Source organism: Akebia trifoliata, chromosome 15 (assembly GCF_017979445.1).
Source record: "Akebia trifoliata isolate Shusen 1 chromosome 15, ASM1797944v1, whole genome shotgun sequence".
NCBI lineage: Eukaryota > Viridiplantae > Streptophyta > Magnoliopsida > Ranunculales > Lardizabalaceae > Akebia > Akebia trifoliata.
In genome coordinates, this window is record NC_141389.1 from 26,315,132 (window position 1) to 26,437,127 (window position 121,996).

The window sequence follows — 121,996 nt, forward strand, 5'->3', positions numbered from 1 at the left end:
TGAGAAACCATCTCATATGAAATGACAGGAAACGAACACAAATATTTTGTGAACTTTGAACACTTTCAACAACTACTCTCTTTTATTCGATTTTGAAATGGCTTGTTAAGTAACCCTTACCACTTCTATTGTGGTTAGACTGTAACATTTGAAGTAACTTGCTTTTAATTGAAGTCTTAGTGTAGGATGAAAATTTAACCAAAGTAACCCTGAAATGTTATTTTGTATTTTGTAGTTCATCTTGTTAAAAGATCATGACCTTAGTAACTAAAGCACCCAACTTGTTCTTTTTATCTTTCTTTATAAAAAATTCTCAATATGAGACTGAGTTCCTGTCCCCCAACCCAAGCCCCAACCCTTCATTTATCAGAATGTTTGCACGAACATAAACCAAATCATAGCATAGTTGTACATTAGAAAATTTAAATGTGCCCTTTACTATGAAATTTTGTTGGATGGTTTTCTAATACTAAGGCTTCTTGACATATATATTGGAGAAGAAAAGAACGGTAGGAGTGGAGACCCACCGGTTGAATGTATGTGGGTTTCATACTTGAATGAAAATGTTAGGAATTCAAGTTCCTTGCCAAAAATTGCTGATAATCGTGAATGTCCCATGCAATCCCAAATCGTTGATGATAGAGATGAATCAGATATTGTAGAGGCTGATATAAAAGATTGTGTTATATGTGGGAATGCTGGTCCTCGTCGATAGTATTTGCTAGCTATTTGAAGTAGATGCAGCACTTATGGGGCAGAATACACTTACTGCATTCAACAAAATAATAATATTAGATTTGATATCATCCCTAAGAGACTATTCCATTGTATTTGTATGAAAGAGGATTTTTCCTAAGAGTGAAATATAAAAAACATATACTATGTTAACATGTACCAATGCTCATGTTTTTGGTCATCATTTCTCAGCTGTAATATCCTAATGGATCTTTTGATGACGCACTCCCTAACGATTCTTCTGCGGTTCTCCAAATCTCATAGCAACACTTCACAATCCTCTATGGTCACCATATATTAACAACTCCAGCACTTACGACGTCAAGTATGGGATTCCCCAAATGTATCTCTCTCTTTACAGTAATACAAATTTGTTCACATAAAAGAAAAAACTCTTAGGCTAATTAGTCTCACCCCTCACTCTGATCAACCAGGCATTTTATCATCTACTTGACCACCCATTGATTCCCCTATACTAGTTCAATGACACTGATGGGGAAATTATACGTGATCCTACCAACTATTGGCGAGTAATCATTGGTTGACTTATCTACTTCACAATAACTTGACATCATTCATTTAGTGCATATATTTGGCCAATTCATGAGTCACCCATGCAAACCTGAAGCCCCATATGGTTGCTGCAGTGCATGTTCTTACAATCTTTTTTTTGTGTGCATGGTATGTTGTTTTTATCTCAAGATTTCTCCTTATATAAATGTATTTTTATGTCTTCGGTACGTCTTTTAATTAGCCCATTTACTCTGTATAGCTCTTGTTTTACAGTCCATGGAACATCACTTTTTAACAAAAACAACAGTGTAATCATCTCCAAGGCATTGAAAATGGACGGTCAGTTAACTGCCAAATTTAGAATTAAAACCTAACGGTGCAAAAAAATATTTTTTTAAGTAGTTAAAAATTTGTGATCTACAACCCTGTGGCATCGTATCATTTTTTTTGGATACCACATGGATGGCAGTCAGGAAAATTTCCTTACTAACTTAGTAAGAAAGCGCATTTCTTAAATTATTTTTGATCTAAAGGATATCTTATGTGGACTAGGGCTGCAACTTAGGTGGGCAAAACCTGAATCCTATGGGTTGAACCCGACCTTGGGTCAAGTCTAGGCATAGTTAGCTTGGGTTCAGGATAGCAAAAAAATTGCCCGACTCAAATTAAGTTGGGTTCGGGCATTGGCACACTTTTCGATTTTGTATTCTTCATTTACTTTTTCATTCCATTTGAGTAAAAATTAACATCTTGTTTGTTATCAAATACAGAATATAAAATTGGTACTCGAAAAATTTGCTAGCAGTATCATATTCTCCAATGGACTCAGAGACCCTTATAGCGCGGGAGGGTAATGAATCAAAACTTCAAAAAAACATAAAAATTGGGGTCATTTAGATATATCTATCCAAGTTTTGGTAAATATTTGAGATACCCTTCCATTTTCAAAATGATGAAATGCCTCCTTACTCGATATTCTCTGATATACTATAGAAAATTGATCTAAAATGCTAAGCCCTTGATTTTTTCGGTTACTCTTCAAACTTAAGAATCTACTGATTTCAACATCCAAACCTCAAGAATAAGATAGGTTTTTTGAACAAGAATATGATGAAAATTTGGGTAGAAAAATCAAGGATTTTCTATAGATTGAAAATAATGTACTGTAGGCTATGAAGACAAGGTTTTCGAAGAAAAATCAAGGGTTTATTGTTGTAGTATGAAGGCGGTGGCATTTAAGTCATTTTCTTAATTTATAATAGAAGACCAAAGTCAAGAGGGGCATGCCACCGGTGTGGAAACACAAAAGGATATATCCAATATTCACCAAAATGTGGAGTGGGTTAGTCTACTCAATTAATTTCATTAAATTTGTTTGATTATTTTTATGTGACTGCAGAATACTACATAACATATCTGATAGTGTTGTGGCTATTTATACAAAGCAAAGTATGTCTTATATCTTTTGGGACTGAATAGTTGCACACCACTAGTAGTTGATTGCACACCAACTTTGGAAAAATAACCTTATTTTTTATTACCTCTATTTTAACCTATTAACTGAACTTCATTATTGGTATTGTGACTTCCTCTTCTATGCTTGTGTAAGATGTTTGTTATATAATCAAGTATTTCTTACAAAAATTATTGAACCAACAATAATTTATATGAGCATGGTTGAAGAAGAAGATGAAGAATGAAAAATAGAAACCAACATCGTTCAATATTTCTATTTTTATTTTGGATTCAATCATCTAAATGAAGTGCAATGGAAAATATTGACGTGATGGAATGCAATTAGTAGTGGATGGTGTACAACTGATGGAATGCAATTAGTAGTGGATGGTGTACAACTAATCCATCCCTATATGTTTATCTCATGATTTATACTTACTAATAAATAACATGTTTTGATTGAGAAAACTTGTGTACAGGTTCACATTGCTTAGATTTATATCCCTCAAAACCAAGTGACCCAGAATGGTTGGTCTCGCAGCGAAATACAGAGATCAAAATCATCGATGGATGGATTGCAGATTACAACGCCTCCCTCATTAATAAGAGGATTTGATTGTACTACATTCATCCGTAATGGGATTAGAAGATTATGGCTGATTAAAGCTAATATGTTGTTTTTAATAGAATTAATGTTGCTTAACATATTCCAATATTGCAACTTCGAGGCCATGGGTTCAATCAATCCGTCGTGTGATTTTGAACCACTATGTGTTTGGAAATGGGTATGAATGTGTCAAATTTGCATCTTTACGGATCATTATGATGGCTATTTAGAATCAAACCAAAAAATGACTGGGTCCATGATGGTGAGACCTAAAATCAATTAAGGATGTGTGTTTGATTACTTATGGAAAATGGGTGAGAATTTTATTTTTCATGAAAAATCGTTTTTTTTTTTTTTTTTCTAATTAAGTTTTTCCATTAAAAATGGATTTTCACATTTATCTAAAAATCTATATAAGGTCGAATTTTATTTCCCATTAAACCAATTCCTACATTATAATAACCGATATAACATATTCTTAATTTCCAATGTGGGACTAATCGAAGAGACAAAAGTATGAAAAATTTATAGTATTAGTTGTCTCCGCTCGGCTCGACTCAATGGCGGAGACTATTTCTGCTGTGGCTCACAATCATCAAATTCACACAATACAGAACATTTAGACTGTCCTTTATTTGGATTGATTTACTAAGCAACAATGATTCTCTTGATTAGAAGGTTGAGATTGTTCCGATGTTTTTATCTTTATAGCATAATATGATCGGTTCAAGAGTTCACCAACTGCTTAAGCAACCTAAATTACTGACTTGAACGACAAAGTATTTTAATTAGTAGATCAATTTATTAGCATATTAAATAAATTTTTATATTTATTATTTAATTATTATAAAATAATAAAGTCACCAAAAATCAACTATCATATTAGTGAGAGAACATTTTAATACAATTTGACTACTAATAATAGAAAATGCCATTGATGATATCCATTGACCGTCGAAAACAAGGTTTGGGTAATTACTTAGACCCATTTAGTTACGGGGTCGGGTCAGCTTAAGCAAAAGATTGGGAGAGACTAATCTTACAGTTACATGCATCTCCCTCTCAAGAAGTCCTACTGCAACTGGTTGAGTCAAGGGTTAACCTAACCCTGGAGGGTGGCCCCAAGATATTCATTGCTCCATGGGGTTTTGAACTCTTAACCTACTTTTCTTATAAGGAGATTATCAAGCCTCAGCTTGCCACTAGGCCAATCCCTTGGAGTTATATTATAATAATATTATTTATAAAAAAAATTAGGTTTGAAATTGATTTTAGAATACATTGTCAAAATTTATAAGGTCAATAGATCAAGCTGGAGACGAATTTACCTTTAAAATTATTTATGATAAAAAAGATGTCTCAGTGGGACCTATCTAATAGAATAGTGAGTCCATGATGAGCTACAAGGGAGAGTTTTGCATTACTTCTGTGATGGGCCCATCCTAGCCATTCAGGCTTTAGAAAATTCATTCTCTCTAGAAACACATTTACACAAGAAACTTCCTTCCAGCACTTGTTTGTATTACAACTTAGTAAGTCACGTTGCCGCCCAAACAAGGACATTTACATAAATAAAACCTATGTTTTCAAACCTGAAAACTACCTTTAAACACAATTACACACACTAAAAGTTAAAAATAGAAGACAAACAAAAAATACAAACAAACAAACAGAACCTTTAAGAGTTAAGACTCGACTCAACTCAACATCACTGTCCATCTGCTTGAGTCACCTCAACAACTCACCAGTTGATTAGGTAATAATGGGTTGAATTCCAGTGACTCAAGAAAAAGGACTCAGAAAAGGAAAAGTATGGAATCGTGTAAGCAACTATCGAGATCATGTGTGTTTTCTACGAGTCAGCAAAACCAAAGGCTATATAATATTAGAGTGATTCATGGAAAAAAAGAAAAACATGATCCCTACCATGTAAACACAATAGTAGGGATTTATTCTTGGATTTGTATTATCGCGGCATGTATAAGTTTACATGATCGTGATTATTTGTTTTTTTGTGAATCACCCGAAATTCGAAATAAAATTTTCTTTCAAATTATATTGTGAAACTCATTAAGTTGACTCAAAATTCAGTTTAGTCTCTAAAACTGACTGAGTTAGCTTAAAACTAAATATAATTATATAGTTTTTTAGTTCAAATAGTAGAGATAATTATAACGCCAGTCAAGTTTTTAATGCAATTATGCAAATATTTGAGTTGACTCGGAAGACTATTTTATGCAACTAGTCGAGTTAGTTAAAACAAATTCGAGTCAACTCAAGGACTTGTCTGCATAAATAGGGTAATATTAGTGATATTCTACGTAAAAAAAAACTAGGGAGTTGTAGTGAGATGGGTGGAAGAAGATTAACAATAATCAAACTGCTTCCATGGCTCATTCTACTCTTTGTGAGATGTGTGTTGTCATCATCGTATCTTCGGATCCCGAGGCTCGGTGTGTTCATGAGAACCACCACCAATGAGGATGAGAGAAGGTTTGAAGCGAACGTGTCATCATCGGACTTTAACACGTATTTTTACACGCAAACACTCGACCATTTCAATTATGGACCAGAGGGTTACACAACCTTTCAACAAAGGTACATAGTGAACTATAGATATTGGGGTGGACCAAATACTAGCTCTCCTATCTTAGTTTTCATGGGTGATGAGGCGAGTTTTTCAGCAGAGCTTGCACCTTATATTGGATTCATGATTGATAATGCTCCTCATTTCAAATCTCTTCTTGTGTACATAGAGGTATATAAATCTACACATACATGTTGTTTTCTTGTGTTTAGCGGTTGAGATGAGAAGGTTTTTTATTTTTATTTTTATAGTGTAAATTACACTTTGACGCTTTGTAGCTTGGCATAATTGTATGTTGACCCCCTAACATTTTGACAATTGCACTTACCTCCCCTTCTATAGACAATGGTAAAGTAGGGCTGGCAATGATCCGAAATATACCCAATGTCTGAACCCTCATAACCGATCTGATCCAAAAAAAAATGAAAAATCGGATCAAAATTTTATTTCTGAAACAATTTTAGATCGGATTTGGACCTACCCCAATCCACTCCGAATATATTTTAATAATTTTTGTATTATTCTTAATTTCATATAAATACATATAGATAAAATGTTTGTCTTTTTGGTTTCCTTCTATATTTGTAGTTGGAAATTAGATTTTAGATTTTATATATTTTTTTTAACATTGATCATTTGAAAATAAGGCATGTGTTCAAATCGATTTTGGATTAAGGATGAAATGAAACAGATTGGATTCGATTCACATATTCATTGATTAGATCAGATCGGGTACATATTTAAAAAAAAATTGGATTGGTATTAGAGTGGTACTGATCCGATACCAAACCGATCCATTGCCAGCCGGATGTTAAAGTTCAGATGTTATTTTACTATTATACCTCTTAACTTATTTTGTTTTATAAAAATATAAATAAATTTTAAAACTATAAAAGTATCCTTGTCTAAACATTCACAAGTAAACTCATTTTTTCAAATGAAAATTAAAAAATAAATAACATTTAAAAAAAAGGTTAAATGCTCTTTATAAAACGTTAAAATCATTTTTTAACTGTTTGGTTGACGACAAGTAGACTGAAGGAGGTTAATTGAACTCATTCAATAATTATTCGGGAGGTAAGTGAAATTGTCGAAACGTTAGGGAGTCGACATAGACCAAATCATAGGGGGTGAAAGTGTAATTTACTCTTTTTCAAATCTTGAGGCACGATGTCAAACATATACAAGAGATTCTATTGACACACCAACTTTTATAAGTAAAACTTGGTGTGTTAATAGAAGCTCTCTTAGTAAATTCACATATGATTGTCTTAAAGGGAAGATTTTGAAGGATTACAATTAGACCAATCATGCTTTGTGTAGTTGATTGAAGATTTAGATATTATTATGGATGATAAGATTAGAAAAAAATTGAGTAAATTCAAAAGATCCCTTAGGATATTTGAGTTGTATGATTTGGACCCATCACATCGACTATATGATTCGTTAGAACCATTATAGTGAAAATTTGAAAGGAGATTTGTCGAAAAAATAAATGATTATTAGATCAGGAAAAGTCCATGATTTTTTTTTTTAAATTTTTTTTTGTTTTTTGTTTAAACATTCAACAATTTATCCCTAAATTCACTTGAATTACTTTCTAATTTTTTCTTAATTTATACAAATTAATTGAACTGATATCCTTGGTTGAGTAATCCCAAATTCGAACTTGATTACTATGTGAGTGTGTGTGTGTGTGTGTGCTTGTGTGTCCTTGTGCGTGCTTGTGTGCCAATCTGATTCACATCAAAACTATATGGATTTGTTTCAGCACCGCTATTATGGAGCTTCAATTCCATTTGGATCAGAGAAAGCAGCATACCAAAATGCTAGTACCCTCGGGTACTTCAGTTCAACACAAGCATTGGCAGATTATGCGGAGTTAATAATTGATCTAAAGAGGAACTTATCGGCCGAGCATTGTCCAGTGATCGTTATTGGAGGATCTTATGGTGGAAGTAAGTGATTGCAAACCTCTATAATCAATCTTTAATTAAAGTGGTTCTCACCATGGTAACCTTCTCTCCTCTCTTTTTATTTAGTGCTTGCATCGTGGTTTCGTTTGAAATATCCACATATTGCCATGGGTGCACTGGCGTCATCAGCTCCAATTCTTTACTTTGATGACATTACACCGCAAAACGGATATCACACTATCGTCACTAAAGATTATAAAGTAAGCATTGCAATTTGCAGTTCAATTCATTTAGGGAATTTTGAGAATCCCATCCAGGTTTTGGTGCCCCTTACTTGCTCACTAGACTCCATTATGTGAAAATTGGAAAATTTGACGGGTCAAGGCCCATGAATTTTAGAAACTAAATTTTGACGGTTTAGAGTTGTCGAATTTTTCTCATCCTTCATTAATTTGATAGTTTCGACCCTTCGAAAAAAAATAAATTTGACAATGAAAAATTCGACACCAATTTGACCTCTTGGTCCGTCAAATTTGGGCTTTTTTCACATTGTGTTCATTGTCTTTATATATATATATAATGGGATGTGTTCAGGGGACATTTAAAACTGACAACTATTTTGACACAACCACCTGGATGCTATCCATTTTTTAAATGATTTCTACAACACTATCAGATGTCGTTGGATATTATATAATAGATGTCATCCGAGAGATGTAAAAATAGTTGTCACTAGTAGATGTCCCCTAGGAAGATGCCCTTGTCTTCAATGTTTTGATATTTCCTTGAAAACTAATCATCTTTTAACTTTTTTCAATCTTTCGTATGATTTTTTATTCTCGTTATCAACCTTAAGATTTTATCTCCTTCACCTTTCAAACCTCATTCACAAAGATATAAATTTTGGAGACAAAAATAAAGTATTTTTTTGATAAGAGGTTGGAAATGTTGAATGGATTACAACAATTAACCCTAGAGAAGGGTTTTTGGCAAGAGGTGGATAAGGGTACTTTGGTCATTTGCTAATAATATTACATAGAAGACTATAGGTTTTCCATGGGCTGGGCCCCAAACAGCCCGACCCTAATCATGCCTGAAAATCCTAATCCAAACTCGGTCATCTATTTATTGTATCAGATCAATTAAAACCTATATCCCATCCCAGCTCGACCGACCTATCAATATTTTATATATTTAAATGAGTCGTGATCCTGAACGGTGTTCCATTCATATAACAAAATATGGTGTCTACGTGGCACGTGTTTATTGGATAATAAACACATTGGGCTGTGTGTCATATATAGAAATGGCTTGATTAGGCGCCCAATGCGTCTTAAACTCCTACCAAAACATGCCACTTAGACACAATTTCTACGCCATAGGAACCAGACACTGTTCTGGATCTTGATTCTATTTACATTGATAATATATATATATATATATATAGGGAGGCGTTCGGATGCATGTGTTTTATCAGTCGTTTTAACAAAAGAAACCCGACCGTTGGATATTGTTGAATCGGACAGTCGAGATTGTTTATTTCGTTTAAGTTATATATTATTGTTTTTTATAGCGCCATCCCTCATGTTTGGCGTTATTAGTGCCACATCCCTGAGTGAAAAACAGCAGAGAGAACTCTTCTGTTCTCTCCAAACCCTCAAACACAGAATTCGTCTGTTCGATCTAAACCCTCGAACCTCATCTGTTCTCTCTAAACCCTCAAAACCCAAAAACACCAGGACAATGCAGCCTCAAGAGGCGCTTCTGCTGGTCCTTGAAAATAACCATTACCAAATGGGTTCGTAGCGGTTCCAGCCAAAAGGCTAGCCAAGTTAATAACCATGCCATCCAAACCCACATCGTTGTTGGGTGCAACCAATGGTGGACTTTGTGGTCCATAAATCGATTGATGAAACGGCCAAGCGCATTGACCTATGAGTCTCTGAGTTACCAACCCAGATGTAAGCAAACTTGTAATTCTTGTTCTTAACCTGGGAACTCGAAGAAGACGACCCATAGGTTCCACACCTATTCGAGCAAAACCCTTCAACGATTACATCAGAAGAAGTTAAAACCACATTAATGGCATTCTTTTCCTCGCCTTTTGCTGCCAATCTCACGATTTGTTTACTTGTTAGAGATTTACCCATTGAGTAGTTCTCATCGAGGATTTGTTTCCCCATTATTGAGAGAAGAAGAGAATTTGATTTTTTGGAAGAGAGATGGTAGTATTTTTGGGTGGTTTCCCACCAAGTGGAGACAGATGAGTTGTTTTGGTTTTGGGGTTTGGAAGGGTAAAGAGAATTGAGGAAATCAGAGACGATAGCGCATTGAGAGGGCTTGAATTTACCATACCAGATGAGATTGATAGAGATTTTGCCAGAAAGAAGAGGACCGTTGTGGTATTCTAGGAGAAGAGGTTGTTCTGTTACCAACTCGGTGAGTCTCCTTACTGCAAAGGAGAAATGAAAGAAAGAGACCACTAAAAGGAGTTGTAGAAGCAGAGTTGAAACAGAGGAAGCCATGTTGAACAAGATCGAGAGCCTGAAAGAGAGAGAGAGAGAGAGAGAGAGAGAGAGAGATCGAGTGTTTCAGAGAGAAAAAGAGAGAGGAGACGAGAACTCTCTCTGCTGTTGTAATTGTGCCAGGGAGGTGGCACTAATAATCACAAAAATGAGGGATGGCACTGTAAAAAATAATAATATATAACTTAAACGAAATCAGCAATCTTGACCGTCCGATTCAACAATATCCAACGGTCGGGTTTCTTTTGTTAAAACGACTGTTAAAATAGAGGCATCCGAACGCCTCCCATATATATATATATTCTAAGCAAACTTATAATACATGTTGTCAAGACAGATTGGGCAGGCCTATATGGACTGGTGTCCCAAGTTTGTGTGGCCTTACTCATTAGTCCGGCCTATGTCAGTCCGATACGTAATAAGCCAGTAATACTAACCAAACCTAGTTCATGATGGGCTAAAACTTGGACCATCTAAAGCCCTTGTGGAAGACCTCAACCAAGGGGTGTACCATCAGTTTATAAACAAGGGCGCTATATGTTTTAACTAAATTGCATCAAAATTTAACCATTGAAGCTTCAAAAGATCTCAAAAGTGTCATATTTGTTTCTTGGATGGTGCAGGAAGCAAGTGAGAGTTGCTACACTACCATAAGAGACTCATGGTTCGAAATCGATAAAATTGCTGCTGGACCCGATGGGCTTACAATCCTAAGCCAAAAGTTCAAGACTTGCGAGTAATTAAACCATACCTTCTTCCCTTCTAATTCAAATTACTAACCTTAAATTTATCTTTTAAAACTCATGAATTTGAAATTTGGCAAAATTGACTTGGTTTAATTGATATCAAGATGGTTACTAACTTTCATTTGTTTGGTTTGTTTTCTTGTTAAGGCCATTAAACTCGTCTCAAGAGCTCAAGAATAACATAGAATATTGGTACCTCGCCTCAGCCCAATACGATCAACCTCCCAAATATCCAGTTAATAGGATTTGCGATGCAATTGATGGACTGCCTGAAGGATCCGATATTCTTAGTAGGATATATGCAGGTCTCAATGTTAGCATAGGAAAATCGTCGTGCACTCCCATATTTCACTTTGGTCTAAATAAGTTGTTTGGGTGGGATTGGCAGGTATTTTGATTTATTTATATATTTCGTACTCATTTTGTGATCTTAACTGATGCAATTCTAACCTAAGACCACATTACACCCTTATTTGGACATTAAAGATCTTATATTAAACGACAGACGTGATATAAATAAGTGACCACACATATGATAATAAGATTTAGATCAATAATGCCTACTATAAATGAGATGAGAGTGGTTCATATTGAGAAATAAACTATAACCCAAGATTTCTTCTTGTACTTTGCTAGACCTCAACAAACCATGAATAACTCTACTATATATGTGTTTATGTTTATAAGGGATATATTGATGTCCAAGACTCATGTTTGCAATTTCCCTAGAAATGTAATCTCATTCTATCCTTTAATGCAAGAATTTTTTTTTTTTTTTTCTGTCACTGTGAAATGATATTTTTTATACATAATTTTTTGTGCCTTTATGATATTTACAAAATTAATTGTTAGTATATAATGATAACATAACCTTGTTTTATTGCATTAAAAGATAAAATACAAAAATATTCTCTAAGAAATATTTATGTAAAATACATGGTTATGAAAGTTGCTAACGTCCCATTGAAATCTTGAAATTTGGATATAAATGCACAATACATTTTTGATGATCAATCACCAAATAGCTTCAAGAAATCTATCACAACAAATTTTGTACATGCTTCTAATAACACTTTTACTGGTTAATGTCTTTGCCTTTGTTTATAAGACATGTACTGAGATGGTAATGCCCATTGGCCATGGCGAGAATGATACGATGTTCCAAGCCGAACCTTTTGATTTAAAGAACTTTACCAAAGAATGCCAAGATGTGTTTGGTGTCACTCCAAGACCTCATTGGGCTACAACCGAATTCGGTGGTCATGTAAGCTTCTTACAATTTTGGATTTTGTATTCTTCATTCATTTTTTCATTCCATTTGAGTAAAAATTAACGTCTTGTTGGTTATCAAATACAGAATATAGCATCGGTATTAAAAAAATTTGCTAGCAATATCATATTCTCCAATGGACTCAGAGACCCTTATAGTGCTGCAGGGTAATGGAACAAAACTTCAATTTATTTATTTATTTGGGGGGGTGGGGGGGCATGATTTCGATATACCTATCCCCTTTTTGGTGAATATTTGAGATACCACTCTTTTTTCAAACAGATGAAATGCCTCCTTGAACACGATCCTTTCTAATATACTAGTGAAAAATAATCTAAATGCTCTTATCTTCAACATGCAACAACAACCTAAAAAACAAAAAAAAACCCTAGATTTTTTATGCTACCGTACATCCTAAAAATTTATTTACTTCAACCTCCAAACCTTAAGAATAAGATAGGATTTCTGAAGTAAAAGATGATGGAATTTTGGGTACACAATCAAGGATTTTCTATAGATTGAAAATAATTTATGGTAGGTGCTTGATATCTGGTTTTTGAAGAAAAATCAAGGTTTTTTTTTTTTTTATAAGTTGAAGGCAATGGCATTTAAGTAATTTTATTAGTTTATATAATAGACGATCAAAGTCAAGAGGGCATATCACCAATTTGAAAAATGTCAAATATTCATCAAAATGTGGAGGGGCATATCTATTGAATTAACTTCATTTAATTTGTTTGATTATTTTTTATATGACTGCAGAGTACTAGAGAACATATCTGATAGTGTTGTAGCTATTTATACAAATCAAGGTATGTCTTATATCTTTTTAGTTGATGATTTATACTAATTAATAACATGTTTTTTTATTTAAAAAAAACTTGTGTACAGGTTCCCATTGTTTGGATATAATTCCCTCGGCACCAAGTGATCCAGAGTGGTTGGTCTCGCAGCGAAATATAGAGATCAAAATCATTGATGGATGGATCGCAGAATACAATGCCATGCTCACTAATAAGGGGATTTGATGGAACCATGTTCATCAATGGCTGGAGGAGAAAAAAAGGCTGATTAAAGCTGGGATAATGGGAATAATAAAAATATGTTGCTTAAGTGTTTTGCTAGACCCATAACTTATTTGGTTAACATAACGCAATGCAACTTTTTGAGATCATGGGTCCCATCCCTCTTGTGATTTTGAACAACAATCCTCGATATTTTTTTTTTTTAAGACTCTTGGGAACATGAATAGATGGGATGTGAAGTATTTAAAATAAAAGCAAATAATAATAATAATAATAATAATAATAAAGGATGTGTTAGGAAAATGGTTTTGAAATTTTTATAAATTATAGAAATAAGTAATTTTTTTTTATAACAAAAAGGTGTTATACAAATGTTTGCGAAAATAACTTATTTTATGAAGATGAGTAGAGGACAAATTTTTACATTTTTACGAGTTCTTTAGATGGCTATCTAGAAGTGAACAGAAAAATGAAAATCGACCAAGTGTATGTTTGTTGTGAATGAAAAATGGATGGAAATTCTATTTTATATAGAAAATCCTTAAAAAGAGGAAATATTGTAAAGTTAAAGGAGTAGAAGAGTAAAGAAATTAAAGTGAATTCTACAAAATTGTAGTTTGGTAAGATATTTGTTCCACACAAAACTATAGTGGATGAGACTTTTATTTCTCACACAACTGTAACAAAGTGGGCCCTATTGTTGTGTTTTATTATATAAATTTAGAGTCGGACGGGGTGATCTCAAGATTGTACCTCATATCTCGTTTTCCTGACATGGAAGTGTCTAGGGACCATATATGCTTTTTTACTCATATCCCGATGGAAAACATCTACAGTTCCTACACAATTCCATGCCAGGACAACGAGATATGAAGTCACTTCAACATTATTTATAGATTTATAAAGGATATATCGATGTCCAAGACCTCAATTGGATGTTTGCAATTTCCCTAGAAATATAATCTCATTTTATCCTTTAATGCAAAAAATTAAGAATTTTTTTTTTCACTATGCAATGCTATTTTTGTACATAATTTTTTTTGAGGCTTTATGATATTTACAAAATTGTTAGTTTATGACGATAACAAAACCCTATTTATGGTATTAAAAGATAAAATAGAATTATTTTTTAGAAAATAATTATAAAAAAAAAAATACATAGTTATGAAAGTTGCTAACGAACCTTAAGAGGGTGGCTCAATGGCAATTTTGGATCCAATAAATAGTAATGGTCTGTAGGTTGTGTGTTTGATATCTAGTATGAGCTATATTTCCTCGGGGCCACCTATGAGGGCTCTCCCTCTTGATCACTTACCTGGCGCATGTGATGTGTGGGTGTTGCATGTGCCTGAGGGAGGGACCCATATGCCTTGGCTCTGGCCTAGCTCATTTAGCTCCCTTGTCGGATGCAAATCCGGACACCCCATTTTCAAAAAAAAAAAATAAATAAATAAAAATAAAAAAAATAAAATAATAAAATAATAAAAATAAAAAAAAAAGAGAACAAAAAAAATTGCTATCATCCCATTGAAATATTGAAATTTGTATATAAGTGCACACTACATTTCTGGTGATCAATGACGAAATAGATTCAAGAAATCCATCACCCAAATTTTTGTACATGCTTCTAATTACACTTTTATTGGTTTATCAGACATGTAGTGAGACAATAATGCCCATAGGTCGTGGCGAGAATGATACAATGTTCCAAGCCGAACCTTTCGATTTGAACAAATACACCAAACAGTGCCAAGAATTGTTCGGGATCACCCCAAGACGTCATTGGATTACTACTGAATTCGGTGGTCATGTAAGCTTCTTACACTTTTCGATTTTGTATTCTTCATTTACTTTTTCATTCCATTTGAGTAAAAATTAACATCTTGTTTGTTATCAAATACAGAATATAAAATTGGTACTTGAAAAATTTGTTAGCAATATCATATTCTCCAATGGACTCAGAGACCCTTATAGCGTGGGAGGGTAATGAATCAAAACTTCAAAAAAACATAAAAATTGGGGGTCATTTAGATATATCTATCCAAGTTTTGGTAAATATTTGAGATACCCTTCCATTTTCAAATTGATGAAATGCCTCCTTACTCGATATTCTCTGATATACTATAGAAAATTGATCTAAAATGCTCGGCCCTTGATTTTTTCGGTTACTCTTCAAACTTAAGAATCTACTGATTTCAACATCCAAACCTCAAGAATAAGATAGGTTTTTTGAACAAGAATATGATGAAAATTTGGGTAGAAAAATCAAGGATTTTCTATAGATTGAAAATAATTTACCATAGGTTATGAAGACAAGGTTTTCGTAGAAAAATCAAGGGTTTATTGTTGTAGTATGAAGGCGGTGGCATTTAAGTCATTTTCTTAATTTATAATAGAAGACCAAAGTCAAGAGGGGCATGTCACCGGTTTGGAAACACAAAAGGATATCTCCAATATTCACCAAAATGTGGAGTGGGTTAGTCTACTCAATTAATTTCATTAAATTTGTTTGATTATTTTTATGTGACTGCAGAATACTACATAACATATCTGATAGTGTTGTGACTATTTATACAAAGCAAGGTATGTCTTATATCTTTTGGGACTGAATAGTTGCACACCACTAGTAGTTGATTGCACACCAACTTTGAAAAATAACCTTATTTTTTATTACCTCTATTTTAACCTATTAACTGAACTTCATTATTGGTATTGTGACTTCCTCCTCTATGCTCCTGTAAGATGTTTGTTATATAATCAAGTATTTCTTACAAAAATTATTAAACCAACAATAATTTATGTGAGCATGGTTGAAGAAGAAGATGAAGAATGAAAAATAGAAACATCGTTCAATATTTCTATTTTTATTTTGAATTCAATCATCTAAATGAAGTGCAAAGGAAAATATTTACGTGATGGAATGCAATTAGTAGTGGATGGTGTACAACTAATCCATCCCTATATGTTTATCTCATGATTTATACTTACTAATAAATAACATGTGTTTTGATTGAGAAAACTTGTGTACAGGTTCACATTGCTTAGATTTATATCCCTCAAAACCAAGTGACCCAGAATGGTTGGTCTTGCAGCGAAATACAGAGATCAAAATCATCGATGATGGATTGCTGATTACAACGCCTCCCTCATTAATAAGAAGATTTGATTGTACTACATTCATCCGTAATGGGATGAGAAGAATATGGCTGATTAAAGCTAATATGTTGTTTTTAATAGAATTAATGTTGCTTAACATATTCTAATATTGCAACTTCGAGGCCATGGGTTCAATCAATCCGTCGTGTGATTTTGAACCACTATGTGTTTGGAAATGGGTATGAATGTGTCAAATTTGCATCTTTACGGATCATTATGATGGCTATTTAGAATCAAACCAAAAAATGACTGGGTCCATGATGGTGAGACCTAAAATCAATTAAGGATGTTGATTACTTATGGAAAATGGGTGAGAATTTTATTTTTCATGAAAAATCTTTTTTTTATTTTTTTTTCTAATTAAGTTTTTCCATTAAAAATGGATTTTCACATTTATCTAAAAAGCTATAGAGGTTGAATTTTATTTCCCATTAGACCAATTCCTACATTATAATAACCGATATTACATATTCTTAATTTCCAATGTGGAACTAATCGATCGAAGAGCCAAAAGTATGAAAAATTTATAGTATTAGTTGTCTCCGCTCGGCTCGACTCAATGGTGGAGACTATTTCTGCTGTGGCTCACAATCATCAAATTCACACAATACAGAACATTTAGCTGCCCTTTATTTGGATTGATTTACTAAGCAACAATGATTCACTTGATTAGAAGGTTGAGATTGTTCTGATGTTTTTATCCTTACAACATAATATGATCGGTTCAAGAGTTCACCAACTGCTTAAGCAACCTAAATTACTGACTTGAACGACAGAGTGTTTTAATTAGTAGATCAATTTATTAGCATATTAAATAAATTTTTATATTTATTATTTAATTATTATAAAATAATAAAGTCACCAAAAATCAACTATCATATTAGTGAGAGAACATTTTAATACAATTTGAAGACTAATAATAGAAAATGCCATTGATGATACCCATTGACCGTCGAAAACAAGATTTGGGTAATTAGTTAGACCCATTTAGTTACGGGGTCGGGTCAGCTTAAGCTCAAGATTGGGAGAGACTAATCCTACGGTTACATGCACCTCCCTCTCATGAAGTCCTACGTGTAACTAGTTGAGTCAAGTGTCAATCTAACCCTAGAGGGTGGCCCCAAGATATTCATTACTTTGTGGGGTTTTGAACTCTTAACCTACTTTTCTTATAAGAAGATTATCAAGCCTCAGCTTGCCACTAGGCCAATCCCTTGGAGTTATATTATAATAATGATATTTATAAAAATAAAAATTAGGTCTGAAATTGATTTTAGAATACATTGTCAAAATTTATAAGGTCAATAGATCAAGCTGGAGACGAATTTACCTTTAAAATTATTTATGATAAAAAAGATGTCTCAGTGGGACCTATCTAATAGAATAGTGGGTCCATGATGAGCTACAAGGGAGAGTTTTGCATTACTTCTGTGATGGGCCCATCCTAGCCATTCAGGCTTTAGAAAATTCATTCTCTCTAGAAACACATTTACACAAGAAACTTCCTTCCAGCACTTGTTTGTATTACAACTTAGTAAGTCACGTTGCCGCCCAAAGAAGGACATTTACATAAATAAAACCTATGTTTTCAAACCAGAAAACTACCTTTAAACACAATTACACACACTAAAAGTTAAAAATAGAAGACAAACAAAAAAACAAACAAACAGAACCTTTAAGAGTTAAGACTCGACTCAACTCAACTTCATTGTCCGTCTGCTTGAATCAACTCAACAACTCACCACTTGATTAGGTGATAATGGGTTGAATTTGATCCATTGACTCAAGAAAAAGGACTTCGAAAAGGAAAAGTATCGAATCGTGTAAGCAACTATCGAGATCGTGTGTATTTTCTACAAGTCAACAAAACCAAATGCTATATAATATTAGAGTGATTCATGGAAAAAAAAAACACATGATCCCTACCATGTAAACACAAATTAATGTCAATAGTAGGGATTTATTCTCGGATTTGTATTATCGCGACATGTATATGTTTACACAATCGTGATTTTTATTCCGTGAATCACCCGAAATTCGAAATAAAATTTTATTTCAAATTATATTGTGAAACTCATTAAGTTGATTCAAAATTCAGTTTAGTCTCTAAAAATGACCGAGTTAGATTAAAACTAAATCTAATTATATAGTTTTTAGTTCAAATAGTAGAGGTAATTATAACGCCAGTCAAGTTTTTAATACAATTATGCAAATATTTGTGTTGACTCGGAAGAGTATTTTATGTCAACAAGTCGAGTTAGTTAAAACAAATTCGAGTCAACCCAAGGACTTGTCTGCATAAATAGGGTAATATTAGTGATATTTTACGTAAAAAAAACTAGGGAGTTGTAGTGCGATGGGTGGAAGAAGATTAACAATAATCAAACTGCTTCCATGGCTCATTCTACTCTTTGTGAGATGTGTGTTGTCATCATCGTATCTTCGGATCCCAAGGCTCGGTGTGTTCATGAGAACCACCACCAATGAGGATGAGAGAAGGTTTGAAGCGAACGTGTCATCATCGGACTTTAACACGTATTTTTACACGCAAACACTCGACCATTTCAATTATAGACCAGAGAGTTACACAACCTTTCAACAAAGGTACATAGTGAACTACAGATATTGGGGTGGACCAAATACTAGCTCTCCTATCTTAGTTTACATGGGTGATGAGGCGAGTTTTTCAGCAGAGCTTGCACCTTATATTGGATTCATGATTGATAACGCTCCTCATTTCAAATCTCTTCTTGTGTACATAGAGGTATATAAATCTACACATGCATGTGTGTTTTCTTGTGTCTAGTGGTTCAGATGAGAAGGTTTTTTTTTCTAGGGTAAATTACACTTTGATGCTTTGTAGTTTGGCATAATTGTATGTTGGCCCCTTAACATTTTGACAATTGCACTTACCTCCCCTTTCATGCACGGTGTTAAAGTAGGGCTGGCAATGATGCGAAATACACCCAATGTCTGAGCCCTCGTAACTGATCTGATAAAATTAAAAAAAAAAAAAACATGAAAAATCGGATCAGAATTTTAGTTTTGAAACAATTTCAGATCGGATTTGGATCTACCCCAATCCACTCGGAATAAATTTTAATATTTTTTGTATTATTCTTAATTTCATATAAATCCATATAGATAAAACATTTGTCTTTTTGGTTTCCCTCTATATTTGTAGTTGGAAAGAAGATTTTATATTTTTATATTTTTTGAAAATTGATCATTTGAAAATAAGGCATATGTTCAAATTGATTTTGGATTAAGAATGAAATGAAACGAATTGGATTCGGTTCACATATTCATTGATTGGATTGGATCGAGTACATATTTAAAAAAATTTGGATTGGTATTAGAATGGTACTGATCCGATCCATTGCCATGCCGATATTAAAGTTCAAATGTTATTTTACTATTATACCCTCTTAACTTATTTTGTTTTATAAAAATATAAATAAGTTTTAAAACTATAAAAATATCATTGTCTAAACATTCACAAGTAAACTCATTTTTTCAAATGAAAATTAAAAAATGAAGAACATTTAAAAAAAAAAGGTAAAATGCTCCTTATAAAAAGTTAAAATCATTTTTTAACTGTTTGGTTGACGGCAAGTAGATTGAAGGAGGTTAATTGAACTCATTAGATAATTATTGGGGAGGTAAGTGAAATTGTCGAAACGTTAGGGAGCCGACATAGACCAAATCATAGGGGTTGAAAGTGTAATTTACCCTTTTTTCAAATCTTGAGGCACGATATCTAACATATACAAGAGATTCTATTGACACACCAACTTTTATAAGTAAAACTTGGTGTGTTAATAGAAGCTCTCTTAGTAAATTCACATATGATTGTCTTAAAGGGAAGATTTTGAAGGATTACAATTAGACCAATCATGCTTTATGTAGTTGATTGAGGATTTAGATGTTATTATGGATGATAAGATTAGAAAAAAAATGAGTAAATTCAAAAGATCCCTTAGGATATTAGGATATTTGAGTTGTATGATTTGGACCCATCACATCGACTATATGATTCGTTAGAACCATTATAGTGAAAATTCGAAAGGAGATTTGTCGAAAAAATAAATGATTATTAGATCAGGAAAAGTCCATGATTTTTTTTATTTTATTTTTTATTTTTTGTTTAAACATTCAACAATTTATCCCTAAATTCACTTGAATTACTTTCTAAATTTTTTCTTAATTTATACAAATTAATTGAACTGATATCCTTGGTTGAGTAATCCCAAATTCAAACTTGATTACTGTGTGTGTGTGTGTGTGTGTGTGTGTGTGTGTGCTTGTGTGTCCTTGCGCGTGCTTGTGTGCCAATCTGATTCACATCAAAGCTATATCGATTTGTTTCAGCACCGCTATTATGGAGCTTCAATTCCATTTGGATCAGAGAAAGCAGCATACCAAAATGCTAGTACCCTCGGGTACTTCAGTTCAACACAAGCATTGGCAGATTATGCGGAGTTAATAATTGATCTAAAGAGGAACTTATCGGCTGAGCATTGTCCAGTGATCGTTATTGGAGGATCTTATGGTGGAAGTAAGTGATTGCAAACCTCTATCATCAATCTTTAATTAAAGTGGTTCTCACCATGGTAACCTTCTCTCCTCTCTTTTTATTTAGTGCTTGCATCGTGGTTTCGTTTGAAATATCCACATATTGCCATGGGTGCACTGGCGTCATCGGCTCCAATTCTTTACTTTGATGACATTACACCGCAAAACGGATATCACACTATCGTCACTAAAGATTATAAAGTAAGCATTGTAATTTGCAGTTCAATTCATTTAGGGTAATTTTGAGTATCCCATCCAGGTTTTGGTGCCACTTACTTGCTCACCAGATATATATATATATATATATATATGGATATCGTTCAGCGCCATTCCATAAATCAGTCGTTTTAACAAACGTTTGCAAGCCGTTAGATAAGATGCGTTCGGACGGCACAGATTGAATAGGGAGTCGTTTTGCGTTTAACTTAAAAATGTATCATTATTTATACCGCCGTCCTTAAACTTAGGGATATTTAGTGTTACCTCCCTAAATACTTAAAACCGAAAAAGAAAACGAACAAGAGTTCTCTCTTCTCCTTCATCTTCACCTTCTCCTTGCTTGAACGTGCGACCCTCTCTCTCTCTCTCTCTCTCTCTCTCTCTCTCTCTCTCACGTCTCCTTCTCCAATTTGAGAAATATAATTGGAGCACAAACAATTGATCTTGAGACGAGAAATTGGAGTCGGTTGAACAATGTCGTTATGATCTTCGTCAAGAATCATTCTTTCATTTTCAAATTTACAGAGGATTTTGCACTGACCTTCAATGGAAATAAATGGGGTCACAATGGGCCTTATTTGGTTTCAAGAGTTGTTTCGAGGGTGAAGGGAAGACTTGGATTTAATTTCACGGTGTTGCTGTCATCAGCATTTTATCCGATCGATTGGAGTAGGATTTAGAGCCTCTTTCATGGACCAAGGGATAAGGTTCATTCGAAATGGATGACAGGGAAGCTTGGGCAAATTCGTAGGGAAAATTTTGTTGTTCATCTGTGGAACCAACAAAGTAGAACGCTGAAGATCGAAAAGGGGAGCATTATTAGTCGTATAATGTTGGATTCTTGTATTTTCTGCAATTCCTTGGTTTCGACTTTGTAAAGAATCGTGTTCGTTGCTCTCGGGTATTAATCTTGAAGAGAGATCGGGGAGAAGGAGATGAGAGAGAGAGAGAGAGAGAGAGAGAGAGAGAGAGAGGGTCACATGTTCAAGCAGGGAGAAGGTGAAGGAGAAGAGATAACTCTCTGTCTCTGTTCGTTTTCTTTTGGGTTTTAAGTATTTAGGGAGGTAGAAGTAAATGCCCCTAAGTTTAAGGACGGCGGTGTAAATAACATATATGTTTTTAAGTTAAACGCAAAACGGCTCCCTACTCAATTTGTGTTGTCCGAACACATCTTATCTAACGGCTTGCAAATGTTTGTTAAAATGACTGATTTATGGACTGGCGCCGAACGCCTCCATATATATATATATATATATATATATATATATATATATATATATATGGGAAATGTTCAGCACCAAACATTTTGGCAAAGCATCTTTCAAAACATGGGTTAGAAGTTTTGGAATAGGCTGATTTTTGGTGAGGATGATCTCTTCGGTGAGGAGATCATCATCACCAAAAATCAGACCATTCCAAAACTTCTAACCGCATTAAAAATGATTTACAAAAAATGGACGGTCCACGATTTTTCAACTTGTAAACATGGGGTTAGAAGTTTTGGAATGGGTTGATTTTTTGTGAGGATGATCTCCTCACCGTAGAGATCATCCTCACCAAAAATTAGCCCATTCCAAAACTTCTAACCCGTGTAGGACAAAAATGGTTGGCTAAAATGTTGACTAAAATGTTTGGTGCTGAACGGGACCCTATATGGGCTGATTTTTGGTAAGGAGGAGATCATCCTCACCAAAAATCAGCCCATTCCAAAACTTGTAGCCTCATGTTTACAAGTTGAAAAATCGTGGACCGTCCATTTTTTGTATACCATTTTTGACGGGGTTAGAAGTTTTAGAATGGTCTGATTTTTGGTGATGATGATCTCCTCACCGTAGAGATCATCCTCACCAAAAATCAGTTCATTCCAAAACTTCTAGCCCCATATTTACAAGTCGAAAAATCGTGGACCGTCCATTTTTTGTAAATCATTTTTGATGGGGTTAGAAGTTTTGGAATGGATTGTTTTTTTATGATGATGATCTTCTCACCATAGAGATCATCCTCACAAAAAAAAATCAGCTAATTCCAAAATTTCTAACCCATGTAGGACAAAAATGGTTGGGCAAAATGTTTGGTGCTGAACATTTCTCTATATATATGTATGGAAAATGTTCAACACCCTACACTTTACCCTACGCTTTACCAAACGTATTTTGTCCTACATGGGTTAGAAGTTTTGAAATGGGCTGATTTTTGGTGAGAATGATCTCTACAATTAGAAGATCCTCCTCACTAAAAATCAGCCCATTCCGAAATTTCTAGCCCCATGTTTACAAGTTGAAAAATCATGGACCGTCCATTTTTTGTAAACCATTTTTTATGGGGTTAGAAGTTTTGGAATGGGCTGATTTTTGGTGAGGATGATCTCCTCACCATAGAGATCATCATAATCAAAAATCAACTTATTCCAAAACTTTTAACCCATGTAGGACAAAACACGTTTGGTAAAGTGTAGGGTGGTGAACGGGACCATATATATATATATAGGATGTGCTCAAGGGACATTTAAAACTGACAACTATTTTTACACAACCACTTGGATACCATCCATTTTTTAATTGCTTTCTATAAAACAACCAGATGTCGTTGGATATTATATAATAGATGGCATCCGAGAGATGTAAAAATAGTTGTCACTAGTAGATGTCCCCCGGGAAGATGCCCTTGTCTTCAATATTTTGACATTTCGTTGAAAACTAATCATCTTTTAACTTTTTTCAATCTTTCGGAGGATTTTTTACCCTTATTATCAACCTTAAGATTCTATCTCCGTCACCTTTCAAACCTCATTCACAAAGATATAAATTTTGGAGAAGAAAAATAAAGTATTTTTTGGTAAGAGGTTGGAAATGTTGAATGGATTACAATAATTAACCCTAGAGAAGGGTTTTTGGCAAGAGGTGGATAAGGGTACTTTGGTCATTTGCTAATAATATTACATAGAAGACTATAGGCTTTCCATGGGCTGGGCCACAAACAGCCCGATCGACCCTAATCATGCCTGAAAATCCTAATCCAAACTTGGCCGTCTATTTATTGTATAAGATCAATTAAAACCTATATCCCAGCTCGGCCGACCTATCAATATTTTATATATTTAAATGAGTCGTGATCCTGAACGGTGTTACATTCATATAACAAAATAGGGTGTCTACGTGACACGTGTTTATTGGATAATAAACACATTGGGCTGTGTGTCATATAAAAATGGCTCGGTTAGGCGTCCAATGTGTCTTAAACTCCTACCAAAACATGCCACCTCGGCACAATTCCTACGCCATAGGAACCAGACACCATTCTGGATCCTGATTCTATTTACATTGATTATTAATGTATATAGAATATATTATAAGCAAACTTATAAATACATGTTATCAAGACAGATTGGGCAGGCCTATGGACTAGTGTCCCAAGCTTGTGTGGCCTTACACATTAGTCGGGCCTTCACCAGTCCGATACGTAATAAACCAGTAATACTAACCAAACCCAGTCCATGATGGGCTAAAACTTGGTCCATCTAAAGCCCTTGTGGAAGACCTAAACCAATGTGTACCATCAGTTTATAAACATGGGCGCCATATATTTTAACTAAAGTGCATCAAAATTTAACCATTAAAGCTTCAAACGATCTCAAAAGTGTTATATTTGTTTCTTGGATGGTGCAGGAAGCAAGTGAGAGTTGCTACACTACCATAAGAGACTCATGGTTCGAAATCGATAAAATTGCTGCTGGACCTGATGGTCTTACAATCCTAAGCCAAAAGTTCAAGACTTGCGAGTAATTAAACCATACCTTCTTCCCTTGTAATTCAAATTACTAACCTCAAATTTATCTTTTAAAACTCATGGATTTGAAATTTGGCGAAATTGACTTAGTTTACCTGATATCAAGATGGTTACTAACTTTCATTTATTTGGTTTGTTTTCTTGTTAAGGCCATTAAACTCGTCTCAAGAGCTCAAGAATAACATAGAATTTTGGTACCTCGTCTCAGCCCAATACGATCAACCTCCCAAATATCCAGTTAATATGATTTGCGATGCGATTGATGGACTGCCCGAAGGATCCGATATTCTTAGTAGGATATATGCAGGTCTCATTGTTAGCATAGGAAAATCGTCGTGCACTCCCATAATTCACTTTCGTCTAAATAAGTTGTTTGGGTGGGATTGGCAGGTATTTTGATTGATTTATATATTTCGTACTCGTTTTGTGATCTTAACTGATACAATTCTAACCTAAGACCGCATTACACCCTTATTTGGACATTAAAGATCTTATATTAAACGACAGACGTGATATAAATAAGTGACCACACATATGATAATAAGATTTAGGTCAATAATGCCTACTATAAATGAGATGAGAGTGATTCATATTGAGAAATAAACTATAACCCAAGATTTCTTCTTGTACTTTGCTAGACCTCAACAAACCATGAATAACTCTACTATATATGTGTTTATGTTTGTAAGGGATTGTATCGATGTCCAAGACCTCTTTGCAATTTCCCTAGAAATGTAATCTCATTCTATCCTTTAATGCAAGAATTTTTTTTTTTTTTTTCTGTCACTGTGAAATGATATTTTTTATACATAATTTTTTGTCCCTTTATGATATTTACAAAATTAATTGTTAGTATATGATGATAACATAACCATGTTTTATCGCATTAAAAGATAAAATAGAAATATTCTCTAAGAAATGTTTATGTAAAATACATGGTTATGAAGGTTGTTAACGTCCTATTGAAATCTTGAAATTTGTGTATAAATGCACAATACATTTTTGATGATCAATCACCAAATAGCTTCAAGAAATCTATCACAACAAATTTTGTACACGCTTCTAATAACACTTTTACTGGTTTATGTCTTTGCCGTTGTTTATAAGACGTGTACTGAGATGGTAATGCCCATTGGCCATGGCGAGAATGATACGATGTTCCAAGCTGAACCTTACGATTTGAAAAGGTTCACCAAAGACTGCCAAGATGTGTTTGGTGTCACTCCAAGACCTCATTGGGCTACAACCGAATTCGGTGGTCATGTAAGCCTCTTACAATTTTGGATTTTGTACTCTTCATTTATTTTTTCATTCCATTTGAGTAAAAATTAACTTCTTGTTGGTTATCAAATACAGAATATAGCATCAGTACTCAAAAAATTTGCTAGCAATATCATATTCTCCAATGGACTCAGAGACCCTTATAGTGCCGGAGGGTAATGGAACAAAACTTCAATTTTTCATTTTTAGTGGGGGGGGGGGGGGGGGGGGGGGGTATCCACGTTTTGATGAATATTTGAGAGACCACTCTTTTTTCAAACAGATGAAATGCCTCCTTGAACATGATCCTCTCTACTATACTTGTGAAAAATAAACTAAATGCTCTTATATTCAACATGCAACAACAACCCAAAAAAAAAAAACCCTAGATTTTTTTATGCTACCGTTCATCCTAAAAATTTATTTACTTCAACCTCCAAAGCTCAAGAACAAGATAGGATTTTTGGAGTAAAATATGATGGAATTTTGGGTACACAATCAAGGATTTTCTATAGATTGAAAATAATTTATGGTAAGTGTTTGATATCTGGTTTTTGAAGAAAAATCAAGGGTTTTTTATTTATTTATTATTTATTTATTTTATATATATAGGTCGAAGGCAGTGGCATTTAGGTAATTTTATTAGTTTATATAATAGACGACCAAAGCCAAGAGGGCATGTCCCTATTTGAAAAATGTCAAATATTCATCAAAATGTGGAGGGCATATATATTGAATTAACTTTCATTAAATTTGTTTGATTATTTTTTATATGACTGCAGAGTACTAGAGAACATATCTGATAGTGTTGTAGCTATTTATACAAATCAAGGTATGTCTTATATCTTTTTAGTTGATGATTTATACTAATTAATAACATGTTTTTTTATTAAAAAAACTTGTGTTCAGGTTCCCATTGTTTGGATATAATTCCCTCGGCACCAAGTGATCCAGAGTGGTTGGTGTCGCAGCGAAATATAGAAGTCAAAATCATCGATGGATGGATCGCAGAATACAATGCCATGCTCACTAATAAAGGGATTTGATGGAACAATGTTCATCAATGGCTGGAGGAGAAAAAAAAGGCTGATTAAAGCTGGGACAATGGGAATAATAAAAATATGTTGCTTAAGTGTTTTGCTAGACCCATAACTTATTTGGTTAACATAACGCAATGCAACTTTTTGAGATCATGGGTCCCATCCCTCTTGTGATTTTGAACAACAATCCTCAACATATTCTTTTTTAAGACTATTGGGAACATGAATAGATGGGATGTGAAGTATTTAAAATAAAAACAAATAATAATAACAAAGGATGTGTTAGGAAAATGGTTTTGAAATTTTTATAAATTATAGAAATTAGTAATTTTTGTTTTTTTTGTTTTTTTGTTTTTACAAAAAGGTGTTATGCAAATGTTTTCGAAAATAACTTATTTTATGAAGATGAGTAGAGGACAAATTTTTACATCTTTACGGGTTCTTCAGATGGCTATCAAGAAGTGAACAGAAAAATGAAAATTGACCAAGTGTATGTTTGTTGTGAATGAAAAATGGATGGAAATTATATTTTATATAGAAAATCAGAATTTCTTATGTTTGATTGAATTTTTTTCATAGAAAATATATTTTCACCTTCATCTACCCAAGGTTGGATTTCGTTTTTCCACCAAGTCCCACAAGAAAATGATATTCACTTCTGAAAATCAAGCTTACTCTCTTTATTAGAGAACTGTATGCAACTTTATTGTGATGAGAGACATTTAGTAGAGATGGAAAATAATACATGTAACAATATCAATTAGGGTATTTTACATTAGATAGTTTGAATAAATTATAATATTTATGTTAGGCTTGTTTCCTTATCTTCGTTGATGTAATCCTTATAAATATCTTATAAGGATTCATATAATTGTTGGAAAAATCTGCATTTTTTTCCAGATTTTTGTGATCAAGTAGGGATATTCGAGCTACGATACAAGTGGGTCCCATTAATTTTTTGAGGATGGACTACTTGGAAACTTATTCATCTCATTGAAGAGAATAGTTTCATGTTTTAAGTTGTCAAAAATCCATTATGGGTGAATGACAAATCAGCTCCAAAGAACCCCTATTAGCCATGGTTTGTTGTATGTGGTTTATAAGATTATTGAGTTTATAAGAGAAACTCTTTAGTCCCACATCGGATAGGAATAAGAAAATTGTCTAGTTCTTATATAGAACTTCTTATATCACTTAAGTGTATATGAGAAAGAGACTTGGATAAGCCCACGCACGCGCACAAGGGGCCCATGGGCTCAAGAAGGATTTGATCCATTGGTCCAAAATATCCTTAATGCGTATGCGGGCACACACACCCCTCACCGTCCATTTAATTTTAAGGGTTTAAGGGGCACACCCCTCACCGTCCATTAGAACACCATGGGTGCCTGTTCGGCCAGTAAGGACACCTCCCTTGATTTCTTTGGGTGTCTCTTAAGAGAAACACATGCACCTGTCCTTTTCTAAGAGACACTTGCACATTTCTTTTCCTAAGAGACACCTTGTCTCTTAAATTTCTATAAATAGGTCATCTCGACCTCAGTTTTATTCATTCAAAAAAATTTTCTCTTCTTCTTCTTTGCTGTTTAAACGTGCAAGCATTCTGTTTTCCTTTTGCATTCTTTGAGAGTATAAACAGTAGCGTTCGGTTCGCTAGACGTGTAGATTGTAGTGCTGCTTCTACATGTGTGATCGTTGTATCCTGGGAGACAATTGTTCATTGATCCGTGTGCACCAAGTTGCGAGAACAAAATTGTCTTAAGGATATTGTGTTCAACACAAGCCTCGGTCAAACTTCTAATTGTTCATTCTCGGGTATCTACCGCAAGAATCTTTCAACAATAATATTAATCAAAGATTTTCTCAATAAATTTAGTTTCTACATGGTATTAAAGCTCAAGCTCTACTGAGCACATTGATGTCGATACATCATTCTTCCTCTATGACGGTGGCATGCCGGATCTAATTCTTTTTTTTTCCTTCTTCTTTACTAGTTTTTGTTTTTTGTCAATAAAAATCATACCTTCCTCTATAGTTCTACAAATCTTTAGAAATTAAATTTATTGAGAAATTTTTAGATTAATATTGTACTTTTTTTTAATAAGATAAAAAATTTATTTATTAATTAAAAAAAATTAGAGATCCAACCCAAATTAACTAATTCGAATAAATCAGAGTTCAACCCAATTTTAGAAGATCAAGCTTGATTTGTCTTCAGGTTAGTGTGCTGAAGCATGATAATTAGATTAAGTTAAACTTGAGTTGAGAGTTCTATCTCTTGGATTGAGCCTCAGTTCACCATCCAACCCGCTATGTGGGGCTTGGTAAACCCAATATCAGCAATTTAACATTTTTAATTATATATTTTTACATGTGTAAGCCCGCCTAGTGTGGATCAAACACTATTGCAACTATGTGGAGTTTGGGTAGGAGAGCAACTTAGCAACGTTTTTTTCAAGTGTTTTTTGACCCATCTACAAGTCTCTATGACACGAAAGTGGTCCCATGGCTTTAACTTATTATCTTGACTTGACTCGAAAGCAAAAGCGTGCATGTTACGCACCCAACTTAATTAGGAAGAAGGAAATTTAAGAGCCATGCCGTAAGAGTGGGGATCGGATGGTTTTAAGTGGTCTTGTGTTGACTAAAGGATATTTGGTCCACTTAGGGTCGACCCCCCCACATTCAAAATATGAGTAGTGTGGGAGTGACCTCAAGATTGAACTTCATATTGCACATCTTGATGTGAAAGTGGATAGGAATTATAGATTCTTTTTCACATGTATCTCGAGAAAAAGCATATATGATTTTCATACATGTTCATGTCAGGGTGTGCGATGTGAGGTTCAATCTTGAGGTCATTTCATCATTATTCTATAAAAAAAAAAGGGTTGATTTCTTAAAAAATATCTTTTATTCCAATACCAACTTTTTTTTTTTTATTTTATACTTTTAACATAAACATCATTTTATAGAATTTCTTTAAAAGAGTTCTTTACTAAAATTTGAAAGAAGAAACCCTACAAAAAAGGTGGGAGAACAAATGAGGGAATTTGATTTCAAAATCCATTTAAAAATTCTAGATTTCAAGATCCTTGCATGAATAAAACTACCCAATAAAATCATTTACCTATCTTTGAAGAGAACATAAGAAAAAAGAGTTGTGTTGGAGTGATCTCAAGATTATACCTCACATCGCACTTCCTGACGTGGAAGCGTGTAGGAATCAGATATGTTTTTCCACTCATATCTTGATGAAAAACATGAATGCTTCCTACACATTTACACATCAAGAAATTATGATGAGATGTACAATCTTGAGGTCACTTCAACATTATTTAAGAAAAAAAGATTTGACTTATTATTTTTAAGAGACTATTTAAAGGAAAAGAAATTAGTTTGATCACTCCTCCAAGTAAAATAAAGTACTAATTTAGAGAAGAATAAGAAGTATTGGGAGAAGAAATGAATTATCTTTCATCATTTCGAAGAAAAGAAAAGAGTTTCATAAAATTGTATGAAAAAGCAAAATTTTATTGAGTTGTCACACAAATATTTTTCGCATAGACTTTTCCGCCCAACCCTCAAAAGGTTTGCATTGTATGACACGTGCAACCTAATGAGGGTAATTTTATACATGTGGGAATCCCCTCAATACACATGGGTTAATGTGATTAGTCGGTCCTAAATCTTACGAGCATTATGATGAAAAAAGCAATTTTTTTTTTCTTCTAGGATATCATAGGAAAAAAAGAAAGAGAAAAAGGATGGACATCAATGTAAATTGTCTAGTTTGAAAGTAAAAGTTGGTGTGGCTATAAAAATTCTCTTTCTCATGCATCTTTTGATATCTGATTGAATCCAACGGTTAAAAATTGCTAATTTTGATGTGGGACCCACCAGAAGGTAATCCAAACAATCATACCGTAAGTATGGGATCAAAAAATTTCTTCGTTCAGTGTACACACGCATACAACGTAATTTTGAAACTTTTACTCTTTAATAGCTCAAAATTGCTCTCCTCTCAGAGAACCAACATCGATTTTCGCCTCTAAATTTTTTGTAAATTTATTTTTTCTATTTTGGAGAAATGCGGACGACATTTCTTAATGTCTGGTTTCTGATCTTGGTTTTGATCGCCGAGTTCTTGCCGCCTCCGGTGGTGTACTGTGGTTTTCCGGCGAGTATGACACTTGAGAGAACTTTTCCGGCGGACCTTAGAGTTGAATTGAGTGAACTCAGAGCTCGGGACAGGTCAAGACACGGCCGAATTTTGCAGAGCTTCGGTGGTGTCGTCAATTTCCCTGTCCTTGGTTCTTCCAATCCCAGCACACTCGGGTAATTTTGATTTTCTTTTTCAGTTTATTTCGTTATTTTATTTTATTTTTTCCTCTGGGTTTTTCCAATGTGGGTATTTGGGATTAATGGGTTTTTGGTGGTTCTTTGCTTGGTTTGTTTTTTGTTTGAATTTTTTATTGGGTTTGGAATTGATTTGGTTTTGATGTTGCTTTTTGGGTCTTCAGTTAATTTCATTCATTGTTTCTCAATTTATAATTTTTTTTTTTTTAAACATTGATTGGGTATTTAAGATTCTGTGTTTGTTTTCGTTTTTTCAGTTTATTTCGTTATTTATTTTTCAATTCATAATTTTTTTTTTCGTCTGGGTTTTTCCAATGTGGGTTTTGGGATTAATGGGTTTTTGGTTGTCCTTTGCTTGGTCTGTTTGCTTTTTTTGTTTACTTTGAATTGTTTATTGGGTTTGGAATTGATTTGGTTTTGATGTTGATTTTTTTGGGTCTTCAGTTAATTTCATTCGGTTTTTTTTTTTTTCAATCTATAATTCTTTTTCCCATTGTGGGTATTTAGAATTATGGGTTTTGGATGTTCTATGTTCTGTTTTTTTCCTTGAATTGTTTATTGGGTTTGGGATTGATTTGGTTTTGATGTTGGTTTTTGGGTCTTCAGTTAATTTCATTATTACTTTTTAAAAATTTATAACTTATTTTTTTCCCATTGTAGGTATTTAGGATTATGGGTTTTGGATGTTCTTTGTTTGTTTTTTTTTCCTTGAATTGCTTATTGGGTTTGGAATTTGATTTGGTTTTGATGTTATTTAGTTCAATCTACATTCACGTTCTTTCTCTTTTCAATGTAATTTTCATTTGAGGTGCATCAAGTTGATATTTTTAATGAATCTTTGATGTTATTGTATTGTTTTTTTTTTCTTTTTCAATTCTTGGTTTCTTTGTAGACTTTACTATACAAGAGTGAAGTTGGGTTCTCCTCCAAGAGAATTCAACGTGCAGATTGACACTGGAAGTGATGTATTATGGGTCGCTTGCAATCCCTGTGATAATTGCCCCGAATTGAGTGGCATAGGAGTAAATATTCTTTCTTTCCCCATTAAAATTTATACCAAAGAGAATTGATTTACAACTGAAATTCTTACTAAAAAAACGTGTGTTTGTCTATCTATTCAGATACAGCTTGGGTTCTTTGACCCGAGTAGCTCCACGTCAGCTTCTCTTGTTTCTTGTTCAGACCAAGCATGTTCTATAGCAGTTGAAACTGCTGAAATTGGTTGCTCATCTCAGAATTCACAATGCGCATATTTGTTAAAGTATGGGGATGGAAGTGGAACATCTGGGTATTTTGTATCGGACATGTTGTATTTCGATACAGTTGTTGGGGAGTCTTTGACAGGAAACTCTTCGGCTTCCATCATTTTTGGGTGGATATTTGTGACTTTTTCAAGATGGGGTTTTGTTCATTTTGGTGTTGTTGATTGGAACTTTTACGAGTGGGTTTGATGTTAAAAACAGGTGTAGCAACCATCAATCCGGGGACTTGACCAAGCCGAATAAAGCGGTTGATGGGATTTTTGGGTTTGGACAACAAGGTTTGTCTGTCATCTCCCAACTTTCTTCGCAAGGATTGGTTCCGAAAGTGTTCTCTCATTGCTTGGAAGGAAAGGACAATGGTGGGGGTAAATTGGTTCTTGGTGAGATTATGGAACCGGGTATCATTTATAGTCCTCTCGTTCCATCACAGTAAGACTCTTCTCCCCTACCATGTTTCTTTATTATTTATCTTCTCATCTACTTTAGTTTTTGTTTTGTTTTTTTATTTTTTATGAATGAAATAATTAATAATTTTATTAACAAAAGAATGGTCGAGATGACCATTCCAAAGGACAGCTACAATAGGACAAGAGACCACTTAAGAGTTTCCCAATCTTTTACAAACCCAATCCCATCTACCCACAAAGTCCTCAAAGTACACTCCCTTAGCTTCAACAAACACTAAACTCCAATGAAATTAAAATCCCAACACGTCAATGATGATCTCATGGTTGCTCCTCTCTTTTGCATCAAACACCCTTGCATTCCTTTCCTTCCATAGCCCCCAACAAACTACAAAAGGTACGAGACTCCACAACTTCCGCTTGAACACTAGGAATCCCACTCCCAAATGAGACCAACTATCAACAATAGCCCACACATTCCTCGGAAGGCAACCCAACACTCCAAACAAGCCGAGAAAGTAAGACCAAACCTTCGAAGCCACCTCACAGTGAAGGAGGACATGGTTCATCGACTCCCTGTCCTTTAGTTGTTTTGCCGTTAAGATCATGGTTAGATATGCAAGTATAGTGTTTTCTTCATATGTATTAAAAGAATGGATTCTTTAACCCATTCAATTTATATCTGGTAATTTTAGCAAAGCCATGCTCTTGTTGATTTATTAAAAAAATTTCTGGTTCATTTGAAGTCTAAAAAAATGCTAATTTGTGGGAAAATGTGCTTCCTTTCTGTCTCCTAAATTTCAGGCCTCATTATAGTTTGAATCTGCAGAGGATTGCTATTAATGAGCAAGATGTACCCATTGATCCGGCAGTGTTTGCAACATCAAGCAACCGAGGAACCATAGTTGATTCCGGAACAACTTTGGCATACCTTGCAGAAGAAGCTTATGATCCTTTCGTCAGTTCTGTAAGTTTTAGTAGTAAAATTTCATAATGTTATATAAACTTTAATCGTTTTAATTAGGTCTTGTTAGCATTGTGAGCTCCACCTCTTCTATTAATATGATTGTTCAACACTCGATTTAGTGTGCATCATAGAGAAGTTTTGTTAATTAGTAATATTAGATAACCACTCTGTATGTGATAACTTTATTGATGTATTCTTAAGTTGATTTCATCATGAATTCTTCTTATTTTTGTAGTTAACTCTCGCAGTTTCACAATTTGCAAGTTCTGTGCTTTCAGAAGGAAACCAATGTTTTGTGTTCTCCGGCAGGTCTTATTTCTAAATCTATGACTTGATTTGTCATCTTTGATCAGGGGCGGATAAGGCTCAATTTTTAAATAATTAAAACTATTTTTATGAAATAAGGAAGATTAGAAGATATTTAGTCATAAATTCATATTCTATTTAGATAATATATATTCAAATTCTTAAAAAATTAATTAGTTTAATTAAAATACTCAAATTCCTGAAACTATCCTCCAAGTAATATTGTTTATCTCGTGAGATATGTTAATCATGAGGTGCCGTGTAAATCCAATTCGTTGGTGAATGATACCTAGATGACTCGGGCGAGTCATCTCGGTATCAGACAAGATTTAAAACCATGTTTGGGATTGGATCATTTGGTGTCTATCCTAAGTCAACTTAACCAGTCTATATGATCTTGACCTGATTTGATGTTGACACCAGAGGGCCAAATCAAATCTAAGTGTCAAGATAAGTACAAGTCCATCCATTTGACGGATTTTTAAATCTGAGTTGGACCCATGTCAAAGGCTGAGTTAGGCCCAGTCCGATTCACGTAGGTGTTTTAACTCACCTTATGCCAATCAAGTCCAAGTCACCAATGTGTGTGATATCACTATCTACAACCTTTAAGAGAAGGATTGCCAATGATTAGTTGTTTATCTTAACCTTTGAAATGCATGTGTTGTACTCAGTGTCGATGATATATTTCCTCATGTTACTTTATACTTCGAGGGTGGTGCTTCTATGGTTTTGAAACCAAAGGACTATCTTATACAACAACCTTATGTCGTAAGTAGTTCAACTTGTTTCCTTAATTTTAGTTTTCCCATACTTCTAAGTATAGATTGAGTTTTTATATTGTCTGATCTTGCCAATGGAGTATTATAATTATTCTTCCACAAGTATTAATTGAAAATTGGTATTTTGTTGTTACAAGAATGACGCTACGATATGGTGCATTGGCTTTCTAAAAGCTCGGGATCAAGCAATAACAATTTTAGGAGGTTTGAGCATTGGACCGAAGGCTTATTTCATTGAATAATTTATATAAACTCTACTTGGAATAATTTTTTCCTCCTAGTGCCTCTTGACATAAATTTGAAATATTATGGTGTTCATTCAAGTTCAAGATCTTCATAATGGGAGACATACAGAAGTCTCCAAGAAGTGACACCATATCATCTGATTGTTTTGGTCATTTTACACTTGAGGTACTATTGGCACCCCCACTTTTACTCATTACACCCCCAATTAAAAATAAAGAAAATGAGTGAATGGTTGAGAATAAGTAAAAGTTTGGTAGCCAATAGAAGTTGTCTCATTTTTAGCTAGATTTCTGTGTTTTTTTTTTTTTGGGGGGGGGGGGGGGGGGTTTAAATTTATATAAGCCTAATCATAATCGTAAACAACTACTGAAATTGTTTGGACGAGTATTTTGTAATGTTGAGATTATAATGTAAGCCAAACCTTTGTAATGTTTGAAGAATGTGTTTTAATCTTTAATTGGGGTGATAAATAATTTGAGAAATTGGGGTGTAATAAATAAAAGTTGGGGTGCCAATAGAAATTCGAAGCTTTGACTTAAGGGTAGCCACAATCAGTTCCGTTATTGCATGAATTATTATCAAATTTAAGGTGCATCTTCCATTTCTTTTCTTCTGTTAAACTTCAACTAAAGTGAACGATAATTCTCTCTTTATTTCCAGAACTTGTTCTAAAAGATAAGATCATTGTGTATGATCTAGCTCGTCAACGCCTCGGATGGGCTGACTATGACTGTAAGTTCTGCATCACCTAATGTCTTTGATCTTTCTCCCACAAAGAATTCTCCTTATGTACATCTGTCCTTTTGTTATAACGTCTATTATTCAGGTTCATCATCTGTACACGTCTCCTTGACTTCGGGTAGGGATGCATTTGTCGACACGGGAGAGCTAAGTGTGAGCAGTTTATCACGGGATATGTTTGACAAACTGATGCCAACCTGCATTGTGTCTATCCTTACCTATGTCTTTGTGTTCACTGGGTTCGTATTTTTGTAACTTTTTTCAATTTCTTGGTGCACATCGTCTTTGCTCGATTTATTTATAAGAATAGATTTTAGTTTTGACAACGAAGTTTTAACTGTTATATTAATTAGTTTCAAGCCCATGATGAAAGTGCATTTAATGTTTAGAATAATGCTCAAATCATTGTGCGATTTTAACGAAAGAACTCTCGTTGGTTGGAGAGATTTTTTATATTAAAAAAAAAATGAGATTGTAAGAGATGAATGTATAGACGTGAGAGATTTGTAGGGATAAAGCGTAATATATGGTTTGATTGAAGAAATCTATAATAATAATAATAATAATAAAGTGAAAAAAAAAAAATGGATTTAGATTCAGTGATGGTGGTGATGCCATCGTCGAAGAATTACGCACCAAGATCAATGTGCTCAGTGGAGCTTGAGCTCTGATACCATGAAGAAATATGATTTATTGATAATTCTTGAATGAATATTACATGAATCCTGATAGGATATTTATCGGAATTACACATCAACCTAGATAAGGAAACTAACTTATATAAATTTTCTAATTTATTAGTACTTCCTAATGTAGAATATTCTAATTGATATTACTACATATATTATTCTCTAACCCTATCTTCCTTTTTAGATGAGATACATTAATGATACAATGTGTCTCATGTATCATAATAACTTACTTCCGGTTCTTTAACATAACAAAATCCAGTCAAATTTTCAGGACCATGAATCCTCAAATTGAATGGCCAGAAATCCCCAATCAATCTGATCAAACGAAATATTTAAGGACTAGTGGACCCACTAAGTTGTGGATATGGGTTTGTTGGGTAGATTATTAAATGTAGAATGGAAAGGAAGGAAGAGGAAATCCTATCATGACTCTTGAATTTTAATTTTCCAAGACTTTCTTACCTACTTGTGAAATTACAAATACTACCCATGAGTTTTGGTGTGTAGAATCTAGAATCTAATACTTAGTATTTAAACACCATCTAAAGTTACCCATGGATTAACATTTCTTGTGTCCCTTACAGCCATTAGTATCTCAATCAACATCTAATACTTACTAAAAATTTAAAGTCAGCCGAATGAATCTTTTTCCTTTGTTCAGAACCACATTTTCTATTATTGAAAGTTTGTTACTATCCACCTCATTCCCCAAACCCATGAAGATAGTTAAAAAAAAAAAAAAAAAAGAGTCGACATTTGATGAACTCGAACTCCAAAAATTATATTTTCCGATAGTAATTCTATGGACCATTGTATGTAACGTAGGTTCGGAGATTTGTTAACCGACAATTGGTGAACCAGCGGATTTATTTGCAGCTCTTTAGGAAATATTTTCTGAATGATACTTATAAAAATAAAATAAAATTGATAATAATCTCTGAACAATACTTTTTTCTGGTATTTCAAATACTCCATAGAGTACCCCAATATTCATATATTTTGATTAAAAGATAACATTAAAAAAAATCGATGATACTTCACTCATAGAACCAATTTCATTGCAAAACCCTCTTGGGACAACTAATTCTTTCCCCAATCAGATCATGACATGGGTGATCCAGAACCGAACTGAAAGTTTATCAAGTTGGATCCCTATTTGATCAGGTTCTTATTGAAACCCAAATCCTTGATCCAGATCCAAAGTTATTGGATCGAATTTTGCGTCTGGTCCGACCCATTTGGTAGGTCTACCTAACGGTGGGTCAAGTATTTAAGGGTCTGTTGGTCCAAAAGTTGTGCCATGTGGATTTCTTAGATAGAGTGGTAGACGCCCAGTATAAATTTTTTTTTTCTATTAATGGAAACAAATCCTGGATAGATTTTGTTTCCATAGATATTCTCACCTACTCCCATAAGTCAAAATCTATCCATGAGTTTGGTGCGTAGAATCTAGAATCTAAGGTTTCTATATAAACACCATCTAAATTCTCCAATAAACTCAAACACTTAAACTTGTGCCCCACCTTACATCCAATAGACCAAAAGCCATGAAGGTAGTACAAGAGACTTCAAAGCTCCTAAAGCCAATTTACCAAGGTGCACCACCATCCACCACGCTAACCTTCCATCTTAGTGTATTTGATAAGGCCGCATATGATGCACACATGCCCTTAATCTATGGCTATAGGGCCCCCACCCCTCCAAATTCATTACTCGAACTCGGGCTCCAAAAGCTTTTATCGGAGTATAGGGTGATGGCTGGAAGACTTGGCATGGACGAGGATGGTCAACGTATAATTCTACTAAATGATGAAGGTATGAGGTTCATTGAGGCATCGGTTGATTGCACCCTTGATGAGGTCATGCCCTTTGATCCATCACTAACGGTAAGCTTTTACTCTAGTGTGGATGGAATGGAAGAACTTGGTCAAGTTCAACTCACACGGTTCACTTGTGGGTCATTAGTTATAGGGTTTTCGACGAGCCACATGGTGACCGACGCTCATTCTGCGAGCCAATTTTTGGTTTCTTGGGGTCAAATTTGTCGGTGTCTTGAGATCGACCCACGACCCATTTATGACCGATCCATATTTCAGCCTCGAGACCCACCAATGTTTGAATTTGAGCATAGAGGTGTTGAGTTTCGAAAAAAGAAACTTGGTATGGATCATGTGGGTGGCAGTAGCATCATCTCTAAGCCATCACTAGGGGATGGCGTAGTGGTGCACAAAGTCCATTTCACATTGGACTTCATAACCCAACTCAAGGCAAAGGTTTCTTCGAATTGTGAAGCTAAGAAGCCTTATAGTACATTTCAAACTTTGGTGGCTCATTTGTGGAGAGCCATAACAAGAGCTCGGGAGTTAAATGAGTCGGATATGACCCATGTTAAGATCTCGGTGGATGGGCGTGCAAGGTTAAACCCGCCCATTCCCACCGAGTACTTTGGTAATGTGGTGCTTTGGGCTTACCCTAGATCTCAAGTGAAGGAGCTCTTGGAGCAGCCTTTGAGCCATGCGGTGAAGCTCGTAAATGAAGAAGTAGCGAAAGTGAACAATGACTACTTCAAATCGTTTATTGATTTTGCGAGTAATAAAGTTGATGAGGAGGATCTGGTGCCCACGACCGATATGAGTGATTCAATCACTTGCCCATATATTGAGGCTGATAGTTGGCTAAGGTTTCCCTTCAATGAACTTGATTTTGGTTGGGGGAAGCCATGTATTTTCATGCCTTCTTATATACCTTTGGTGGGCCAGCTTTATTTTGTTCCTCCCCTCACTGAAGAAGGTGGCATTGATGCTTATGTAACTTTGTTCCAACAACATTTGGCCTCCTTTCAAGAGATTTGCTTCTCCCTTAAAGATTGATCATGGTTTATAGGAGATTCATTGTAATAAGCTGTACATTAATACATCAAATCGTATATATTTGATCAAGTACTCAATAAGTTAGTTTGTCCTTTTGAGTGTATTTAAACTCATTGTAATACAAAATTATAAGGGTCATGGTTTTACATCTTGGTTTCATGTCTCGTATCGTTCGTGAATGTTCGGGAATGATCTTAGTGTAGAGAAATCGATCCAAGAACAACGAAGAAAGAAAAAATAATCAAAGATGAAATCATACACAAAATACATAGATTTTTACGTGGTTTCCTCAAGATTGAGATATGTCTGCGGATCACACTGATTCCTCTATGAAGAAAAAAAAATCATAATTACAGATTACCCCTTTCACTGAAAATAGATATATATACCCCCCAAGGAAAATCAAACTAGAATTTATATAATAACAGTGAAATTATAAAAATACTCTAGGGAAATTTCTTTGCTCCACTATGTTAAATGATGAACAGTACTCCTTCCTGACTAGTACCATCAAATTCCACAAACGATAACACTTAAGCATCTCGGATGGGAAACTGTTTTTTTTCCCTAGATTTGTGAACCAGAAAAAAGGAGAAGAAGAAAAAGGCTCATCTCGATTCTGAGTCTCATCTTGTTCATGAATGATACAGAGATGATTCGGGCATATGATCTTCATCCTGGACAATTTAAAAAAATTAATGTTGGAGTGATCTCAGTAGGGGACATCTTGACGTGCGCATGCCGTAGATGTGTTTTCTCCGAGATACGAGTAAAATGCATCTATAGACATGCACGTGCTACCACGTCAAGGCGTCCCCGTGAGGTCACTCCACCACGACTATTTTTAAAACCATGGTTAGAGTTGAAAATGGGTTGGGCCTGACTTAGAATATATTGAACCCAAGACTGAATCTAATTCAATTGTAGTTCAGCCCGAAACCTTTCATGGGACACTTTCAGGTCCACTGATTCTATAAATGTTTTTGGCACACCCCTTGGTGGGCCCACAGACTACAAACTAACCTAATACATGTGTGATCTTTTGTGAACATGAAAACTCTTGATTAAATCATGAAAGTAATAAAAGATAGAAGAAAAGAGCACATAACATAGCTTGATTTATATGATTTTGCTGTACATACACATCCAGGGATGAGATGATGAGAGTGATTCACTATGTCTTATAGAGCAATTACAGTCAAATTTTTTTCTAATACCTCTCTTAAAATCCTAGTTTTCTCTTCTTTTTTTTTTTCTTTCTAACCCCATTATATATATAGAGGAAAAGGTTATATGGACCAAAGGACCATACAAAAGCCTAGACCGAGGTCCTCACGTCACGTGGACTTTGGATCGTGAGTTACAAGCACTAGGTAATGCTTTCTCTTCATCAAAGTTGACAACTTTGAGTTATCTTGTAAAGGTCAGGTTTATTTGGTGGGATGGATCTACCCAGATCCGACCTGAACCTGATCCATTAACATCAAAGATATAGACAAAGGCCAAGTAAATTTGGGGAAAAAATAAACAAAAAAGATGTGAGACATTTTCAAAGAATAAATCCAATTGCAAGGGTTAGAAGGATTTCATATTTAATTCCTAGCTCTATCATTTAATCAAATAAACAACACATTTTTCCTCTTATTTCTATACAAAAGAAATGAAGATTTGTTAAGGTTAGGTTGGTTTCCGTTGACCACATTCTTTGACCATCAACGTTGACTTGTGTTGTCTAGATGCCACCTTCACCATATCCAATAGGGGCTAAGTGCTAGTATCGATCGATAATCAGGATTATCTCCAACATAGATCAAAATTTAGGGAATATCGATCAAAATTTAGGGGTGTATATCTAATATTTTTCAAAACTGAGAGGGGGCTAAATCACATATTACTTTTCAGTGCTTATGGGGCTTTGTTGCCAGTTTGAAAAACAAAAGAGCTATCTTCAATATTAATCAAAATAGAGGGGTTCTTAAAAAAAAACAAAAATCAGAGAGGGCTATGGCCTCCACTCGTCCCTATGTAGTTCCACCCTTGGTTATAAGTGATAACGAGTCTGCATGGGGTGCAAAGATTCATTAATACTTTAAAAAAAAATGATTTTAATTATGATGCATGATGTCAAAGGAAAATGATACTGTTATCATGATAAACATCAATATTAGACTTTTAAGGCTTTGTTTGGATTGAGAGAAGTGGAGAGAAGAGAAACTCGTTAAGAGAAGAGAAGAGAAGAGAAGAGAAGGAAAGGGAAGAAAAGAGAGACTTAATTTTTCTAAACCATTTTTGGATTGACAAGAGAGAACATAGGACAACTTTGAAATTTTAAAATATCTTAAAAGAGATCTAGGGGCAGAGTTGGTATTATAAAATATTTTAAAAGGCTTTCTCTCCAGTTCTCTCTTCTTTTTTCCACTTTTGGAGAGAAAGAACATTTTTTTCTCTCCTCTTCTCTCCGATTCATTCCTCTTATCTCCCCACTTAACAATCAAAACAGGAGAAATGGAGTGAAACTCATATATTTTCTCTTCTCTTCTCAATCCAAACACAACCTAAGATTTGATCTAGAATTTGATATGGGTGCTATGAGATACCCTACGCCTACCAATCAAAACCAGTTAGTTATTTTATAACATACCTTCTACAACACATCTTTATGCTTTGACTAAAATTCGATATACATAAGGTCTTAGATGCAATAGTACGAATAGAGAGTCAGTATAAGTCAATATTATATAATGACTAGAAGGTGGCATGTGCAAACGCACATGTATCAAAAGGGTTCATTTGTAATTTAAAACATTGATTGAAGGGTCTGGGAAAGTTACACATTAAAACAAAGGATAACTTTCTAATAATGAAAACTATTATAATATTGTACGGGCGTAGGTTTTTTTTTTTTTGTGTGACCAAAATAACCTTTTTATTTTTATTGTTCTCTTGTGGATATCCTCACTCTTCAGGTGAGCACAGTCACACGCACCACCCCCTTGGAAAGTCCTACGTGCAACTGGTTGAGTTGAGGATCAATCAAACCCTAGAGGGTGGGCCCAAGGAATTCATTGTTTTGTGAGGTTTTGAACTCTTGGTATATCCTTCCTAAGGAGCTTATCAAGGCTTAGCTAGCCACTAGACCAAACCATTGGGATTGACCAAAATGACCTTAATTATATTAAGTTTAAATGTAAAAGCGGGGAGCACTTGTGTCTTGTGAGATCCAAAATTTGGTGTCTAACCACTTCTACTCCACCTTTCTCTCATTATAATAGTAAAGATAAGCTCTTCTTTCTTTAGATTTATTATGATTATTTTAATCCCACTTAGTTTTGTGTATATCCATCTAATCTCAAGTTAGTAGATGACCAATCTTAGTTTGCATTTGTTAATTTAGGACTAAAACAATAACCTACTGGTGAGTTAATACTCACCATTATCATTTAACAACATAAATTGATAAAAAAAATTAAAAATTAAAAAATAAAATTAAGTTGATTTTGTTCACATGAGATCACTTATCAACCACTCTTGATTCTTATCAGCTTGAATTAGTAATTAATGATCTAGCATTGTCATAGCTTGGTTTTAATATTTTGCTTATATATATAAAGCTGGACCTACTTTTCTGGTCAAATATCATTTAAAACAGATTTTTTTTTTCCTATTAAAAAAGAAAAATTAATTACTGCAACATAATAATAAGATGGTCATTTTTTGAAAATGTTTTATTAAAATGGAGTTTGTAAATACACGAAACCTGCATTATGAAAAATCCTAATATATTGTTTATAATAAAGATCAACATTAAGAAACCATGAGCTTAGGATAAGATTCAAAATGAAAAATACTTTTTCAATGGTAGTTTTGGAGAAAATTAGAGATATCCGGGCGTTTTCAAATTGACGACATAACTTTCTGACTTTGGTCCTTAATGAAATTAAGATTAATGTAAAATGCCAAAATAACTCCATCTTTTCTAGGGCATAAAATGGGTTGGTTTTGTTTGACATCCGAGTGATCTGAAATCTAAATTTCACGGGTTTGGGTCCTTGGAGTAGATCTGAATAAAAAAATGGGTCGAATATGGTTTGATGCCCCAATATATCAGTCAGATACGAATTCATCCATATATCTACCCAGATCTGAATTATATATTACTTTGAAAATTATATTTTTAGATTTTTCAAAATATCCTTTTCAATATAACATAAATTCTTATAAAATAAAATGACTATACTAGTAAAATAAATTAGTATAGCAATTAACAACCAAGTACAAAGAAAAAATGTTGAACTATCCGGAATTACCTAACCCAAATCAAGCAATTTGGCTGGGTTAGATCCGGAATATGTGAAATTAAAATCAGTTGGATATGGTTTATTTAGTAGGATCCACGTAGGGTTCAGATACGTATTCGGATCTAAATATGGATATGAATCCAAGCCATTTTAAGCCTTAATCTTTTTCATCGTTAACCTCAAGATTTTATCTCTTTCAACTATCAAACCTCAAGAAAATGATTTTTTGGGGAGATTGAAGATAAGGACATTTTAGTCATTTTTGTTAGTGGCTGCCGTCTAAGGGTTATGTCATTAGTCATTTTTACGTACCCTTTTTCAAAAGGTTCAAACTCTTTATTTTTCAAGACAAATGTGTGTTAGGAAGACCATAGTTGGGCTGATGTCCATGCTCTTAGTATTTAAACAACACAATATCCGTAATGAGCTCAAACAAATCCTCCTTGTGCCCTTCATATCCAAGGCCAAAACCATGAAAGTGAGAAAGGAGAGCTCTAAGATTGTAAAGCCAATTTACAACGACGATCCTCCATTAACGAGTAATTACATTCCTCTAAGTGTGTTTGATAACGTTACATACGACACCCACATAGCTATAATCTATGCCTATAAACCACCAACCCCACAAAATTTAACAATAGAGCGAGGTCTTCAAAAGGCGTTATCGGAGTATAGAGAATGGGCAGGCAGGTTGGGTAGAAATTACAAAGGTGATGCTGTAATTCTACTCAACGACGAAGGCGTAAGGTTTGTCGAGGCTTCGGCAGATTGCACACTTGATCAAGCTATGCCCTTTAAGCCATCACAAGCATTATTAAGCCTTCACCCTAGTCTTAAGGGAGTAAAGGAATTGAAGCAAGTTCAGCTCACAAGGTTCACTTGTGGTTCATTAGTAGTAGGGATCACATCACACCACAAAGTGGCTGATGGGCAATCCACTAGCAGTTTCTTGGTTGCATGGGGCCAAGCATGTCGAGGCATCGAGATGAAGTCACGACCCTTTCATGATCGAACCATCTTTACCCCTCGAGATCCACTAAGGTTCCAATTCGAGCATAGAGGGGTGGAATTTACATACCCAATCGTAAAACCATTAGTCAATAATGTAACTGAATGTTTCTCCGATGATGTTCTTGTGCACAAGGTACATTTCACTTTAGAATTTCTTGCCAAAGTAAAGGCTAAGGCCTCTTCAGCTTGCGGTGGTAATAGGCCATATAGCACATTTGAGAGCTTGGTTGCTCATCTATGGCGGACCATAACGAAGGCTCGTGGGCTTAATGGGTTCGAGACAACACATGTTAGGATCTCGGTGAATGGACGTACAAGGTTGAACCCTCGCGTGCCCAATGAGTACTTTGGTAATTTGGTGCTTTGGGCATTCCCCATTGCTAAGGTTAAAGATCTTTTATGCAAACCATTATCCTTTGCGGCCAAGCTCATACACGATGCTGTTGCAAAGGTGAACGATAATTATTTCAAATCGTTCATTGATTTTGCAAACTACAAGGTAAGAGAAGAGGAAGATTTGGTGCCCACGGCCAACATGAATAAGTCGGTTTTGTGCCCAAACTTGGAAGTCGATTGTTGGCTACGAATTCCATTTTTGGACCTTGATTTCGGTGGGGGGAGCCCATATATTTTCATGCCATCTTATTTCCCAACAGAGGGCATGATGTTTTTGGTTCCTTCCTTCATAGGGGATGGAAGCATTGATGCTTTCATACCTTTGTTCAAGAAAAACTTGACTTCCTTCAAACAGATTTGTTACTTTCTAGACTGATTAAACTATGTTCTTGTTATAGGTTTAATGGTTTTTAATGGATTTGTAATCAGTTTCCCCTTCGCATATATGCATGTGTTGTGTTCTAGTTTAATATTTGTTGGAGGAAATTATTAAAACAACCATGCATTTTATGAAAATTACTGAATCAACCATTTTTCTTAATATATTAAACGTAAAGACTTTATGACTGAGCATCTATCAATCTGGCATATAACAGTACAATAATATTTATTCAAGTGTATTTAAATTGGTTTTGAACAATTTGATTTGTCCAAGATGAGATGACTCTTGACTCAAGTTCAAGATGGGCCCACTAATTTGAATGACTCTATGTGCAGTACTCAAGCCCGGTCCATGGATAATCATGAGGATGAAGACTTTAAGAAATTTTCAAAAGGGAGTATTGAAAGCTGAGGCCAATCATATTAGGCCGAGTTTTTTTTTTTGCTCATAGAAGAGTCAATTAGGATTTCACATAATTTGATCAACCAATCGCACAAACCCACTTATATTGAAGGCATTCTTAATTTACAAAATTACTCACATTAGGCTTCATGCGATTAATAAATTAAGATTCTGTGAAACCCCAGATTAATTTTTCTATTAAGCCTTTATTTCTTTCACAATTAGTGCAGATCCCCACCATTGCATGTCATTAGGGCCTTACCTTTGAATGATGAAGCTGGGTCACTAGTCTTCAAGTCTAGTCAAACTCGTCTCTTTCTCTTTTATGTATTGATGTGATACTTGTCAAACATTATTCAATGCTTAAGTTAGATTCACAGTTCTATCTATATGAATCAATCAAAATCTTATACTCACATCTCCTTTATATTTATTCCCCTTAAGAGCCATGCATGCATAGCACCTGAAGCAACACATGAATCCCATGTCGTACAATTGGGAGCAAAACGGGGAAATGGCCATACCTTGACATATGTACGTTACATATATTTACCCGTATAATAAGAATATATCTAATCTTTTATTTATTTATTTATTTTTAGTTTGCCATTCAGTTTTGATATTAGAATAAGGGAACTAAAACCATTGAAATGTCTTGGATCATGAAATTTCTAAATGGCAGATTCCAAAATTATCTTCCAAGCAATGAAAGGTATCTTTAGTCCCTAGGGTCATTGTTCTTTCTTGCCAATAAATCTTCTTCCATCCCAAGATCCTCTGCTTTGCCTTCTCTACAATACAAATTAAGCAAAACCATTAATAAATTTTAGAACCACCATCTTTGAAAATGAAAAAATTTCGTCCAAAAACATGTCAAATTCATATAAAACTCAAAGATTCCTATGTTTTACTGGTTTTTATTTATTTATTTATAGAATTTGTGGAAGGCCAAAATATGTAATGTGCCTCGAGATTCTCCGTGATCTGAGTTCTTTGAGCATCAGAGGTGCACTTAAGAAAACACTCTGATGCCCTATCTTTCTGACCCATTTCCCCATTATTATAAGTTTTAAAGCAATTAGCCCACTACTTCTCATAATAACTGTCCCATGATTTTAGCCCCCCTATCATGCCAATAATTTTACACAATTCTATAACTACCACACGATTGGTGGTATTATTTTATAATCATCTAGAGTAGCTTGTGGTTCGACTCTAGGGAGAGTTGTAATTCAATGCCGACTCGTGACTCTAATTTTTATAGCACGTATCTCAAGGTGACATGTGTAATTATGTTAAAGATATTGATTTATTAAACAATCCCCCAAAAGAAAAAAGAAGAAAAAAAAAAAAAAAAGAGCATCCCCTGTATTTTATTTTCTTTGCTAAAGACAATGCAATAATTACAAATGAGTTCAATCTTAATTAAGCTCAAACGTGACTGAAGTTCGAGTTCGGTAAGATATTAAAGGGTGAATTAGAAAACCCTCTAGTGCTGTCCTTTGGGTGAAAATCCAAACCCTTTTTCGCTTTTCAAGAAGAGTGCAAAATATTTTTGGGTTCGCCATTAACAAAGAATAGAGTGCTACCTTTCCATTTCAGATCATTGTATTCTGGGAGGCGTCACCTACGAACCGTTGGCACCAGAGTAGGGGCAAAATCTATATTAAGGAGATCACGTTCAACATGTAACCTTGATCTCAATTTATTTCTATAAATCGATAAGTTCTTTTTAATTTTCTCTATTTCTTAATTCTTTCTTTCCTAATATTTAATTTGGATTTGACTTACCTTCTCATTCAATTCTGTATTTGATTTATTTTCTAATAAAACTGTGCTCCACCCAACAACAAGTTACCTATAACTCAACCCATCTATCTTACCCCTTCAAATAAATAAGAAACTTCAGCTAAAGCTGATGGTCTATAATTTGTTCAAACTAGAAAAAACTAAAAGAAAGTTCGAAGGTAGCAAACTTTACAATATTTTGGTTGAACTCATGCTTATGTTCTACTCGAGTCTCTCATAGAATCCATTTTGTTCTTATTTACTACACTAAAAAGACCAATTGTACATTAATTACAAATGGGATTCAGTCCTAATTCAGTTTGAATGCAACTAATGTAATTCGAGTTCGATCACAACTAAACCCAACTCTCTGACCCTTTAAAAAAAAAAAAACAAGAAACTTCAGCTAAAGCTAATGGTCTATATAATTTATTCAAAGTAGAGAAACTGAAAGGAAGTTCAAAGGTTGGAAAATTTTTACAGGCTTATGCACTAAACAAGAGTTACTTGGTAGTGAGATATTCTTCGACTACATCATCTGAAACAGATCGCCTACTGACACAATTATGTTGATGATTCTCCTTTTCTTTCACCCATTTTCTCAGCTTTTGAAGTAATTTTGGTTTTTTATGGCTAATAGTCCTTATGGCCATACAAGAGTCACCATGATCGGTAACAGTTGACGAACTATCTGAATCATATTCTATGTTGTGATCTCTCTTTTCATCTTTTACTTCATATTCTAGTTCTACTTGATCTCCCTTTTGTACCTCTTCATCATGTTTTTGTTGCTCTTTGTACTTCAATACCTCATGCCTTAAGCACGCGTTGATCCATCGTAAATAAACCAATTCCTTGACCTCGGCAGCCCTATCCTCCATTGTAGTCTCTTCGACTTCAATCTGCAAAATTAAAATCTCAAATCAGCATTGGATTTCAATTATGGTCTACCTAAGAGGACCCTTAGATTTTTTTAAAATAAAGATTTAAACCTTTGATGTCAATGAAGCAGAGGTTTCTCCCAACTCTAGTTTCTCAACTAATTCTCTCTTCTCTTCCTCCAGTTGATTTACAACACCTTTAAGTTCCACAATTTCCTTCTCTAATTCCTTCATCATTTGTTCCCTCCTTTCCTTCTCTTCGTTAATTCTTGAAATCTCAGCTTCTCTAGCTCGCAACATCAATGTTTGTCGACAAAGAACACGAGAACGCTCTTTGTTTTTTCTCAAAAGCTTATTTACCTTCTCTTGGAGAACCCCATTCTCAAATATCTCAACCTCAAGTTTCTCTACAACTCTTAAGTATTCAACTACCATTGTTTCCATGGACTCAACAGTCAAACCCAAGAATTCGACATGCGCTATTTCAAATTCTAACATGTTTTGAAGCTCACCAAGAGCCAATTCCCGCTCTTTCAAGACACAACAACGAAGAACCCGTGCCCGTTCCTTGTCTTGAAAAGCACTTACCTTGCTCTTTAGGCCTAATATCTCTTCTTCTAAATTGGATCTCTCTTGAATTCTCAAACTTACTAACGAATCTGTGATTTGGGTACGTCCTTCTTCCTCTTCGTCTTCTTTACAAGGTAGAGATGTCGAATTGAGATCATGAGAGCTCTCTTGATCATCAAACTCTTCTTGAGAATCAGTGTCTTCTTTACAAGGTAGAGATGTTGAATTGAGATCATGAGAGCTCTCTTGATCATCAAACTCTTCTTGAGAACCAGTTTCGATGAGACAGACTTGATCTTCTGGTGGTGTACTTTTATTATGTGACTTTCTTCTAGTTGTGATCATGGAATAAATGAAACCAGTTAAAGAAAGAGCTAAAGGAATACCAGCTTTGAGAAGGATGGGCTTCATCAGCTCTGCTTTCCTTCCATTGTTCTCCATATGGAGGATTTGTTTTTTTGCAGTTTGGGTTGTTTTGATGAACAACAATTCACTAATAAAAAGTTGAGATTATTAAATTAATTCAATAATATAAAGCCAAGGTGAATTGAAATCTTTGTGTTATCTTTATCTTTGGCTTTCCTTTGTTTAGAGAAAAGTGCTCACGTTGCTTTTTGCCTACTCTATAGCCCCTATGCTTTTTATTCTTTCCCACTCTCTATGGTGGTGGGAATTTGATTCTTTTTTTTTTCTTCCCTTTAAACCATGGTGTCAAAAACAGGATTTTGGGATTGACTCTGCAGCTGCCCAGTCCCTTTAACCAGCCAAGTCAATCGTAAACTGATTACATTGATCGAACAAAAATCGATTAAGTGTTCTAAATCTTGGAAGTAATCTAATTTTTCCAATTAACGAAGTCTTTTTTTATTATTTATGGTATCAACACTCAGATTTTACCAAGTTAGTCAGCATCGTTGTAAAATTCTTTCCCACTCGGTAAGTAAAAATAACGTTAGTGAAATCAGTAAGTTGAGTGAAGCCATGCCTGATTAATGTTTAGGGTTGGATTTAGGCATGGGTGATACCGAGGAGCTTACTCCCTCTAAGAAATCAGAAAATCCTGAAACTTCTAACCCTACCGAAAGTGATTTATAGAAATTTCTCGGGAAAAATCAGGCTTCAACTCATGTCCAAGTGGATCCGACAAACCCATGTAAAAAAAAAAAAGTGAAGTCAAATATCCTTCACCAAACATCAAAATCTTAACAAATAGAATTACAAAAAATAAATAAGTAAAAGGAAAGAAAACATATCTTACTTCTCTACATTTAATTATTTGCCATTTACACAGTTTCTTGGTGACGCGCGACGTGAACATTGCATGGACAAAGCCAAATGAAAATGCAAGGAAACCAATCAAAAGATGATGCTGCTAGCATGACAATAAAATGGCCAGTTGGCCACACAAACACAAGGGAGATGAGGAGATGACAGTAGCGCTTACAAATTATTTGGTATCACAAGTATTTGATCAGAGACCAAGCAACAAGAGCGAGAATCACAATTCCAATGACTGCTAGCATCATACACATGCAGGAGCAACCACCCTTGGTGCGCTTGTTCAGAATCGCCAATCTCTTGTGCACCCGCTGCATCCACACCATAACAACAAAAATATTTTAATATAATATAACTCGTAAAATCGTACGTTATAAGATTGTATCAAACTACAATTTTGATTTCTTTCAATTAATTAAGGGATCATAAATGTGTCATTAAAAAAAATAGTATGAGTAACCTGTAATCGGGAGTCTGTTGAGTCCACATGTTGGTCCAAGGAATCCTGCATGGTGAGGGTAGCAACGTAAAATTCAGGAGTGCAGTATAGATTTCCGAAACAAGGAAATAAAGAAGAAGAACCACAAGACAAGCCAATGGAAGTCATACAATGAGTCTAGTATGCAGATTGAGTTCCTCATTGACAGCCAATGCAATATGTTTTGTACTTAATACCGTCTCCTCCAATTTCTCAAGGTCCTCATCTTGTTCTGTTTATTATATAGACACACACATCAGGAAAGCCTAAACAAGTAGGAAAATAAAAAGAAGGCAATTTTCTTTAAAATCACAATAAAGCACATGCCTTTCATAACTTGTCGTTGAAAACCAACAAGACCAGAGTTGTCCAACCCGGTGGTTCTACTCATGACATCAGCCGGCTTAATATCTTGTCCAAGCAAGCTGTTTCTATTGCCAAAGTTGGACATGTTCAGAGTGGAGGCCATTTGGTTGGCTTTCGATCTCAAATTTGCAATCATGTCCTGTCGTCGATGCTTCTCCTTCTCTGTTCTGCATATTACAATGAAAAACGGCATATCTAAACATCTGGAAAGGATCATATAGGTCCTACAAGTAACTTTCCATAGTAAACATGGGTGTACAGGTACAAAGTTTAGATTAAGAGACTATTAACAAAACAAACCAAGTAGGACGTTTATAGCCCTCTCAAGAAATGTTGGGTCATATCTTCAGTCAGAGAATATATCTTTCTATCTTTTCTTACTATGTTGTTTTCGGCCTCCCTCTGCCCTATTAAATCCATGGCTCGACTTGCAAATAAGGCAGTCCTTACTGCTGGTATTATTGGTATCGCGAATTTTCTTCGTTTTAGTTCCTATTGGAGCCACCCATCCATCTCAACAGTCTCATTTCTGTTAGTCTCATTCCATGGATGTGTTTCTTGACTGCCAAACATAAAGCATGGCCGGTCTAATTGTTGTCTTGTTAACTTTTCCTTTTGGTTTAATTGGTTGGTACATATCAACTACATAAAACAACAAAAGCACTCCCCCACTTTATCTATCACGCACTAATTATAGGGGTCACAAACTCATTAATCTCTCCATCATTGTGGATAATTGAACAGAAATAATGGAAGTAGTCTCTTTGGCTTATGACCAGCTTATCAACCTCAATTATCCCTAAGATTTTCCTTACTAAAGAGTTACATTGCATATATTCTATTTCAGTCCTACTTATCTTAAAAACCTTAACTAGTTACACTTAAATTTTAGTTTAGTATTCAGCTCCTCTCTAGTTTCATCAATCAACACTACATCTTGTAATATACAACACGGGACCTCTCCTTGAATTTAAGAAGTTAAATTCAAGACTGATCCGTGGTGCAAACCAATTATAATTTGAATCCATGGTGCAAACCAATAATAATTTGAATCACCATTGTCCGGCTCATAGCAAGCAAAATTCCTGGTGTGCACATCTGGAGCCCTCATCAATAGGCTTGGGAGGTGGGACCCATATGCATTGAAAAAGGGAATATATAGGAAAAGGCCTAGCTTTTTGAGCTGGCAATTTTTGTTCCAGAAAAACTTCTGCTAAGTACGTCAACACTTGAAGTTCACCAAACATCTTAAGAGAAAACAGGAATGCCATAGAATAGAACTGTTTATATCATCACCTCACCTTTCCATACAGCAACAAAACAGAAGATAATACCCAATATAGTTAGAAAAACATTACCAACACAATTAGAATCCAATGAGAATCTACAAGGAACTAACCATAGATAAAATAGCTGATATTGATGTACATACCATGACTTGAACTTCAAATCTTTTAGTTGAAGTGATGAAGTTGCTTCCAGTAAAGCAACCCAGTGATTGTATCATAGATAAAATTGGAATATTATTAAATTATGCAATCTTAAATGAACTAATAAAACTCAAGTTTACGCTCTTACAGTGGCTGCTTACTAGGAAGCTTTGACAAAAGAGACTGCAAGCTATCAAGTCTGGTCCCTAATATGGTAATCTTCCTTCGAATTGCAGATAAATGACGTTGAGTATCTGGTCCAGACGAAGGCAAGGAACCCCTTTCAGAAATCATGGCACTGATATCATCAGCAAGCTTGTTAGCTTCATTGAATTCCGTCATCCATGAGTCGGAAGAACGCGCCATGGCAGCTGCAAATTAACCAAATATAATAATATAATTAGAAAGTTTTGGCATACATTAATTATAAATGATCAGCTTGGATGCATTTGAACATTAACCATAATATCATGAAAGAAATATAAAAGAAAAATAATATAAAAAAGAACAATTCACATGTGATAAAAAGATCGCCGATAGATATGGAACTGAGGAAAAAACATGGCTCACAAGATGTATAATTTCAAGTAGGAATAGACAGTATTCATGCACATACAGAAATGACATTTTTATTGAGTGACACCTATAGGATATCTTTCACATCAATCTGCTGCTCTGTATGGTTCTCAGACCCTAAAAATTTCTTAAAATAGTTGCAAGGTTAAATATCCTTTCAATTGTCCTGTAAACCTTAATTGTGAAACAGTTTTACTCAAGGTCCCCACCCCAACAAAGCCCCAAAATCTCTATCCTACCCCAAATATCCCCTTCGCTCTATCACCAGCTATTGCCACTATCCTACCAGCATAGACACAGAACTTGTGAATTAAATCAACTTTATATTATCACATGTTTAACCATATGTTTATACTAATAGGATCTCTAAATAAAGAAAATTAATTTTCTTATTCATATCTAAGCATACAAAGCAATTACTTCCCGTATTATTGTATTTGGATAATTTCTAGATACCCCCTTGTTCCACATTTTAAAGAAGATGGTCCAAGGAACCAAGAATACTCCATATTGAAGTCATACATGGATAAAAATCTAAGATGAATCTTCCATTTATTAGATGGTAAATGACAAAAAAATTATTTGTAAAAACTTCAAGGCTAGAGGAAAAGCACAACGGCCAGAACCTGAGAACAAATGGGATAACATATAATTAGCACAACAGTTCTCATAATATAATATGTTACTGTGTCATAATATAACATATCTAAACTAACATCATTAATGCCGTTCCTCGTGCAATTGAGGTACTATCTAGAGCCATATGTATTTGGACATTTTCATATTACCTCAAATCTGCAATCCATGTTCTTCTAAGCCTTCCCCGATGTTCCTTCCTAGACCTTTCAACATGTAAATATCTCATTTTCAAAGATTTCATAGTATATCTTTGTTGTTGTAAATAAGCAAACTATCCCAATTAATTCTATAACATTTTATCACCTAGTGGGCCCATTCATAATTCCCTCGGATGCATTCAAACTCAGTGTTATCTTTCCTAGTATTTCCACTAATCCATCTCAACATCCTCATCTCACTTTCGCAAAGTCGAACATAATGTTTCTTGATTGCTCAACATTCTTCTTCAAAAGCATCGGTGTTCTTTTCATACAATAATATTTATTTCTTTTTTGATCGATAATCGTACAATAATATTTGCCCGGAGCATAAACAATGGGTGTTAGTCAAGCATTTAGAAAGCACATCTCCAATTGAGCCACTTAGTTCTAATTGTATGGGCAACCTTCCTCAACCGTTCCCTCATTATGGAAATCTAAACAAGATAGCCGAAATAATCACTCTAAGGTATCTTCTCGCCATCAATCTTAACCACGGCCTTATCTCTACACGTGCACTTGTCAAGTCTCTATAAAACTTATCAAATACTCTTTAATTTTAAGCCTTTTAAGTCCAAAACCCTAGTAAAAATAGCATTGAAAAAGCTTTTTTGGCAATTTTCGACTGACATTATTTTTTCATGATTGAATTCCGAAATAGCGAAACTCCGATTCCAACAAAAAAATTCTGCAAATTACATACAAAATGTATAATAATCACAATCAGCTCTCAACCAGGAAACAACAGAAAACAATTTAAAGACTTTAGGCTACACTAAATTCCAAATAATTCTCTGCCAATGTAACAAAAAATTTCTCCAATTACTTAGATAACAAGTAATTGTAACTTAGAACCACATTTTTGGTAATTGAAGCAAAGAATTGTAACAATTCACAAAGAATAACATCTAATGAATCCAATCAGAAAATACCCTAAATTAAAAACCCTAAAAATGAAACAAGAATCTCAATTAACCAACCCAATCCACCAAAACAAAATAGAGAAAAAACCCAAAATCAATCTTGTACCAATCCACCAAAACAGAAAAAAGAAAAAACCCAAAATCAATCTTGTAATGTAGTAATCAAAGATCGCAATTCTTCATCAGATCAAATTGATATTAAATTCAATAATAAAAGATAATCTGATAATTTTACCTCCTTATGGAATCAAGATTGAGGGATAAAAGGGGATCAATCAAGTCGATAAGGTAATCGTTTCGCCCTCTTTAATAAAAGAGAGAGAGAGAGTAGGCGACACGCGGTGGCGACAAATGAGATCGGCAGAGTTTGTCCACCCCTCCTCGTCCAGCTGAGAAAATTATTAAAGTACATAAAGTTCTCTATCCAAACACGGCGTGTTTTGTTCCAGAAAATACACCAAAGCGTGTGTTAACAATACCGCCGTACACGGTAGGTTACATGAGGCGGGAAATGTACGCGCGATACTCGTGTTACCTAACGGCATTATTACCAATATGCATGGTTTTTAAACTCGGTATAACGTCTCGTCTCATCTCATGAAGCTCTGATACCGAGTTGACTCGGACGACACGTCTCAGCTCGTTCGACATTGAGACAATGGTTTTTAACCATTTAAAAAATCTGAAAATTTTTGAAAAAATTCAGAAATAATTCCTATAAAAAAAATGAATCCAAAAAAATATAGAATTAAAAAAAAATCGATTTGATAGTAAAAAAAATTGAGGGTTGAGGTTTTAACTCGTTTGTATCGATTAACTTGGACGAGATTTTCAAAATCTCGTTCGATATGTCTCGTTTAACTCTCGAGTTAAATCATTACTGCATTATCTCATTTGTATCACCCGAGATACTCAAAAATATCGTTCGAGACGACTCACTTATCTCACAATACGATGTCGTCTCATAACACTTTGTGAGTTGGTCTCATTGGACTCTAATACCGAGTTAACTCGGGCAATACATATCGGTCTTGGATGAGTTTAAAAACCATGGCCATGTGTGAGAGTGAAATTACTGACCCAGACATAATAATGGAAAAAAATAAAAAGCCTTCCTAAGTCTCATCCATAGTCAAGAAGATTTCGAGATTCGTAAATCAAGTTCTTGATATTCTTAACAAATCTCAAGTTCTTGTTTTACGCATCTCAAGGCCTTTTAGTAAGTTATTTATTTTATAGCCATTTTTGTATTTACTAAATTTTACATAATGGATATTTTATGTACGAGTTATACTTTGAAAAGAATAATGCTGAAGTGACCTCGATCTCGAATCTCATATCGCACTTCTTGACGTGAAAGTGTATGAGAATCATAGATACTTTTCATCGAAATACGAGTGAAAAAGCATCTATGATTCCTATCCACTTTCACGTTAAGAAGTGTAATATGAGGTTCCAGCTTGAGATCATTCCAAGACAACTCTTTTGAAAATAAGGGTATAAAGGTAAATTTAATTAAATAACTATGTTCTTGTTATAGGTTTAATGGTTTTTAATGGATTTGTAATCAGTTTCCCCTTCGCATATATGCATGTGTTGTGTTCTAGTTTAATATTTGTTGGAGGAAATTATTTAAACAACCATGCATTTTATGAAAATTACTGAATCAACCATTTTTCTTAATATATTAAACGTGAAGACTTTATGACTGAGCATCTATCAATCTGGCATATAACAGTACAATAATATTTATTCAAGTGTATTTAAATTGGTTTTGAACAATTTGATTTGTCCAAGATGAGATGACTCTTGACTCAAGTTCAAGATGGCCCACTAATTGAATGACTCTAAGGTGATATTTGTTTGCGCTATTTTTCAGTGCTTATTGCTGAAAAAAATTAAATTCAGCACTTTTGTCAAAATAGCGCGTTTGTTTACGTGTATTTATTGCTGAAAATAAGTGAAAAAAATTCAGCACTATTTTGATGTTGAAAAAAAGTGCTAAAGCGGTAAGCACTTCGCTTTTTTCAACACGGACAAGTATGCCCTTATTCTTAAAAGGATATTACATCTTATATCCCATGGATAAGTATTTAAACACCCCACAAATTAATAAATCCACACCATAGCTAAATTATTTTATCTTATATAGGTTAAAAGTTTTGGAATGAGTTGATTTTTGGTGAGGATGATCTCTACAATGAGGAGATCATCGTCACAAAAAATTAGCATGTCTTGAAACTTCTAACCCTATCAAAACAAGTTCAAGAACCGTAAATTGTCCATTTTTTTTTTTTTTTTTGAAAACTATTTTTAATGAGTTAGAAGTTTCAAAATAGACTGATTTTTGGTGAGGATGATCTCTAGACCATATAGATTATCCTCACTAAAAATTTTCCCATTCCAGAAACTTTAACCCATATAAAACAAAACAAAAAATGGCTATAGTGTGGATTGCCCTTATTAATTCATAGGGTGCTTTTATAATTACATATCCTTCATTTCCATCGAAAATTATTCATCCAAAATTAAGTTCTTTTAAAGTTGATTTCAAATTTTGGTGACTTGTATGACATTATTATTTTTAATTTGAAATTTGTGGATTTTTATAAATAGAAATTATTATTTATAAATTAAAGATTTGAGTATTATTTATTATTTATAAATAAATTGTATTTTAATTTTATAAGAAATAATATATTTTATTGTGTTTGATAATAAATAAGCATTTGAAACATGTAAACAATGTATAATATGATTGTAAGGGTAAAAAAGACAATTTATCAATTTCAGCAATGTGTAACAAACATGATTCAGCATCTAAACAAACAACTTTTTCAATACTTAAATTCAGCGCTTAATGCTATTCAGCACTTATTTTTTTCAGTTTAACAAACAACACCTAAGTGTAGTACTCAAGCCCGGTCCATGGATAATCATGAGGATGAAGACTTTAAGAAATTTTCAAAAGGGAGTATTGAAAGCTGAGGCCAATCATATTAGGCCGAGTTTTTTTTTGCTTATAGAAGAGTCAATTAGGTTTTCACATAACTCCGGATCAACCAATCGCATGAACCCACTTATATTGAAGGCATTCCTAATTTACAAAACTACCCACATTAGGCTTCATGTGATTAATAAATCAAGATTCTATGAATCACTAGACTTTTCTATTAAGCCTTTATTTCTTTCACAACTAGTGTAGATCCCCACCATTGCATGCCATTAGGGCCTTACCTTTGAATGATGAAGCTGGGTCACTAGTACTTCAAGTCTAGTCAAACTAGTCTTCTTCTCTTTTATGCATTGATGTGATATTTGTCAAACATTATTCAATGCTTAAGTCAGATTCACAGTTCTATATATATGAATCAATCAAAATCTTATACTCACATCTCCTTTATATTTATTCCCCTTAAGAGCCATGCATGCGTAACACCCGAAGCAACACATGGATCCCATGTCGTACAATTGGGAACAGAATGGGAAAATGGCCGTACCCTGACATATGTATGTTACATATATTTACCTGTATAATAAGGATATATCTAATCCTTTATTTATTTATTTATTTTTAGTTTGCCATTCAGTTTTGAGATTAGAATAATGGGACTAAACCATTGAAATGTCTTGGATCATGAAATTTCTAAATGGCAGATTCCAAAATTTTCTTCCAAGCAATGAAAGGTATCTTTAGTACCTAGGGTCATTGTTCTTTCTTGCCAATAAATCTTCTTCCATCCCAAGATCCTCTGCTTTGCCTCCTCTATAATACAAATTAAGCAGAACCATTAATAAATTTTAGAACCATCATCATCTTTGTAAATGAAAAAATTTCGTCCAAAAACATGTCAAATTCATATAAAACTCAAAGATTCCTATGTTTTACTGGTTTTTATTTATTTATTTATAGAATTTGTGGAAGGCCAAAATATGTAATATGCCTCGAGATTCACCGTGATCTGAGTTCTTTGAGCATCAGAGGTGCACTTAAGAAAACACTCTGATGCCCTATCTTTCTGACCCATTTCCCCATTATTATAAGTTTTAAAGCAATTAGCCCATTACTTCTCATAGTCACTGTCCCATGATTTTAGCCCCCTACCATGCCAATAATTTTACACAATTCTATAACTACCACAGGATTGGTGGTATTATTTTACAATCATCTAGAGTGGCTTGTGGTTCGACTCTAGAGAGAGTTGTAACTCAATGCCGACTCCTGACTCTAACTTTTATAGCATGTATCTCAAGGTGACATGTGTAATTATGTTAAAGATATTGATTTATTAAACAATCCCCCAAAAGAAAAAAGAAAAAAAAAAAAAAAAGCATCCCCTGTATTTTTATTTTACTTTTTGCTAAAAAGACAATGCAATAATTACAAATGAGTTCAATCTTAATTAAGCTCAAACGTGACTGAAGTTCGAGTTCGTTAAGATATTAAAGGGTGAATTAGAAAACCCTCTAGTGCTGTCCTTTGGGTGAAAATTCAAACCCTTTTTTGCTTTTTAAGAAGAGTACAAAATATTTTTGGATTCGCCATTAACAAAGAATAGAGTGCTACCTTTCCATTTCAGATCATTGTATTCTGGGAGGCGTCGCCTATGAACCATTGGCACTAGAGAAGAAGGGGCAAAATCTATCTTAAGGAGATCACGTTCAACATGTAACCTTGATCTCAATTTATTTCTATAAATCGATAAGTTCTTTTTAATTTTCTCTATTTCTTAATTCTTTTTTTCCTAATATTTAATTTGGATTTGACTTACCTTCTCATTCAATTCTGTATTTGATTTATTTTCTAATAAAACTGTGCTCCACCCAACAATAAGTTACCTATAACTCAACCCATCTATCTTACCCCTTCAAATAAATAAGAAACTTCAGCTAAAGCTGATGGTCTATAATTTGTTCAAACTAGAAAAAACTAAAAGAAAGTTCGAAGGTAGCAAACTTTACAATATTTTGGTTGAACTCATGCTTATGTTCTACTCGAGTCTCTCATAGAATCCATTTTGTTCTTATTTACTACGCTAAAAAGAACAATTGTACATTAATTACAAATGGGATTCAGTCCTAATTCAGTTCCAATGCAACTAATGTAATTCGAGTTCGATCACAACTAAACCCAACTCTCTGACCCTTTAAAAAAAAAAAAAAACTTCAGCTAAAGCTAATGGTCTGTATAATTTGTTCAAAGTAGAGAAACTGAAAGGAAGTTCAAAGGTTGAAAATTTTTACAAGCTTATGCACTAAACAAGAGTTACTTGGTAGTGAGATATTCTTCGACTACATCATCTGAAACAGATCGCCTACTGACACAATTATGTTGATGATTCTCCTTTTCTTTCACCCATTTTCTCAGCTTTTGAAGTAATTTTGGTTTTTTATGGCTAATAGTCCTTATGGCCATACAAGAGTCACCATGATCGGTAACAGTTGACGAACTATCTGAATCGTATTCTACGTTGTGATCTCTCTTTTCATCTTTCACTTCATATTCTAGTTCTACTTGATCTCCCTTTTGTACCTCTTCATCATGTCTTTCTTGTTCTTTGTACTTCAATACCTCATGTCTTAAGCACGCGTTGATCCATCGTAAATAAACCAATTCCTTGACCTCGGCAGCCCTATCCTCCATTGTCGTCTCTTCAACTTCAATCTGCAAAATTAAAATCTCAAATCAGCATTGGATGTCAATTATGGTCTACTTAAGAGGACCCTTAGATTTTTTTTTTTAATAAAGATTTAAACCTTTGATGTCATTGAAGCAGAGGTTTCTCCCAACTCTAGTTTCTCAACTAATTCTCTCTTCTCTTCCTCCAATTGATTTACAACACCTTTAAGTTCCACAATTTCTTTCTCTAATTCCTTCATCATTTGTTCCCTCCTTTCCTTCTCTTCGTTAATTCTTGAAATCTCAGCTTCTATAGCTCGCAACATCAATGTTTGGCGACAAAGAACACGAGAACGCTCTTTGTTTTTTTTCAAAAGCTTATTTACCTTCTCTTGGAGAACCCCATTCTCAAATATCTCAACCTCAAGTTTCTCTACAACTCTTAAGTATTCAACTACCATAGTTTCCATGGACTCAACAGTCAAACCCAAGAATTCGACATGCGCTATTTCAAATTCTAACATGTTTTGAAGCTCACTAAGAGCCAATTCCCGCTCTTTCAAGACACAACAACGAAGAACCCGTGCCTCAAGCTCCCGTTCCTTGTCTTGAAAAGCACTTACCTTGCTCTTTAGGCCTAATATCTCTTCTTCTAAATTGGGTCTCTCTTGAATTCTCAAACTTACTAATGAATCTGTGATTTGGGTACGTCCTTCTTCCTCTTCGTCTTCTTTACAAGGTAGAGATGTCGAATTGAGATCATGAGAGCTCTCTTGATCATCAAACTCTTCTTGAGAATCAGTGTCTTCTTTACAAGGTAGAGATATCGAATTGAGATCATGAGAGCTCTCTAGATCATCAAACTCTTCTTGAGAACCAGTTTCGATGAGACAGACTTGATCTTCTGGTGGTGTACTTTTATTATGTGACTTTCTTCTAGTTGTGATCATAGAATAAATGAAACCAGTTAAAGAAAGAGCTAAAGGAATACCAGCTTTGAGAAGGATGGGCTTCATCAGCTCTGCTTTCCTTCCATTGTTCTCCATATGGAGGATTTGTTTTTTTGCAGTTTGGGTTGTTTGGATGAACAACAATTCACTAATAAAAAGTTGAGATTATTAAATTAATTCAATAATATAAAGCCAAGGAGAATTGAAATCTTTGTGTTATCTTTATCTTCGGCTTTCCTTTGTTAGAGAAAAGTGCTCACGTTGCTTTTTGCCTACTCCATGGCCCCTACGCTTTTTATTCTTTCCCACTCTCTATGGTGGTGGGAATTTGATTCTTTTTTTTTTCTTCCCTTTAAACCATGGTGTCAAAAACAGGATTTTGGGATTCACTCTGCAGCTGCCCAGTCCCTTTAACCGGCCGAGTCAATCGTAAACTGATTACATTGATCGAACAAAAATCGATTTAGTGTTTTAAATCTTGGAAGTAATCTAATTTTTCCAATTAACGAAGTCTTTTTTTATATTATTTTTGTTCCCGTGAGGGTGGATTTTGAACCCAGGTTTATGGTATCAACACTCAGATTTTACCAAGTTAGTCAGCAACTTTGTAAAATTCTTTCCCACTCGGTAAGTAAAAATAACTTTAGTGAAATCAGTAAGTTGAATGAAGCCATGCCTGATTAATGTTTAGGGTTGGATTTAGGCTTGGGCGATACCGAGGAGCTTACTCCCTCTAAGAAATCAGAAAATCCTGAAACTTCTAACCCTACCGAAAGTGATTTATAGAAATTTCTTGGGAAAAATCAGGCTTCAACTCATGTCCAAGTGGATCCGACAAACCCATGTAAAAAAAAAAGTGAAGTCAAATATCCTTCACCAAACATCAAAATCTTAACAAATAGAATTACAAAAAATAAATAAGTAAAAGGAAAGAAAACATATCTTACTTCTCTACATTTATTATTTGCCATTTACACAGTTTCTTGGTGACGCGTGACGTGAACATTGCATGGACAAAGCCAAATGAAAATGCAAGGAAACCAATCAAAAGATGATGCTGCTAGCATGACAATAAAATGGCCAGTTGGCCACACAAACACAAGGGAGATGAGGAGATGACAGTAGCACTTACAAATTATTTGGTATCACAAGTATTTGATCAGAGACCAAGCAACAAGAGCGAGAATCACATGCAGGAGCAACCACCCTTGGTGCGCTTGTTCAGAATCACCAATCTCTTGTGAACCCTCTGCATCCACATCATAACAACAAAAATATTTTAATATAATATAACTCGTAAAATCGTACGTTGTAAGATTGTATCAAACTACAATTTTAATTTCTTTCAATTAATTAAGGGATCATAGATGTGTCCTTAAAAAAAATAGTATGAGTAACCTGTAATCGGGAGTCTGTTGAGTCCAGATGTTGGTCCAAGGAATCCTGCATGGTGAGGGTAGCAACGTAAAATTCAGGAGTGCAGTATAGATTTCCGAAACAAGGAAATAAAGAAGAAGAACCACAAGACAAGCCAATGGAAGTCATACAATGAGTCTAGCATGCAGATTGAGTTCCGCATTGACAGCCAATGCAATATGTTTTGTACTTAATACCGTCTCCTCCAATTTCTCAAGGTCCTCATCTTGTTCTGTTTCTTATATAGACACACACATCAGGAAAGCCTAAACAAGTAGGAAAATAAAAAGAAGGCAATTTTCTTTAAAATCACGATAAAGCACATGCCTTTCATAACTTGTCGTTGAAAAGCAACAAGACCAGAGTTGTCCAATCCGGTTGTTCTACTCATGACATCAGCCGGCTTAATATCTTGTCCAAGCAAGCTGTTTCTATTGCCAAAGTTGGACATGTTCAGAGTGGAGGCCATTTGGTTGGCTTTCGATCTCAAATTTGCAATCATGTCCTGTCGTCGATGCTTCTCCTTCTCTGTTCTGCATATTACAATGAAAAACGGCATATCTAAACTTCTGGAAAGGATCATAAAGGTCCTACGAGTAACTTTCCATAGTAAACATGGGTGTACAGGTACAAAGTTTAGACTAAGAGACTATTAACAAAACAAACCAAGTAGGACGTTTATAGCCCTCTCAAGAAATGTTGGGCCATATCTTCAGTCAGAGAATATATCTTTCTATCTTTTCTTACTATGTTGTTTTCGGCCTCCCTCTGCCCTTTTAAATCCATGGCTCGACTTGCAAATAAGGCAGTCCTTACTGCTGGTATTATTGGTCATCACGAATTTTCTTCGTTTTAGTTCTTATTGGAGCCACCCATCCATCTCAACAGTCTCATTTCTGTTACTCTCATTCCATGGATGTGTTTCTTGACTGCCAAACATAAAGCATGGCCGGTCTAATTGTTGTCTTGTTAACTTTTCCTTTTGGTTTAATTGGTTGGTACATATCAACATCATAAAACAACAAAAGCACTCCCCCACTTTATCTATCACGCACTAATTATAGGGGTCACAAACTCATTAATCTCTCCATCATTGTGGATAATTGAACAGAAATAATGGAAGTACTCTCTTTGGCTTATGACCAGCCTATCAACCTCAATTATCCCTAAGATTTCCCTTACTAAAGAGTTACATTGCATATATTCTATTTCAGTCCTACTTATCTTAAAAACCTTAACTAGTTACGCCTAAATTTTAGTTTAGTATTCAGCTCCTCTCTAGTTTCATCAATCAACACTACATCTTGTAATATACAACACGGGACCTCTCCTTGAATTTAAGAATTTAAATTCAAGACTGATCCGTGGTGCAAACCAATTATAATTTGAATCACCATTGTCCGGCTCATAGCAAGCAAAATTCCTGGTGTGCACATCTGGAGCCCTCATCAATAGGCTTGGGAGGTGGGACCCATATGCATTGAAAAAGGGAATATATAGGAAAAGGCCTAGCTTTTTGAGCTGGCAATTTTTGTTCCAGAAAAACTTCTGCTAAGTACGTCAACACTTGAAGTTCACCAAACATCTTAAGAGAAAACAGGAATGCCATAGAATAGAACTGTTTATATCATCACCTCACCTTTCCATACAGCAACAAAACAGAAGATAATACCCAATATAGTTAGAAAAACATTACCAACACAATTAGAATCCAATGAGAATCTACAAGGAACTAACCATAGATAAAATAGCTGATATTGATGTGCATACCATGACTTGAACTTCAAATGTTTTAGTTGAAGTTGCTTCCAGTAAAGTAACCCAGTGATTGTATCATAGATAAAATTGGAATATTATTAAATTATGAAATCTTAAATGAACTAATAAAACTCAAGTTTACGCTCTTACAGTGGCTGCTTACTAGGAAGCTTTGACAAAAGAGACTGCAAGCTATCAAGTCTGGTCCCTAATATGGTAATCTTCCTTCGAATTGCAGATAAATGACGTTGAGTATCTGGTCCAGACGAAGGCAAGGAACCCCTTTCAGAAATCATGGCACTGATATCATCAGCAAGCTTGTTAGCTTCATTGAATTCCGTCATCCATGAGTCGGAAGAACGAGCCATGGCAGCTGCAAATTAACCAAATATAATAATATAATTAGAAAGTTTTGGCATACATTAATTATAAATGATCAGCTTGGATGCATTTGAACATTAACCATAATATCATGAAAGAAATATAAAAGAAAAATAATATAAAAAAGAACAATTCACATGTGATAAAAAGATCGCCGATAGATATGGAACTGAGGAAAAAACATGGCTCACAAGATGTATAATTTCAAGTAGGAATAGACAGTATTCATGCACATGCAGAAATGACATTTTTATTAAGTGACACCTATAGGATGTCTTTCACATCAATCTGCTGCTCTGTATGGTTCTCAGACCCTAAAAATTTCTTAAAATAGTTGCAAGGTTAAATATCCTTTCAATTGTCCTGTAAAAACCTTAATTGTGAAACAGTTTTACTCAAGGTCCCCACCCCAACAAAGCCCCAACATCTCTATCCTACCCCAAATATCCCCTTCGCTCTATCCCCAGCTATTGCCACTATCCTACCAGCATAGACACAGAACTTGTGAATTAAATCAACTTTATATTATCACATGTTTAACCATATGTTTATACTAATAGGATCTCTAAATAAAGAAAATTAATTTTCTTATTCATATCTAAGCATACAAAGCAATTACTTCCCGTATAATTGTATTTGGATAATTTCTAGATACCCCCTTGTTCCACATTTTAAAGAAGATGGTCAAAGGAACCAAGAATACTCCATATTGAAGTCATACATGGATAAAAATCTAAGATGAATCTTCCATTTATCAGATGGTAAATGAAAAAAAAATTATTTGTAAAAACTTCAAGGCTAGAGGAAAAGCACAACAGCCAGAACCTGAGAACAAATGGGATAACATATAATTAGCACAACAGTTCTCATAATATAATATGTTACTGTGTCATAATATAACATATCTAAACTAACATCATTAATGCCGTTCCTCGTGCAATTGAGGTACTATCTAGAGCCATATGTATTTGGACATTTTCATATTACCTCAAATCTGGAATCCATGTTCTTCTAAGCCTTCCCCCATGTCCCTTCCTAGACCTTTCAACATGTAAATATCTCATTTTCAAAGATTTCATAGTCTATCTTTGTTGTTGTAAATAAGCAAACTATCCCAATTAATTCTATAACATTTTATCACCTAGTGGGCCTATTCATAATTCCCTCGGATGCATTCAAACCCAATGTTATCTTTCCTAGTATTTCCACTAATCCATCTCAACATCCTCATCTCACTTACGCAAAGTCGAACATAATGTTTCTTGATTGCTCAACATTCTTCTTCAATAGCATCGGTGTTCTTGTCATACAATAATATTTATTTCTTTTTTGATCGATAATCGTACAATGATATTTGCCAAGAGCATAAACAATGGGTGTTAGTCAAGCATTAAGAAAGCACATCTCCAATTTAGCCACTTAGTTCTAATTGTATGGGCAACCTTCCTCAACCGTTCCCTCATTATGGAAATCTAAACAAGATAGCCAAAATAATCACTCTAAGTTATCTTCTCGCCATCAATCTTAACCACGGTCTTATCTCTACACGTGCACTTGTCAAGTCTCTATAAAACTTAATCAAATACTCTTTAATTTTAGCCTTTAAGTCCCAAACCCTAGTAAAAATAGCATTGAAAAAGCTTTTGTGGCCATTTTCGACTGACATTAATTTTTCATGATTGAATTCTGAAATAGAGAAACTCTGATTCCAACAAAAAAATCACACAAATTACATACAAAATGTATAATAATCACAATCAGCTCTCAACCAGGAGACAACAGAAAAAAAATTTAAAAACTTTAGGCTACACTAAATTCCAAATAATTCTCTGCCAATGTAACAAAAAATTTCTCCAATTACTTACATAACAAGTAATTGTAACTTAGAACCACATTTTTGGTAATTGAAGCAAAGAATTGTAACAATTCACAAAGAATAACATCTAATGAATCCAATCAGAAAATACCCTAAATTAAAAACCCTAAAAATGAAACAAGAATCTCAATTAACCAACCCAATCCACCAAAACAAAAAAGAGAAAAAACCCTAAATCAATCTTGTAATGTAGTAATCAAAGATCGCAATTCTTCATCAGATCAAATTGATATTAAATTCAATAATAAAAGATAATCTGATAATTTTACCTCCTTATGGAATCAAGATTGAGGGATAAAAGGGGATCAATCAAGTCGATAAGGTAATCGTTTCGCCCTCTTTAATAAGAGAGAGAGAGAGTAGGCGACACGCGGTGGCGACAAATGAGATCGGCAGAGTTTGTTCGCCCCTCCTCGTCCATCTGAGAAAATTATTAAAGTATATACAGTTCTCTATCCAAACACGGCGTGTTTTGTTCCAGAAAATACACCTAAGCGTGTGTTAACATTACCGCCGTACACGGTAGGTTACATGAGGCGGGAAATGCACGCGCGATACTCGTGTTACTTAACGGCACTATTACCTATCTAGGAAAATACCAAAACAGCCATGTGCATGGTTTTTAAACTTGGTATTACGTCTCGTCTCGTTCAGCTTGGATATCGAGTTGACTCAGATGCTACGTCTCATCTCATTCAACATTGAGATAATGGTTTTTAACCATTTAAAAAATCTGAAAAGTTTTGAAAAAATTCAAAAATAATTCCTAGAAAAAAATGAATCTAAAAAAATATAAAATTAAAAAAAGTCGATTTGGGAGTGAAAGAATTGAGGGTTAAGATTTTAACTCGTTTATATCGATTAACTCGGACAAGATTTTGAAAATCTCGTCCGATACATCTCATTTAACTCGCGAGTTAAATCATTACTGCATTGTCTCGTTTGTATCACCCGAGATAATCGAAAATATTGTTCGAGACAATTCACTTATCTCACGATACGCTGTTGTCTCATAACACTTTGTGAGTTGGTCTCATTGGACTCCAATACCGAGTTAACTCGGGCAATACATCTCGGTCTTGGATGACTTTAAAAACCATGGCCATGTGTGAGAGTGAAATTACTGACCCAGACATAATAATGGGAAAAAATAAAAAGCCTTCCTAAGTCTTATCCATAGTCAAGAAGATTTCGAGATTCGTAAATCAAGTTCTTGATATTCTTAACAAATCTCAAGTTCTTGTTTTACGCATCTCAAGGCCTTTAGTAAGCTATTTATTTTATAGCCATTTTTGTATTTACTAAATTTTACATAATGGATATTTTATGTACGAGTTATACTTTGAAAAGAATAATGCTGAAGTGACCTCGGTCTCGAATCTCATATCGCACTTCTTGACGTGAATGTGTATGAGAATCATAGATACTTTTCATCGAAATACGAGTGAAAAAGCATCTATGACTCCTATCCACTTTCATGTTAAGAAGTGTGATATGAGGTTCCAGCTTGAGATCATTCCAAGACAACTCTTTTGAAAATAAGGGTATAAAGGTAAATTTAATTAAATAACTATTTTCTTTGAAAAATCAGAGTATTTGAAAGAATTTGGAAGAAAAAAAAGGAATATTGTATGTGGAGTTTGAAAAAATAAATAAATAAAATAAGAAAATGGGTTTTTGACAGTTTTGATAATTAGTTCCAAAAGCATGGTTCCACCAATAATTTCAACAAAAAAATGGGTCTTTTTGATAAAAGACTCTTGAGAGATTGTCCATTTGTCAATAATAATAATGTTGTTCTATGCTATGCAAAAGTGAATCATATTCATATATTGTCGTTAAATATTAATTCATTCTATTATTAATAATTATTATGTAATATTATTTATCCCTTGAACATCAACATTGCATTTTCTTGATGATTTAATGATGAAGTTTTGATTTTTTTTTCAAAATACTTTTTAAATATTTAAATTATATTATTAAATCAGAATTTCAAAGTTAAACCATCAAGAAAAATGCAAAGATATTTAATTTTTACCCTTTTTATGATCTCAATATCAAGAACACAAAAGCCCACAAACTAATAATTCTCTGCACAGACATACAAAAAGAGAAAGAGAGAGAGAGAGAGAGATATAGAGATGAGTTTGATTTTGAGGGCGACTAAACATGAGAATAGAAATAAAATCATTTTTTTTTCTGTTAAAAAAGAAGTTTGTTGAATGTGAGAAAAAGGAATCTTGGTATTTTGGTGGGAAACTTCTTTCCCAGGTTTTCAGTTTCACTAATCCTCCTATGGATTAGGCAAAACAAGTTTTTTGTTTCTATATTTGTGAAATAAACAAGATTTACATGGATAGGATATCTTTTGGTGTATCTTGGATATGCTTTCTTGATGATCACGACCTTTAAATATTTTCAAATCCATCCTTATCCTAATTAAGTAGGATTACTTAATTAGATATTCATTTTTTTAAATAATCATTTTCAATTAGTTTTTTCGTGTTATTTTAGGATTCTTTTTTGAGTCATGCTGGAGTAACCTCAGCAGGGGGACACCTTAACGTGGTGGCGGGCATGTCCATAGATGCATTTTACTTGTATTCGGAGAAAACGCATCTAAGGGCATGCGCGTGCCACCATGTCAAGATGTTCGTCCCCCCGTGTGTCCCCCACTAAGGACACTCCAACATTAATATTCTTTTTAATAAATCAATCCTTATCTTAATTAAGTAAGATTACTTAATATTATATATTCTTTTTTTTTCATAATCATTTTCAATTAGGTTTTATCCTCTCTTTTTTTCGTGTTGGAATGACCTCAATGGGAGATGCATGGGGGACACCTTGACTTGGTGGCGTGCATGTTCGTAGATGCGTTTTATTCTTATCTTGGAGAAAACACATCTACGGGCATGTGCACTACCACGTCAAAGTGTCCCTCGTTCGTCCCCCACTAAGGTCACTCCAGCATTACACCTTGTGACTCTATCCACCGTTCGACCAAGCTCTAAGCCAACTCCCCATACCTATGAACTCGGTACTACCGCAATCCAGAAGTTTCTTATGCATCCCCCATAGTGACACATGTCACCATGTCAAGGCTTGTAGATTTTAGTCCTCCACAATAACTATATTACTTTTTTATAAAATATTGTTGATAAAAAGTTGAGTTAATCAAAGAATGATAGAAATTTTTATGTTAACACAAATGATAATTTTATAGGGAAAAGGTTGGGTGGTCTGAAGGGCAATGTAGAGCTTGGACTAAGGGTCACATTTGGACCACATGGACAATTGCTAAATATCCAAATTTAAGATTAAAATCCAATGGTGAAAACAAGTCTTTTTGTTTTCAAAGCTCTTAGAATTGTATACTCTATAATCATGTGGTATCCAATTGTGTTTATGGGTACCACATGGAGATGTGGTCCATATAGATAAGTGGTCATTGGCTCATATATATAACCCCATCTCAACTTAATATGGGTGCAATTATAAAAACCTCAATGAGTATTTTCTACTGGTACTATTCACAAACTGTTAGAAAGAACCCTATGATCCGAAGTATAAATCAACAATAATACAAGAATCTCACAAGACACAAGACATACGTGATTCAGTCAAAGCATTGACTTACGCCCACGGGCGAAAATGACGATTTCACTATGATAGCCAAAGAAGAATTAGGTTATAATTTCTCTTTGCTTCTCGTATATCTCTCTCACCCTATTAGGATTTCATCTCTTACCCTTTATATTAGGGGTGCACATTGGATTGGGTAAATCCGATAACCGAACCAATTCGAAGCCTTTTGGATTGGATTGATTCAGATTGAGCATGGTTTTGTTCAGGTGCAGATTGTATATAAAAAAATCTGATTGATTTGATTTGGTTATGGATTAGGGGTATAATAGAACCGAATCAATCCGAAAGCCGAACTAATCCGAAGTATATATATATATATATATATATATATATATATATATATATATATATTATTAAAAATAAAACCCTTTCTTAGTTTCTTTCTTCTATTATCTATTTCTTTCTTTTTCAACTTCATCTCCTCTATTTTTTTTCTAACAAAAACTCAAAAAAAAATGTATACAAATTTGTTTCATAACTCTCAAATGGATCAACTCATTTATAGAAAAACTTTTTCAAAAAGTTGGATCCCTTATTTTTTTTCGAGAACCTTTATGCCGTATTTGTTAGATGAAATATACTAGACGAACTTAAACTTGGATTCGTTAATTTACCATTTATGGATTAGTTTCCTCATTAATCCATCCAAAATACCAATTTTAAAATTGTAATTTTTTTTTTTAGTCTCATTGAGCTTTCTCTAATTTTCAATTTATACAGATTTCAATCAAAATTTAATCATAAAATCATTTTCATTTTAAAAATAGGCATCACTTATGATCTAATCCAAAGGGTTCCTCTTTGGAAAGAAAAAATACTAGTTTTTCTATTTTGAAAGTATGAGAACCGAGAACCGATCCAAACCAATCCGAGCCAAGGTTGGTTTGGATTGGTTCGGTTTCAAATTTATAGAACCGATCATGTTTGGTTCGGTTCCAATTTTGCCAAATCCGAATCAATCCGAACCAAGTGCACTCCTACTTTATATACTTAGGGTTACAAAGAGGTTAAACAAGTTGGATTCAAGTCAAAACCAAATGGGGCCCAATATTTTGTCTGAGGACACAATGTGAAAACAGCCCAAATTTGATGGACCAAGAAATCAAATTGGTGTCGAATTTTTCATTGTCAAATTTTTTTTTTCGACAGGCCGAAACTGTGAAATTAATGAAGGATGGGGGAGACATTCGATAGCTTTAAGCCGTCAAATCAGGGAACATCAAGAATTTTGACGATCCTAGACCGTAAAAATTCAGTTTCTAAAATTCGTGGGCCTTAGCAAGTCAATTTTTTCTGTCGAATTTTCAGTTTTCACGTAGTGGGACTTCGCCCTCGGACCACCAGTCATGGTGGGGAAGCCCCACACATTACCAATTAAACGTGTCATACAGGGCGTTAATGGATCATCAAAAGATTCAGGTTGAATGCACGACAACTCTCCATATACAAGAATAGAAGACATAACCCAAAACAAACCAATTCAAATCGGAAGGTATGCAATTTTGGAAAATGTTATCAAAGGTATTACAACTTCTTCTTTTTTGCCAAACACTTTAAGAAAAATGTATATAAAAGTATTTAAGTTTGAGGGTATAAAAGAACGGGATGCAGACCCAAAAGATTGTGAATATAACAAGTGAAAGCAAATGTGGATACTTTTTTTTTCAAACTTTAAGAATGTGATGAATATTTGAGATGTGAATAAAGGGGGGTTTTGATGGAATTTGGAGGAGAGAGTGAATAGATGATTACTAAATTTTGAGGGCGAGTCACCTCGAAAACCAATGGAGTAAAATCTAATTGAAGTGAGTCATTCCCACCGAGTTTTGAGTCAACTTGAGGAATTATAACATTGGACTTTTCTAGTCCCAGCCCACAATTGAAGATTTTCATCAAACAAACAATTGAGATGCTAGGGATTCTCAAGAAACGTGTCAATAAAAAATCGATTATAATCCTGAAAAGCCTAGTATTGATTGATAGTAAATCAGTGTTTATTCCTCTTACCACAAGTTGAAAAACAAGAAAATAGGTCCATGCAAAATGGTCTGCATGTTCGGGGAGAATGCGTATGAAGTTGAACTTCCTAGTAATCTTGACATATCCCTCATATTTAATGTAGCTGGTCTCTAAGGGGAGCTGTAAGATCCATATTTTTAAGGGGTCTACATTTCCAGATATTGACCAAGGCTCGGTGATTAGATGGCCTCATGTGATGACTGTTATATGAACTATTATTTGAACTTTTAAGTACTTCGTTGTTATTGATATGCACTTTTGATTTAGATGGATACTTTTAAGTATTTCGTTTTAATTGAATATATGCTATTTTAATGTATGGTTGGATGAATTGAATTTGTATGGTTTGAGTTGGATGTATGGTTAGATGTAATTGTTTGGTGAATGGTTGGAGATGGCGTTCCCTTCTCTATTGAAGCCATTACTTACTGTTATGAAAGCTTCTTGATGAAATCAGGGGCAAGTTGGCAAGTAGCGACTTGCCAAAAAATAGGAGGGCCAAGAAGAGGAACATGTAGCTCGTGAAGAAGAGATTGAATCCATGTCACTTCAATTGTGGCATGAGCAATTCCACTATATTTTGATTATGTACTAGAGTGAGTAACCATAGCTTGTTTACGTGAGGTCCAAGAAATAAGATTTAGGCCAAGATAGATGCAATAGCCGCATTGTAATCGACGGTCATCATGGCAGCTTGCCCAGTCTACTGAAAAAAAGTGCTGAGAGAATATGTTTGAAATGTTTTAAGGGTAATTCTGAAATCAACAATGTGCTTTAAGTATCGCAAAATTCACTTCACAACAGTCTAATAATCATTAGTTGGATTTTGCATGAACTGACGAACTTTGTTGACAAAGAAAGAAATGTCGGGTTGTGTGAAGGTAAGAAATTCTAGAGCACCAACTGTACTGCGATAAGTAGTAGCGTCGGGTACAAGATCACCAACAAATTACGTGAACTACTAGCCATGGGAGTGGAGTATGGTTTGGCACCATCCATTTTTGTTTTATAAAGTAAATCCAATATATACTTTCATTGGGAGAGAGACAACCCTTGTGGTCCTCGATTGGCTACAATTCCAAAAACGTAATGTAAAACCCCAAGTCTTTAATGGAGAAAGTCTGTTGAAGCTGATCAATGAGTTGTTGAATGAGCACAGAATAAGAACCAGTAATTATAATATCAACACAGATCAATATGTATAGAATGTCGTGTGCTATATTTAATGAAGAGAGATGTATCGACCTTAGATACAACAAACCCAGTAGTAAGCAAAAAAGAGCCTAGTCGATGGTAGCATGTCCAAGAGCTTGTTTGAGACCGTAAAGAGACTTATGCAAACGACATACATAATTTAGAGCTTGAGGATCAATGAAGTCAGGTGGTTGTTTCATATAGACTTCTTCGAAGATGTCATGTAAAAAAGCATTTTGGACATCTAATTGATGGAGATTCCAACGTTTAGAAAGTAATTATTGATAGAACTATCCTTATTATGCATGGCTTGACTACATGACTACAAGTTTCACCAAAATCTATCTCCTCTTGTTGATGAAAGCCTTTGGTGACTAATTGGACTTTGCAGAGATTAATAGACCCATCAACTTTTTGTTTGAGTTGAAACACGTATTTGCACCCCACTATATTCATATTAGGATGTGGTTGAACTAGAGACAAAGTCCCATTCTTTAGCAAGGCGTTTATCTCCTCAATCATGGCATGACGCCAATTGGGATTTTTATTGGCCATAGTAAAGCAATTTGGTTCAATAGGTGCAATATTATGTAGACATCCTATTTTTGAATCTGCCTAATTTGACAATTTGTCATCCGATTGTCGTGAATTCCTAATGATGAGCGCAAAGAACTTGAAGACTTGTGAGTATTGTCCCCAATATTTTCACTACTCATTACGACTCAACATAGAAATTTACACACGTTTAGGATCGCTACACCTTACACCCGATTTATCAAGCACATACGATTAAATTCACTATACAGTTCAATAACTTAGAGACTCCGCTATGCTAGGAAAATGTGACCTTGAAACTCATAAATAATCATGTTGGGACTGAAAGAAACCTCACACTAAAATTTATAAAAATCACCAAAATGACAAAAATACCACTCATAAATTTCGGATCTCCAAAAAATCTCAAAAGTACTGCCATTGCACTCAAAATATAATTTTGAGTCTAACGGGACTTAGATCGACGAAAACTAAGAAATTTAGAAAAAATCACAAAAATAACTGAAATGCCCCTCAATGTTCGACTTTGACTTAAAGACTTTGATTCTTAGGAAAACATAATAAAAATTAAACAAAATAAAATCAAATTAAACTAAAATTAAAATTTGCCCGACTAATTAAAATTTAAAATCGACTTAAGTTTCAAATTAAAATCAAAATTAAATTCAAATTCAAATTCAAATTCAATTAACCAAACCAAATTAAAATTAAATTTTAATCGAACAATCGAAATTCGAAATTCAAAATCAAATTAAAACTCAAATTAAAAAATTAATCAAAATCAACCAATAGGATGAAATGATTTTAACAAGGGACCACCACCAATGAGGAGAATAACGTGGGATTATCCTCATTCTTTTAATAAGAAACATGAAAAGCAAAAGGAACAAAAAGTGTAAAGGAATGAAAAAAAAAAGGAAAAAAGGACTTAAAAAAACGTTAAAACAAAGAAAAAAAAAAAACCAAATCTTTAAAATCTCTTCTCTCCATGTTCTCACTCAATCCCATGTCTCTCTCTCTCTCTCTCTCTCTCTCTCTCTCTCTCTCATTCTCCCTCTATATGAGTTTCCAAAAATTAAACAAAAATAAAATAAAAAACGTTAGAAGAAAGCAAAAAAAAAAATTATTAGAAACAAATTTTCTTTTTAAAGCTCTCTCCTCATACTTAAGATCTCTCTCTATCTATCTCAAACACAGACTCGACCTTTCTCTCACATTCTTCTCTCTTTATCTTAAACCAACAATCTCTCTATGCCACCACTCTCATATTCTACTCATAACATTTTTTTTTCTCTCCATGAACAGCCACACAACACAGCCCCAGTCCTCTTTTCTTCCCTTTTAGAAATGCCCCAAACAGCATAGCTTACTCGCTTTTTTCCTTTATTTTTTATATCAGCCCATCTTGTTTTCTTTGTTTTATTTTCTTTGATCGACCCACAATGCAGCAGCCTTTCTCATCTCTTTTCTAAGCCCAACACTCCATCACAGGTTTTTTATCTCAAATTTCTTTCGGCCTCGTGTTAATTCAAGTCTAGTCTCATGCACGATCTCAAACTCTGAAGGAAACCCGACAATTATTATCACCTAAAGGTGAGATGCTATTTATTTATTTAATGAAGCTGATTATTTTGTCATCATAATAGGTTATATGAAGGTAAGTGGATCGACCCACTAATTGTCATGCATGTGAAGAGGTCCGAGATAATTTTTCTAAAAGGGTGCGTATGGGTCAATTGTTTGGTTTTACAAGAAGAATTGAGAATTGATTTCTTATGGGTTCATTAATTCCATGACCTATGGAGATGAAAATCATATTATTTTTATGACATTTATCGACAAAATTACTCATTCTTGTGGATTAATTCAATAATTTTTATGCACGTGGCACTAAAAGTGATCTTTGATTTTTCAAAATATTAGTGGATCGACTCACTGATTTTTGATGTTGATAGATTGATCAAATTAATTTCTATATACAAGGTTAGTGAGTCAACTCACTAATTTTTGGTATTAGTGGATTGATTGAATTATTTTTTAAATCAACTCATTGATTTTGGTGGCATGCTCATTACTCAAACCGAATCAATTTTGTAAAGGAAGACAAAAAGAATCAACTCACTGATTTTGATGCAAATGAGGACTTAAAATTGATTTTTTTTTTACTCAAAACGTGTGGGTTAACTCACTGATTTTAGTACATGTTGAAGTCTCGAAGTGCAAATTTCTCTTTATAAATCTACTTGGGTTGACTCGACGATTTAGATGCACATGGCACACAAAATATTATTTCGATGTCATAAAATGGCTAATGGATTGATTTATTGATTTTTTTCATGGACTCGAATTAATTTGCAAATCGATTTATGGGTGCATGCCCCGAAGACTTAATTGGAAATATGAAAATTGCAAATGTTTTGGAATTTTCTATTTCAGAAAATTATTTTTTTAATTTTCTAATTTGGAAATTCATCATATTTATAAATTTTTAATTTAGAAAGTTTCCAATTTCTAATTAAGAAACTTTACAAATTCCCATTTTAGGAATTTCTCATTCCTAATTTGAAAATTTTCACAAATTTCCATTATTGTTGATTTGGAAAATATTTGCACATGTGGATTGCTAATTGATTTTAAAAATAATGGGACATGATTAAGATTTTTTTCACAAAATTTTCTTTTTTGTGCGAAATTCGAAAAAACATGTAATAATTGGATAATCTTAGCCATAAGGTTCGTTTAGCAAATCCGATATAGATTGATGATGATTAGACCCTAGTTTGACCTTTAGTCTTTGTGTGTTGACCATAGGATAATTTTGGATCATAGTAGAGATCGATCATCTTGATCGGACGGGTTCGGGGTCAAATACCTTCTGAAACCCGTAATCTGACCCCTTACCCATTTCTGTTATCCATGGACCGAAACAAATCTATTTTGAGTTATTTTTTATTCCTAAACTTAAATTAGGTGACGACTTCCAATTCTCAAAAAATCCCCAACTTTTCAATCGGATCCCCTTTCAGTATTTAGTAAAAAAGGGTCGATGCAATTTCACATTAATGGCATGTTTAATAACTGTAAAAGCTTTTGGTTTGAAAATACCAATTTTGAACCTAAAAACTATTGGTTGAGAAAGGGCATTGGGACTTTTTGGGAGTGTTGTAGGAGAGGAAATGTCCCTCATAGGGGTGATGGAAGTCAACTCAGGTGAATGGGCAACAGATAATGGATTATTATTTGGATATGACTGATTTGTAGTAGTATTTTCAGGAGCTCCAGTTTGTGAGGGAGGCACATGTGAAGATAAGGTATTGGTGGTGGGTTGATGGGTGATGGACAAAATGGATGGGGGGCCAATTTGATGGCCAAAGATATTTGAAAGATTAGGGGTGTGCTCACAATGTTGAGCGAATGGGAACCTTGCTTCATTGAAGAAGACATGTCGGGAAATGAACATCCAGCCCGAAGAGATATGGAGATAATGATACCTTTTGTGTAAATTATTATAACCATGAAGACACATGAAAGAGAACAATAGATTAATTTGTGTGCATTGTAGGGCATTAGATAAGGAAAACATTCACAGCCAAACACTTTTAAAAGGGTGTAACTAGGTTCAGAATGAAAAAGGCATTCATGGGGAGATTTATTATTAAGAACTGGGTTTGGTAAGTGATTAAGAAGATAGACAGTACTGCTAAAGGCATCATACCAATAGATGGTAGGGATAGATGCCGAAGCCATTAAAGTCAAACCGGTTTCGACTATATGGTGATGGCGACATTCAACAAGTCCATTTTGTTCTTGCGTAAGTGGGCAAGAAAATGATTGAACTTTCTAAACTCACTACCACCATCACTTTGAAATCGTTTGATCTTACAACCCAAAAGATTTTCAATTTTTGCTTTAAAATGCCTAAACACAGATAACGCATAAGAGTATTGGACTAGGGGAAAGATCCAAATGTGACGACTATAGGCATTTAGAAAATGAATACAATAATGAAAGTTATTATTTGATTTCACTGGCGTAGGGCCCCACAAGTCTGACACAATCAACTCCAATGGAGAATTATAGACAATAGTACTTGTAGGAAAAGAAAACTTATGACTCTTTCCAAGAAGACAAGTAGAACAAAATGTAATTGATTTATTAGAAATAGGGAGATTATTCCTTGAGACAATATGATGACTATGTGTAGCATTGAGTGACAAAGACATTGATGCCACACATTCATGGACGTTCACACACCATAAAAGTAGGTAGTAGAGGAAGGTGAATGTTGCAAGCAATGGACACCTTCTTTATTCAGGCTGTGAAGTAGTTCTTTCCCCGATTGTTGATACTTCACAACAACAAAAAGATTGGAGAAATTCAATAAAGACATTGTTATCTTTTATAAATTGAGAGACTGATAAAAAATTTTGAGTAATGGTTGGAACATGTAGAATATTATTTAGGGAATTTTTTTTCAAAGGTGTATAGAAGGTAGATGAACCAATATGGAGAATTTTCAAACTTGTGTTGTTACCTATTTTGAACGAATCTGATCCTTGATAATCAGATTGAAGATGCAAATTGTTGAGATCAACCGTTAGATGGTTGGTCACACCCGAGTCTAGATACCAATCATGATCAAATGTTGGATTAATGGTGGCAGTCATAGTAGAAGGAGAATATGATTTCTCATTGTTGAAGGTAAGATCATATCTATACCAACATCTTATAGTCGGAGGATTAGCACGACCACTTATTTGACATGAGCCATTAGAGGTTGTTGAAGAGGGGGGCATTGGTGGGAGTTGAACGACCATGGACTCAACCTCTTCCACGTCCACACTAATGTGTGTGAGAGTCTTGAGAATATCCATGATTCATTGATCGATTTTCCATGTTTGCCTGGGGCATAGAGGACTCTGGCACCGAGTTTTGTTGATCAAGGCGAAGTTCTTAACTGAGTAGCATTGCATGGAGATCTTCAATAGAGACATCACCAGCTCTTGTAATAATGGATGTTACGAATGAGTCGTAATTGGAACCCAATCCATGAAGAATATAAAGGACAATGTCAGGTTTAGGTATCGGCTATGCGTCTGCGGTCACTATCAGCCAAAGTTTTTACCATTTGAAGGTAGTCCATGATGAAGAGAACTCCTTTCTTGATTGTTTGCAATTCAAGCTTGAGTTGCATGTTTCGTGTGTGAGACCAAGAAGCAAACATCTAGTTAGTGTTTGCCAAACCATAAAGGATGTGGGCAGACTAACAATGTGAGCAAGTATTGGTTCTGTTAATGAAGATAACAACCATCCAAGTAGGATGTTGTCTTATTTGTGCGAGACAAGATATGTAGGATTTACCTCATTGCTTTATGTGGAGGATGGATGGATTAAAAGGGTCATTGGGAAGATACTTCTTAGGACATTGATTAGTGCTACAGATGAAGCCTTCCAAATCGCAGTCACGAAGTAGTAGTAGAAATTGAGATTGCTCGGGCGTGTCCCATCTATTTGCACACACCACTAGCATGTTTAATTTATGATGCATTGCACGCTTACATGTCCCTTATAACCAACGAGGTACTAGTGTGTGGCTTGATCTTCTCATGGGATGCAACATCATTTATGAAAATCACAACTCCAGTCACGTACCTTTATAGTATATAAAACTAAGGTATCAGTTGATCAGTGACCTGAAAGGTATATCAATGCAACACACTGGAGTGACATGAGCCTTTGTCCTATTGTAAGTCGCAAAGTCACATGTCTCGAATGCCAACGTAATACTAGTACGTAGTCAATCTCCTTGAGAGATGCAAAATTATTTATGAAAACTACAATCCTATCCTCGTACCTATACGGTATATCAAATCAAGTTACTACGTAACATCTTTTTGGGTACAATTGAAAGGTATATAGGTGTACTTGGACAGGGGTAGCCAAATAAATTGTATTGCATGTAATTAGCATAAAGTCGAGGAACTTTCTTATAAGCCATGATCCTTACTCATAACAAATGACTCCCAACCATCCTAAAACTAGTAATAAATGACCAAAAAGATTTCTGCCATATATTCTGGTAAGAATATAAGTGAAACCATAAAAAAAATGACAAAAAAACCTTAACAAAGGAAACTCCCCCTAAAAACCAAAAACTAACTAGATACAAAAACATAAGAACATTGGACCGTCCAAGCGAGTTTTTAGCCCAACAATGTTTTTTTTTTCCATCATTCTCCTCCCCTTAAAAAGGACTCTCCTCTGTGCTAGTCATCACTTTGAGAGCTTGACACATTTCAACATCAATCCCCATAATCTCTTATTCATCTATCCATTAGTTATCCGAATCAAATTTTCCAACCCATTTGACCAGACAACCTTTGTCAACAGAATAGAAAACATATTGAAGTTCGGATTGATGACAACCCCAATCAAATTTTGAGAATAACGACCTATGTGATGGTAACAAAACTGTTATGTTTCCAAGTAATGATGTCCCTTTTTTTTCTTTAAAAAAATAATGACTTGACCCCTCTACACTTATTTGAGATTACTCCATAATTTTTCAAATTGAGGATTTGCCCTTTAACTTTAGTCTTTAAAAAAAAAAAAAAAAAAATCAATGGAACAATATCCTCAATGTCCTCATCACCACCATCATTATTATCATCACCATCACTATCATATGGTCGAATTTTTGAAATTAAATGGATAATACACATATGAAGCATATGCCACATATTTTCCATTTATTGAATTTTTGGCCAAATTTTAGAACAGATATTTTCAATCTAAAATCGAATATAACTCAAATTTTCACGAATCAAATTTTTTCCGTATTCCAAATTGCTAACAAGGCTCCTAATATGGAAACTCTAATAAAATGACTCATAAACGGCTCTGTATCTTGTAAAATCTATCCTTTGAACCTGTCAATACATGTATGCATTTTATGAGGGCCCATTGATATTCGAACTCGTTTATCATCCAACGCCTATATTTAACCCTTCAACATCCCAAAATAAGTACTTTGTCGTGTAATAAATAAATGCTAGAATTTAACTTTTAAATTTTAAATCTAAATCTAAATGGAAAGTCCTAATATGGAAACTCGAATAAAATGTCTCATAAACGGCGCTGTATCTCGTAAAATCTATGATCGAACCAGTAAATGAATGTATGCATTTTATGAGGGCCCATTAAAATTTGTACATATTTATCTCCTAGCACCTTCTACTATATATTTAACCCCTCAAAAACTTTTCTATTCGTCTTATTTTATTTTTCTTTCCATTCGAGATCACTGCAATTGCTAAGGGAGGAAGAAATAAGAAACAATAAGGTAATATAATTGAGGGAGAAGGGTTCCATGAACGTTCTTTTACAATACTGCCTTTGTTTGTTTGTTTGTTTTTTTTCTTACATTTTAGCTTGAAGTCTTTTCATTTTGATTGATTAATCCTTCAAAGAACAAGACAATGATTGATTACATCTTTTTTGTTCTAGGATTTTATTAGGCTACATTTACTAGAGAGATTAGAAGAGAGTGAATTATACTACAATCGATGATATTCTTAATTTTTTATTTGGGGAGCTAGTAACCTCTGTTCTCAAATATTTCTCCTTTTATTTAACCAATATTTTTGTTGTATTGATCAAACCAAACATTACCATTTGACACACTCTTTGGGCCCATTAACCCATGATCTTTTGGCTAACCCCTTAATCTACTTTCATGAAAAAAGTTCTGCCCATTTGACGATTTATGGCTATTGTATCTAAACAACTTCAACAATACAAAAATTTTAGCTCAAAAACTTAGGGTTTCATGCCCTCGATGCAAACTGCTCAGATCCAATGGCTAGAAATCATCAAACATGATGATGAATTTTTAGCAAAGGGTGGTTTCAAAGTTAATGCAACAAAAACGTTTAAAGTTTGTAACACGACAATATTTTATCTCACAAGCTCGAAGAAAGAATATGCCACATGGATTGACCGATACGTATGGTAGGTATATTTGTGACCAATATCTCAACTTTCACACACTTTCGCATGTGTGGGTTTGGATCCATAGACGATTTGATCAAGATCTGTAGATTTTACGAAATTTATAACCAAAATCAGACGCTCTTATAAAGAACACTTGGAGATTAACCTCACCACGGATATGATAGTCGAAAGAAATCAGTCATTCTTAAAATTGTTAGCCCTGCTAACTTTAGCTTCAAGATTTACAATGATATGAAATAGTTTTTTCTCATTCGATACTTGAAAATCAGAAACAATGGGTACCCGTGAATTTGGTGTGTCCGATTCAGGTTCCAATTATTTTGGAACAGGACCCAGAACCAACCCATTGACTCCTCTAAATCGCATGTCTCAAAATTGCATTTTTCCACTAATTTTCACAAGCATTCATATTGACCTGTCAATTTATTATGTAGTGTCAATTTATTTAATAATAATTGGATCAGCACTATCAAATCCTAAGTTCTAAAATATATCAACTATAATGAGTTTGAATCCATAGAAGATACCATGCTCCCTCATTCCCCTTAGAAAAACTCTAAGGTCAACTCTAGTCAACCTTAGTCATATGTTTGTCCTACCGCTTAGTTTCTGTGCGGACCGTCATCGCTAGACTAGAAGACTCTAGAATTGGATGTCCTCGAGGATCGCAATTCACGAATCTCGAAGACAATAAAGACGATGGGTTGCCCTAATTTACAGTATCTAACTATATAAAGCATGCAAGAACGTCTGCAACGGTTCTATGGTTTCTCAGTTTATATAGATGAACGAACCCTAAAGGACGTCTGATAGGGTTCTAGGTTTTTCGGTTTCTTTAGATGAACTCTAAAGGACGTCCGATGACGTATGATTGGGTTCTAGGTTCCTCAGTTTCTTTATCTTTATTTTCTTTAGATGAACCCTAAAGGTCGTCTGATAGAGCTCTAGGGTTCCTCAGTTTCTTTAGATGAACCCTAAAGAACATTCCTACTGGACTGCAACTCCATTTTTTCATTTCTTTTTATTGCTAATACTCTTTGTACTACTGGAATCCTGGGTATACAGGATGTGTTGTGTCTTTAAACCTGCCAAGAAGGCCATATTTTGAAGTTGATGACCAAGTCTTTCGCTTGGACTTCAACTTTGTTTTGGGTTCATCCCTCCAACTTCTCAATTTTGGACAGTCAGGTTTGGCTTTTGCTACAGAACTTCTCGTTAACTTGTCTTTGTTTTGATCTCGCAGTCAATCACTTCCTTTTGTTTCACTACAGAGTTTTCAAGTGCGGATGTGGCTCTTGAGGCACCCTCATCAAGCACATCTTCCGTCAAGTTTATCATCACGAGGATATATATATATATTTTTTTTCAATCACTTTTGTGTGTTGAATTCTATGTTTGATTGAGCTGCTTCGATTGAATTTCATTGATTTTATTCCATTGAGAAACCCTAGTTCAATTAAGGAACTAGGGTTTGAATATTCTTCGAGCTTATTAGGTCCTTTTCCATCCTTTGAATGAATATTCACTCTCTATGGAGATTTATCGAATTTGGTTTTCGCTTTCCATGTAGTTCTGCATCTTCTTCTGTGGTAGCCTTTTGCTCTCTTTCATATAGCTTCTTTCATTATTTCTAAATTTAGTAGGAAGCATCTCACTATCTTCACGACAATGTAAAGAGTTCTTGATTCCAAAATGAAATTTGGCTTTCCCATTCCTATACCCTCAGTCGATTCCTTTAGTAGGTTCTATTGCATGAGTCCATTTCCGGGGTCTAGTGGTAAGATCAACCATTCAATGGTTGTCACGTAAGCCATTTTCTGCAACTTATCCAAATGGGCAATGCTGGAACAATTCCAATGCCAATTTCTTTATCCCAGTGTCCGATGTTGGATTCAATCACATTGGTTGATCGGAGTTTGACATGTATTGGAGAGTTCTTGGTGTTTCTGTTAGAAGCACTAAGGAGGACCACTCTTTCCAGAGCTGCCCATTCTATAAAGGTCAGATAATTTTTTTCCGTCGTTGTAATTGTGGAACCTCTATATATATTGTGTGCTGTACTATTATTTATCTTGGTTTCAAAAGCGCTTCGTGTTGCTTGAAGAAAATTTAGAAAAATTTAACTAAACGATTGTTGAAAAGATGAACTAGAGTGAAAATGAAACCAAAACAGCCTTGAACACCTACTATTGAAGCAGCAATTGTCATCATCAGAACCTACACAAAACAATCTCGTCAACCGAAGCGCTCATTTGACATTGAGCAATTAGGCTGTCTACTGAAGATATGATGTCTTTTAATCAGGAATAGAGCGAAGTAGTGTCAGTTTTTTTTTGTTTTTTTGTTTTTTTTATTTTTTTTATTTTTTTTCTTTTAATGTTTAAGGAGTATATTGTTTGTTTCATTATTATGGGTTATGTTTTACACAAAATAGTTTTTGTACGTTTTTTGGTTTTTAGTGCATTTTAAATCAAACTATATTTGATTATGATTATTAGGGAGTTTTTTTGTTCCATCTTGGTTACTTCCATGCTTTGAATTTGTTTTTTGCTCAGTAAAGCTATCAAGTTTACGTAAAGTTGATTGATTATGTTATGCGATCTACTTCATTTTTTTCCTAATTCATTTCAGTCAGAAGATCGACAATCTGAAGAAAAAATTGGAGAATTCTTCCCTATAGGAGAGAGCTGGGACAGAAAGATGAAGGGGAAACGTTCTGCAGGGGAAATGGATGTTGAAGTCTTGGATGGTAACCAAAAGGGAAAACGGGCATTACCGTCTTGTGATGCCTGTGGTTTCGGGTAAAATCTTCATATCATTATCATGTATTTTGTGATAAGAATAGGTGATATTTCTTTTTTCCGGATTCGATAACTAAACTTGTGGTTGTATGGTTATGGGACGATGTAATTCATTTATCTCAAATTGTTCTGCATTTCAGAAAATCTAGTCATCCACCTCCAAAAAAATTGTTGGATTGCAAGACTTCTAGCCATGAGGGGCATGCACAACCTATTGGTACATCTGATTTCAAAGGTAGTATGCTAAAATAGCTCTTTAAAAATTGGCTGTCATATATGTAATATCATCCTTTGACAATTTAACAAAGAGGTTACTGATACTTCTGAAAAAATTGTTATATTTTGGGATATGTTAAGAAAACAATGTAAACTTTAGGCCTTGTTGGTATGACAACAAATTTTCGTAAAACAAAAAATTGCAGGTCTCTGGTGCTTGGTTGCGCCTATGTTAATCTTTTTGAATTTTCACTGGCTGTTGATACTCCTTTGTTGACCAAATTTCTCCCCAAACTGCATGCCTTAATTCCCTTGAGAATTTTTTTCGTAAAACTCTAGTGTCCAAAGATCACTACTTAAGACTGCAAGGTTTGCAGCACAAAGTGTTGCAAATTTTCAAGAGTACAAACCCACGCCTCAACGTTTTTTTAGAGTTTGTACATTCTTTTTCTTTTCTTGGGGTAACTTCATGATGTTTTGATATTAAAAATTTAGTAAGGTTTTCCTTATTATAATGTATAATGTTCTATTTCGTTATATCTTTCTTAGTAAACTTGAGAAAAATAAGGTTAATTAAGCATTGGGATTCATAAATTCTTTTACACACTATATTTGGATACCTTTATGTATGCCATCATTTCCAGGTGAAGCAGATGATGATTGGAAAGAGCTTTTAGCTGCTGCTAATTATGCTCCTAATGCCAGTTGTATGCATCTGACTTTTTCAACTTTTTCTTTAACTACAAAGCCATCTCTTTCATTTTGTCGACGAGTATGTTTATTATTGCAGATCTTCGTTGTTCTAATTCGTTTTGGAAGAAAATGGAACCATATTTTGCTCCTATCAGTTTAGAGGATATTACCTATTTGCACCGACAGGTAGGAACAAGGATTGGCTTATTACACATAATTTATTGAATTTTCTCTAGTTGGAGTTCTATTTGTTATAAATTTTAACTTACATATATCTTATATTTCCTTGTTTTGACTTTTGAATTAGTTGACATCCCTAGAGGAGCTTGAAGAAAGATTTTGTAACCTGTTTGGCACTGACCATAAGGTTCAGGTATTGTCTGTTACACTTGTTTCCTTTTTCAACCGGTGTTAAAAAAAAAAATCCAATTTTTACTGAAATGATGAAAATATCAAGAAACTTTTCATTGAAATTGTAGGAATGATAAAAGACTTAAAAACACACTCATAAGTCATTAAACTAATATAAACACGCATAGAGTGTGTGGAAATGAATTTCAATAGCATTTCGTTATGTGTTGATGTTGGTATATATTTGAGAGGTCAATGCTAAGAAAGAACAATGTCTACATAGAAATGAGGATGTTTATGTCATATTAACTACATGCATTTTCAAATTAAAATATTTTCTTAAATAAAGAAATTATTAAAAAAAAAACAATAATTGAGGAAGATGAGTTAGGTCTCCTATCATCGTCCCCACCATGACAATCATTTTTGTGACCTTAATCCTTCCCTCCTGAGCTCCCTACTACTGCCACCATAGTCTCCACCATTTGTACCATTTTGAACTATGCTCACATAGAGTTCAAGTATGAAGAGAAATGAGAGAATTATTTACTTGGTAGTAGAAGAATGATGACATGGTAGATAAATGAAAAGTTTACACCTGTATTTAATATCTAATTATACAAATGTATGGAACAAAGCTGAGCTTGGGTTAGCTTAGTTTGAACCCAATCTGAGTATTGATCGGGCTTAAACATTCAAACTTGTTGCCATCCCAAATTCAGTCCGAGGTAGAGTGGAATATATTGGGCTCTAGTTGGTCCCACCCAAGTTGAACCCATGTTACTGTTATTTCATTGCAAACTGTTTCTTTACATTAATATCAGGGAGAAACAAACAAGAGAGGAAAAATGGTAATTATTATTATATGATCCATGGATTTCCTTCATTTATTAGTCTAAACTAGTTTTGCTTTCTCAGGACGAGTTGGTGGGCAAAGAAGATACATTATCTCAAGCCATTGTTCCTACAGAACGAGAAGGATCCCAATTATCTAGGACTTTGGGTTCATCGGACCAATCACTGTACCAACGAGTTCTGTCAGCTTATATTGAAGAGGAAGAAATTGAAGAACTTGACCACAATAGCGAGGGGAGTCCTGCATCTTTTGAGCATGCAAGTGACAATTCCCCTAGTGATGGTACTTGTATCCAAAACCTTGTGGATGGGATACCTGTGAATGGGGATCAATATCAAAACATGTGTCTTGACGACAGAATCTTATTGGAGCTGCAGAGCATTGGCCTATATCCAGAGAAAGTGGTATGATATAAACTAGTGTATTTCAAACATGGATCTCTTTTTTATGAAGTGATGAATCTTAGCTTTCTCATGTTAGCGGGAAATGGTTGTTTCTTTTTTTTGACCCAGCCTGATATAGTGGATGGAAAGGAAGAGATTGACAAGGATATTGTTGAACTTGAGAAGACACTTTACCAACAGGTAGTCTTTTCACAAATACTTCTTCTCTCTATAGATTTTTTTTGGCTTATATATACATGGTTGGAAAACTAAATTTATGTTAGTTATCATTAACGAAGGGTATTTACAACCACTAGTGTTATCTGTTGAGTGTATATTTTCCTCCCTGAGTTTCCTCCACTCTGATCAAGTGTGTCATACCCCAGTCAAGTCCCACGACCCTCTTATATTCATTGCTCTCCCCTTCTCTAACAGATCGGTCTTTTGGAGTAGTAGGTTGGTTAACATTATCTTCGATTATTTTTTCCTTAATTATTGGGGAGACTAGAAAGAGAAAAAATACGTTTGATCTACATATTATACTTCTTGTGAAAAAGAGAATTTGGAAATATCTTTCCATTTTGAATCTCGAGGACCATCCAAGTGTCAGGACCATAGGATGGTTCCCAACAAAGTACGTTGGGAAGTATAGTTAGTTTAGTTAAAGTAATTTATTTCACATAGAATAGGGCCAACTACCTACTTATTATAATAGAAAGCAGTATGAAAGGTCTTCTTGGAAGACTTAATAGCCAAGTGGGAATGGGTGTGTAGCATCAATTTGTAGCTGTGTTCGGTTTCGCTTTTTGTTTGCTTTCGTTTTCCCTTGTTTGTACTATGCTTCATGGTCTCCTCAACCATGTTATTAATAAAGCAATGGGAAAGATTTAAAATCAAGCACATTGACACTAGTAGGCCTAATTACCTCAACAGATTCTGGGAATAGGAATGGATTGGATTTGGTATGAATCAGAATCAATCCAAATACATTACACATGAAAATACCACTCAAAAGTCGATCCATGTTTTTTCAATCCTCATGTTTTTCAATGATGGTACTTCCATCCCAGGTGTTGATCTTATTAAGTTGATACTTGTTTCTTGAATGGCCTCGTAGAGGAATTTCCTTTTGGAATATCCCACTTAGACTCAATTGCATCTTGACTTTTATTTGAATGGCCAGAAAATTACTAAAAGAAAATAGTCCCTTCACTTCACTGCGAGATTGTTGTGGCCATTCCTTGACATCATTTTTGAGAAGATCACAGCTTTTTGGATAGAATGAACATCATGTTGCCTCTAATTGTATAATCCCAAGATTTATTTACACGATCATAAAAGTTAGTATATGAGACTGAGATTGATCTTGCCATCCTCGGTTTAGATCAAGTGATCAACATTTGACATTTGATGCCGTCTGTGGGGGTTGAGGGTGTGGATGTGTTGGGGATATGAGGGAGGTGCAGTTCTTCCAAGAAAATTAATTTTGTTTGTTTTTCTTCTGATTTGTTAGGCAAAGAAGATGAAAGGGATCTTAGGCAACTTATTTTCAGCTGTTGAAAAAGCGAGAGAGGCTGAACAAAGGTAGGAATTACTTTAGTTTGGACACAATTACGACTTACAGTAGATTTTGGAACTTAATTTAGTTTACTGTGCAGGAATCTTGAGCAGATTGCAATGGACAAACTTGTTATGATGGCTTACTTCAAGTATTCAAGAGTTATTTCTCAGGTTTTACGTCTATAATTGAATGCCCATCTCAAAATATTGTATGGTATTTGATTCATGGTACTAATTATTTGCAGATATAAGGGTTTATATGCAATCGATAAATAGGTTTAAGTTGCTAGTATTTATTGTTTAATGGGTGTTACTTGGTTACAGAAGCGTCGAGGAAGGAAATCTTCAAGAGGTAGAGTTAGCAAGGGCTCCAAAACAGTTGTTTTGGCCTTTGTTAAGCGAACTCTTGAGAGATGCCAGAAATTTGAGGAGACAGGCATAAGTTGCTTTAGCGAGCCTCCACTACGGGATATCATTTTGTCTGCACCTCGGCACAGCAATGGCAATAAATTTGTTGGCAATGTCAGAGCTGGTTCCGTAGCAAATGCGTATGTTGAAGCTCATAACAGTAGGCCAGATTATAGGATTTCAGGTATGCAAATTTGAATACTTATGTATTGTTTAATTAATTACGATCCTCCTGTATGGTTTTACTTTCTTGAGGGGCAATTAATTCATTATAAGCTCTGTATGTTGCGACATACTAGAAGACAGGTGTTCGGTGAGTCCCATTCAAACAGGCAAATGATAATAACACCTTAATCTATGCCATTTTCTGTTTCTCTATGGTTTTTGGGGACCTGACCTAAACACTTTTCATTCTAAAACTTGAGTCATAATCAGTTTATATTCAGATTGGCTCTACCAACACTAGGTTTTTTATAAATAAAAAACTTGGTTCTTATCTACAGCTGTGGGCGTGGCTTCAAAAGTGGTTGAGCTACATGATCCTCATGATGATAAACATAACTGGAATTCTTCAGATGCATTTCAAGGTTCCGCTCACTCATCTGACTTCACTTTAGCAAACTCTAGTCCGAAACGTAATAGAAGGAAGAAGAACGTAATCCTTGGTGATGGTGCCTCAAGAGCCTCACCAGTTCCGCGGGATCAAAACAAGGACAAGTCAACCAGTAGTTTTGTACCAAAAGCCAAATGTGACTGTCCAACATTGGGAACTCCGAGGGATGAATGCAAAACAGAGATGAAGTACAAACGGAAGACTCGGTTATCAACTTCAAAAGATGGTCTTCTTGGTGGGTTTAAAGTCACAACACATCCTGTATGCCCTTCAGTACATGATTCCAGTAGGACAAAGAGTATTATTAGCAATAAAGGAACTGGAGAAAAGAAGCTGCAGTCCACTAGTGATGTTCTTCAGGGTTCATCCAAAGAAAGTGAGAAACCCATTGACTCAACTAATACGGATCTAAATAAATTAGAGTCGGTAGAACTAGGGATAACAGATGTCCTTGATGGGCATCAAGACCTCAGTTCTTGGTTGAACTTCGATGGAGCTGGTTTGAAAGAAGATGATTCCATGGGCCTTGAAGTACCTATGGACGACCTATGGGACTTAGATTTTCATGTTTGATCATCTCGCTGTGTGTTATTCAAGAGTTTCATTAAGAATTTTGGATTATTCATTAGAAGATCCTCTTTTATTTTTATTTTTTGAAGCGGATTATATTGGATGGAATTTTTTCTCTTTTTTATTTTATGATATTGCTCGTCATATTGAGCATGATTCGGATTGGTTGATATTTCATCTTTTTGTTCTAGTACCCCAATAATAATACTTGGCTCATTTGATTTGAATTTTTTGTGGTGCATTAACTCGGATCTCCACCAGCTGAGTCACTTGGGTTATGTTTTATTATTTCATATAGATTTCAAGTTAACTCAATGAGTCATCCAAGTCAAATTACCTCGGTTGAATTTCTCTGGTGACTCATCTTCTTGACCGGAAAATACACCGAATTGGAATAGAAACTATTTAATATTTATGTGCATTACAAATCTATATATATGGGTTGGGATCAGTTGGCTCCTAAGAATGACTCGTGAAAAAAGCACATGATCCCAGCCCTTTAAACATAAAATTCAATGGTTGAGATTTATGAATATCTTGATAACACAAATCTCGAAGATACTTATTTCAAGGATAAATCTCATCCATTTGATTTTGTGTTTAAAGGGTTGGGATCATGTGTTCTTTTCACTAGTCATTCATAGGTATCAAGGGATCTTGACCATATATATATTTTAAAATATTTCTATGTTTAATTAATTTCTATTTGACTTATTCTTGGCTCTAATTTTCAAGGTTTAAAACTATGTTTTAAATCATGGCTTAAGTCGATAATTGAGAGAAAAAGACACAAATAAGAGCATTACCTTTATGGCGAAGTGAACAAAGAGGAAATGAAGAGCAAAAGTTTACCAGCCCCTCTATATTTTGGTGAATATTTAAGATAAATCCTTTATGAATAATGCTGAAGTGACCTCAAGATTGTACCCATATCACACATCCTGATGTGAAAGTGTGTAGGAACCAAAGATGCTTTTCATTGAGATACGAGTCAAAAACAATTTACTGTTCTTACACACTCTCACGTCAGGATGTGTGATACAAGGTACAATTTTGAGGTCACTCCAACATGACTCGTCCTTTATTTCCAAACTGATAACATAACCTTTGACGTTGGTCTATATGGAAAGATTACTAAAATTGACTTAAATTTCCTCATCTGAAACAAATACCTTAAAAACTCTTCTCTCCCTTAAGTCAATGACTTCCGGGCTCTTAAACCTTTATTGTAAATTATTTTAAACCAATTCAACTTCATCTTCAATCAATAATTTTCAACTTATCTTACCATCTCAGAAAACCTTGATTTTTTTTTCCCCCTAAAATGCAATCATATTCTATTTTCCCAAAATTCTTTTATTGTACTTGACGTTTAAAGGTTAAAGGCAACAAAATCTTAAGGCCTTAGACAAGGGTAGAATCTTAGGGCCAAGAAGAGGAACATGTAGCTCATGAAGAAGAGATTGAATCCACGCGGCTTCAACTGTGGTATGATCAATTCCACGATATTCTAGTTCTGTACTAGAGCGAGAAACTGTAGCTTGTTTATGTGACCTCCAAGAAATCAGATTTGGGCCAAGATAGACCAGGTAGCCTGCCCAGTTTGCATCAGAGAAAGTGCTGGAGATTATGTTTGAAATGGTTTAAGGGTAATTCCGAAATCAACAGTTTGTTTTAAATATCGCAAAATTTGCTTCTCAATAGTCCAATGATCATTAGTTGGATTTTGCATGTACTGACAAACTTTGTTGACAAAGAAAGAAATGTCAAGTCATGTGAAGGTAAGATACTGCAGAGCACCAACTCTACTGTGATAAGTAGTAGTGTCGGATACATGATCACCAACAAATTTGGAGAGACGTGAACTACTAGAGATGGGAGTTAAGAATGGTATGGAACCATCCATTTTTTTATGAGATAAATCCAATATATACTTTCATTGGGAGAGAAACGGCCCTTGTGGTCCTCGAGTGACTTCAATTCCAAGAAAGTAATGTAAATGCCCCAATTCTTAAAAGAGAAAGTCTGTTGAAGTTGATCAATGAGTTGTTGAATGAGCACAGAAGAAGAAATAATAATTATGATATCATCAACATAGATCAATGTATATAGAATGTCATGTGTGCCATATTTGACGAAGAGAGATGTATCGGATTTAGATGCAACAAACCCAATAGCAAGCAAAAAAGAGCTTAGTCGATGGTACCATGCTCAAGGAGACTGTTTGAGATTGTAAAAAGACTTATGCAATCGACAAACATGATTTGGAGATTGAGGATCAACGAAGCCAGGTAGTTACTTCATATGCACTTCTTCTTCTAAGATGCCATATAAGAAAGCATTTGAATATCTAATTGACGGAGATTCCAACCTTTTGAAATAAATATTGAGAGAACAATCCTTATTGTACATGGTTTGTGGAGACACCCCAATTTGAATGGGCTACACTCGAAAAATGCTTTAAAAAAAATGTATTTATAAAATAAAAAAGAACCATTAACTAAAGGCTTAAAATTTTAAAATTCAATCATTTTTGTTCAAATCAAAAGTCTTAGGAATTCTAATAGTCCAATGGACAAGTAGGACTAATTCATCATCTAAACCCTACCACTTTTTCAACCCCATCATCTTCTCAACCCCTCACCACCTCACTTCTCAACCTTACCCAATCTTACACATACCCTAATCTATCCTACCCAACCCCTAAGCCCATGTCCATGATTACAACCATATGTTTAGAGTCATCTTTGATTCCTAAATCATAAAATTAGGTGGCGACTCCCAAAAAAAAAATTCGATCCACACCCGCACATCGAAGGCACTTTAAGTGGTGACTCCACTAAGGACTTTGAAGATCAAATTTGAAAACCTCAAAATTTGTTGTATTGCAAAATTGCCTATTTTATTTTTATTTTTATTTTTAGAGGACATATTAGTGGAATCTTTAGGTTGAGTATTTGTTTTTTTTTTTTTTTTTTGTATTATTATACTATTTAAAATTTTATTTTGTCGACTCTAAAACAATCAAAGATTCAAAGTCAAAGTAATACATAAAAAATAATGAAATGAGGATAGCGGGATTTATGTGGAAAAGAGGGCCGCACAAAGTGAGGAAAGAGTCGGCAAAAGTTTAAGGAAAGAAAAAAAGAGAGAGGTTAGGGATGTTGTTGTTACTATTGTAAAAAAAATCAAGAAAAAAAAAAGAATCTAGAGAAACGCTGTTCATGGGTGGGCAACCAAGAAAATAAAAAAAAGGGAAATAAGAGGTAGGATTCATGGGGAATCATGTAAAATAATAGAGGGTGGATCTTTTAGTTAGAGAAAAACATGAGTGCACTGGCGGCAGCAGGTATTGCTGCCATGTGTAATTAAGAAAGGATGAAGTAGAGGAGAACAAAGCAAAAAAAAATAAATAAATAAATTTTTAGCTCTGGATTCCAAGGATTGGTGGACCTCATGAATTTTGTCCAACGAAAGTCACCATGTCGACCTCTTAAAAGAATTATAGAGACAAGAAAGAGAGAGAGAGAGAGAGAGAGTAGTCAAGGCTAGCAAAGATCAGAACTTTAAGGAAAAAATTGAAAGAGATTTTTGTTGTTGTGTTCATGTAGGCGCTCTAGCTAGCAACTTTTTTTTTAGAGAAAAAAAGAAAAACCATGAGGTGTATGCGTGTGTGGTGACAAGAACCAAAGAAAAGTTGTTCTTTTAAAAAAAATAAAGAGATTTACTTGGTAGATGTTTTTTTTATAAACAAGCAATAATATTAAAAAGAGAATTACAAAACCTTGGTATTTGGAAGAATCAATTGGTCTCCAGTAAAAGCCCGTCTTACTACTAAAAGAAGACTATTTACAAAGTCAAAAGACTTAGAAGAACGAGAAGAAAATACATAGACCGCTAATGCGTCAGCTACATTATTTCCTTCTCTGAAGAGATGCCTTATGTCTTATTTGACCTCACTGAGTAAGAGCAGACACTTAGCCACAATGTGCTTATGAGACCAAAGGAATCTCCTACCTTTGAGAGCTCCAACGAGAAGGGACGAATCTGATTCTATTAACAACTTCTTGCCATTGAGATTAATGAGATGCACCCCATGCAACCAGTAAGAATTTAGCAAGAAAATTCGTTCATTGGCCAAAGAAAACACAGCATGCTTTTATCAGGCATCCTTCATGATCACGAATCACAGATCTCTTTCCAATTGCACCCGAGTTTTTCAAGCTTGAACCATCAACATTTAGCGTAATCCAGTCGACAGGCAGCCTACTCCACTTGACATAGAGGATCTTAGATAAACCAATGGAAACCTAAGGTTTTTTTTTAATTCAAATAGCCAAGCATCACTCTTTCTTTAAACTCCAACCACTGATCTAAATACATCACCAAATATTGCAGAATTTCTAGTAAGCCAAATCTCCCACATGATAATCCAAGGAGTTATAGCTTCCCTATAGTTTGAGGCATATTTTTTCTACAAGAACATAAAGGAGAAAGCCGCTCTCTTAGGAGGAAGAAGACCATGATCCTCACAAAATAAACCCCAAATCGTGGTACTATACTTGGCAGACTTATTGTTACATTTGGATTTAAAAAAAAGTTTATTTACTTTATCAAGTCTATCACTTTGCAAAGTTTTGGAGTACCACGGGCATTAGGGAGAAAAGAAAGAATGGACCAAGGGACAAAGATCAATGACTCTTTCCAAATTGGGGAAACGATCTATTTATAGACATTAGGTGCTCTAGAAGGTCCTAAAACTAGTCACCATCACTCTTACATATACTATCACGTACAGAGCATATTGGAGAAATTTTATGGCATTCCATTCAAAATTCACGGCGCCACATTGATCTAGAGACATCTAGATTTCTAATTTTGCATGGTTGCTTGATTGGTCTTCTTGATTGTAATGCACGTTTGAATAATTGATTTGGTGGTTTATCTTGATGATTTGATATTTAACATGTACGATGAACGCACAAAATCAATCTTCCGATAAATGCATTACTTTTGTGTAATTAAGCCTAATTAACATGGTAGAACATGTAATATGATAAATTAAGACTTAACCCAATTTTTAACCTAATCTAATGAAATATGGATGAAAATCGAGATAAATGTCTAAGAAAAGTATGGATAAATTAGTGTTTGAGACATTCTTTTTCTTCTTTTTTTTTTTATCTTTTTTTTTTTTTTTTTTTGAAGGAACAAGAGAAAAAAAAAGTCTTTTCTTGTCATAATTTTTTAAAAAGACTTGGAAAGTGAGAGAGAATGAGAGAGAACGTGTAAAGGAGAGAAAAGTGTGGAGGAGAGAAGAGAGAAATAAAATATGGAACCCCACGAGAGTGGGGCACCCCTATTTTTTATAGGTTTTTTAGTTGTTATTTTTTTCTATTTTCTATTTTTTTTTTACAAAAGTGGTACGTTTCTTTTTTAGATGTTTTTCATTATTATTATTTTTTTCTTCTCTCTTTTATAAGAATGGGATGTTTGGATTCCCTTCTATTTTATGAAAGTTTTCCTTTTTTTCCTTTTCTTCTCTTAAATTCTCTCTTTCACGTTTCTTATAATGATGATATAGGTAGCGATCCTATGCTACGCACGACTCGATAGTCCTTCGTTGATCAGTTGAATTTAATTTTAATTTTTAATTCGATTGGGCGATTAAAATTAAATTTTAATATTAGTTCAATTTAGTTGGTCGATTTAAGTTCTTAAGATTTGAATATTGGCTGGTTAATTTAAATTGAAAATTTTAATGTTTGATTAAGATTAAAATTTTGATTGATGTTATTTTATTAGTTGATTAAATTTCAATTTTCAATTTGATTGGTTAACTAAATTTTAGTTTGATTGGTTGATTCCAAGATTTTAATTTGATTTCGATTAGTTAATCAAAGTTTTAATTTGGTTAGTTAATTGAGATTAAATTTTCAATTGGGTTATTTAAAATTTTCCAGTTTGGTTGTTTAAAATTTTTTGATTGTTTTAAAAATTTTCGATTTGAATTATCATTTCAGGTGAAAACTTTCAATTTTCCTAATCGTGAGGTTTCTAAATTTTTTTCTTTTAATGTGCGTAAATTTGTCAGAAATTTTTTTTGGGCCACGTTTTCCTAAGAATTAAGGTCTCTAGGTAAACGTCAAATATCAAAAGGTACTTTAGTCGTTTTTACAATTTTTTCGTAGACATCTCTATTTTCACCGATTTTAGTCGTTAGATTTAAAATCTTATTCGGAAAGATAATGAAAGTACTTTTGAGATTGGGATCCATGAGGGGTATTTTAGTTTTTAAAAAGAATTTAATTTTAGTATAAAATTTCTTCAGTCCCAATGTGATTGTTTTTAAGTCTTGAAGTCATATTTTTTTAGCGTCATAAGGTCTCTAGGTTATCGAAATATATAGCGAATCTAAGCGTACATACTTACTACGTCGAATATAAGGTGTAGCGATCTTAAACGTGCATAATTTCTATGTCGAGTCGTAATGAGTGAAAAAGATATAAAGATTAGAAACGGGAAAAATTGGGAAATGTACTCTCCAACATTCAAGTTACTTGCGCTCATTGTTAGGACTCCACTACAACGAGGTGACAAACTGTCAAATTAGGCATGTGTTAAAATGCGGTGTCTACAATCCTAAATCCAAAAATAGAAATCTAGCAACAAAAAAAAAAAGAGAGAGAGAACTTCTATTACCACCCCAACTTCTCAACTAATAAGTAAAAGTTGGGGTACCAATAACAATTCTCAAAACCTCATTTATCTCCCCCAAAACCTTAGGATTCTACCTTCTTCAACTATCTAAAAAGAAAGACAAGATTGGAATTTTTTCTTGAAAATTGAATACAATGGATGACCTTTGCCAATTGAACAAGATTAGTGTCTTTTTTTACATTATATCATTGATTCCATGTCCACGTAAAAGAGGAAGATTGCGTCAGCTTGACAATCGATAGAAAAATTTGCATACCTAATATGAACGATGAACGAAAAGATATTGAGACTAAGGAATGTGTTACATAAAGCTACCACATATCATTAAAAGAGGAAGACTCCTCCAAATTTAGAAATGGGCTAGCAACAGCTTGAAAGTTATTTTGAATTGTTGACTCTTTAAAAAGCTTGACAATCAATAGAAAAATTTGCATACCTAATATGAACGATGAACGAAAAGATATTGTGACTAAGGAATGTGTTACGTAAAGCTACCACATATCATTAAGAGAGGAAGACTCCTCCAAATTTAGAAGTGGGCTAGCAACAGCTTGAAAGTTTTTTTGAGTTGTTGACTCTTTAAAAAGCTTGACAATCAATACAAAAATTTGCATACCTAATATGAACGATGAATGAAAAGATATTGTGACTAAGGAATGTGTTACGTAAAGCTACCACATATCATTAAGAGAGGAAGACTCCTCCAAATTTAGAAATGGGCTAGCAACAGCTTGAAAGGTTTTTTGAGTTGTTGACTCTTTAAAAAACTTGATAAAGTAAGCTCAACAATGACTCGTGACACAGATTTTAAGCCTCATTTACCTCATGAATGTTTAACCTAACTGTGAACAAATGGATTAATTTAGAAATAATTAGACATAAGACTATTAATGGATCCGATCAAATCCAAAATTGTATCAATTAACTTTGAATAATAATAATAAATAAATAAATAAATAAAAATTGGATTCTGATGAATCCAATTCAACAACTTATCAGATCAATTTTGGATCAATCACATTTTTGATCAACCATATGGGACCAGTATATCTGTATCAAACTTTTGACACAGATGTCTTTATAAAGGTATCACACATCAGCACAATAGTTTTCACGTTTTTAAAGTTTCGGGCGCATTCCTATTTTGGCATAAATGTAGTTGTGAAATAAATTCAAAACGCCACGTGGCTTGTAACGAAGAGGGTTTCTTCAAAATTTTGATTGGGCCGGTATAACTCCCATTTTGACACCAAGAAGCGTGTCAACTCTGAGTTCAGAGGATGTTGACGGTTCCATTGAGATGTCCTCTCTATGTTTTCAAATTGATGGCAAGCCCTTTGATGATGACAGTCTCAGTTGCTATTGCCACATCAACTTTTACTAACGCCACACCAATTATGTACAATTCCTTTGATAATATTTATATAGGAATTGGTGTGGCAATAATAACTCTCTGTATAAAAGACTGAGAATTACACCTAAAAATGCCTTTTATCTTTTTTTTTATTCTTAAAAAAAAAAGAGTTACTATTGACATCCACCAGTATTTATGCTAATGAAACACTAACGTTTAGTTATAACACACCAGTCTAAGTACATATAATAATTTATAATTTAAAAATGATTGATGTGTTATAAGTAAAAGTTAGTATGCCAATAAAATCTCTCTTTATTTATGCGAGAGATAGTAAAGTACTTAAATATCTCATTTCCATATGATTTTCATGTCTTGATTAGTGCAAAGTGAATTGCTTTTGCCAATTAAAGGTCATGTCGATTGACTTTGAATTTTATTTTCTAACTTTTCATGAAGACATTGACCAAGGATTTTATTTTCCTGGAAACACGGTGGATGGTCTTTTATGCCTTCGAATGTTGAATCATTGTATATGGGATATTACTCAACAATACATATCCCTTGTATTGCCATCGTTTCACCCAAACAAATAAATCAGATAAGTGATTTCTAAGAAATCAGAAGTAGAAAACTCATTCTAGAGAAACAATAAATTATGAACTTGATTTGATATAGTTAGAAGTTTCACAATGGGCTGATTTTGGTGATAATGACGTCCTCATTATAAAGATCGTCCTCGTCAAAAATTAGTTCATTTTGAAACTTTTAACTCAAATAAGATAAAATAATTCAATTATGGTCTAGGTTGCCATTATTAATTCGTGAGGGTGTTTTTATAATTATCCTTCAAAATACCTTATTAAAAAACTGGACAATCGACATAATTCATTTTTAATAATTTTTTTAAAAATATATTATTTTTTTGTTAATATTAAAATATGTAACCCTTTTTTAATAATTTTCTCTAATAAAATTCACAAATTAACTCATTACAGAGGAAAAAGTAAATAAACTGTAAAGTCCATTAAGACAGTTTAAACACTCTATTATAATCCCAGTTGAAAAGAGTAATTTAGTAGAATTCCCTATAAAATTAGTGATATTAGATTTACCCCCTACAAAATACATGATTATGTTTACCCTTTTTACCAAACATTGATTTGTTTGCTAATGATTTGATAGAAAGTGTTTTTTTTTCCTTTTTTTTAAATGCCCTTCAAAAACTTAAATAACTCCCTCAAAATAAATAGTCATGATAATCAAACTACCCCACTTGGCATACTCAATCGACTACCTGACATGACAAGTTCCTAAATCATAGATTTGCACTCCTCGAAATATGTAATTCCCTCGAGATACATATTTTTTGGAAAAGTGCAATCGTGTATCCCAAAGAGCATAAATCTACGATTGCCAAACTTGTCACGTCAGGATAGTCAATTGAGTTTGCCATGTGGGATAATCAAATTATCACGATTCAAATAAATATAAATAACCAAAAAATTAAACTAAATTTTAACTAATAAATCATAAAAAAATAAAAAAAACAATGTTGAAGTAGTTAACTTACTTTAGAATTAATTCTATAGAATTTAACCTAATATTACCAATTTTATACAAAAGTATTACTAAATTACCAAAAAAATTCAAATTGAAATCCCACAGAACTAGGAGGAAGACCAAAAAGAATGTGAATGAGATAGTGAAATAATATATGAACTCACTTTCAATAACCTAATTCCTGAATTTGGAACTAATGAAATAAAAAGAATAAAATTGATTTGGCCAACCCATCTTTGTGATGAGGTTTTATTTTTGTTGTTGAAGACAATGGATTTTGGAAAGAAAATATCCTGAAATTAAGAAAATCAAGGGTTGTTCGTTATGATGGTGAAGATGAGGGTATTTAGATCATTTTGTGTTAGTCTATTATTAAGACTGTAGTCAAGGGGTATATCATCAATTTTACTATACAGGCACAGGGGTGTCACAAATATTCACTAAACCTTGAGGGGTATATATATAAATTATCCATCAATATATTTAGCCGACCCCCTAGCACACTTTGCTCGTAGACTGCCCTCTCTCTCTCTGTCTCTCTGTCTCTCTGGTCTGCAACGATGGAGGCTCTCACGTTCGCACACTCACAGCTACCTCTGCAACGTCCCACACGTGCTAATTCAACGTTCCTCTTCACCAAAATCCGAAACGAAACAAACCCCAAGAAGAAAAACTTTTCTATCTCTGCTACATTTACGAAAGAAACAGCTGAGATTCCTCAGAAACCCTCAAAAATCTCCCACGAAAAGCCATTAAAGAGCTTATCATCTCCTCCATTGAAGAGGGTCTCTGCAGATTCGTTGCAGTATGAGAGCGGTTACCTTGGAGCTGTACCAGACAAGTCGTTAATGGCGGCCGAAGAGAGAGAAGGAGGTCTCAGTGCCGTGGCTTACTTGACTAATATACTTTCTTCGAAGGTTTACGATGTTTCCATCGAATCGCCATTGCAGTACGCTCCAAAGCTCTCGGAGAGGATTGGAGTCCAAGTTTGGCTTAAAAGAGAGGATCTGCAACCTGTAAGCTTTCCATCTCTTTATTTTTATAGATAAAGTTCTCTAATTTTTTTGCAATTTTTTGATTTTTTTTCGTCTTTTGTATTCGTCTGGACCCAATTTGATCGATTTTCTCTCTTCACGGAGAAATTGTGTAATTTTTCTGGTTCTCATGTTTTGTGTAAATGTCTCTCTATAGAGTAGAGATTGTTGTTGTGTTTCGTCTTAATTGTAGAATTCGGTAGTGTTAGGTTAGGTCATCCCAATTCAGATAATGTCAGCTCTTTAATGTAGAATTTAGATTGGTTCAGTTGCAAAAAGTAGTAATTTTTTTTGTTTTGGCTTCTCATTTGGGTTTTGTTTAATTTTCTTTATAGAGATAATTTCAGTTTTCTTCTTAATTGTAGAATTCGGAAGTGTTAGGTTAGGTATTCCCAATTCAGATATTTTAGCTCTTTAATCTTGAATTTAACTTGGGTCAGTTGCAAAATGTGGTTTTTCTTTTAGCTTCTCATTTGGATTTTGTTTAATTTTCTTGCAAGAGATAGTTTCAGTGTTTCTTATTAATTGTAGAATTTGGAAGTTTTAGAGGTCAGTAGTAATGGTTTCTGTTTATGGGGGTCTGTAGGTTTTCTCGTTTAAGTTGCGAGGAGCATATAACATGATGGCAAAGCTTTCAAGGGACGAATTGGACCGAGGGGTTATTTGCTCATCTGCTGGAAACCATGCCCAAGGTGTTGCATTGGCTGCTCGGACACTAAATTGTGATGCTGTGATTGCTATGCCTGTTACAACACCAGAAATCAAGGTTCTGTTTAGTTTGAAGTTGCATTTATCAGGAAATATTAAAAAAATTTCTCATTTTCAAAATTTTGTGTCTTAATTTATACTCGTGTACTTTGTTCAGTGGAAATCAGTCCAAAGGTTAGGTGCAACAGTTGTTCTTGTGGGAGACTCCTATGATGAAGCGCAAACATATGCTAAGCAGCGAGGTGAAGAGGAAGGTCGCACATTCATACCTCCATTTGATCATCCGGACATCATTACCGGTCAGGGAACAGTTGGGATGGAGATCGGGCGCCAAGCAGAAGGCCCATTGCATGCAATCTTTGTGCCTGTTGGTGGTGGTGGATTAATAGCTGGAATTGCCTCTTATATGAAGCAGGTTTCTCCAGAGGTTTGTGAGTTATGAGATCTGATCTTAATTTCTGTTTTAAGTTCAGATTTCATGAGTGGTGTATACGAGTAATTTTTCTATGGAAGTTGAAAATAAGTTTTTTTTTTTTGGATTGAGGAATGTCTAACTCATTGGAACATGAAAATATCTCATGTTCACACTTACACCTTTCCAAAAAAGTATATATATATCGCAATGTGCATAGCATTTTGTGCAAGTTTATGTATACAGGCATCCTCTTTGGGGTTTAAGGGGGTGAAAGAGGAAAAACAATAAATTTGGAAGGGTATTATTGGAAAAGGGGAAAAAGGAAAAGCAATATAGAAATTCGTAGGGGTGTTTTTGTAAAATGGTAGAAGAGAAAAAAAAAAAAGTTGGGGGTATTCTTGGGAATGGGAAGAAGAGAGCAAAAAGGAAGAGGGATAACTATCCTCGAGATACATTGTTTATGGTGTATAAATCTTGAGACGAAGGAGTGGGCTCCACCATTGTGTTTTATTATATAGATTTATTTATTTTTTCACATGTTTGTGTTCTAGAATATCTAGTGAAAGTGGACAAATTTTGAAATGTGTTCCAGTACACCAAATTTTCGTGGTGAGCTTGAACACCTAGACTCACCCATACTTGTTTTGAAATGGTTTTCTGGCACATCCAATGATTTATAGATGCTTTGAGTACTTAACAAATTATTCTATACATTATTGCTGTCACTCATGCTTCTTGTGATTTTGCATTTGAATTATTCGTAACTGATTCTCAGTTTTATTCGGATCCGATGCAACTCGAAATTTTACCTGTATGTTACTACACGTGTGTGAAATGAATCATTCATTAAGAGCAGACTTGATATGTCTTTTATGCAGGTAAAGATCATCGGGGTGGAGCCCTGTGATGCAAATGCAATGGCATTGTCATTACATCATGGACAGAGAATCATGTTGGATCAAGTGGGAGGTTTTGCAGATGGTGTAGCTGTGAAAGTGGTTGGAGAAGAAACTTTCCGCTTGTGCAGGGAATTGGTAGACGGAGTGGTTCTTGTCAGCCGTGATGCTATCTGTGCATCAATAAAGGTGAGTCTTCCCTTTTGTTTGTCTCATTTCTGTTAGTTGGGATCTTGTATGTAAGGAGAATTTGGGTTGCCGGTTGCTTTGTGTGGCAGCTTTTTTTTTTTGTTTCTTTCATTTCTTTTGGTGTTGTAACAGCTAGGTCTAGATTTTTTCAGTCTCCTATGTTTTTCCTTCCTCGATAGATTTCTTCTATATACTAACTAGTTTTTTTAATAACTTCATAACCACCTGACCCTTCAGAGCCCATGAACTAAATTAGAAGATAGCACATTGAAAATCATAACAACCTCAATGTATTTATTGCTGAACTGGAGTTAATAAACAAAAATTATAATGTAAGACCTTAGAATAAAAAATAATAAAAAAAGGGGGATGTTTTTTGCTTTGTGGACAACACAAAATGATTCGATGTTTTAAAAGTCCTGCATCGAGAAGCTTGATTTTTATGGTAAATCACAAGAAAGATAGGCTCTTATCTCTTTATTTAATTTTATATTTTTTTCTTTTATTTAATGTTTAATTTTTATGGGTTTTAAAGCTTTTCTGTTTTAATTGAGGCTAATGCCTTGTCTCATGGAGGCAAAAATCCTATTATAAGTCTCTCATCTTTTAGAACACTGATAACAAGTAAATGGAACATGAATTCGATTTTGAAATCCCTCTGATCATTTGGGAATATTTTGGGACTGGCTTAGACATTTGAAATCCCCTTATTGGATCCCCAAGTTTTGATGCAACAAGATCATGTTTTGACAACTAAAGTTAGAAATTGTGAAATGTGTTCTGTGTATCTGCATCAGTATTAACATTAGTTTGGTTGTTTATGTATGTGGCAATGTTAAAATGCGCTGAATCATCAACAGTCATCTTGAATTTAGCACACTTGATGGAAATAAATTTTTGTACGAGTGTGAATATAATTACTTTCAGCTGAAATGCCCCCTTGTGCTTCCTTTGCACACTTATTATGCCCACTTTTATCTTATCACCTATTTTGGCTAGTTATGGTCTCCCTTAGATGCATTCATTTCTGATTTTGTCTCTTCTAGATGTAGACATAAATCCTGGAAGATAAATACCAAATATAATAGTGTACCTGAATTCCACCACTTAGTATAGATGTATGCTCTCATCGCAGGACATGTTTGAGGAGAAAAGGAGCATTTTAGAACCAGCGGGGGCTCTTGCTTTAGCTGGAGCAGAAGCGTACTGCAAATACTATGGCCTCAAAGGAGAAAATATTGTAGCAATAACCAGTGGGGCGAACATGAACTTCGATAGACTAAGGTTGGTAACTGATCTTGCCAATGTTGGTAGACAACGGGAGGCTGTCCTTGCAACTTTTATGCCCGAAGAGCCAGGGAGCTTTAAACGATTTAGTGAACTGGTATGCCGGTAGAATACTTTTTATCAATTTTTCAATTCATATATGGCTCTTTCCATCCCTGTCTTTGGACTAAATATCTTTATGTTGTCAGATAGGTCCAATGAATATCACTGAGTTCAAGTACAGATATAAAGCTAGCAAAAAAGAAGCTCTTGTTCTTTATAGGTGAGTATTTGCACTTTGTGACCAAAAAGAAGAAAATGTACAATTTTCACTTCCGATTGAAGTGTCTTTTCCAGCATGGTTTAAATGGTCATACTATCTCAGATTGTCTTGGCTAGGGCTGTCAATGGATCAGATCAGGGTGGACTTGTTGCCAATCCAATAAGGCTCAGATCCAGGACTGATCCGATAAGTATCAGATCGAACCCTTATCAGATCGGGTCTCTATCAGATCTCATTATTAAGGCCAGATCCGATCTAGTAACAATTGGATCGGGTTCGGAACAGGTCAATCCGATTTTATATATATAATCTAAGAAAACTTTATATATCTCAACAAATATATAATATAATTTATATACTTTCTAAAATATTATTGGATCGGGACATGGTTGATCCAGATCCAGTCCAATAAGATATCGGATCGAAACCTTATTGGATTGGGTTCTTATCGGAATCCAAAGCATCAATCCAGACCCGAAGTTATTCGGAATGGATCAGATTTCAGGTCTGATCTGGCCTATTGACAGCCCAACTCTCGGCCAAGACGAGAACAGAACATTCAATGTTTTGGGGTTGTTCTGGAATGTCTGGGTCGGTTATTCTACTGATCGAGACAATGTTTCGGGATGAAATTATAAACCTTGTTTTCCAGTATATTTGGGTTGTCGTTTTCCTGCGTTCTTGATGTAAGCTCTCTATAATATTGTGTCCTTATCGCATGGTCCTCAACTAATTCATATCTTTGGTTTTTATAATGTTGAAAAGGAAAAAAAACTTCACCTAGTCGATTCATATCTCTTTTTGTTTTCTGGTCATTTGCAGTGTTGGCCTTCATTCAGTTTCTGGGCTCACAGCAATGGTGAACCGCATGGAATCTTCCCAACTTCGAACAATCAATTTCACAACAAGCGACTTGGTTAAAGATCATTTGCGCCATCTAGTAATCATCTTGACCAACTGAACCCCCAAAATGCCACTTGGCACCTCTTATGATTGTTAGGCACACAGCCCACCTTGTGGTGGACCTACACCAAAGAACAACTATGTCGTCTACTTCTAACAATTGCAATCAAATTCAATCGATTTTTTTTTTTTTTGGCTTACAAAAAACCCAAATTACTTTCAGATGGGTGGACGAACTAATGTTCAAGACGAGCTTCTTTGTCGATTTGTCTTCCCAGAGAGACCCGGAGCTCTAATGAAATTCTTGGATGCCTTCAGTCCACGTTGGAATATTAGCTTATTCCATTACCGAGCACAGGTTAGCTTCTAAATGCTTCTTGTTTGTCAGTTTTCAATCACCTTTAAATATGTATCATTAACATGAGATTGCCTTTTTCTTCCATTTTGCACGCTTAACTCAATAGAACATGACAAGTTGAACCATGCCTAATATTTGGCATGTTTTTTTCCCTAAAAAATCTTAACAGGGTGAAACAGGTGCAAATGTCTTGGTGGGTATCCAAGTTCCAAGTACTGAGATGGATGAGTTCCGAAGTCGTGCCAACAGTCTTGGATTTGATTACAGTGTGGAAACAAGTAATACTACATTTTGGCTTTTGATGCATTGAATGGTAGCCACATCAGGATTTAGGTAAATTCCCAAAAACTGATTAGCTTAACCATGTATTTCCCTAAATTAGCTTTCATAATAAGCTTAAGAGGGCCTTAAGATGGAAAGCATGGTGGCATCTTGTGGCCTTTATTGAGTAGAGAGGAGGAGGTCTGATGTTCTTATATGTATCTATAATGTATTTGCATATGGGGGTTTCTTTGGTTTTTCCCCCATTAATGTAATTTATGACTCTTGGAATGAGAACCATGCTCGTAGTTCTCTAAATGTTTGAGCTTTTATTTTTCTTTTTGATTAGTGCAAACGTATTTACTATTATAATGAGAGAAGGCGAAGTCAAAGTAGTTCGACATCAAAATTTCAATCGGACAAATACCGTCAATTTTACATTTGAACTTAATATAAGCAGAGTCATTTTTTTTTTTTTTTTTTTTTTTCAAAGAGAAGGGTAGTGAGATTGACATTGGATCACGGCGTAGTGAGATTGTTCATCCTATGGACAACGTGAAGAAAGTGCTGGTGGAAAGGAAAGTATTCGAGATTAAGAAAATCTGGGTTCAACGGAGGAGAGGGATCGAGATTAAAGAGAAGGGTAGAAGGTTTGAATCGAATGTTCACCTGCGGGAGGAGGAGGTTATTTGGGTTTCTAAACAGCTAGATGCAGCGAGAACCTCATCGAAGATTTTCAGGGCAAAGTTTTCGAAGGATGGCCGTATCTTTATGATCCAGGAAGAGCAGAATACATTTGGCAGATACCTGAAGTTGCAACAATTCTCGGAAAGATTACGAATGCGGGGGATTCTTTTCCCGGAAGGTTTAGGAGGTAACGGATGGGGGGAAGTTAGTTATGCTTTAAGAACATTCTGGGATCAAGATGAGAAGATGAAGGCTCCAGCGGAGAGGGGAGGGATGGTGTATTCATGGGCTGAGGTAGTAAATAACTCCTCTACTTCAAAGACAGCACAAGAGGTCCCACCAAAATCTGATGTAGAAGTGAGTCTCAGTCCGGTGATTAAGCAAACTCACTTTTCAGTAGGAAATCAAGCGTACAATAATGGTATAGTGTTTGGAAACTGGAGATGGTCCTTTATTTGCAGTTCAGACTCTCTGGAGGCAGACTGGGATGGCTTTTTGAAGGAAATGGAGCTAGCAATTCCTCATGCATCGAAGATTAAATTTTTAGCCTGGGAACCATGCACCCGGATTTTGATGCTGGGTAATAAAAAGGAATTCCTGGAAGTAAATGGAAGAAGATCGGTCTCGGTGGGGATCAGTAATTTTAGTTTGCGTCCATGGTTTGCAGACTGCAACACAATTAAACCAGAATGGAAGGAAGACGGTACATGGGTTTGCGTCAGTGGGCTACCATTCCATTTATGGAAGAACCATGTGTTCAAGAAGATTGGTGCTCAGTTGGGTGAACTTATAGAGGTGGATCTGAACACTCTTCACTGTGCGAAAATGGATAGAGCGAGGTTGAGGGTTGGGTGTTCGCCATGGAAGATGCCTAGAGGCTTGTATTTATGGGTGGACGGGTTTCGTTATATGATAGGGATCGAGGTGGCAGGAGACGAAGTAGAGAAGAAGGTTTCAATAGAGAAAGGAGCAGCAGCTGGGGTGGAAATTTCAGCAAAGAGAGGAACACAGATGGACAAGGACTTTTCTCAGGCGGTGGTTGTGGAGGATCAGCTGGAGAAGATGATACCTGGATTTAACGGAAAGGTTCGGGAGTTATCAAAACCGAAAGGTAGAGGCGTGTGTTTCAAGCCAAAGAGATGGCGTAAATTCAAATTTCGTCCATTCTCAGACTTACGTGATAACAGCCTCAATAGATCGAAGCCACGTAGACGGATCATTAAACATGATAGTACAGGGAGACTTCTAGCTAAGGTAGCTACGAACCTAGATTACACTAGGTGGCTGCGTAAACAAGGTATGGTGGAGCTGGGTAAGACAAACGAAGTTGGGCCCAACTCGTCAGAGACTGTTAGTGGTGGTGGTGGGCCGTTAATAGTGAACGATTCAAAAGCCCGTTATGTTACAAAAGAGGGGCAGGGTAGTGAGAGTCCAGTGGGTATAAAAATGGCAATTAACGGGCTGGGTACTAATATACAAGGGGCCCATGGTTATGGTAGCGGGCCTGCAGCAAGTGAAGCCCAGTTATCATCGTCTATAGGGGTGGACTGCGACAGCCCAGTGGTAGTTAATTTAGACTTGAGGCCGCCTCCAGGCTTAGGAAGGAAGCCCAAATTGAAGAAGAGGTATGCTAAGAGTTGTGCTGGCCCAATTGTGATAAGTAAAAGAGTTGGGCTGAAGTTTAACCAAGCCCGTGGGAGATTAATGAGGAGTTTGAATCTGAATAGATTATCCAGGTGGTATAAACTAACAGAAACTTTTAAGTTGACTTGCGTCCAGCTTATGAAGTCAATTTTCGACCATTTTCTGAACTGCGAAAGATTGGATCATAAGGGCGAAACGGAAGATAGGGTTAGGAGGAGAGATCAGAAGCTGCCGAGGGGTTTGGATGAAGAAGATTGCTTGATATATCAGAAACCAGAACAAGGGAGGGGACTTGATACTCGAAAATACAGCGAACCAAGAAATGAAGTGATCGTTGACTCTGCAGTTACCAGAGTTCTTTGGTCCGACAGAATAGAGGGGAAAAGAGATCAGTATCAGAGGGGTAGTTCAAAAATGGAAGAAGGAACCAAGGTGAAGATTACAGAAGGAGAGGCTGACGTGGAGTTGTATAGGAGGAAGGGAGGATTTTCAGATGGCTCTATCATAATAGTCTCAAAGAAGAGGGACAGAAGTCAAAATACAGTGTGGGAGAATTGTGGGTTGTCGCTAGATCCAGGGAGTTCGAGCATGCAGCATGTGTGGCAGGATAGTCGAGGGAATATTTCTAGGGAAGGTATTTTTAACTCTTCATTAAGCACATTTGGTTTCACTCTTCTCCCTTTTTCGAACACTTCTTCTTGGGTTTCTTGTATGGGCTCTGGTGGGTCTTCCTGTCGTGTTTTCGTATTTCCTTGGTATTCTGTTAACAGGTCTCAGATTCCTGTAGCCTTGATCGAATCTCATCAGATCAGCGAGATCTCTCATGTTGAGGAGAATTTAAGGGAGATTAGTAGAGATGTCCTATGTCGTTCTTCGTCAGAGATTCTCTTGACCCAGATGCCGGAGGAAGTGACGGGCTTGAATCAGACAGAAGCTTATTTCGATGGGCATTGGGATGACAGAGGTTTAGAAGATCCAAATTTGGTTCAAGAGGAGGATTTAGTAGTTCAAACTGAAATGGAAACAATTGAATGGTTAGTGAGCCAAGCCTTGAGTATGGCAGAGGAGTTTGGAATAATACCGGAGACAGATGATAAAAATTGTTCGCTTATCTTAAGAGTGGTCATAGGAGACTCGAAGGACAGAGCTCTCCTTGAGGAAGAGTTGAAGGAGTTAAGCAAGGATAATGGAATTGATGTTGATAATTTGGGGCTGGAGGCGTCAAATAGTCAAGAGATTCAAACATTTAGGGATGGGCAATCAAATGAGTTGGTTGTGGTGGCTCCTATGGAATCAGTGAAGAAGATGTATAGGCCAAAATTGGCCAAGATGGCGGAACAATAATAGAGTCGTTCGTTGGTTTAGGTTTGGGTTCTTGTTTTGGTTGCTATGTCGATTAAGATTTTGTCGTGGAATGTGAGAGGGTTGGGGGGAAAGAATGAAGAGGGCGGCTGTGAAAGCGTTTATCATAGCCAAAAGGCCAATCTTAGTTTCTCTTCAAGAGTCGAAGCTTTCGTTTTGTGAGGATAAGGTGATTAAGGACCTTTGGAGGGGAATATTGGTTGGGTTGCTCTTCCAGCTCTTGGGAGTGCAGGTGGTATTCTTTTGATGTGGAATAAGGATTTCATTCAAGTGATTGACAACTTAGTTGGGGCTTTTTCCATTTCTATCCTTTGTAAGTGCGTTAATGATGATTTTCAATGGGTTTTCTCAGGGATTTATGGCCCCACAATGAGTAGGGAGAGACAACAATTTTGGGAAGAGTTGGAGGATCTTGCGGGTTATTGGCATAAGCCTTGGGTTCTAGGGGGAGATTTCAACGTTATTAGATTCACCAATGAGAGGAATGGGGGGCAGAGGATCACTAAGGGGATGAGGGATTTCAACGCTTTTGTGAATAGATTTGCCTTAATGGATTTACCCCTTCTAGGTAGAAGGTTTACTTGGTCCAATAATCAAGCTGAGCCTAGGATGTCCAGACTAGATAGATTTTTGGTGAGTGGAGATTGGGAAGAGAAATTTCGTAATGTGGTGCACACGGCAGCCCCGAGTCTAATTTCGGATCACAATCCTATTGTTATTGAGGCGGGGCAAAGTCGATCTGGTCCGATTCCTTTCCGATTTGAAAATATGTGGCTTATTCACCCAAATTTTGCAGATCTAGTTAAAGATTGGTGGAGGGAATGTCCAACAGTGGGGTACCCAGGAATTGTTTTCAAGAACAAACTCAAGTATCTAAAAGAGAAATTGAAAAAGTGGAACAAGGAAGAAGTGGGGAGAGTTGAGTTGAGAAAGGGGGAGCTCCTCAAGGAAATTGAGGATCTAGATTATAAGGAGGAGCGGGGGGAGTTAGAAATAGTGGAAAGAGGGAAAAGAACTGAGCTTAAGTTAGAATTTCAAAGAGTTGCGTTGATGGAGGAGATAAGTTGGCGTCAGAAATCTAGAATTCAGTGGCTTAAAGAGGGTGATAATAATACCAAGTTTTTCCATAAGGTGGCTAACTATCATAGAAAAAATAACCAAATGGACAATTTGATGATCAATGGGACTATGGTAGAAGGGGAAGAGGGTATTAGGGAGGGAATAGTAAGTTACTACAAAGAGCTTTATAAAGAAAGAGAGGATAGGAGGCCTCGCCCGGACAATCTCGATTTCAATATGCTAACTAATGAAGAAAGGGCGGGGTTGGAAAGGCAGATCGGGGAAGATGAAGTGAGATCAGTTGTCGCATCCATGGGAGGGAACAAAGCGCCGGGACCAGATGGTTTCACAATGGAATTCTTCAAGCATTGCTGGGAAATTATCTCCGAAGATTTTATGAAGGTGGTTTGGGAGTTACAGGAAAATGATTGCCTACATTATGCTCTTAACAGTACCTTTGTGGCATTGATTCCGAAAAGAGTGGGGGCGGTTGACTTGAGTGATTTCAGACCCATTAGTTTAATAGGATCGGTGTACAAGATTATATCTAAGGTGTTGGCGAACAGATTGAAAGAAGTTATGAAAAAACTAATTTGTCCTGAACAAGGTGCCTTCATTAAGGGAAGACAAATTTTGGATGGTGTGTTAATGGCTAATGAATGTTTAGACTCTAGAATCAAAGCCAAGAAGGCAGGGTTAATAGGAAAAATCGATATGCAGAAGGCGTATGACCATGTAAGCTGGGATTTTTTGGAGTATATGATGGGGAGGATGGGGTTTGGTTCTAGGTGGATTGGGTGGATTATGAAGTGTATAACGTCAGTGTCTTTTTCTATCCTAGTCAATGGTAGTCCGGCAGGTTTTTTTCGGAGTTCTAGGGGGCTGAGGCAGGGTGATCCGTTATCTCCATTTCTATTTCTTATAGTGACGGAGGCTTTGGGTAAGTTGTTCAGTAGGGGGGTCGAGATAGGGAGGTTATCCGGGTTTAGGGTGTCTGTTGAGGGGCCATTAATTTCGCATTTGCAATTTGCTGACGACACCCTAGTATTTCTTGATCCGGTTACAGACCAAGTTAGAACTCTTCGGGTTTTATTATGTTGTTTCGAAGCAATTTCAGGTTTACACGTCAATTTACAGAAGAGTAAGCTGTTTGATGTTGGAGAGGTTCCGAACCTTTCAGTCTTAGCAGCTACTTTGGGTTGTAGGAGTGATATGCTTCCATCTTCCTATTTAGGATTACCTTTAGGGGCTCCGTATTGTAGTAAGAATATTTGGCAGGGTGTGATCGAGAAAATGGAAAAGAAGTTAAGTACTTGGAAGGCTAAATATCTCTCAAAAGGGGGTAAGGTGACGCTGATTAAAAGTACTTTGAGTAGTATTCCGATTTATTTCTTATCCTTGTTTACATTGCCTCAATCGGTGGAAGTGAAAATTGAAAGACTTATGAAGAATTTCCTGTGGAATGATAATAATGGTGGTAGAAAGTATCATTTGGTGAATTGGAAGATGGTTTGTACTCCAAAGAAGAATGGAGGCTTGGGGATTCGAGGTCTAAGACTAACTAATAAAGCTCTCCTAGGTAAGTGGCTATGGAGATTCGGGGAAGAAAGAGATAACCTGTGGAGGAGAGTGGTTAAGGCTAAGTATGGTGAGAAGAGGTTTGGTTGGTATAGTGGAGAGGCTATAGGGACTTATGGGTGTAGTGTGTGGAGAGGTATTCTGAAGGGTGTCGAGAAGTTTGAGAGGGAGATAAGATTCAAAATTGGGATGGGGGACAAGGTGAGGTTTTGGGAGGATATTTGGTGTGGAACTTCTTCTCTATCTACCCAATTTCCATCCTTGTACGCTTGCTCTTTGAAAAAAAATAACTCAGTAAGACAGTGTTTGATTCGGGATGGGACTACGGATTCTTGGAATCTGGGTTTTAGAAGAAATTTCAATGATTGGGAATTGACGGAGGTTACATCTCTCCTACATCTTCTTAACTCGACTCAAATCAGAGAGACCGAGCATGACAAATGGGAATGGTTCAAGGCGAAGGATAAGAAGTTCTCTGTTAAGTCTTTCTATTGTTATTTACAGCCATTAGGTGATGTATCTTTCTCGCCTTCTGTCCTTTGGTCTGTTCTTGTTCCTTCTAAGATATCCTTCTTTCTTTGGATTGCCTCTTTGGGAAGAATTCTCACCATGGATAACTTGATAAATAGGGGGTGGGTCACTCCGAATTTTTGCTTTCTTTGTTGTAGGGATGGGGAGTCTGTCAACCACATTCTTATTCATTGTCCTTTCTCCCGATATATCTGGATGTTCTTTTTATCTCGCTTCAAGGTAAATTGGGTTCTTCCCTTATCTTTTTTTGCGCTTCTAGAGAGTTGGAGTTACAATATATTCTTTTCTAGAAAGAAGATTCTCTGGGCTATCCTTCCATTCGCCATTGCTTGGGGTCTTTGGAGAGAGCGTAACAACAGGGTTTTCCTCAGCAAGGAGAGCACATCGCATACTGTAATCTTGGAGATTTTGGGTTTCTTGTTCCTTTGGTCCAACTTGAGGAAAGACTTTGAAGGAGTGGGCTTCCAAGATTTTGTTTTCAACTGGGATACTATTTGTGACTCTTAGTTCACCGTCGACATTGTTTTTTGGTTACTGTTCTTCTTTGTTGTTGTTGTTGTTGTTGTTGTTTGGGGGCTATCTCAGCCTCCTTCTCTTTTCTTCTTTAATATAAATTTATACTTATCAAAAAAAAAAAAAAAAAATAAAAAAAAAAAAATAAGCAGAGTCATTTTTGTCAAAAATCAAGAAAATTGCAATCCCACTTCTCTGTAATCAAGTTGATTAGTTTTCAAAATCACAAAATCATCCTTTTACACTATAATCTTTAAAAATCCTTTAATTAAGAAAGATTACAGGATAAACAAGGGCACGGGTCGAGGAGACCTACTAAATAGCTAACAAATCCGCCTCCAACCCAACAAGCAACACCTGGTTGAGCACAAGTTTTTTGATTAATTTTGAACTACTCATGTAAGTTTTGGTTGCATAATTAATTGACTCGACAACAAAAGCTTGACTTTGGATAGAGTAGAATGGAGGAATAAAATTCGTTTAGCCGACCTTAAATCTTTGGAATATGATTGACCATGGTTTTAAAACTTATTTTGACATCTCGTTTGTGAGCAAATTAGAATATCAGACAAGTTTTCCAATATGTTTGAGACATCTTGGTCAAAAATAAGGAAATTGAATGTGGGTTTTAAATTTCATCTGATACATTGACTTGTCCACCCATCTCGTTGTTAGGTGATACCAAGTAGGGGTGCAACTTGGTTCGGTTCAAACCAAGAACCGAACTAAATCGATAACTTTGGGGTGATTTGGTTTGGAACAAGTTGCGGTTCGGTTTCAGGTTACAAAAATAGAGATCAAATCAATTTGATTCGATTCTTGGATCAAACTTGTATAGAACTAAACCAAACTAGGAATTGAATCCCTATACAATAAATAAATATATATGTATATAATAATTATTATGAATTATTTTAAGAGTTAAGACAGATTAATCATCTTTTATAAATAAATTGATGATTTTTTATGGATAAATTTGTGATTTATTGTATGAAATTTTATGTTTATTTTTTCATTAAAAATATTACTTATAATTTATAAAATATTGGCAATCCGTAAAATCAAACCAATGTTAATTCAATTTGGGTTGGTCTGATTCCAATGGAATTTGGTTCGATTCTGGTTCTTATTTAATGGATTCGACCTATATCAGTTCAGTTTCAATTTGACCTCAAACCAAATCAAATCGAACCAAGTTGCACCAAGACGACTCAGGCAATATGTCTCGGTCTCAATCTCGGACAAGTTTTGAAACCATGTGACTGACATACCCCTTGAGATTGATATTCCAAGAGAGTAATACAAACTGATAGACCATTTTGAACTAAAATCAAACTTTTTGGTTGAATATTCAGCTACTACACAATATTGCATATGATGTAGCATCTGAATCTGATTATAGCCAGAGATACATGATCATGACCGTTAAAGTAGTGATTGGATTGGGTCCCATTAGTACCTCTATTGCTCTGATTTGATAACAAGAAATGAGATATTCTGGGCCCACTTTCATCAGATGGTAATGGGATCCACTGCAGTAAGGCTAATAATTACCTAACAAAGTGTTTCCCAAAAGAATATCAAATCAAGAGCTACTGAAAATTTGATGGATTGAAATTGACTTGTTGATCAAGACCATTCATTAATTCAAAATCTTGCACTGATTGGATGATCCTAACCATCCAATTTATAACACAAAAACTATTAGGTATTTTGCCCTCATTTTTTAAATAAGGATCAACCACTAAATCAGGAGAAAAGGGTGCATCATTAGGTAATAGGGTTTGTGGAACAAGAAACCACAGTAACATATTGACCCAAAAGAGAGAGTGAGACAAAAAAATAAAAATAAAGGAAAGAGACATGAAACCTACTTATATAATTTAGATACCCCTTATGTTTTCAACCTAACAACATGCCCCCCTTGACCTTGATCTTCTTGTATAGTCTAATAAAAAATTATTTAAATGCCCTCATCCTCAACCTCAATCTCTAGCCATTCAAACTTTTAAACCTCTATGGTAAAATTATTTTAATATATCCAACCTCAACTTCAATCCATTGATTTCACCCCCATTTTAGAAAACCCTTCATTTTTTTTTTACCCTGAATTCCATCGTTTCTTACTTCTCCAAAAATCTTATCTTGTTCTTGAGATTTTAAGGGTGAAGTAGATAGATCTTAAGGTTGAAGATGAAGGGAAAAATGAAGGGTTTTTTTTGGCTACAAGTTGAACATGTGGGCATTTAAGTCCTCTCACTTAGTCTATTGGAGTAGACAGAGGTAAAAACAAAGGGGGTATCTCAACAATAAACCAAAATGTGGAGGGGTATGTTTAAACTACCCTTAGCTTTACTATATCAAGTGGAGTGGTTGCTCAGCGTTGTTAAATCACTAGTACCATACTCTTAAAATATATTACACAAAGAAAACAAAATAGATATTATAATTTACAATTAGGTAATATGTCATTAAATTATTTTATTTGTTTATCTATTATACCAACAAGTTAAATAAAAAGATGGGACACTCTTGGTATTTTTTAATTTTTTAATTTTTTAATTTTTTAATTTTTTAATTTTTTAATTTAGTTTTCCTTTGATTTTAGTTAAGAAAGAGGGTGTCTTAGAAGTTTGAACAGCCCTAGAAAGCATATTTAGCATGTTTTAGAATTCAGATGACTCAACTCGTGGAGTGAGTCAACTCGGATGGGACAAATGAATATTCTAAATTTTGCAACAACAACAAAAAAAAAAAAAAAATACAATTTAGTATTATAAAATAAAAACTAAAATTATCTTTATTTCTTTTGTTTTCCATAAACAAAATTAAATATAACTACATGATTCGATCGAGTTTCTAACATCATGACTTGGTATATATCAGAGCGAACTTGATTGGCTTATCGAATTGAATCAAAGAGACGGTTCAAATGAATATCAGGGTCGAGTCAGCTAAAAAATTTAAAATTATTGATTACATCATACAAAACATGATTTTACTCAGTTTTAAAACTTGATGACTCTAATTTATTCAGTCAAGTCAAAAACTCGGGTCAACATGGACAAATCAAATAAAAAATATTTTTTTTTGATTGTAGACACCCGAATTTGAGCGGGCCCTCGACGCAAGATGCCCCAAAAAATCGAAAAATCGGAACGGGCCCCGAGGCCCAAACCTACAAGAACCCAATCTATTTTCAACTAATAAATGTTCGAGGTCACCCACGTGGCCCATGGACCCGCACACCTCACCACCCTCCTACATCCTTAAATTCAACCCACTACTATTCTACCCAAGCCCAATCACTCTCATTAAACATAAGCCCATCCTATTCTACAATCCAATCCAACACAAACCCAACCTAAGCTAAGCCCATCACATAAAACCCAAACTACTTTCCTAAACCCAACCCAACCTAAGCCCAACTCACAATCTAAGCCCAACTCACTACCCAAACCCAATCCAAACCATCATCATCACATCAAACCAATCACCAACTCAATACAAAAAATGACACATGTCATCATCCCCTTCCACCTCCCTCATCTAATCAACTCAACCCATAACCCTACCCTAACCTAACCTATTCCCCATCCTCTCATCATCAACAACCCATAACTCAACCCATAACCCTACCCTAACCTAACCTATTCCCCATCCTCTCATCATCAACAACCCACAACTCAACCCATACCCTATACACCCTAACCTATCCCTCATTCTTTAACCACCCACATCACAACCCATACCTATCCATCACTTTCCCTTAAAACACTCCCATAAAATCACCTCAACCCATACCTCAACCCATACCTCCCATACTCTTCTCTTTAATCATCTAACCACCATCACCAATCAACTAATCTCTCCATCCCTCCATTTGCCACATGTCATCATCCCTTCAATCCTCTCAAAATCAAACCAATGAACTGGCTGAAGCTAATGCAATGATAGCAAAGCTGTTAGAGACAACGAAAAGGCAGGAACAAATCTTGGCGGCAGTCTTGAGTAACACTAATTTTCTGCAAGCACAGGCAACTCAGCATCAAGCATCCGGGTCAAACCCCGAACCCCCTGAGCAAATACGACCAGACCAACAAACCACCCCACCTCCTACTGTGCCAATATATCAGGGTCCTCCGCTCTATATACCACAGAACCCACCACCTCCCGTAATGATCCCAGATGACGAGTGTGACTTTAGGGCTCCTGAAGCTAAGAGTGCTACTGACGACAAAATGGCCCGACAGATTGAATCTCTCCAAGAGGAAATGCGACGGATGAAAGGCACAAATACTCTGGGAGGGACAAGATTCAGGGACCTATGCTTCTATCCCAACGCACAGCTGCCAGCCAAGTTTAAATGCCCGGAATTTGAGAAATATAATGGTGTTGGGTGTCCTCTGTCACACCTCAAATTATATTGTGGATCAATGTGCCAGTATGGCGAGGATGATAGACTATTGGTGCAACTTTTCCAAAGAAGCTTAACAGGACCGGCCCTTAAATGGTTCTCAGGATTGGACCATACACTCATCAAGAGTTGGCAGGATTTAGCAGAAATGTTCTGGCACAATTATCGATTCAATACAGATGTGGGTTTGGATCGGAATGATATGGCTAAGATGACGAGGAAACATAAAGAAACAGTGAAAGAATATGCCCAGAGATGGCGGGAGTCCGCTTCACAAGTACGGCCCGCAATGACCGAACAGGAGATGAACACTACGTTTATCTCAACACTGGGGCATGCCTTTTACACTCATTTGGTTGGACACACTACAGGCACATTCTCGAATTTAGTTCAAGTGGCAGACCGGGTCGAGGACGGGATCCGAACCGGTCTAATATTTGACTTTACAGCCTTGAGTGCAGCAGCGGGGACCTCGGCACAAAAGAAATCAGTGCCTTTTGTCAAGAAGAAAGAGGATACCCAAGTCAATAATGTACAACCCAGCCAACCTCTCATCATTCAAGCACCAGCTCAGCGGCCACAGGCACCCCAGGCACATTGGGCGCCAGTACCTCGAGCTGCCTGGGCTCCAGCACCGCAGAATCCCTTCCGGACAGTTCCTCCACAAATGCAGCAGGCACCACAATATGGACAGAACCAACAGGCACCACTATATGGGCAGAATCAACAAGCGAGACCGAACAGGGTTAATAGAGTGTTTACCAGGCTACCCATGACATTATCTGAGTTACTGCCAATCTTGCTCAAGGGTGAGTATCTTGTCAAACGTCCACCAAATCCTGAAGCTGCCAAAGGGCCAGGGTACAACCCCAATTTGATTTGTGAATTTCATATGGGTGCACCGGGGCACTCGACAGACCAATGCTGGCAGCTCAAACATCAGGTACAGAACTTGATTGACAAGAAGGCTCTTATCCTGGATGGGCCTCCCAACCCACCCCAACAACAGAATATCAACCAAAACCCCCTACCTACCCACAATGGAGAGGGGAGTGGGCACAGGGTAAATGTCATTTGTGGAGAACTCGACTTCAACCCCTCGGATCTGATAGCACCTATCGGGTCCAAAATCAGGGTCCATCTAACTCAAGGATCAGAAGCACCAACAGTCAGCACAGTCAACCATTACACAACCGACTCACCCCAAAATTCACTACCACTCAGATTAGCCAACCTCACCATCCATCCCACTCATCAAAATGCTACTACCCAACCTCCTTTAGTCATACCTTACGGATCACCCCATCATCAAAATTCAACCAGGCCTCCCCTTGTTATACCCTACGCACCACCATATTCCCAAGGATCAACTCGACCCCCCCTCCATATACCATATACTTCATTTCCACGTCCACCACTCGTCATTCCATATTCTCCATCGACTCCTCACATAACTTCCCCTACCATCACTACACCCAAATCATCACCACCTCCTCTCATTCTCAATATGAAACCCGATCCACCCCCCATGACCATACATTCACCTAAGCCATTCCCCTATAGCTCTCTCCAGGCAGTTCCTTGGAGTTATGAGACTACCATCACCACAACCGCCGGGGTCGAAACAATGAAGAAGGCATTGGTGGCCGATATCGGTAATATGACAAAGACAGGGAGATGCAAAAAAATACCAACAAAGGGGGTAAGCATCAAGGAAAAGACTGAAGAAACGACAGAGGAGAAAAAAAGGAAGGAAAAAGGAAAGGGCAAGATGGACGAGAATGACCAGAAGAAAGAGGAGGTGAAAGCAGCAGATAAAGAAGCTGAAGCAAAAGTGACAGACAAAGAAGCCACTGACTTTATTAAGCTCATCCTCAAGAGAGAGCATAACATAATAGACAGATTGAACAAGCAGCCAGATCAAGTCAGCATCCTAGGACTAATACAAAAATCGGAAGAGCACCAAGAGGCATTGCTGAAAGTCCTAGGGGGGTCACATGTACCTTCGACCACGACACCGGCCCAGTTAGAGCAAACAGTCGGCCAGATCATGGCCTCCAATCCTATTATCTTCACAGAAAATGAGTTTACACCCGAAGGGACGGGGCATGTCGAGCCACTGAACATTATGGTCATATGCAAGGGCATGATGGTTGCCAGGGTGCTGATTGACAATGGCTCAGCGCTTAATGTTTGTCCACTTGAGACCTTCCGAAAGCTGAACGCCGATTGGTCATATGTGAAACCCAACAATAAGGTTGTTCGAGGGTTCGATAGTTCGAAAAGGGACTCGTTGGGCGAGGTGAACCTACCAATCACAATAGGACCCTGCACCTTTGAAGTAACGTTTGAAGTCATGAAAATACCAACGACCTTCAACTTGTTACTGGGTAGGCCTTGGATCCATACTGCCGGGGCTGTGCCTTCCTCGTTGCACCAAAGAGTCAAATTTATCATGGGGCAAAGGATGGTATCAGTATTGGCAGAGAACCTTATTCCAGCTGGGAGAGCCCCAGACGTGCCTTTCATTGATATAGAGATGACGAAGGACAAGGCACTCTACCATTCGTATCAATTTGCGGCTGTCAACCACATCGAGAAAGGAAAGGAGAATGTAAAGGCAAAGCTATCGAGAGCGAACATTATGGTTGGTCGGGTTATGAAAAGGGGAGGTTACCGGCCCAAACAAGGGTTAGGACCAGGGGGAAGAGG

The 121,996-nt window shown here is 35.3% G+C and overlaps 11 protein-coding genes and 1 pseudogene across 11 annotated transcripts; 7 read left to right on the top strand and 5 right to left on the bottom strand.

Annotated features, from left to right (window-relative positions):
- Nucleotides 1–5,660: 5,660 nt before the first annotated feature.
- Nucleotides 5,661–13,382, top strand: LOC147384857 (uncharacterized). Its single transcript, XM_086424986.1, has 9 exons — nucleotides 5,661–6,068; nucleotides 7,669–7,855; nucleotides 7,940–8,073; nucleotides 10,962–11,074; nucleotides 11,232–11,472; nucleotides 12,193–12,348; nucleotides 12,442–12,521; nucleotides 13,117–13,166; nucleotides 13,246–13,382. Exons 1-9 carry the CDS (start codon nucleotides 5,661–5,663, stop codon nucleotides 13,380–13,382), a joined length of 1,506 nt encoding a protein of 501 aa, XP_086281112.1.
- Nucleotides 9,533–10,390, bottom strand: LOC147384858 (protein PHOSPHATE-INDUCED 1-like; annotated as a pseudogene).
- Nucleotides 13,383–18,891: 5,509 nt separating the features above from the next.
- LOC147384859 (uncharacterized) lies at nucleotides 18,892–27,421 on the top strand. The gene is made up of 9 exons (XM_086424987.1): nucleotides 18,892–19,299; nucleotides 20,907–21,093; nucleotides 21,178–21,311; nucleotides 24,995–25,107; nucleotides 25,265–25,505; nucleotides 26,223–26,378; nucleotides 26,472–26,551; nucleotides 27,158–27,207; nucleotides 27,285–27,421. Exons 1-9 carry the CDS (start codon nucleotides 18,892–18,894, stop codon nucleotides 27,419–27,421), a joined length of 1,506 nt encoding a protein of 501 aa, XP_086281113.1.
- A 3,980-nt stretch (nucleotides 27,422–31,401) lies between these two features.
- LOC147384860 (aspartic proteinase 36-like) lies at nucleotides 31,402–36,808 on the top strand. The gene is made up of 10 exons (XM_086426172.1): nucleotides 31,402–31,753; nucleotides 32,667–32,796; nucleotides 32,896–33,146; nucleotides 33,238–33,465; nucleotides 34,245–34,407; nucleotides 34,643–34,716; nucleotides 35,388–35,484; nucleotides 35,633–35,699; nucleotides 36,402–36,473; nucleotides 36,568–36,808. Exons 1-10 carry the CDS (start codon nucleotides 31,506–31,508, stop codon nucleotides 36,735–36,737), a joined length of 1,500 nt encoding a protein of 499 aa, XP_086282298.1. The 5' UTR covers nucleotides 31,402–31,505; the 3' UTR covers nucleotides 36,738–36,808.
- A 1,892-nt stretch (nucleotides 36,809–38,700) lies between these two features.
- On the top strand, nucleotides 38,701–40,174 carry LOC147384861 (agmatine coumaroyltransferase-1-like). Its single transcript, XM_086426261.1, has one exon. It carries the CDS (start codon nucleotides 38,722–38,724, stop codon nucleotides 40,042–40,044), a length of 1,323 nt encoding a protein of 440 aa, XP_086282387.1. The 5' UTR covers nucleotides 38,701–38,721; the 3' UTR covers nucleotides 40,045–40,174.
- Nucleotides 40,175–44,814: 4,640 nt separating this feature from the next.
- Nucleotides 44,815–46,125, top strand: LOC147384862 (agmatine coumaroyltransferase-2-like). The gene has a single exon (XM_086426612.1). It carries the CDS (start codon nucleotides 44,815–44,817, stop codon nucleotides 46,123–46,125), a length of 1,311 nt encoding a protein of 436 aa, XP_086282738.1.
- A 2,415-nt stretch (nucleotides 46,126–48,540) lies between these two features.
- On the bottom strand, nucleotides 48,541–50,213 carry LOC147384863 (protein CHUP1, chloroplastic-like). Its single transcript, XM_086424988.1, has 2 exons — nucleotides 49,314–50,213; nucleotides 48,541–49,223 (listed from the first exon to the last, which is right to left on the bottom strand). The coding sequence occupies exons 1-2, from the start codon at nucleotides 50,211–50,213 to the stop codon at nucleotides 48,825–48,827; spliced, it is 1,299 nt and encodes a 432-aa protein (XP_086281114.1). The 3' UTR covers nucleotides 48,541–48,824.
- Nucleotides 50,214–51,001: 788 nt separating this feature from the next.
- Nucleotides 51,002–56,159, bottom strand: LOC147384864 (syntaxin-52-like). Its single transcript, XM_086425888.1, has 6 exons — nucleotides 55,895–56,159; nucleotides 53,473–53,695; nucleotides 51,856–52,061; nucleotides 51,660–51,760; nucleotides 51,511–51,555; nucleotides 51,002–51,361 (listed from the first exon to the last, which is right to left on the bottom strand). Exons 2-6 carry the CDS (start codon nucleotides 53,688–53,690, stop codon nucleotides 51,230–51,232), a joined length of 702 nt encoding a protein of 233 aa, XP_086282014.1. The 5' UTR covers nucleotides 53,691–53,695; nucleotides 55,895–56,159; the 3' UTR covers nucleotides 51,002–51,229.
- A 4,665-nt stretch (nucleotides 56,160–60,824) lies between these two features.
- On the bottom strand, nucleotides 60,825–63,026 carry LOC147384865 (protein CHUP1, chloroplastic-like). The gene is made up of 2 exons (XM_086426418.1): nucleotides 61,417–63,026; nucleotides 60,825–61,324 (listed from the first exon to the last, which is right to left on the bottom strand). The coding sequence occupies exons 1-2, from the start codon at nucleotides 62,323–62,325 to the stop codon at nucleotides 60,926–60,928; spliced, it is 1,308 nt and encodes a 435-aa protein (XP_086282544.1). The 5' UTR covers nucleotides 62,326–63,026; the 3' UTR covers nucleotides 60,825–60,925.
- A 131-nt stretch (nucleotides 63,027–63,157) lies between these two features.
- Nucleotides 63,158–68,150, bottom strand: LOC147384866 (syntaxin-52-like). Its single transcript, XM_086426419.1, has 6 exons — nucleotides 67,930–68,150; nucleotides 65,554–65,776; nucleotides 63,973–64,178; nucleotides 63,777–63,877; nucleotides 63,628–63,672; nucleotides 63,158–63,478 (listed from the first exon to the last, which is right to left on the bottom strand). Exons 2-6 carry the CDS (start codon nucleotides 65,769–65,771, stop codon nucleotides 63,416–63,418), a joined length of 633 nt encoding a protein of 210 aa, XP_086282545.1. The 5' UTR covers nucleotides 65,772–65,776; nucleotides 67,930–68,150; the 3' UTR covers nucleotides 63,158–63,415.
- Nucleotides 68,151–83,821: 15,671 nt separating this feature from the next.
- LOC147384867 (uncharacterized) lies at nucleotides 83,822–91,745 on the top strand. The gene is made up of 12 exons (XM_086424722.1): nucleotides 83,822–85,092; nucleotides 85,724–85,893; nucleotides 86,034–86,128; nucleotides 86,754–86,816; nucleotides 86,900–86,988; nucleotides 87,110–87,175; nucleotides 88,072–88,413; nucleotides 88,522–88,593; nucleotides 89,906–89,976; nucleotides 90,051–90,123; nucleotides 90,277–90,544; nucleotides 90,864–91,745. Exons 1-12 carry the CDS (start codon nucleotides 84,925–84,927, stop codon nucleotides 91,544–91,546), a joined length of 2,160 nt encoding a protein of 719 aa, XP_086280848.1. The 5' UTR covers nucleotides 83,822–84,924; the 3' UTR covers nucleotides 91,547–91,745.
- A 9,938-nt stretch (nucleotides 91,746–101,683) lies between these two features.
- Nucleotides 101,684–107,823, top strand: LOC147384868 (threonine dehydratase 1 biosynthetic, chloroplastic-like). Its single transcript, XM_086425367.1, has 9 exons — nucleotides 101,684–102,196; nucleotides 102,801–102,980; nucleotides 103,080–103,349; nucleotides 104,216–104,422; nucleotides 105,558–105,806; nucleotides 105,898–105,971; nucleotides 106,794–106,911; nucleotides 107,098–107,232; nucleotides 107,402–107,823. The coding sequence occupies exons 1-9, from the start codon at nucleotides 101,741–101,743 to the stop codon at nucleotides 107,540–107,542; spliced, it is 1,830 nt and encodes a 609-aa protein (XP_086281493.1). The 5' UTR covers nucleotides 101,684–101,740; the 3' UTR covers nucleotides 107,543–107,823.
- Nucleotides 107,824–121,996: the final 14,173 nt, after the last annotated feature.

Excerpts from the sequence above, each read along its gene's own strand:
- LOC147384865 (XM_086426418.1), bottom strand. The coding sequence starts at position 62,325 with ATGGAGAACAATGGAAGGAAAGCAGAGCTGATGAAGCCCATCCTTCTC. Across the intron at positions 61,325-61,416 it reads CTGCTTCAATGACATCAAAG|ATTGAAGTTGAAGAGACGAC; the intron begins GTTTAAATCTTT and ends TTAATTTTGCAG.
- LOC147384862 (XM_086426612.1), top strand. The coding sequence starts at position 44,815 with ATGAAAGTGAGAAAGGAGAGCTCTAAGATTGTAAAGCCAATTTACAAC.
- LOC147384866 (XM_086426419.1), bottom strand. The coding sequence starts at position 65,771 with ATGGCTCGTTCTTCCGACTCATGGATGACGGAATTCAATGAAGCTAAC. Across the intron at positions 63,878-63,972 it reads TCAACGACAAGTTATGAAAG|AACAAGATGAGGACCTTGAG; the intron begins GCATGTGCTTTA and ends TATAAGAAACAG. Across the intron at positions 63,479-63,627 it reads CAACAGACTCCCGATTACAG|AGGGTTCACAAGAGATTGGT; the intron begins GTTACTCATACT and ends ATGTGGATGCAG.
- LOC147384860 (XM_086426172.1), top strand. The coding sequence starts at position 31,506 with ATGCGGACGACATTTCTTAATGTCTGGTTTCTGATCTTGGTTTTGATC. Across the intron at positions 35,700-36,401 it reads AGCAATAACAATTTTAGGAG|AACTTGTTCTAAAAGATAAG; the intron begins GTTTGAGCATTG and ends CTTTATTTCCAG. Across the intron at positions 36,474-36,567 it reads CGGATGGGCTGACTATGACT|GTTCATCATCTGTACACGTC; the intron begins GTAAGTTCTGCA and ends TCTATTATTCAG.
- LOC147384868 (XM_086425367.1), top strand. The coding sequence starts at position 101,741 with ATGGAGGCTCTCACGTTCGCACACTCACAGCTACCTCTGCAACGTCCC. Across the intron at positions 103,350-104,215 it reads TGAAGCAGGTTTCTCCAGAG|GTAAAGATCATCGGGGTGGA; the intron begins GTTTGTGAGTTA and ends TCTTTTATGCAG. Across the intron at positions 104,423-105,557 it reads CTATCTGTGCATCAATAAAG|GACATGTTTGAGGAGAAAAG; the intron begins GTGAGTCTTCCC and ends CTCTCATCGCAG.
- LOC147384859 (XM_086424987.1), top strand. The coding sequence starts at position 18,892 with ATGGGTGGAAGAAGATTAACAATAATCAAACTGCTTCCATGGCTCATT. Across the intron at positions 21,094-21,177 it reads TGGAGGATCTTATGGTGGAA|TGCTTGCATCGTGGTTTCGT; the intron begins GTAAGTGATTGC and ends CTTTTTATTTAG. Across the intron at positions 26,552-27,157 it reads GACCCTTATAGTGCCGGAGG|AGTACTAGAGAACATATCTG; the intron begins GTAATGGAACAA and ends ATATGACTGCAG.
- LOC147384863 (XM_086424988.1), bottom strand. The coding sequence starts at position 50,213 with ATGGAGAACAATGGAAGGAAAGCAGAGCTGATGAAGCCCATCCTTCTC. Across the intron at positions 49,224-49,313 it reads CTGCTTCATTGACATCAAAG|ATTGAAGTCGAAGAGACTAC; the intron begins GTTTAAATCTTT and ends TTAATTTTGCAG.
- LOC147384857 (XM_086424986.1), top strand. The coding sequence starts at position 5,661 with ATGGGTGGAAGAAGATTAACAATAATCAAACTGCTTCCATGGCTCATT. Across the intron at positions 8,074-10,961 it reads TCGTCACTAAAGATTATAAA|GAAGCAAGTGAGAGTTGCTA; the intron begins GTAAGCATTGCA and ends TGGATGGTGCAG. Across the intron at positions 13,167-13,245 it reads AGCTATTTATACAAATCAAG|GTTCCCATTGTTTGGATATA; the intron begins GTATGTCTTATA and ends ACTTGTGTACAG.
- LOC147384861 (XM_086426261.1), top strand. The coding sequence starts at position 38,722 with ATGAAGGTAGTACAAGAGACTTCAAAGCTCCTAAAGCCAATTTACCAA.
- LOC147384864 (XM_086425888.1), bottom strand. The coding sequence starts at position 53,690 with ATGGCGCGTTCTTCCGACTCATGGATGACGGAATTCAATGAAGCTAAC. Across the intron at positions 51,761-51,855 it reads TCAACGACAAGTTATGAAAG|AACAAGATGAGGACCTTGAG; the intron begins GCATGTGCTTTA and ends TATAATAAACAG. Across the intron at positions 51,362-51,510 it reads CAACAGACTCCCGATTACAG|CGGGTGCACAAGAGATTGGC; the intron begins GTTACTCATACT and ends GTGTGGATGCAG.
- LOC147384867 (XM_086424722.1), top strand. The coding sequence starts at position 84,925 with ATGGGCAATGCTGGAACAATTCCAATGCCAATTTCTTTATCCCAGTGT. Across the intron at positions 86,129-86,753 it reads TGGTACATCTGATTTCAAAG|GTGAAGCAGATGATGATTGG; the intron begins GTAGTATGCTAA and ends CATCATTTCCAG. Across the intron at positions 88,594-89,905 it reads AGAAGACACTTTACCAACAG|GCAAAGAAGATGAAAGGGAT; the intron begins GTAGTCTTTTCA and ends CTGATTTGTTAG.